The sequence below is a fragment of the Ixodes scapularis genome, unplaced genomic scaffold (assembly GCF_016920785.2).
Source record: "Ixodes scapularis isolate PalLabHiFi unplaced genomic scaffold, ASM1692078v2 PGA_scaffold13__105_contigs__length_92229423, whole genome shotgun sequence".
In the NCBI taxonomy this organism is placed as follows: domain Eukaryota; kingdom Metazoa; phylum Arthropoda; class Arachnida; order Ixodida; family Ixodidae; genus Ixodes; species Ixodes scapularis.
Genome location: NW_024609839.1, coordinates 55,408,068 through 55,528,425, shown reverse-complemented (window position 1 = coordinate 55,528,425; position 120,358 = coordinate 55,408,068). Strand labels below are relative to the sequence as shown.

General features: G+C 46.3%; 2 protein-coding genes across 3 annotated transcripts; both read right to left on the bottom strand.

Annotated features, from left to right (window-relative positions):
* Nucleotides 1-1,324: 1,324 nt before the first annotated feature.
* Nucleotides 1,325-54,283, bottom strand: LOC8036680. 2 transcript variants are annotated; one of them, XM_040218253.3, is made up of 8 exons: nucleotides 54,013-54,283; nucleotides 53,437-53,929; nucleotides 19,335-19,413; nucleotides 14,886-14,930; nucleotides 14,775-14,798; nucleotides 12,310-12,494; nucleotides 9,785-10,074; nucleotides 1,325-2,525 (listed from the first exon to the last, which is right to left on the bottom strand). In XM_040218253.3, exons 2-8 carry the CDS (start codon nucleotides 53,674-53,676, stop codon nucleotides 2,174-2,176), a joined length of 1,215 nt encoding a protein of 404 aa, XP_040074187.1. In that variant the 5' UTR covers nucleotides 53,677-53,929; nucleotides 54,013-54,283; the 3' UTR covers nucleotides 1,325-2,173. The 2 variants fall into 2 exon arrangements, with proteins under 2 accessions (XP_040074187.1, XP_042145839.1); XM_042289905.1 differs by having other exon boundaries at nucleotides 53,437-54,283.
* A 39,756-nt stretch (nucleotides 54,284-94,039) lies between these two features.
* On the bottom strand, nucleotides 94,040-118,168 carry LOC120846486 (OCIA domain-containing protein 1). The gene is made up of 8 exons (XM_040218245.2): nucleotides 118,000-118,168; nucleotides 116,898-116,967; nucleotides 116,760-116,813; nucleotides 115,109-115,156; nucleotides 109,489-109,621; nucleotides 106,477-106,640; nucleotides 101,658-101,945; nucleotides 94,040-94,249 (listed from the first exon to the last, which is right to left on the bottom strand). The coding sequence occupies exons 1-8, from the start codon at nucleotides 118,075-118,077 to the stop codon at nucleotides 94,209-94,211; spliced, it is 876 nt and encodes a 291-aa protein (XP_040074179.1). The 5' UTR covers nucleotides 118,078-118,168; the 3' UTR covers nucleotides 94,040-94,208.
* Between the last annotated feature and the right edge of the window lie 2,190 nt (nucleotides 118,169-120,358).

The window sequence follows — 120,358 nt, the reverse complement described above, 5'->3', positions numbered from 1 at the left end:
GCGGATCGATTACCTACATATACGTTTTCGAGGACCCCGTATACAGGGTGTTTCACCAAAGTGGATAATATGTTTTATGTAAAAACTATGCATCGCACAGTAGTAAAATCCATGCTGCAATAGTCACATGTCAAGGGGCCTATTTATTGAGTTACATAGCGTATGGAATAATTAAGTTTTTAAATAGTTTTGCAAAATTACAACTCTTAAACTAGCATACACATACTGTTACAGTTATAAACGTACTGGGTATAATGAAGAACCTGTAAATCAGTAAATTCTATAGAATACTTTGGAGCGCGTGCCTCATTTTGCGGGCCCCGACATGCATTATTCTTTTTATACTCTACCGACGCGCCCGCGCGTTTTTTTTTTTTTTTTTTTCAGTTTCTTAATATTTGCATTTTTCGCTCCCACTAGCGTTAATCCCGTAGCGCGACATTCGCGGACCACTATGCTTTCCACGCGTTTTCACAAATCTACTGATTTAGTGGTTTTCAATGGCGCTTAGCAAAGTTTCAAACTGAAACCGTATACTTACATTTTGCTACTCAAAACGTTAATAAGAAAAGACCAGTTAAGAGCTTCATTACCCGAAACGCTATGCACCTCAATATACTGATAGATTTTCTACACGGTGCGTATTTCTCAAAATAAAATTATGGCCGATGTGCAGTCACACGCCGATTTGTTTGGTTTGCAATAATACGCGACGGCAAAAGGAGTGCGAATTATTTCCGAATAAATAAATACACGTTTTCAGTTGACCGCTTCATAGCTGTATGCCCAAAGTTAATTTCACAGACTATGGTTTCATTGTTTCGCCACATCTGCACAAACGTGACAAAGCGACGGACACTTTTGCACACCGGCATTGCATACTGACATCTTTTATATGATCAACCATCTTTGTGTCGTTTGTCCAGAAGAATTTCGTCGTTGCTTCTGCCAGCTCGTAAGATTGTACTTCAAAGCGAAGATTAGAATGCCTTCAAAACACAAAGTAGCAAAACATTGCAAATATATATATATATATATATATATATATATATATATATATATATATATATATATATATATATATATATATATATACAGAAAGAGAGAGAGAAAAAGGTGGAGAGAGAAAGAGAGAAAGAAAGTGAGAGAGGGAGAGTAAGATAAAAACATATTGCATAACTCCTTTTTTTAGTTTTCAATGAATTTTCGGTTTGCTTTATTGAAGTCGTAGATACCCAAGCTCCACAGCTTCTGTAGAGCGCGGGTATCCAACCGTTACGTTTGCAAAAATTACGGAACCACAGTACCAAACTACCAAACAGAATTCATTTGCTTTCATGTTTATTCCGGGAAACACGGTGTCTAGTGAATTCAAACAGGTCTATAACTGTACAAGTAGAATGGACCAATCTATAAACGCATGCCGGAATAAGATTTCCCCCCGCATCTCTGCTGGTGAAATGCCAAGTTGCTAGGAAGGTCGTAGACCGCATTCCAACACAGATTACTTCTGGGTGTTCATTGATGATCACTTCGAGCAAGCGGCCAAGCGCTCTGGTGCCATTGACGTATCTTTTGCGCAAGGGTCAACTGATCATAGATGACTGGAACATTTTTTCAGAGCCAGGCTTGAAAATATACCGCGAACACGGGAACAACTCGGTGTCGATGCTTCAAACAGTGCCTTTAGAATAATCTGTAACACTTTCTAGACAGTCCACCAAAAGAACACACGCTGAGAGGGTCTTTGAAGTCTAGAGTCCGAGGTGGTGTGGTTCCACGAGGTCCAAAGCTGTTGTACCCGTTGAAGACAAGAGCCACAGGTATTCCAGTAAACGGTGAGCCACAGGCCTTTCAAAAGGAAAAACACTGCGTCTTTCAAAGACGTGAACCAATGTCTGCAAACGGGAACCCCTGGTTTTCAAGGGTCCGAGCCGCACTGTTCTCTAGCCTTTTTAGAGAAGATCAGTCACTCTTCCAGTATAGGCACATGTTTTGTAGTCCGTAGACCCTCAAGAAAGAAGTCTTCAAATAATCAGAGCCACAAATTACTGTACCCTAAGAACAAGGAGCAATGTCTTCTATTGCTCCAGCCGCAGGTATCCTAGTCTGAACAGAAGAGCCTCATGTCTTCTAGTCTTTGGGGACGTTAGCCATAGACGTCTCCTTCTACTTAGGATCGCGACCTGGATGCTTGAGCGGATTGTGGCGTGGCCAGGAGAGACGAAGAGTATGATTCGTTTCTTGAGGAGGTATGGGACGTGGGCAAAGACGTCCTCGACGTCGCTGCAGGCGGTAATGACGTCTCGGTCCTGGCCCTAAGAGCGCTGGCTGCCGTGTCCCTCTTTACGGTCGTGAAGTGCGCGTTGTCGTACGACCTAGAGTAGTCATCCGCTGGCGCCAGGATGTCCAGGTTGCGATAGTTCCTGGACTGTTGATTCTCCCGGTTGTCCGTGTAAGGAGCGTACAGCTTGGGCAGAGGCAGAGACCGGGAACCAATCCGAGACCTGGACAGTTGCTCGCACCTGCGACATGAGAGAGTCGTATGCGCTATTAGTTTCAGGCTATAGTCATATACGTCAGTCTCTTGTAAGTTGAAAGTGGAGCTTATAATACTTTGGTAAAGCACTCATAAAAAAAACAAAAAAAAACAATATCTTGAAACAAAGACGAGAATTACTCTTTAGCTTCCCAGACGAACCATCGGAAGTTGGCTTTTTTCGAAACTTTTATGTAACATTTTATATAAAATAAGCTTGTTCTTAATATATATAGTTTCGTCGCCTTCGTGAATTAGATTTGCGTGTTAGTAATGTTTTATTCGATTATTCATTCTCCATGTCACCCGGGACTTGTATATGCGTTTAATGACGTGTGCATACGTATTACTACTGTCTATAAGTACGTGTGAGACGTGCGTGTGTATGTCTATGCGTGTGTTCCAACACACGTAAACACAAATAGCCGTAGCCACGCTGTCGACAGATTCATACCCAATATGCGTGATACATACTGAGAAGCACCCTCCTTCGAGTCTATAACGCATAACCTTAAACCTCAAAGAACGGGGAATTTAAAATGAAGAGAACGTCACGGGGTGTTTCCGCGTTTTTTTTACCATCTTGAAAGTCCGACCGCAAAGGGTCTTTGACCAACATAACGCATGTAACGTTCAAATTAAGTAATATCTTGTCACCTTTTCGGGCTCAGCTTCATCCATACACATACACTTTACACGCAACACGCACGTCATACGGTCTACAAACAGAACGAACATACGCAGACGCCTTGATGAAACACGATTCGGGAACCACGACCGCGTTGGCTGGTCCCTCGCGTTTTAGAGACACCAACTTGAAGGCAACATTTTTTTTGTAGAACCAACCCTGCATTTATTAGGTTTCCAGATACGTTTGAACGCTCCGTCTTGCCTGTCAATTTTCAACACAAAACTCAATCTCTCGGGCTGCATGCAGAGTATCCGATATATGCATTGGCACACACAACAATTATTCGACTGCGTCGCTAAAACAACCGCAGAAAGCGCTCCATATGCGGCTATCCAAAAAGAACCAAGCGCGCAACATCATAACGAGTACCAACACGACCGAGAAAGAAAGCCGTAGCGTATGCCGAGGGCCAGCGCGGAGCGCCTATGGGATACGAGTGCTATCGTCAGCGTTCGGTCTTGCGCCTCGTGCCCAATCAACGCGTCGAGGGACGGTGGGCACCGGGCTCGGGTCCGATTGCTGAACTGGCACCGATCCGACAGTGATGACGTTCCACGGAGGACGTTTGGGGGTCCTTGAATATTGTAGGTTGTGTTGGCTGCACGCGAACACGTTACTCGTGTGGCCAGTGTGTGACCCGCGATGGGACCTCAGTGCATCACGTGTAAATCCAGCACTACGGTAATAGAGAGTTTTAGTAGATGGTGTTTTCAGGCCACGCTATCTGTAGCGGGAGCTCGCGCGGCCACTTCGATGCATGCTTTGTAGCGCGCGCCCGTGCCTTTGAATACGATGTACTAAAACTCCCTAACGTTGGCATGAACCCCCCCCCCCCCCCCCCCCCCCCCCGATACAGCAACACTGTTTACAAGCCCGCATTTGTCCACACCTAATGTAAACAATGCGCGTGCGCAAAAAAAAAAAAAAAAAGTTTGCGTGAGGAAGCGTCTGCGCATGTGCAGTATGCCGATGACAGCGCCGCCGCCGCTGCCTTCAGAGAGTTGGTGTATACGTCCCTCGTATGCTTTTACATAGTTTAGGGATATAAGAAAAGGGGCTTCGATCGGTGAGAACACTCGTCATGGCGAAAATGAGCGTGTTTAGATTATCATTGTGTCGTTATCATTAGCGGAGTAAGTGACCTTACTGGAATGATCTTAGTCGAGATAGGCAACAAATTAAGCAGTCCTTGGACTAATTTAATCAACTGTCACCAAATTATAAATCTCAACCTTCCTAAATTGCAAAAAAAAAAAAAGAGACATCATGATAATAAAAAAGAAAAAAAAAAGTCGTTTTTACTTTGTGCTGAACGCCAAGGGACACTTGGTGGTTGTTTATTTCGCTGCAAAACGTTTGAAGCTTTTACGAAAACTCGAATTCCCTTTCGCAAACAGCGATACGGAATGAAGTAAGCTGACGCTAAACTACATAAACAAAAATGCAAACATGTTTTTTAGCAGTTTTACAAAGCAAAACGTAAGAAGGATGAGCTAAAAAAGCTCTTAGCGTCAACAACTGCGGCAACGACACTTTATTTATTTATTTATTTTTTTTTCGCAGGGGCGGGTTGCGGTTTTTTGGAAGCCTAGAAACTGTTACCTAGCCGCCCCCCCCCCCCCCCCCCCCCCCCTGATTCTGTAGCGGGTGCGGCTGGGTACACATTCACGTGAATGGCTTCTTTGATTGATGTAAATGCGAACACGAACCGTCGCGTCGCAATTTCTCTACATTTATTGAGAAAAGGGGACACGCGAATGCGTCTAACAATAACTCAAATACGTAGCCGTTTTTTTTCTCTTTTTTTCTTAAGAAAGGGGGGGACGTCAATCGGGAGAAGCAAATTTTAGCCGGCACAACTCGGGTGAGAGCCTCCAGTTTCACAACTTCACATCGCCTGTAACATTTGCAACATAGCACACATTCGTAACTTTTGTAGCATTTGTATAACATAACACAGTGCATGTAACATTTGTAACATGACACAATGCCTGTAACAAAGTTTCACAATGCATATGACAGGGATACAGACTCTGCCTTCTCGTTGACCTCGCTGTGGAACAAACAATAAAACAAAAAGCGCTGCTGGGTTTCGAGCTTGACCTTTACTGCTTTCTCTTTTCTTTTTTTTTTTTTCTCCTGTAGTCACCGATAAATTTAGAAGCGCAGGTGGCAAGTAACAAGAATCTTATTGTCGCTACACATATTTCGGCATGAGGTGATGCCGCAATCCGAAACCTCGCGAAAGTTTGAGTGACAGTTGGTTTGTCCGGTCACAATGAAGAAGCGCACGCAGGTGCCGAGTTGAGCGCTACAAGTGGGCCGGGCTCGGTGCACTTCCAAGCGAGGTGACCCGGAAAAATCGATAAGACGCGGAGGTCTGGACGTCCCGATAACTGGCATATCTCTCAAGAGCGACTCCACACACGTTTGGTCCGTCGCTGGCCTTCTCGCGGACGAACGAGGAACCAGAGGAGTGGGGACGGCGGCGGAGTCGGTGGCAGGGACTGTGGGCCTTGATACTGCTGCTATTGCATGGTTCTGGACGGTCTGCACGGGCATCCATGAAGTTTTAACAACTAAAAAAAAAGCGAATGCGTTCAAAAAAAAAAAAAAAAAATCGTGTAACGCTTCGCATGTTTGAAAAAAAAAAGAGAAAAAATACTCAACATGTTTATTTTTTTAGCCCACGTCAACATCTCCGTTACACGCGATACGTTCCTGCCGTGACCGCTTCGTATTTGTAACTGAACAAATTAATTTTAGCACGCTGACCAGCGTCAACGAGCAGGCGCAGGGGAAATCCTGGAGAATCTATTCTCGTCTCTTCCGCCACCTTGAAACTCCCGCTCCGCCATCTATAAAACACTGGAGTAGCGAATACTCCTTTTCAGCTTCCGATAGACCGCCGGTGTCACTACGAACCAACAAGGTCAGTCCGATGCCATATGAGCGTCACGTGACCTTCCGCCTGATGACGTCATCAAAGTGTTATGCTGTCGCCCGCCGCGACCCTGGAGGCGTCACATCAGCTGTGGTGTAGTGGCAGACGCCTGCTCTGCTGCAGGTCGATCCAGCATGACAGCCCACGGAAGCTTCGGCAACCAGGAATTGGGACGCCGCGACGACGGTGACACTCGCGTACTCTCGTTTTTAGAACTCCTACGTTTAACCGTTAGGATCGCGACCTCCGACAGGTCGGCTTCTGTGACGTCATTTGTTGCCACTTCGGGACCGCTTCCGGTGCATGGAAGGGATAGGACGCTAAGCACACTAGGCGGAGACGCGTTCCTGGCACCGTATAACGGAACAGAGGCCCTTATACGGACACCGGAAGTTCCATGCTTGTCCCGGAAGTCGGGCGTCAGCTGGGCTTCTTAGTGCGTTCAGTCGATGTTTAGGTCCACGCTTTCTTGCGTTTTAAAGTGGGCTTTCGACAAACCCCCTTTAGCATATTGAATTCCGAGAATGAGGCATACGAAAGAGGGACAAGCACACTTGATCAGCAAGAATCTCGAAACCCTCACACATCAAATAGCTCCTTAGAAGACTTCTCGGTTATGTAAACACCACAGTTGTTTCGCAACAAACAAATTCTTTTAAAGTAACAAGAAAAAAAATTCAGCGCCTTCGACATTGTTTGGACCAACGTTCAGAAGGGTTGAAAGCCCGCCACACGCTCACTTCCGGGACAAGCCGGTTACTTTCGGTGGCTTCTCATCTGTTTGCTCGATGCACCGCCGAGACCCATAGCGTAGATCAATGGCAGCGACGTGGCAGCGCAAAGTCACGTGATGTGGTCACAGCATTGGGTTGGCTGGATAGCTCGTAGCCTCCGCTGCCGACCATCGCAAGGTAAAACGAAGTAGATAGCGACGATCGTCCGACGTACGCTCACGCGTGTTGTTTGCGCCCGACCGCCTTGTCGGCCTCCTATCGTGTATACACCGATAAAACGTTCCGAGTTTAAATGATAAACGGCGTATAAAGTAGAGGGATCGAGCCGAGCGTTTGGCAGACAGAGCTGATAGCTCGACCAATTAGATTTGAACGTCAAAGGCGAATGCCCATTGAGTCTTACTGTTGTCGCTAGCTGTTTGCGAGCAGAGGGGCGCGGGTGTGTGGGCACGTACTCCATTCTTCAAGTGTTCGACACACACTCGATTTTGAGTGTGTTATGAAAGGTCGTAACTATAGTTGAGGAAGTAATGGGTTAATGTTACCGATGAATTGATCATGACGCGTTAGTCAACGGTTAATTTTGAGTCGATTGATCGGCGGCTTGCCACGCGCAATATCTACGCCGCTGGGAAACTCGATCATCAATAATTTAATCGTCGGTGAGACTTTTTGTCCGGAATTCCATTATTTCCAGGTACAGCACCGCGAACGTAGTGTACCCCCCCGAAACTTGATAGCTGCTATACTTTGTAAAGAAGTTGGAATTTGCATTATTAACGATTCTACCAGAATGCGAATTTCACCGACCAAGTAATTACTGAATCGACTAAATTCCAGCAAGGTATTTGTTAGAATATTCAATAGGTATAAACTCCTAGTTGTAATTTGTTAATCATGATGAACAGATAAATTCCGAGATCGAGAAATACCGTGGACACACAAAGATAACAACGCAGAAAAACTAGGTAAAGAAAACAACAACGGAGCTATGTTCGAGAATTTGCTGTGTCTGGTGTTGTCCCGTGTGTGTGCCCTCTCTCAAGTATAATTTTTTTTTTGCTGCCTATTTTGCAAGTTTACTGTCAATACGACGGATAATCGCATTACGGCTAAGTGTGTAATACGACGGATAATCGCGTTACGGCTAAGTTTGGAACAGAACGGATAATTGCATCGCGACTAAGCGGGGAATACGAACAATTGTGACGAAATAAACCTTTAACTACGTATCTATAGTATACCTGACAGCTATATGTAAGACACGCCGGGGCACAGCTTATTGCGTTCGTTTCCTACTTGGCGACTTTTTTTTTTTTCGGCGCTCTTATTGATAAAGGCCGCAACGTCAATGACTGTGGAGCGATCATGCTCGGGAATCACCCCGCCCTGCGTTTCTTAAGTTGTCGGTGACCATATGCAGTGTGTGCGTATAAGACTACACACCAAGTTTCTATCAATCACCTTTTATCTAACGCCTTTGTCCATGGAAGAGAAGGCACTATGCACTCATTTAAAGCGGAGCATACACAGTAACGTTTATAAAGAGTTCCTAGATAGGCTCTCCATAGGATCGATTGATCTTGATTGATTGTGTATCGAGGGAAAAAAATGGCCTGTTTTGCACCTCGTAGGAGAGCCAGAGTTGCGCACCTGTTTTTCACGGGGCACCGCCCTGCTATTCGGCGAATTCGATCACCTGACGAACAAAAAGTGCAGTGCTGTACAGGAAAGCCTTCGCTATAGGCCGCTCTGCAACTCCGTTAGCCGCTAGCCGCTAACTACGAGCAGTACGACGGAGGCTTTAGAATATTGAAACAAATGTAGCGTGAACTCTGGCCCGAGATCTCCGAAACGTATAAGTTGACGGTCATATGGGCGTGGGAAGTACGTCTCGAGTCGTTTCTCGAAACCTGCCATCGGCCAAAGACGCCCCTTCAATTAGAAGCAGATAATCTATACTACAGACTTTCCTCAAGGAGCACCCTTCGCGAGAAGTGCTTCACGAGTTTCCTCAATGGCGCCCTATCCATCATCGTGACGCGCCAAAAACCGCTCTTCCCCTTCAAATATACCTCCGAACAAGACGAGGTACGTCTAAATAAACGTGTACCATGTGAAACAAAAAATAAGAAAAGTTTGGTTGATTAAAGTTTGATTTTGCGAATGCTAGGAAATTGAAAGCGAGCAGCCGCAGCCTGGCGGAGGAATAAGGGTGAAATATTCATCGGGCAGGTATATCGTTTCTATTCAAAACTAAGTTAATTGCGGAAAGGTTATATATGTATGCTTTTGTATTTATTTCTTTAAATTCATTCGTAGGCTCAGGAGTTGATGGTATGACAGAGGGGGGCTAAGTTAGAAAGTACAAAAAGTAAACAAAAGCAAGAAAACCATGAAACAAATCCTAGTAGTCCGGTTGCAGCATTCTTACGATCATCCATTGGATGGGGGAAGATTATTTCACTCAATAGACTTACGAGGTAAAAATGATTTAGAGTAGGTATTCGTGTTACACTGTGGAATCCCGAAATTATGTAGGTGATCGCTGCGTGATGATATGTATAGAATGTGCAAACATATGAGTCATTATTCCCTAATGCCACTGTTCACAACATTTTTCCCCCGAACTTTACCGATTGGACGCATGCGCCAGCCGAATGCTCACGCAGAGGCGCTCGGCTATGCCAGCCGAACGCTGCGTCAGAAAAAGAGATACAACAAAGACAAGAAAAAAAAAAAACAACAACACACATTTCCTGTTGTTGTCTTCCTCACCGGTTTAGTTCTCGACTAAGCCGCTAGGGGGCCGCGACCGGTCGGAGCTCCACTCCTTTCCAATACATGAGAGGCTGGGGAAGAGGTGAAGAGCTTACTTGCAGCTGCGGACGTTGTAGTAGAAGCCCGTGGAGCATTCGGCGTAGTCCTTGCACTTGCAGCGGCACTCCCGGTGGTCCCAGAAGACGCCCGGGTCCGTGCACTGCGCCATCTGGTTGGCGTTGCGGCAGATGCAGCGGCACTCCTGGTAGTCCTGCATGGCGTTGCAGTCGGACGGCTTCTCCTTGCACTCGCAGCCGCACTTGTCGTGCCGCTCCAGCGTCACGATCTCGTGGCCCATGAAGTTGAACTTGCTCGCGCCCTGCTCGGGGTACTGCGCCCGGATCACCTGCGGACGAGACGAGAACGAGCCGATCAATCGAGCGATCCACGCACATCCATTCCTTCTTTTAAAAGGAACGCGATGAAGGCTTTGTTTTACGGTGCTTCTTTCCAGCACGATACAGTTTAATGTTTTTATCCTCAAGGTATAGACGAAGCAAGGCAACCGGCCGCCGCCATGTCTCTGCTCGTGCGAGAGATCCCGTTCAATTTCAAGCTTGCCAAACTTTTGATGACGCGCATGCAGCACGCGTTTGCGCGGGGACACCAGTCGGGGCACCATGCTTGCAATTGTCTAGACAACTGCAAGCACGCCGTCTCTCTGGTGCCCCATGCGTGCAAGCATGTGCAGCGTGCGTGTGAACATAGCTTTGCCAAACTTGTAATCGGGCGCACTTGCCCGCACGAGCAGAGACATGGCGAGGGATGCCTTCCTTGCAATCATCTATACACCTATAGGGAGTATTCACTGGACGCCATATTTGTGGGTGCTATTTAGAGCGCATGCTCAGAACGAGCTCACATCAATAGGCTGCTAAGACCGGCACTCTTGATGGTGCGGAATGCACGTTGCAAAAGAACTGCGAAAGCTTGCCGTCAGCACGCGCTCAGCAGGCGCGCACAGATATATGGCCGCCAGTGAATACTCCCTACTGGTGACGTGCGCGATCAAAAGGGTCGGGGCGGTCGGCCTACCACGACTGGCCGAATGCTGACTATGACGTCAGCAAAGGAGTTCTCACAGACGAAATTAACAGGAACGTGAGGACTTCAATTTTGACGGTGTTGACCAAGTTGGTTCAAGAACGCTGATTTCAAGCTTCCGCCGTGCTAATTACAAACACCATCAAACTTGTTGTTCACAAGGTAATGACGTCACGAAAGGTAACCATACGAGGGCGCCACCGAACAATCTCGCCGCTAATAGGGGGTATCCATTGGACGCCATGTTTGAGGGCGCTGTTTAGAGCGCATGCACAGAACGCTATACGACCGGCGATCTTGATGGTCTGGAATGCATGCTGCAAAATAACTTTGAGCGCGTGCTGAAGCTCGGCTTCAGCACGCGCTCAACAGTCCTGCACACAGCTATGATCACCACTGAATACTCCCTATAAACTCTTATCACCGACACCACGTAGAATAATAGAACCCCGCTCGCTAGCATATTGACGTCATCGCAGTGAAATTGAGCGCAGAGACAAGATTGAACACCATGTGCGACGTTAGGGTTCGATTGGGCCTCACGTCCTGTCAATGCATGCATCGAATAAGGCTCGGTGTCGGGCCGTGGGCCCAATTGCTGGGTAGAGGGAGGGAAGGCTATTCACGGGCTCTGATTACTCTAGGTGATGTTATTATCACAAATGGGCGTAAAACGGCGACTGAACTGTGGACGCAAGCGCGGCACGTGATGACCTTAAGCTTCGACCGTGCTTCTTTTACACACCATCGAAAGTGCCAGTGGCAATGAATAATCCTAGTCAAGATGTCCATAATGCCCGAGTCCCACTAGGGCGACAAAGAGAAACAACCGACACCGACAAGCCACAAACACGTGCAGCGCGAACGCGAAGGTTCAGCCAGGCAAATGGAATAACTCGTGCCATAGCCTTCTCTATACTGACAAAGTCTACAAAGTCTGCCAAATAGCCACGAGACGCGGCCGCCGAAATTGAAAAGGTAGAGCGGCAGACAACGGATGAGTGGAGAGCCGGGTGACGGGCGCCCCGCAGTGGCGAGACGCTGAAACACACTTCTCCCGACATGGCCTCGAAGATCCCGAAACGCACGCGTCGGAGGCCGTGCTCCCGAGCGATGGGATGTCCGCTCGTGCTCCTCGCGTTCCTCGCGCTACCGCTTCTTTTTTCGTCGTTTCTGAAAACCATGTTTCGGGTCCTCGCCGCTGCAAAAGCCGTGCGCTGGCGACCAGGTTCCCCGAGAAATGTTCTTTGCAACTAGATCCTCGCGCTCCAAATCTGCGACCTGGCACTCTATGGCTCCGTCGTCGAACCGCCAAGCTTTGTGAGCATATGGCTATAATTGTGCTTACTTCCCGAGCACCGAGAAATTGCAGGACCGCCAAAGGTACCATCGCGTGCATGCTGCACGCGTTTGAGGCTTGTCGGCGTCGGTTGTTTCTGTTTGTCGCTCTAGTGGGAACTCGGGCACAAGAGGAAGCCACCGAAACATCCTGTCGTCGATACGAGTGACCCAGGAATGAGAGGCCGGTATGGCATACCTTGAAGGTGACGTTGGTAGCCTTGGTGGGCGCGCACTTGAGGATGCTACTGGGACAGCAGCCCCCGCACCTGGGCACCCTCGTGCACGGGGGCCACAGGATCACCGTCGGGTCCGTCGGCTTGGGGAACTCGACCAGCTGCTTACTTGGAATGCACGTTCCGGGCTCGGGGTTCGGCACCGCCGCTTGGGGGAAGCAAGGAAGGAACAGCGGGGAGAGACGCCACAGGGACTGCCGTCAGTGACAATGACGCCAGTGTACTGGGCGAAAGAGGCCGTTTACTTTTCCCCAGCGGCGAGAAAAAAAAAACAAAAAAACTGTTCAAACAGCTTGAATGGGCTTCAACTCTCTCTCTTTGCAGGTACACAGCAGTGGTGAAATGAGACTAAAACTGAACACAAGCAATTAAGTATTAGAAAGTACTTTCCTCATAGGAAGAAATCCGCGAGGCCATAATCAATGATGACAATTGCTTACATAAAAAGAAAGAAAAATAAGCCGAAGGTTGGACACAAGAAATTATATTATACAATGTAATTCCCTTCCCTCACAGGGGAAAACAAGAACATCACGAAAGCAACAAACAACATTGCCAATTGTTCATATTAAAATTGCGGTGGCTTAGCTCGGCTATGCTAGGATATACGTAGCGTGAGCTTATGTGCACAAAATCAGAGCCGCTATCAAGCGGCTCCGGTGCAGGGTCAGACTGGGCTACTGCACAACGGAGGCGCACACCTCGGCACGCGGCGGCGCCAGTGCGTCTGCCGCGGCCATGACGTCATTCCTCTGGAATGCGCTGACCGGCGCGCCTGCTGTGCGCTGTGTGACGTCACTGCTCCTCGCGCATGCCCAGCACGGCTCATTATGCGAGCCACGCGAAACTACTCAACCTCGGCCAGTGTAGCTCACGCTACAAAAGAACATAGTCCCGAAGCTCATATACACCACAAGGTTCTAAATCAATATTTAAAAGCATAAATGCATTTAATAGTGCAAGCAAAGTTCCCTGAAAAAATAAATAATTGTCGCGTAAATGCTTAGCGGATATTTCAAGCCGAGCTTCCAGAGGCTTGACTTATTTGGGGAAGCGATGGAAGGACTCTCTTCTGTTCTTCTACGGTGCTGATGAACGTTGACAAACGCACAATAGAGAGTTTTAGTAGATCGTTCCCATGACTCCCATAACGATATCCCGATACTCCGCCACCGCCTCTTTTGCGCATGCATAGTATCGTTATCGGGGCTATCGGAGGTATCGGAACGATCTAATAAAACTCTCTACTGTCTGGTTAACGCGGTTGCGTATGTAGAGAGTATTCACTGGCGGCCTTAGCTGTGTGCGCGAATGCTGAGCGCGTGCTGATGGCGAGCTTCCACAGTTCTTTTGCAACGCGCATTCCGCACAATCAAGAGTGCCGATCTTAGCAGCCTATTAATGGGAGCTCGCTCTGAGCATGCGCTCTAAACAGCACCCACAAATATGGCGTCCAGTGAATATTCCCTATAGACCTTTCCAAGAAAAGGGCTGCTGGCCGGTTCCATTTTCAGTGCTCGTGCGTACGGCGCGTGATTTGCTCGCTTTCCGATGCGATCAACATGCGCGTGCTGAATAAGGACTTGTAAATATTGAGAAAAAAAATTGGGGGGCTTTTATGTTTACACAGCCTAGAACTTGGTCTGCCTCAACGGGCGACGAGTCACTCGCTGTAGATGAGCAATTTAGCCAGTGCAGTGCAACCGCTAGCCTGGGGTCTTTAACGTGCACCACGCAGTCGTGGTACACGACCGCACGCCGGTACGATGCTCATCCAGGTCGAAACGGGTGTAACTATTGAAATGGTGTATAGGTTGCGCTCAGAGCAACTTGTATTTTCCCGCTAGGGGACGTCCGTTTTGCCAGGGGTCGCAAATACCCCTGCACAAGGAAATGTCGATCGGCGCATGCACGTGCACGTGGTGCCTTTGGCGTGCGCTCTTAGAATGCGACGATTGCACGGACGCAAGTCGGGGCAACGCCCGTCAGGAGCAGGAACTGCGCTCATGACTCCTCTGCGCGAACACTTGTATACTTCGTGCGGGCGATGCGGCATAACAGGGAGTTTTAGAATAGGCGGGCCAAGCATCCCAAGAACTTCCGCGCATGCGCAGTATGACGCCCCAAACCGCATGGAAGACCCAAACCGTCGGAGCCCCCTTTTCTAAAACTTTTTAATCAAAAGTTACAAAAAAAAAAAAAGTTAAAGCTGGAGTTACATTGCTCATACATTATACGAAAAGCAGACAGTTGTTTGTTTGCCCAATGTTACACGACCGCCGAACAAGGAACAAACAAACGTCAGGCAGTACGTGCAGACTGTCTTTTGCAGGATGCATGAGCAGCGTGACCCTGGCTTAAGGTCATTTAAGCGCGACCGTGGATGTCCGCGAAGATTGCAATGCCGTCTGCTAGGGAACGAGCTCACCTGCTCCAGCCGGCCCTTTTTTACCTGGGGGAATAAACGGAGAAAAGCTGGCGTCAGGCATTTCGTCAAAACGCTCAAAGAGCTCGCCAAGCTCGAGGAGCACTCACTCACCGAGTATGGACGGCGACTCCCCGAATCCGTCCATAGAGACGTCCTCTGCAAGTCCAAGCCAAATCAAACCGGCGAATTAATTGGATCGACCTATAGGCGTCACATGTAAGCGAAAATTGACGAAAACGAAACAGTACAGTTTCGTTTTCGTCCATGGTACACACACACTCTCTGTTGCCAGAAGTACGGAGACGAGAAACCGAGTGACCGTGCAATCGCGAAAAGGTGCGCTAAAGCCTGGCCGGCACACACGAAAAGCAGACTGTCCAGAGGTCAAGCTCTCTTCACTTCTGCCATCTCTTCATAGCAAGGCCGCCGCGGTGAAGGTTCGATGTCACCTACAGGAGGCGAACGCTGACGCGGCACTCCTGTCCAGCAGGCTGTGTCCCGCGTTGGCCTCTTTGAGGTGACGTCACAATTTTAGCACTTTGGCCTTGTTATCTAGAGGGCGCTGCTTTTTCTCTATTCTTTCACTCTCATTTTTAGCAGAGGAGGAAAGTAAAAAGATTTTTGGCTCTACAAAAAAAAAAAAATTTCCCTTCCTCCTCTACCTAATCATAGGCGGCAAATCTCGATTCGATTCGCTGCGGTCGCATCCACGCATATAAACGCCGCCTTTGTTCTGTTCTTGTCCTCTGCGCCTTTCTATTTAAGACCTCTTTCCAGTTTGACAGAGCAAACGTTGGAGAGGAGGCGACCTTCTCTCCAGCGCTCGCTCTGCTGAAGGGGGAAAGAGGTGGGAAGAGTTTCCCCTAAATTCTTAACCCCTCACCAACTATAAATAAATACACATGTCACTAATATATATATATATATATATATATATATATATATATATATATATATATACAAAATAAAATAATGTTTAGGTGTTCAATGTCACTTTAAGATAGCCATTTTATCGATGATCAATCTGACAATTATCGGCGAGGCTGCGGCGTACACGCTACGCTGGGATCTCACCGATCGTATCCGCACACAAGGTTCCTTTACAACTTCCCAATTAATTCTGGACTCAAATTGGCTGTCCCATGATGACAGCCCCCCGGCGCAACTATACAATTCACGGGGCTCAGGCTTTAGTAAGCAGAAAGCATGCGACAGTCGTGCGTGCAAGCAGAGGCAGATAAAGATAGCATGCATGCGAGAGTTGTAACTTACTGACAAACTGGGAAGCCCCCCGTTCAACGCATTTGGGAGGCAACCCAACAGGGGAACAACAAAACACTCGCGATAATGTAGCAATAAAAAGCGAAAGTATACGCCGTCTTTGCATTAACCTGGGAACGACATGAGAGGTAGGTATCTTGCGAAAGAACAGGTTTACTCAATAAATAATACGTAAACAAAAACAACAACAACAACAACAACAACAACGTATACACCAGCACGCGGCCCTGACGTCACCATACTGCGGTGGCGCTGCTATCGGTACTGCGCATGCGTAGACGGTTCGCCGTCCTCCAATCCGGTATATCTGCGCACGCGTGCTACCCACATTTGTATACAGCGCGTGCAGGCATGAAGCTCAGGATGGCAGCTTACTCATTTATTGTTTATTTATCGCGCTCGCGCTCCTCGTTTCGCGATTCGTTCTGAGCAGTGTTCTTAATCAACTTATGGCCCAACCTGATTGGTTCTTGAGCGATAACAAGCTCAAGAACGTTTTTTTAAGCTCTCAGTGTAGTTCTACTTTTCACTACATACTTCCACGACACTATAAACTCTGTCTAGTGCTTATGGAAAGGATATCCTCCCCAAAGATTTTTCCAAAAAAACAAAGCCGCAATACGTTTTTTTGTTTAATTTTTAAGAACTTTTTTTATTATAGCAAAACGAAGATTTATAAGATCGAGCACAACCGCCATCTTGTTTTTAAACAAGATGGCCGTCCTTCGGCGCAAGTCGATTATACCGAAGCAGACTGTATAATAACAGCTAGTTCGATCAATTTCGCCTTTTCAGTATTTTGGCGCCCTATACTACCGAAATATCGCTGTCTGCAAACTCCGTTTAAGCCTTACCTACGATGAACCGCGGCGGACTTTACGGGTCGTCTCAGCCCGTCCGGCGCTGTGAAAGCAATCACGTGATTATACTACGAGCGGCGCTGCGCCTTTTTCCCGAAGGTCACGTGACATACATTCACGTGACATTGAATGGGCTTAGGCGACTCGTGGCTTCTTCCATGATCCATCGCGAAGGTGAAAGCGTCGCATGAGCACCTTGGGGTCGGGAATCTCAGGCACGCAGAACTCTTCGACGATTCTGGTCTCGTTCGGACGCCGCTTCGGTCGCATTTTAATTGCACGACAAACATCGATGAAGACTGGGATAGTGAAGGAATGCCCAAAGGATCCCACTGATTGTTTTGTTGTTGTTGCTTAATTTTAGTTATGTTTAGAGATGGCTATGCGTTCGCTCTTCTTTATGTGTAAGCTATCCAAAAGCAAGAAAAAGAAAGAGGGGGAGGACGGCGCGGCTTGATGTAACTCAAAATTAAAACGTTCTTCAGTTCCCTTTCCTAAAATATATTTAAAAGAGAAAGAGAGAAAAAAAATAGAGAAAGAGAAACGCGTGTGTGCTTTTTTGTCTCTTGGAACAAGGGCTAAAGAAAATGTTAAATTCTTAATCAAAATGATGAGATCTTTCAGTAGCCTGTAACTTGTATGTGATGCAATTAAAACCCTCGATTGATTGATTGGTTACTTTTTTTTTTAATATGGTTTTAGCGAGAAACGTTTTTAAGGCCTCGGGTCCTCGAGGAAAGCGTGAAGTGATGCCACGAAAAACCGCCGCGAAAAATCGTCACGATAAACTGTCCCGTGCCAAGAAACCGTCGCACGCCTGCTAAATTAAGGGGACGGTATCGACGTGACGTCATTAACGTGACAGTCGTCGATCGACACCAAGACGAGACATCGCGACATGTCACATGACATTGTGTCCGCGTCACGTTGGCTTAGCGCAATTCTAAAAACCCTGAAAATTCCGTCTTTCCCGGCTTTATCCGTAAAGTAATTCTTCACACTCCAAAAGAAGAAGAAAGACTGAAAAAAAAAAATAAACGGAATTAAAAGGAAGGAGGCGAAAGGTGCAAGATGCCACTGTTACTCCCAGCGGTAAAGCACACCCTTCTGTCAATAATAACACAATTTTTTTTATTTTTTTTTATGAGAGGGTGATGCGTTTGTGGCCAGCCATGGGTGAGGTGAACGTGCTGAAGACTTCCTCTTCGTCCTTAGGGTGGTGAACGGTGCAGGTTGTGAGGGAGTGGAATGGGAGAGAGGGGGGGGGGGGGGGGGAGGTGCAACGTGGGCATATACTACGTCGGGTGCTCAGGACTAATAAAAAAAAAAGATTTGTTTACGTCGCACATGTATACGTGACGTGATCATGACATTGACTTTGCCTATTTTGTTTAGGGTTAGAAAGGCACGTAATTATTACAGTCCATGTAATTAACATTACACAGTCGTAGTTACGTTATTTTCGAAATTTAGATAACCCAGAAAGCACAATACGAAATGTGTGTGAGCCGAGGTCTATGGAAGCGTTAAAAAAAATAACGTATACACGTTTTATATAATTTATGCAAGTTCTTATATGTTTATTTGGCAAATCACATGTGAACATTTTCTCTTTTCAATAGGGCCTATAACGCAGGCGACGGTGAGTAAGAAAATGCTAAGGCAGGCTAGACGCTTCGGCGATATTTGGGAATTCATTCATACGCCTCAAAATTGGTCACTTGACCTAGTAACCCAAATTACAAATCATAAAATTTTATTCATTTTAGACGTTATTGTATTTTAAAACTTGGTCTCAGAGCTGGAGAGGCCCTAATGGCAACACTAACGACGTGAGGTCAAATCCTGTAATGTATGGTGGGGTCAGTACCGCTTGTTCTCGACGGGTTACAGGCTTACTAGTGTAAAATAAAGGCAAAAAAAAAAAAAATCTCACGGGAGAAAGAAAAGAGGCACGAAATATTGTATATTTTAGTTGTTGTAATGATTAAACGATAAAAGAGGAAATGTCCGTGTATGTATTTTTTCGACTGACTGCTTGACTTAAAAGTTAAACAACACATGTCGTCATTCCACTAGAGAGCGCGAAAAAAAAATCTTTATTGGCCGTTTTTTCAACATCTCTTTTTGAATGTACACATGATAGCTAGCATGCCTGGGCGTTCCAAAACGTAGTGAATTTAGACAGCCAAAGAATAAAGTCAAAAATCGTTCAAGTATGCTACAATAATAAAAAAAAAAGAACAGAAAGCATTCAAGGTTGAGGCACCCGACGTAGTGTCCACGCTTTTAAAACGAACACAATGCAGTAAGGGGAGGAGGAGGAGGAGGTTAGGGCTGTTACCGTGACCCTCGTAGAGATAAGCGATATGCGGGGCAGCAGCGACCGGCGAGCCTTGGAACGCTTCCTCATACGTACGGTAGCCCTCGAGGAACTGGCTCACGAAGTCGGTCAGGTTCCGCACGTTGCGCATGCTGAACAGCAGCGATTCCGGGATCTGTGGGAGGACAGAACAGGCGACCCTTCTTAGAGGCTGACCGTGGGACGGCCCTTGTTGGCGAAGAAGCGAAGACGAATAGCGCTTCCGGCTATTCGTGATGAGATCAGCGAGCGTCCGCCGTTCTCACTTTCGCAGCTACACGCGTTCGTCACGTGACCTCGGTTTCGCTCGTCGCCTTAATATATACAAGAGGGCGCCCCTGACCGCGGTTAAGTGAGTCGTGTAACTAGGCCATAAATAAGCTAATTATGCTGCTCATCGCCACGAGAAGCGGCCGCCGAAATGGAAAACGTGGAGCGGAAGACAACGGATGAGAGGAGAGCCACGTGACTGGCGCCCCGCTGCGGCGAGACGCCGAAACGCAGCGTACAAGGACACAGCACGCCTCAGAAAGCGTCTGCATCCTGTTTTCTGTTTGTTGTGTTAGCAGTGAGACTCCGGATGAGGAGGTTTCACGTGTTGCACCCCTGTCAAACGGCGTTCAAACGATCCTTTTCACTAAGCTCGTTTATAAAATCGGCGAACCGGCACACGCTGTATAGGGCACGTGCGCACTCCATGCACATCGCGAGTTGATTGGCCGATTTTATAAAGGAGCTTAGTGAAAAGTACATTTTGAACGCCGTCTGACAGGGGTATAAGAAGAGGCGCATACTACACTCTAAGAAAAAATGGAGGAAAAAAGTAGCAACGGCGCGCCTTCCTCCCTTCTACCGACGCGCCCCCAAGCGGACACGAGAAAAGGGGAGGAACGAAATGTTTTTCTCCTTCTCCAGGCAGACGGGAGAAAGCTTTCGCCCTCCCGAATCATTGTCTTTCGGTTTCGTTTTTCGAGCAGGTCGCGCACGTTGTTTAATAAATAGCTGTTGAGTTGATTGAGCTTCAGCAGCAGCGAAGGCCGCCTGTAATTGCGTCTTCTAGTTTAAACGTAAAGAACATTTCGGTTGCATTGACGTTTTTATCACTAATTTTATCAAACGAGCTAACGAAGCCGCCAGAAACAGCGAAGTTCCGGAGCAGTGCCAGCAGCGCCACGTACACTGGGGATGGCCGTCTCCGGATTGCGTGACTCGCGCGGCACGGAACTACAGCTGCTACAGCCACCGCAGGCCGCAGCACTACAGACTACAGTAGCGAAAGCACGCGGAACTGTGTCGACGTTCTCGACGTTACGGAAACTGCAGGAACTGCGTCCAAGACAGGCAGGTTTTGCTGCCGGCTGCCTGGGTGCCTTCCCCCCTGAGTTCGGTTCTGTTTTCCGATGCCGAGTGCAACCGGCGTTCAACGTGGTTCTGGGTTTGTGCGTGTCAGCAACATAGCTGCAACATCGTGATGACAGTGTTGGGTTGTGAACAGAAGACTGGAATTAACGCCGATGTGACCATGTGTTCGCGTATCAGTGGTGTAACAAGAAAATGAGATCGTAAACTGTTGGGCATTGATGCCGCTGGTCGGGTTGTGATTGGAGGGGGTGGGGTGTCGCAGGTTGACATTCCGCTTTACATTAAAAAGCTTAATACCACTTGAGGGATTACGTGCAATCGATCAACGTGCGGATAGTCATGTTGAAACGCTGGTCTGAACAGTAGAAGCTCCTATCGTACAGTGGCCAATGTGACTGTCGAAATTGTCTCGTCCCCGACAGCGATTGCGCTCAGGGGCAAGGACTGAACAGTACGAAATCGTGACGCAAAGTACGTATATTTACAGTATGTAATTTCGGCATTAAAACAATAGTAGGTAAAATCGAAAAAAAAAAAAGCCCCCCTTTATTTTGCTGTTTAATTATACTACGGTTGCTGGAGAAACTGCGGTCCGTGGCGCGCTGGGGTGAGCGCTAGAAGTTTTCGGGCTCGCCACGGCGTAGTTCCGTACACTTAACACCTGCCGCAAGTCGCGGCTTTGATTGTATTCAAGTTGATCGAAAAGCAATTTCTCAGTCCGTGAAGCATCACTTCCAGCTGACTGAATATCCGCTCTACAGAGATTAATTCAAACGGCAATTGCAGCTTTGCGCGAACAGCACAAATAGAAAAACAAATAGAAATACAAGCTACGACGTGCCGTGTGGGGAAACAAACTCATGGCTTCGAACCGCATTGGAGCGGCTTAATTTATTGGCTTTCCAATAATTACGGCATGATTGAGCGTTTACTTTTTAATAAGAGATTCAACCCCTGAGCCATTCAAAATACTCTCAGAGGTATGACATTGCAGGGAAAAAATCAACATGCTGGGAATATTTTTTATTGCTTAGGGAGTCACCGAAAAGTTCCGCACGTTCAAAACGACCAGTATAAAAGACGGAAACGCAGAGGACGGGTGTAGTGTTCGGGTAAGTGTGGTGTTCCGTTGTATTGATATTTGTGTGTGCAGTGCATGTGCTCAATGTATGATCACCTGATGCTTGTAATAAGTGTATGGGTGTCATGTGTGTATAGTAGAGGGTCTTCAAGCGCAGTAGTGGCCTGAGAAAAGCAAATTATTTTTTGTAGAACATGAATTGGGCGGTACCTAGCGCTACCTAGCCTAGCTAATTGCAACTACTTTGCTTGACCCCGCCATCTGGTGGCTAGCAATTTAACCTTCTTTCACGCTAAGCGATAAACAGTGGCTTCGAGTTCGTTCTTTCGAGAGCGACTTTTGGTTTCGGGGATAGTGTTTGCCCTTCTCCGTGATGTGCGGTTGACGAAGGAATTGTGATTCTAGGAACACCAAAGGTAAGACGCAAAGTGCGCGAAGTAACTGGGTATCGGTTGTCTCCGTTTAACATCGCAGTGCTGTCTACGAGAAGACTGAGTAACTGCTTTCGAAACGCAGGTTTCTGTACCTGTGGGGGGAATCTGGCTTCGGAAATAAACACAGTTTGCGGAAAGCTCGTGTTACGCTTTCATTTGCTGCTGCTCTCGTCCCGTATAAGAGACGTAGCGTCCTCGTCAAGCCTTATTGGACTCGATTTGCTCGATTCGGGGTTCGCCATATTGAAATGCAAGTGACGGAGGAACTTTGCTCCCCTGCTTCAGGGACGAAGGTTTCTCCCTTTCTAAAGGAACATAGGTTACAAGACCGTTCCTCCCGTAAGGGAGGACTATCCGTACCCTTTTTTCTAAGAGTGTACGACGCCCTTTGTTTGCGAAGAAGCCAAGATATGCGGAGCGAAGTTCGTCTGCTTCTCTCTGCGGGGAGTTGTGGTGACGTGACTGACGCAAGAACGCCGAGCTCCGATTGACTCTGCTCGAAGGATAGTGGGTAGACCTCGAGGCAGTCTGCTTTTGAAGTCTATCCACTATCCTTTCTATCGGAGCCAATCAGAGCTCGGCGTCGTTCTGACGTCACCACGACCCCAGAAAAAGAGGCAGACGAACTTGCGAACTATCGCGACCGCGGGTGTTCGTCGCGTGCACTCGATTTCGTTTCGACCGTCGCGCCCCTAGCGGCTGAGTCGAGAACTAGACCCACAAAGGACAACAACAACAAACGACGCGAATGATTTATTTGCGTCCTTGTCGCAACGTGGAGGCATGGCAGCATTCGGACGCGTTCAATCGGAGAAGCAGCGATCGAACGTGAATCCCCTGGCGAACGCTGACGCGGCACCCTGCGCGCGCTCCTTCGGCGTTCGGGTGAACCCTGCGCGGGAAGCAGACGACGCTCTCGTTTGTTCCGATTGGAGGGAGACAATGGGTGGAGGCGAAGGCGGCTAACGTTTGCGCCTACCCCCTAATCCTTCCAATCAGATCGCTCGGCGCTCTGACGTAACCGCACGCTTTCACCTCCTTCTCCTTCAGTTTCCCTCCGTATTATTTTTCAAATCAAAGACGAATTTCTGTACCCCGCCAATTGGCAAACGGCAGAAAGATGGGGCTCCAGCGAGCCAATCAGGGCGCCGGAGCGAGGCACGTGACAACGTCCCTCGGCGTCCCCTCCTCCCGTGGAGAGAGTTGTCAAGTGTTCGTTCCGTTCCTTTTCTTGCTTGCTATAAAATAGCGCCCAGTCGTGACAGTAATTCGTGATTATGTCAAAAATATGTAAGTTCTTTTATTGCACTTTTTTAAAATTATTTTACCTTTTTAAGACTATGCGGGCTTATCACAACCTCTCAAACGTGATTAAGGATCGGGACACGACTCTTTGGGTGCGAAAAAGGGGACGGTTCGGGATCTTTTATCACGTTTTTAATAAAGAAACTTTTTTTTTTGTTATTACGACTCTAGACCATGTATGTTTAGCTATCAATATAAAATAAAATCAAGAAAAATATACACTTTAGACCCCTTTAATGGTCACCCCCCTCCCCACCCCTCCCCACCAAAAAATAAGTAAAACGGCGTTCTATTTTTTGTAACGCGTTACCCACAAGACTGTTTTTACGTCAGCGAGATGCGTTGGCTGTATCGGCCACAAAGAAGAAGGAAGCGAAATAACAATCGATACGTATACGCGCAAGATGGAAAGAAACAAGAAAGACTGGACTTGCATAAGAGATGTCGAACGCCGTACGTGTGCTGGCTTTGAAAGCGCGCACGCCCTCTCCAAGTGAGCTGCACTTTGCGAGTCAAAGGGCAACCAGGAAGTGCCACCGGGCTTTCTCGAAGGCCTGACCTGTCCATGAATACCGTTCAGAAATTCCTTAAAACCGTGACGTAAAACAAAAGTGATGGGAAGAGATCGAAGTAGAAGGTACCAAAATAGGTACTACAATAGTAAAGATGTGCGAATAATGGCTTGAATAGAATAGTGCTGCGTCATTCATAGCCTTGACGGTGCTAGGGAAACCCATGCTTTCTTCAACAGTCTTGAAACTAGTAATGAGGCTGCGGTAGTCGATTCGAAGCAGCATTCGCACTCCTCTGTAAAGTTGTGAAGTGCGTAAGCTGCTGGACTATAATTGATGGATCGTACTGCCATGTAACACGTACATTGTAACATAAAAAAAAAAAAAAAATTCACTGGTCAGATGATATTGTTTTCAACCGTCGTCAGATAGTAACAAAAAGTGCAAAAAAAAATCAGTTAAGTTCTTTTCTTATATCTACAATCGCAAACGTAAGTACACAGGTGTGCTTACTTACATACGTCTCAAAACCACGAGCAGCATTACCGACGCCGTCGTATCTCGCTCACAAGGTAATGTCCTGGCGATATATATTGCACTTGCAAACGCTGTTATCTGTTGTCCCCGCGTAGATGGCGGTTATTTATGTATTCTCGTCTAGTTTCCGGACACGCCAACGGTCGATCTGCTCTTATTTGCTGCCTTTGTTTAAGAAGACACTCGCCCGTCGGGTGGGAACATTGATCCGATCATTCCGGGAAAAAGACGCGCTTGTTATGGAACGCCAGGAAAAGAAACATCCGGCTTCGTGTTTTTTTTTTTTTTTGGAATCGATGGCATTGACGATTTCCACTTTTAATCGTGGAAATAAGGGGAATTTCAGACTGTCAACGTTGTCGGTGTTGGTTTAAGGGCGCGGTGCCTACAAGCTTTTCCACCGTGCTTTTTACACATTCCATTCAAAATTTTCAAGCGATAGTCCTGGTCGTGACATCGCAGATAGGAATCATAAGAGTGAGCCACCAAAACATCTGGTCGCCAATAGTGTGAAGTGCAAATGCTTCTAACAGCAGACACGAAACAGTGCGTATATGATGATGATAATGATGATGATCCGCCTATATTTCTGATCAATATCATACAGACAAGCTTTGCTTGCCTACGAAAGCAGCGCGGGGCCAGGAAACAAACTGAAATGCATATCTGTTTTATGTATCGCAAAAGTGAACGCCTTCACAAGCAGAAACAGCTTTTGAATAAAAAAAAGAAAGATCTTGTGGATAAACTAATACAAAAACGATAACAAAAAAGAAATACATGCGGCTCTGAAATGAAACATAAATATCACCACCTAAGGTCATAGTAGACACACCTTATAACTCTCAATAAAAAAAAAAAAAGAAGAAAAAATATATAACGTTTCATACTCTCAAAAGATTGGTAGATTACTCGGACAGAACGATCGAGTGCAATCGACTTGTCTGCCCGAATAAAATCACAAATTATGGTTAAGTTACCTATCGATTCCACTGTACCGATAATGGCGCATCGTTATCGGACTGGGCACAAATGAACTAGAAGGCTGCTCTAGATTTTTATTGGCGACGAGATGTTTTGGTGGCGCCACCTCGCAGGCGTTTTTTTTTTTTTTTTTTTTTTTGTGACGGAGCTGGTATGATGCGAGCATGTGAGTGGTCATTTCTCATGAATAACAGCGCCTCAAAGTTGCTTTTTATATTTAAAAAAAAAATGTTGAAAAACAAGCCTGGAGCTTCACATTACAGCTTGTGCGGCGTGCATCAGGGCTTTTCACAGCCTCTCTGATATTTCTTTTTTTCCGGATCTGTGGAGGTTGTTGTTGAAAAAGGTTTTGCATTCACCAAAGTGAATGACGTTCTGTCTTCTTAGCTGTGCTCGCGCGCATAGTTGTGTTACATAGCGCCGCACACTTGTTTTAGACACATTGAACTTGCCAATACCGACGCTTCTATCACGGTGTGACTCGACAGTTGTTGACGAGCAAATGCTCGTCGGCAACTGACGCTTAGCGCCTCCCGCACTCCCACGAAGTTGCGATACGTTCCCTCGAGACATCAAATCGTCCCAACGGTTTTGAGGGGTAATCCTTACATTAACTTAGTAACTACAGACGAGAAAACAAAAGTGATGTTCTCATGTGGTGCACAAGTTACCGAGAATCCTGATCGAGTGCAATCGCAACTACTCCTAACCAAATGTGCGTGACTGGTTCCATCGTTTTCTTCACTCTCAAGAAAAAGGGGTGTAAAAAGGTGTATCGTTACGCCCTTTGTCCCACATAATACGCCCCCAAACTTCAATTCGACGTACAGCGCCCTTCGTACTACGTACAGTCGAACGGACGGCCCCAAATTTTACGAGGGTCTTGATAGCCGTGTGGTACAACTTATTAAAATAGCTTATGTACGTTTTACTGACAACAACAAAACTAATCGGGGTTTTCTTGGCCCTACTGTAAAAACTCGGTGTTTTCTATCTGTGGTCTTTTATACGTACTTTAGCAATTTTATAAGTAGTACCACACGGCTATCAAGCCCCTCGTAAAATTCGGGGCCGTCTGTTCGACTATAGGGCGCTGTACGTCGAAATGAAGTTTTGGGATGTATTATATGAGACAAAGGGTGTAACGATACACCCTTTTTTTCTTGAGAGTGTTCGCACCATCAAGTATCAAACCATAGCATCAAGAGTAATAATTACTTCTATTATGACTACTTTAGTTCATGTGATCATCGTGATTCGTCGTCCTAGCTTGTATGCTAACCTTAATTTTAAAATCAAATCAAATGTAGCTGTAGCTCGGAGCCTCGATTTTTGCATATGTGTTAACCTACACAATGCTTGATTTAACGCTCATATTTACGCACGAGAGAAGAAAATCTTCATAAGTAAGTGCATTACGCCCCGTCAGGATCGAGGCGATAATGAGAGCAACGACTAAGTGTACTCTGAATAAAACATAATTAAATTATCCGTATTCAATCCCTACTAATATAAGAGTCAGCTTTGGGAAACACTTTAAGTACATTCTATTTAAAGTACACTACTTCAAATAAGTAAAAAAAGAACAAAAAAACAAACAAACAAAAAAATATGTACTTTACTTGCAGTACATGCTCTGACTATGTACTTGTACTTAACTCGGAAAGTACTTTTTCCGAAGAAGATGCAACTCCCGATTATTGGCGTCTCCAGCATATTGCTCGCCCTCCCGCGGCGGAAACGGGAAGCGATCTAGTGAGGACATCCAATTCTCCTGCTCAGCGGGCACGGCGGGTCTTCTCGTCTGAACCCATTCGCAAAACACCCTTCGCGTTTTAACCTTTCGCGTTTCGACCCTTTTTCATTTGAACCCGTTGTCATTTGAACACCGTAGTGAGGTATAGAAAGAAGGAAAAACAGTTGAGGATGAAGGTTGAAGATGAAGCGAAGCGGCACCATCTCTTGCATAGCACATGAAACAATTTTCCTTATGCCTGCGTACCACCCCGAGTTTGTTGACGTAGCTACGTGGTCACATGGTGACGTGGTTTCAAAAGTGCTAGCGCATATTCGGTACTTCATTTCTCTTCTGTCGCTGTATGTCGTTAAGATGTCGTAGTTTGGAGCGGATGGATCATTGTGCTAGTCGTGTGTTATTGCTTGTAATGGCCAATTCGGATGGTCATTTTCCCTGAAAAAAAGTTTTCCCATATCTTCGGCAAGGGCGTTCGCGTGGTCAAAGGCTGGCGGGTGCAAGCTTTTCGGGTTGCGCTTCTCAGGCGTGTACCGGCAATTTACCAGCAGAAGTTTTCCCAAGCTCCAAGAGGTCGGGCAGCTTGACTGCCAGACTGTATCCGGTATCGTCACATCCGAATCGGGATAGGGAACCAAACGAAACAATGCTCCCTGAGGCGGCAAATAGCAGGTTCGAGTGGCAAACGAAGCCATCGAGACAGGCCCCCTTTTGTGCTCTGAGACAAGATAGCAAAAACAACGAAGAGAAAGATAATTTATGTTTCAAAGAAAGTCAACATTTTGGGAAGAATTTATCCAGCCTGAGCAAGGTATGTTCGCTCTGAGACACGGGCTGCATCATGCATCACTTTATTGTACAACTCTGTAATAACAAGGTATTACACCGCTGAAAAAAAAAAAAAAGTACGCATAGTGATGCAGTTTGAAACTTGAACACGCATTACAATTTCAAGGAGGGTGGGTGCAATGAGAAGACTGAGAATTTCAAAAAAGGTACTAGAGAGTTTTAGTAGATCGTTCCGATACCCCCGATAGCCCCGATAACGATACTATGCATGCGCAAGGGAGGCAGTGGCGGAGTATCGGGTATCGTTATCGGAGTCATGGGAACGATCTACAAAAACTCTCTACTAACAGAATATGGAAAGCGACGCTGGCAAGCCTCCGTGGCAACAGCTAATTGAAAATCCAAACGAAGTTTATTGAAATTTGACGCGCGTGCGGGCAGCACCACACTGATTTATACATTTGCCCTTTCATTGATTTTATATTTTAATATTCTGTCAGCTGTACGGACTGTGGTAATGCCAATATTTTGAAAAGTTTTGTGAAGCCGCTTCTGTTTACACACATCTCAAAGAGTCGTAATTTATGTTGTTGGCGTATGCAGCGTGCTCATGGTACCATATAATGATCGAAGAAGAAGTTAACAGAGCTCACTCGCGACCCAGACAAATAAAAACGCCAGTTCATTGTGCTTTGCATTCGGGTGGAGACGTGATGCGCCGCTGGCGCGTTTTTGGTCGCCGGTGCCACAGGCAAGGGCTCGAAGGCAATTAATTACCCGAATTCGCCATAAATACCGCAGAAAGATTGCGAGATAATGATGTTGGATTAATTTGGGTTCGAAATGAGAGAGGTTAAAATGAGAAAAGTCTTTCTGACAATATGGTAAAAACCACAAAGTATGTTTTGAGAAAATTTGAAATGAGAAAGGTTAAAATGAGAAAAGTCGTTTTGAGAAGGGTCAAAACCCGAAAGTTTGTTTTGAGAACGGTTTAAATGACAAAGGGAGAAACGCGAAAGTTGTTTTGCGCTGGGTTGAAATGAGAAGGTAAAAATGAGAAGGTAGAAATGCGAACCGGTTCAAATGAGAACCACCCGGCACGGCGGAACTGCTCGCGATCGTGGCTCAAGAAATGTCATTTCCGAATGCAAACTACACTCTTCACTGCCTCAATGAAGTGCTGCAGCAGCCGGTATGGGATTGTACAGTATTAGAGTTTAAGTATCGCTGTGCGTTCGCGGTACTAGTTGCGTGCTTTATTCCCCTTGACCCATTCTCAGTCAATACAGTGTTTTCTCTCTCTCCCTCTCCACGCTGGCCATGCGCGTCGTCATCATACGCCAATCCAAGACCGTAATTTTCAGCTCCGCACATGCGCATTTGGAACACGCAACACTAACGCAAACATGCAGTGCTTGCGTTCGCTAATTACGCAATACTGAAACTCACTAATAGGGAGTTTTAGTAGACCGTGTTTCCCGCTCCGCTAGCCCTCCGCTACGAAGAAACCGCCACTGCGCCTGCGCGCCGATGGCCTTGGCTGTAGAGTTCCGGGTAGCGGAGGGGCTTAGCGGAGCGGGAAACACGGTCTACTAAAACTCGCTAATATTTCACCGGTTTCCAACGCGAACGAAACGTGCTGCAGTGAGCAGACGTGCAAGCGGGTAGGCTTTCCTTCGGACTGGAAAGGCTGGGACAGGTAAAACGACGGCAAATAAAAATAAACAAAAGATTTGTAATAAAAAAAATCTTTTTTTTTTTTTTTTTTTGGAGGGGTGGCATTTGGGTGAAGGATTGGCGGCGACTTTGAGAGCTTGGCCGATTGTCAACAGTCGCGATTTGATAACAGCATGTCTTTGCACACAATTAATGTAATTTTACGTGGCTTTCTCAGATTAGCTAAAATGTTTTCGTTGATTTCAGACCATTCTTTTTAAGGGCTGGGCGTCGATTAAAAGTTTTAGCCCGATTAATTGATACCCTTTAATCGATTCATTCATCGATTAATTGGTCTCGTTTATTTTTATTCATAACCATAATAAATTTAAAATTTATACATTATGTTGTTTGGCTTTCCTGAATATGTGATAAAAGCGAAATATTAAACTTGGATTACGAATCAGTCTTGATGTGTATCGTTAAGCACAACTCGGACTCCCAGTCTCTCAGATTCTTACTTCAGCTGCATGGGACAAAGAGGTTATTTTACGTTTTCCGGCAGGGGCAGCCTCATTTGATCGTTCACAAGTGTCTCTGCTGTACTAAACCGACACTCGAACGGCGTTGGAGTGACCGCGACACGTTTTAAAACTTCTCCACCTTGTTTAGAGTTACAAATCTCGCCCGTACAGTTTACTTTATTCTAAAATGTGACATAACGTTTGCCCTCATACAGATGCATTAAATCGTCCCCGTATGCGAGGTGGAAGCGTTTAAATTTTACTTCATTTTGTTTCGTCAAACTTTGATCAATTAACCAGTTAAAAGATTTGATCGCGATTAAAGCATTAAGGCAACTCAGCCCTACATTTTTTTTTAAATTTATTTTATAACTTGTTATTTAAAAATGCTGCAATTGGTACCGTGTGATGATAATTTGCACACTTTTGATTGCTATACTTGTTCCCGCGTATGAAACTAGATAATAAAATATATAAGAGCTTGAAAAACTACCTTCTAAAATATCTTAATTATTCATATAAATTGCGGCAGTGTAGGCCCCTGATAAACGCCGCGATCACAAAAAATACGTCATTTAACTATATTACTCTTTGCAGAAAGATCCCATTTTGTTTTCTTTTTAGCATATTGAGAACACTGACATTGTTGTTATAAAGTCGTATGCGTCACACGCTGCTTTAAAAACACACACTTCTGCTGTCTGACTCGGATTCCGTCTTCAGGTTCTTGTAGTGAGCACAGCATTTCTTAATTTATACCTTTTGTGGACATATTCTAAATTTAGCACCTGTGGCGATAATTTGTAATATTTGGATTGATATTAATATTTATTTTCTGGGAATAATGTTAAAGCAACAAATCATATAAATAACCAGGAACCATTAAAATTCCCGCAGTTCATTATTTCACATGATAGTTTTCTGAGCGAGAAGAGGCAGCAAGAACACGCATATATCAGCGATGATTTTTTTCCGCAAATACAATATTCCACGTTACATCTAAGGTGTATAAAAACCCTGTATTTCAAAGGACACTGAACTCTCCAAAATATTTGAAGTGCCTGGATCGGACAGATAGGCCATAAAATAAAGTTTCCGCGAACAACTTCTTCAACTTTATAAATGCGCTGTGAGACACATACTGAGTTATGAAAGAATTCGAAATTAACACCTATTCCGAACAATTAAATCCAAAATAGATGCTAGTTTAGGATTTGTTCCATAATGAAAACGTGGCTTAAGCGTAAATATTACGCTAAACAACGTTTATGTTTTCAGGATAAAGAGGTGACTTGCGTGCACAAGACCCCAGCGAATTCCTCGTATAAGTGTGAATAATTGGTGTCGCTCAACGAAGCCAGCACACTATACAGTCTCAGCCACTGGCATACCCAGCACGCATCTCCGACCCTCACTATAACCGCCATTTTGGGAAACGAGCGGCGCCATCCATAGAGAATTGAAGTCGCGAATAACATACACTCTCCCAATTTTGTCTTCTTAAATGAGCTGTGCAGCAATTTTAGTGTTGAAAGAATTTGCATCTTCTGCTTTTGACGTTGTTTATCTTACCATAGAGGACACAAAAAACACACCTCCTTCCTTCAAAATGTTGCGATTCCGCCGCGTAATCGCGAGGCAAAAGTTAGAATATTTCCCGACCTGCAGCCGCGAGCGGCGGCCACGAGAACCACGCGGCATGACGTCGAGGGGAACTTGTAAAAATATAGGAAGTGTGCAAATACCTGCTTCATAAAAGCTAATTTTTCTATATATCTCGTCGTTCCAACATGAATATAAATACGTCAAAAACCTGGTATCATCGGCAAAACTTTTATTGTACAGAGTTTTAGTGGCGCCATCTATCCGAGGTCACCGAAACCGTCAGCTCTATCTGCTACCGCGAACAGCCAGCCAAAAGCCGGAGGGGGACGGGGGTAGAGCCGAACGGGGATGGCCGGACCGGCCGGACCCGGACGAGACTTTGCTCCTTTCGGCATGTTGATCTCGCTGCGCAAGTACGTGGTCACGCTGTCGCCAGCGGATGAGTTCTCGCTGCTCACTGATGGCTCTTGAGGGAGAGCTTCATCGGAACCCCGCGCCACCCCCATTGGCGTCACAGCGCACGTGACTCGGAAGATGGTGAAGGAGTTGACAGGTGCCGAAAACCTTAATCTTTGTTTGTTTTCTTTTAAATAAAAACTAGGACATGCAGGCAAGATGTTTTTTTTTTTTTTTTTGTTCTTTACTTCCGAAAGGTCGAGACACCAACTCCCAAATTATTTAAGCAAAGCACTGAAATTGTTGCACAGCTCCTTTAAATTTGTATTAAAAAACAACAACAAAAAAAAACAACAGTGCTTTGTCACCAAATAAATGACTTATAAGTTGATTGTGTCAAATTGTTCGTCAGCGAATCCAAACCAACCTTTGGCCCACTTGACTTATCCAATATTCGCTGCCCTTTCTGAAAATAACTTATGCACCCCAAATTATTCCTAAGGCAATGCGTACCAATTAAAAAAAAAACAAAGCTGCATAGGGAAATGAAAGGACACCATGAAAGGTTGTTTTACAAAGTACTCGCACTTTATTTGGAAATTACATTGTGTTTATAGTACCTTACTTGAAGTACAAATTGCGCCCGGTGTACTCTGTACTTTAATCGAAGTACATAACCTCTCATTCACTTTGTACTTTACTTCAAGTACTTTATAGATGTACTCTACCAAACACTGATCAATATTTGTCATTGTGAACGTTACCAATGAACATTTTCGAGTAACGATGCCCCGTCTGGGCGTTTATCTGCGATCTACAAATGAAAGGTAGCTCAACGTGCCTCCCTCCGCCCCCGTCAGAACACGTTGGCGTCGGACCGTTGTATCGGGTTTCACTACGTTTCATCAGACTTGCGCGCTGTTCTTTACAAGTAATCAAATTACTTGCAATCGATTACTTTTCGAAGCAATTTTGTAATATTCTGATTATTTTTATTAGGTAGTAATCACAAGACTGATTTTATTGCTTTTCCAAGCCTCCGGCCGGAGGATGCATGGTTTACCAGAATTGCTGGATTAAAAATATAAATAGTTTATTACTCGGTGATTCTTAGTGGACAGTACGAAGGAACCCGTCTTCGAAACTCCGGAAGGGAAATCTATCGTTCCGCAAACTTGAAGTAATCGGGAAAGTAATGATTTCTGTTTCAAGTATAACGGCCAATTACTTTTCTTTTCAAGTAATCTAATTAAGTACTTTTTAAGCGAGAGTAATTGTAATTGTAAGAGATTATTTTATTTGTTTTCAGGTAACGTGCACAAGATTGCGTTTTATGTCCCATATCTACCAATTCTCAAAAAAAGAATCGTAAAAAAAAAAAAAAAGGCGATGATGGAGGGAGGAACGTCCCTGCCATCTTGGGAGGGACGCTCCTCCCTCCCCAAAATGGCAACAGCAGGATGCTAGGCAAGGGCAGAGGAGGGTGTACGCATGTGCAAAAGCTTACTGAAAAAAAAAAAAGAGTAACGTTACTGAAACCGTGGTTTAGTGGGCAAGGGGTCAGAAGCGGTAAACATAGTGTGCGATCGTATGGCGCTTCAGTCGATAAGCCAGTCTGCGCAGATAAAAACCTCGGTGTGGCATGCGGAGGTTAGTGACCTGGAAACCGTTAGATAAATGCTCGAGGCCGGGGTCATTACGACGACAGCGGAGCAGTTCGGACGCTTCGAAGCACGCGAACGTCTCATTTGAATGCATTTCCAGACGCACGCAGATAGAAGCCACATCTGTGCTTCGCATCTCGGCAGTGCACGGCTGAATGTCCCTTTTTCACGTAAAGGCGACACCAAGTGGCGAAAGCGCAAAGTGCGTCTGGTGCCCGGGAAAGGAGTGGCACTACCGAAATGTACGCTTGTTTGGCCGGTGAATAGATAACGTAACCAACTTCAGATCTAACAAAAAATCTCGGCATACAAGAATAAAGCCACCTGTCACTGCGAATTTCGATCGGCTAACCAGACTGGAGAGAGAGGTCAAGAAGATGCCGATTCCGGGGAGTCGGGACACAAGATATGGTGACCATAGGGGACCCTGGTACTGCTTTCTCTTGATCTGATGGCTTCAGTGATATGACCTGCTCGGCGACACGCGTTCCCGCGTTTCAACGCTGCTTAGCAGCTTTCTTTTACTGTTATGAGCCATCCTCAACAACGAGCGCGAAAGGTCACGCCCGTCTGCTGCTTCCGAAAGAGCGGGGCGTTCGAACAGACCACTCAGGGCTTTGGATTTCCCTCGTTGTTTTAACCCACGATCGATTTTCAATGCGCCTCCGGGTCTCCTCATTGGAGAGCTTTAGTAGATCGTTCAGACCCCTCCGATAGCGATACCCTGTACTACGCCGACTCATTTGCCCATGCGTCGTATCGTTATCGGGTATCGTTATCGGAGTTATCGGAACGATCTACTAAAACTCTCTATTACCGGTGTGGTAATGGTAATGCTGACGATAACGGTAATGTGGAGTCCCGGAGTTCGATATCCCGCTCCGCCAAAATTTATATCTCGGCGGCTTTCTAACGTATTTTCCACTGGGCGGGTAATTCCCTTGCACATTTCAACAATTTTCTATTTAGAAACCACTTAACAGCAATGGGATTGGGCAGTGTGCATCTGTATGAGTACACATATAATGTTAATTATTATGATAAGGATATTACTCGTAGTATAGTACTACTGCTTTTCTCATTAAGGTTATGAAATATATATGCGAACATGTCTCGTGTGTTAGATTCCGATATGGTGGAAAAACTAATTCTCCACAAACTAGTCTACGAAACGTACCTCCTTCCAAAATAAAGCGTTCATAGTATACCATAAATGCAAACTGTAAAAAAAAAAAAAATTACAGGTGCAGATTTAAGTTTAGATAGAAACTTCATAAACGAACCCGCGCTATCCACCAACCATTCATTCATCGCAGCGAAAGAAAAAAAATTAAAATACATATTTTTAAACTTCACATTCAAAAGTTCCGTTCCGCCCTTATTGAGAAAGGCCTTCCCCGCCAAAATGAAAAACTCCACACTCGCGCACACATTGTCGGTGAACACATGGCGTCCGTATATAGGAAAGCCACACATCGCTGATCCCCGAAGAACCACGCGCGCCGTCGCGCTCGACCGAAGAGGTCTGCCGCGTGGTCACCGGAAGTAGTTCCGTCTTGGCTGTCCCGGATGAGTGACTTTCGCACACGTGACCATCTTCCTCGATTCCCATTGGTCGCGGGCTGCTCGAGCACAAGGGGGAGCCCGTTCTGAACCGCTGGAGCTCGCGCAGGTGGAAGGTACCGCTGGGTGCCCTGTCCTGGACTGACCAGAAGGTCGGTAGGGTGATCACTTCGGGTCTGCCATAGGTGGCTACGACGCTGCTGTGCGACAGCTGCGCCCCGGGCACGCGTCAGTCGCGTGTGTATGATGTCTTCGCAACGCAGTGGGCTTGGTCGACGCGCTCCGATGGTTCGGCAGGAATCCCGTTGTTGCCTCCGTTGACAGAGGTGACGGTGCGTCCGCTTCTCTGGGTGAACTGTGCCGTGGGGTGGGCAGATCGAAGCATCGCGTGCGCTCCCAGAGATGCGGCCATTGATAGAACTTGCTTCAGCTGTCGTTTAAGAATGATGATTTCGAATTGGGTATAATCAGGCAAATGAATTGGAAGTTAAGATAACGTGAATCAGTATGAAAGGCACTGACGCGAATGACATAGAGGATTGTGTCGAAGGAACTACGATTCCATGTGATGTTATCGTGGGTACACAGTGTACGCCGTGAGGATGGTTGCCGAGAACTTTGTGAGCTCAATTGACGAAAGGAACTTGCGCTGGTACTCTTCACACTGTGGAGACGTCTTTCCGTAAACCAAGATCACTGCATGTGAACGAGAGGTTTACGTACAGTGGTTTGTACACGTTACGACTAATGGGACTTCCTTTTGCACACATTTTTAAATTATGTGCAGTGTGAAAGAAGACTGGATTAACGTGCTGATTTATTTCATTTATTATCGGATCTAAGGCTATGTAGCTTTTGTTATACACATCTTAGCATCAAGTGTCGCGCAGTAGCAATTTGCCTTCGATGAAGATTCAAAATCGAGACAAACCATCCGTCATTTTTTACGTTTCGGCACTTATCAGGCACTTTTTTTTTAAATATTTTTCTTGAGTCGCACTTAAAGCAACTTTCTTGCTTTCTCTTTTCTAGTTTAACGATAACGATAACGTACCCATTTCCTTACGAGGTAGCGAACCAGTCACTCAACGATAATTGATATATTTTTGCGTTGCCGACTGAATAAGGTTTCTGCTGAACCTAAACGTTTAAACTGCTCGACAAATGCACTAAGCAATCTTCATATGAATTGTAAAAAAACTCACTATTCTAAGTTAATTTATATATATAACGTGATACAAAAATAGATAAGAAATTAAAATAGCATCTTTTTATATACCTATTACTTCCTTTGGAGCTAATGAATGAATTCGAACAGCCCGCGAACAAGATACCGGTCTTGCACACAATCGAAAGACATACACACACCGCTTTTATCTTGCGCCTAAACAGGTCTCCGCAAACTATACCAGCCGAGCTGATACAAGACCGCTCCAGATACGAGCAAAAACAAACAAACAAACATTCGCGCGTAAACTTGACCTTGCCAGTCTGGATCAGCGGGCCAGCAAACCAGACGCGGCGGGAGTCACGCTCGACTTAATCTCCCCCTAACGGCGAACGATTGCGCGAACCGGTCGCAACACGCGACGACTGCAGACGGACGCGTGGCGCCCCCATGAGGTCGTCACGGGCGGTCGGTGAACCGCAAAACCCGGACTTCGCCCTCGACAAGATGCTATCGGGTCCGTGGGGGGGGACCTTGCGTGTCTGCGCCGCGGACCTCCCGACACCGCGTTACGCGCCCGCGAGGCTGGTGCGTCGTACACGGTAGACAAAGGGCCGATCGAACTATAGGAGCTAATCGAGCGGATCGACTAGGAAAACAAATGATGCCGAGTTGTTGTGCGCTTCTGACGTCACCCTCACTGTGTTGTTTGCTATAGGACGAGGGGGAAGGGGGGGGGGGGGGGAGAGGGGAGTTGTTTCCAGTCTTCTACACGTTACTCAAAAGAGGTAATCGATTCCAATTACCCTTGCTTAAAACCTATTCAATTAGATTACTTGAGGAAAAATTCTAACCGTTACTTTTCCGATTACTTGAGAGTCTCAAAAGGACAGAGTTATCTACCGGTTATCTACTGTCCATTATTATAATTATTGTTATTATTATAATGGACAGAGTTATCTACTTTCCATTATATGACTAGAATCATCGAATTGTGAAGTCTCGACGCAAAACTAACCAGCCTACATTTGATGCGGTTCGGCAAAGAAAGGAAGACATAAAGCTCCGAATGCTCCTGAAACGGACAGCCAGTGCGAACTCACCAAATTTCAAACACCGTAAAAAAAATAAAAAAATACGGCATTTTATTGATTTTTAATATAATTTCAACTCGACGGTTTATCTGTCCATCCTCTCAAAATACTACCTTCCTAGGCTGTGGGACACAGCATATATTTTGCGGTTCTATCTTTTGTATGAAGGCACAAAGTCAAAATGCAAAGACTTTAAAGCCAAATAACTAAACATTTCGCCCTTCAGAGTCCATCGCGTTGCTAAATACGCTTCGAAGTACGGTGCACGGCAGTTGGTGCAGCAGGCCAGACAACAATTATCTTCCAGGTCGATCAAAAGCAGAGCTGCTCTTGTTTTTTTTTTTTTTTTTTTTTTTTTATTTGGTTTATTTGTTGTAGATTCTGTCCTAGCTTCGAACCCGCTCTGCTTTTTCTTGCTTTTCTTTTCTTTTTTTTTTTGCTTCATTTCGATATCGAACTAAAGCTTTTATCATTGGCTTCTGTACCAGAAAAACAAATAAACTAGCATGTTTTTTTTTTTTAGACTGACAGTTTTAGAAGGAAGGACGAATAAAAAAAAAAATTCCACGTAAATTAATTCTTTACGTTGGCCACAGCGGCCAGACTTGTGCTCGTGACTTGAAAAATGTAATGGTTACAATTACAATGGACCGAGCCTCAAATGTAATGAATTACCGTTACAAATTACTTTGGCTGAAAAGTAACGGATTACTTTACTCGTTACGTTACAAATTACTTTCACGTTACTCCTTTTACGTTTCATTTCTATACGCCCGCAAATCATGGTAGTCTTTGTAATATATATATATATATATATATATATATATATATATATATATATATATATATATATATTTAAGAGAATGACTGGTGCACTCCGTTCAGCTGTAAGTTGACACAAGGCACCGAAAGCTGCAACCACACCCGCCATCCCGCTAGCTTACGGCCTCCGGAAATGATCCCTGGCATTGCGCAGACAAAGCTAGCGGTGCGCATGCTCAGTAGCAGCGTATACCTCAGCTATGCTTAAGAAGCGATTTACGAAAGCTGCCTTTTGACTCGGGTGTCTCACCTGTTATTCACAAGAAAAGAAAAACTTGGTTGATGCAGGTGTACCTGCTTACCTTGATGTGTTTCCGTAGATTAGAGTTTGTTGTTTTTGTTGCTGACGGCAATGTGTGTTTTTTTTTTTTTGGCAAGCAAAGTATGCACTGAAACTCTAGGTTTCCGTTTTTCTGAACCGAAAGCTCGACCAGTCAGAGAAGAAGTGGCGGTTAAGGGGTAATCGAACGTTAATCGGTTCTCACTTTCATACCAATATTCGTGGAGGCCAGGGGAGGGAAGGCCATAGAGAGCGAGAGAAGCGATGGCCAATGGTCTCGCAAAACAATAGAGGATCACACCTCGTTTCATACATGGGTAAATTACTTTCTAAATGTAATTTAATTACAATTACAATTACTTAGCTCCAAAAGTAGTTTAACTACAATTACAATTACTATTACGCAAAAGTAGTTCATTGCAATTACAAATTACTTTTTAAAAGTAATGCAATTACTTTACAATTACTTATTTCTGAGAGTTACCCCCCACATTGGGCCATATAACTGTAAACGAGTTATATGGCCGCTGTATAAATGTCACGCATTGTACTTTCCTTTTATGAAATTTGTTAAATGGATTATACAACTTAATAGTTTGGAGTAATGAACTCCTGCGTTCATATATTCTCAAAACATAAAAAATGGCGACAAAATTCACAGGTGCGAGGTGAATCTCCTTAGAGCTTATGCAAATGGTATCCAAGTCAAACCAAGAAAAAATAAACTTAAAAATAATACAAGGAAACAAATATGCGACAGTACTGGTATCATAAAACTCACGTAAAAATGGCTAATAAGAGAAACTTGTAAACGACGTCAAACATTTAAAGGATACGACAACTTATGAAAACATTGCAGCCACGATGATTCGCTGCCTCTCCCTGTCTCTGGACTTGTAACATGCCGGATGTGGGTAACCGTAGCACACGAACTGTGGTCGCTTCCACAAAACTAGTGTCACAATAGCAGCAACTCTATTGCCAGGGATTCTGGGTTAATTCAGTGCACGGTAACACCCAAAAAGCTCCTGAGATAAATAATAAATTTAGGATCGTCATGTAGCTAATCATTAGGATAGCAATGATTGTATCTATGTTGGGCGTCTCATAAAGAAGACCGATTTGAATTTAGCATGGCAAGAACAACCTCGAAAAAATCATGATACACTGCAAACGACTTTATTTTCGCGAATTTCGCGAATCGCCTACAATTCGCGAAAACAAATGTAAACACATTGAATCTATATCGCGACCGCACCGCGTCGCGAAAATTAGAATCCGCGAATTCTTCCAAAACTGCGGCCTCTTGGACGCCTCGATTTCACGATTTACCTGAGCGTGTTTCAGCTGGAAGATATAGACGAGCTATTATTATTATTTTTTTATAACTGTAAGTATTATTCGAAGTAAATAGAAAGTTGCCTACCTGCAAGTGTTTCCGCAAATTGGAGGTCGCCTTTCGGTTTATTGAATTTGTTTTCAGAAACGGTCCGGAGAGTTTGCTCCTCACGATTATAGTTTTTTACATTGGTGCTAATCTGTTTAGAGAATTTTTCGCAGCAAGGCCCCGGCAGCCTTTCCTTTTCCATTGTAGATAAGACTGTTGCAGCTTCTCAATGCAAAGCAGCACTGCGCGCCTCGGGGCGGTTCCACAGGCCAAGACGAGAGGACAACGCGTGGAGGGTCACGATAGAGGTGTAAAAACAAAGTGCAAGCCAAGCCCTCTATAAAAAAAGAAGCATTCAACGAACAACAAATGCAAAAACAAGCTCCCCACAGCTAAAGCCGCGATTTGTAAGTTTTGGAATCTCGTCCAATCAGGCTGACAAACGGTTGAAAGGGTTAGGTAGAGCGAACACTAAATAATGAAGATTTATACAAAAAGGTAGACGAGGACTGGGAGAAGGAAGAGCAGTGTAGCAAGAACAGTTCGAAGTAAGGCAGGGTGAGTCGTGTTAATGAGACCTGCTGCTTCTTTACTTCTTCGCCTCGATGTTAGAGTAGCACGACTTACTGTTAGTGGTATCAACATACGAGATAGAAGAGAAGGACGTGAAAAACTCATAAAGAAAAGAGAATAATTTCATGAACAAAAAAGTCCCCAAACTTGACTGAAATATGTAAGCGAATATGCTAGCGGCGAAGACGCGTAAGGAGAACCTCGAACCTCCCCGCCTCGACCGGATGATGTGATCGGAGCCAACCAGCTCGACTTCGACCTCCGATGCCCCCGTGTGAGAATGAGAAATAAGAAAGACCCCTAAAAGCAGGAGCAACAGGAAGCGAACGAGACGAAGAGTCAGATTCAACTACGACAGGAACGAAAACGGACACGAATGTAGCCCTCATTTATCAAATTATTTTTCAAATTCTTCATTAAATCGTTTTACAGTCTACAAAATCCTTCATTCCGTTCTATCCCAGCCTTTCTTTCCCATCCCTCTTTTCCATTTTTTTTTAGCAGGTTGGGAGACGCTCTCTCCCCTGTCGCTTTGGCTGCGCTGTCGTCTCCGTGGCCAGAGGGGAAAAGCGCCGCCGCCACAAAACCTTGCAAAAGTAATTGTAATTGTGCCTGAAATTTAGCAATTACTGACGCTAGAAAGTAATTAAATTACAATTACAATTCCTTTTAGCCAAAAGTAATTATTACAATTACAAATTACCAGGAAAAGTAATTAAATTACAGTAATTTAATTACTGTAATTGAATTACTACCCAAGTATGCCTCGTTTACGCGATCTCTCTCTCTCTCTCTCTGTGTCCCCACTCCTAAGATGGCCTAACCCCCCATTTTATGTTGACGGCTAACGTTGACTGTAAAGTGAGGAGTGGACTTGACCACCATGCCCAGACAAATAAACTAAAAGAAGTATCGTCCGTACCCTCGAAGACGATGCTCTTAGCCTCGCGCCGGGCGCTTTTCAGCCGTGCCTCAAGAGCGTGTTAGAATAGAGTAGTGCGCATGAAAGACAAAGAGAATTTGACCCCCTCGTGCGAGGCTGCATCGTCCGTTATGCAAGTTGTGAACCCGCGAATTGAGGGGGTACGGACCCGCGCTTAGTGTCTGTGCAGGTGGCGGGAGACGTCGAAGAAGTTGGAAAGGGTGAAACGGTGTAAAAGACAAAAACAAATAAACACAGAGAGCTTTCTCCTGCCCGGGAGAAGAAGAAAAACGCGATGGAAGGTGACGGAGAGCCTACTCGGCGTTATCTTACTTGATCTTTGTCTTTCGTACATTTGTACATGCCTTGTCCGTTTTTCTAGTGGTTCTAGTGACCGGTCATATAAAAAGAATTGTTTTCTTTTCGGCTATGCTCCCCTTCCCGATTTGTTTTTTTTTTTTTTTTTGCATTTTGTTGAACTCTTTTTGTTATGCTGCTGAATGTTCTGCTCGTATTGCTTCAGTTACTTTATTATGCTCATATTTAAAAAAAAGTAGCGAGCAATTAAAGTAATCCGTTACCAATATTTTGTAATGAAATTACATTACAAATTACTTCCGAAAAAAAGTAACGTGGCAATTACAAAATTACTTGAAAAAAGTAGCGGATTACTTGTTATACGTTACGTGTAACGGATTACTTCCCAAGTCTTGCAGCGATGGGCTATTTCCATAATGCCGTCCGCGCGCGTTGCATTCTGGGAACCGGTGGGGCAGGAGCGGAGCGCGTATGGATTTTGATTCCCACCGATTCCCACAATGCATAACGTGGCATTGCGCCGCCATGCGTCGCTTCGAGTTTTGGAATAGGTCTACTCAAGTGCCGTCTTCTTCAGAGGTTTCGTTTATAAAGATTTAAAATCAGGAAGATCGTTACCGGAAGTGTACACGTTTCTTATTCCCTTCACGATTCGCGGACATTTTGTGTACTGCCAGGGTCAAAAGAAACTAGAACGGGCCTCCACGTGAGTCTTTGTTGGTTTCACTTCTTGGTGCCACCTGGCGCGGAGACAGGAGGAAGAACGACTTGTTTCTGTTTGAGAATCGCGATAACGTATAAGTGACGAAATGTAGCCGCTTGTGCTCTTGTTCTCTTTCGCGTGCGTCCGCGGTTTCACCAAGGCCGCGGTCACGTTGCTTACACGTCGTACAGTCGGAGGCGTGTTCCTTCCTTATACGATGGCCTCGTCACATTGGTCAGACAAAGGCTGTCTCCAGGCAATGCTCGAAGAATACACGTGTATGAAGCAAACGTGCTTTGAGTCGTGTAAGCAGATCATTCTGTATTCGAATCTGCAACGAGCGTCGTGCCTTTTTATATATTGCAACGCGCAGGGCCGAGCAAGCAGTGTCCGGTCACGGAATTCTAGAGGATTCGCGTTTATTCTTACTCGGGGCGGAACTTTTATAATTTTGTCCTATTATAGCTTCTTGTTCTCGAAAGTGCCTGTTCATTCTCCCCCCGAACGCTCGATGCTCGAACCTTTTGGGCCGAGTTTTCGCGATTCCGAAGCACACTAGACAAGGAGCTGCCCGCGACCTTGTTGAGTCAGTCTCGCTCTCGCTTGCTGTCATGCCGCAAGATAGCCGCCCGCTTTTCTGCTGTCTCGACGCTCGTTATTTATTTTTTTTTTGGCACAAGTTCGCCGATTAAGCATTTCTTTTCAGTTCACTATTTATCGTCTCATCCCCATACTCCGTGACAATTTGACGAATGAGTATAGTGCTATTCTGGCTCGGCATCGTATACGATGAACACATTTTCCGGTAATGCAGCGTTCGTATATTGCGATTGAGAATTACATTTGGGGCGTTTGAGCTCGATTCCTCTCCAGTTGGTGTTTTTTGTATGCTGCATTAGCAGTACGTGACAGTGGCCTTACTGAGTCTCGAACAAGAGGTATACATTATGATCGCATGTCCCGTACGCCTTGTAATGAACGGTGTTATGAATGGGCCCCGGACCATTTCCTAATGTCTGCATCGGGCCGTTTGTTTTCGCCGGACGCCTCCCGCGGGTTCAAGGTCATCTGACTCAGCGAGCCTGGCACCATCATCGCCTCGGAGGCACGCCTGCCCAGCGAACGCACGAGACGTGCGCCGTGATATAGCCAGACTTTAACGTGTACAAGTCTGGATATAGCCTCCGAAGAGGGAAAACAACGTCTCAGGTTTCACCGCCGAAACACCAGGGCACGATCCGGGGCGATGAGATCATCCGGACGCCTTCATTCAACGCGTAGACACGAAGGGTCGAAAGGCGGCACGTCACGTCTCGGCCCCGGACGGTGTTTTGACCAGCTGCATGAATTCCAACGAGCCGGTGTTTTGGTGAGACTCTCGGCGCCGTCTAGACTGACGGTGAAGTGTTTACGGCGGCTGAGTGTGCGTAATCATGGAATGGGGGGCGGTGTTTGAACTGGACACCTTTCTGTGATTGGCCGACTATCCACCGATGCGGGGGTCCCTACCTAGGGACCTAGGGAGAACCCAGCGTTTAAAATAAGCGAACTTTGACGAGTAAATGTCTTCTCTTCTCTGGTCTTGAATCAACTGTACAAATGTAAATTAAAGGTCTATCGAAAAGTACCCCGTGAAGGCTTCCGAGGCCCATCTTCCTGATGTCCTGGTCGGTACCTGGCTCCGGCGGAGCCCGACAACAAGGACTACCCTGGGTTCGCTACAGCCTTGATGCGTCACCCGATGCATCCGATGACGTTCTTCCCGTGTGTCTGCACAGGATGAATGGATTGTACACCGGACGTTCGAAAGAAGAGAGGTCTGTGTTTTCGTTTGTTTTTTTGTTTTTTTCTTCCACGGGCCCATATCGTGTCGAAAGACGTTCGTAGACAAGGCTGCGGCCGAGGCTATAGGAAAACAGGAACCGGTCGCTTCCTCGCCTGAGCGGGTCGTCGCCCTCTTTACTGCGACTGGAAGTTGGCACGCAGTAAGTGACCGTAGCCTTCACATTTCGTGTGTTCCAAAGCAGCTAGAGAAAGCCTATAAGTATAACCTACACGCCTATGATTTGAAATATTTCTTTTTGCACAAATTCGTATACTATTCTTTTTAAGACCGCTTTAAAAGAAGTATTAACTGTACTTTTTTTATTTGCAGTTGTTTACCTCACGAATTACCAACTAGATCTCGAGGACGAAGAGCTACCAAAGCTGGACAAGGCGCTCTCGCAACTAAGTTTAGAAAACGAACGCATTTGAACCAGGTGGCTTAGACTACCACTTTGCTTCTTCTTGCTAAGTCGTATATGTAAGTTACGCCTAGAATTTTTTTTTTTATGTTCTTTCATTAAGAAAGTTTGCTGACGGTGGAGTTTGCAAATGCGGTGTGGTGGACAGAGGTAGTGCAGTACTATTAGGTAAAAATAAACAAACAAATAGATAAAAATCAAGAAAAAAACAGCAACAAGGAACAGGGAAGTAATACTAAAACGAGTGAAAAGAAAAAGAAAAAAAAATACAATCGAAGACAAAAAACAGAAACGAGGGTACAAGCTTGTTGGTGCAACTCAAACATGGTGTAGTCACCCAAGAGTGTGTTCTAAGAGACGACAAAAACACAGGGAAGTTTCAAGAAAGCCGCTCGGCTTAGTGCACCACGTATGTATAATTTTTTTAAATAAAAGTTTTATAAAAATTTCAATCAATGATCCGGAGGGTTCGACGCTGACCCTGCAGATCTGCTAAATCCTCCACTTCAAACATTGCTATTTTAATGAGATATATTCCCCCCCCCCCTCTTTCTCTCTCTCTCTCTCTCTCTCTCGGTACCCCCAAATCATGGCGTCCATAGAGACGCCAAATCGTTATCAAATTTCACGGTCGCTAGTGGTGCCAGTTATTCCGTTTAAACTTTTCATGTTTCTCGAGTTTCGATTGCCTCTAACTTTCGAGTTCTTCTTACCACCCACGACTAACTCGCACGCTACCACCGTCCTGTTCGATATTCCAATAGCGAGCCTGACCGCTTCATCGTCGTATAAATACAGCAGAGCGTGCAGTCCGAAGACACTTCGATCGTCCAGGCGCATGTTGTACGTTCGACGAGAACTTCTCGACGTTTTAGCGCGTACAGTTTATACGGTGTTCAGGATTCGCTTACGGACGCAATTTGGTTAAAGAGGACGCTGCAGCGACATTTAGATAATCACCCCGACTTGCCTCGAAGTTAGTTCAACAGATTAACAGAAGCATCGGAACTATAGTAACCAGGGCAGAAAAGAAAAATCAAAATGAGTTAAATTGTGATTTAAATAATGATTGATTTAAATCGTGGTTTAAACTATAGCTGTTTTACTATGACGTTTCCCGCAAAAATGGTCCTGAAAATATTTTCTTTTTTATTTACCGTTTGTTTATCATTTGACGTTTCTGTGGGTATTTGTTCATTTATTTAAGTCAAAGAATCACAAGACAAGAAATATTTATATCGGCTGATCACGAGCAGAAGGTGCTGTTTTTCTGAGCACATCCGAACGTTGAACATTCTACTTTTCCCTCTGCAGGTCAGTTGCGTAATGTCCTTATTTGAGCAAATCATAACGAAAACAAAAGTGATCAAAGCTTTTGTCTTAGCATGGCAGGGTTTGACATAATTAAAAGTTTTAAATGAAAGGCACATTCCATTTACAGTAATTTTTCCCGCATTGTTTCATTCATTAAACGAACTGATTGATTAATATCATGATTATTTTACCCTGCTATTACCCAAATTACAAGTCACAGTATTTTTTTTTACGTGAAGTTATTGAATTTTCCCAAGAGGAAATTGAATCCAAGAGGATCTATGGCACCATTGATTTTAAACGTCAAATGTTGTAATACGAGGCAATAGGGGGGCAGCAGAGCAACAAGAAGTTTAACGGCCGTGAAATGAATGCTAATCAAACTCAAACCAGCAAAACATTTAAAAAAATAGCGATTTTTTTTAGATTGCCTTTTTTATTTGCAAGTTGCACAACACGGCCGCCATCCCAAAAGGAAGTGCGGAACAATTTCAATGTCTGTTCTAAAATACCTTTTATTTTCCGTTTTATTTTTTTTTCAATAGCTATTTCGAATTTAGACACGATGAATTATATGCCTGAAAGAATAAATCCTGGGTATTTCGAAAATGTTTAGTTTGGGTAACTTGTGACAACAAAAGCTAAAAATAAAAACTTGACGATTGATTGATGTGGTGCTTTTCGATACCCTTGACGCGAAGGTATCTTAAAAACCACAAGATTTAAGTTCGCAACTTAACATTTATTTTTCTTCTTTTTTGTTAAATGACAAAAAAAAAAAAAAAAATCGGAAATGTAGGCCGCTGTGAAGGCATGACCGGCTACTCCATGACCTTTTCTTTTTGTTGAGAAAGCGAATGGGCGTCAAAGTGTTTCGTTTGGCGCCCTTTTGTGGTTCTCCTAATACGTGACACCGCAACCAGGATTTGCCTCGTCTTACACGTCACGAGTTGTGATACTGGCTACCTATAGTAAAAAAACAAATGACAACATCGAAGCCGTATCTGAAAATCACGGTGGACGCTCGAAGTCACTGTGGACTCTACGCTAAACACCTTTAACGTTGGCAGACTGCTACTCACAGTTCCGTCAATGAAAGCAGCGTGAATCCCTTTTAATATCTCATAGTCAATGTTTGGCCAATCGTGGAAAGACGGCCACTGCGCCGCAGCGCGAGTCCGGCATCGAAAAATTATTTTTGTTGCGTAAACAAATGAACATATATTTGAAGAAAAAAAAACGCATATTTTTTACACATGAAGCGGTGTACACGTGCCGTTTAAGTCCCGCTTGTGACATTTAAGTCGGCCTCTGACTATAGCTACACTTGTACGCGAGTATCTAACTCCGGTTAGTGCAACATCTGGACCCTCAACCGTTGTTATGTCTTAACTTAAAAAGCATTAATTACACGGTGTTCTTTTACGGCGGAGCTGTTAAGGGTTAGTTTCCCCAGGATCGTGTCCGTCAGGAAACAAATGATGACACCGAACTCTGGACACCTACCGCCATCTATGAGCGGCGGCGGCAAGCTACGTATCTGATTGTCGCTCATAGGTGGCGGCAGCCTTTGCACTCTGGCTTGCCAACTTGCGGCCGGCCATTACTTTCTATTGTACAGCTCCGCTGGTCTTCCTTCTTCACCAAAGGGGAAAGGCTGAAATTTTCTTTTGTGTGTCTTTTCTCTTTCGAGAACGGGAAGCGTCTATGTTCCCTCGCCAACATTAATCAGCAGGCTGTTGCGCGTGTTGTCGCATTAAAATCCCGTAATAAACTAATATTAATAAAAATAATAATAAAAAGAGACCAAACAAAACATGACAGAAAACTGGTCTGCGCCGTCGGTTATTGATCGGCATAATTTCTTTTTAATTAACTTCTCAGACTCGGCGTATCGACCGTATAGTACAGGAGCGCGTTCGACGATGAAACAACGCGTGCAAAATGTCGACGGATTTAGTGCACGGTAGTAAAAAGGACATAGTTTATCCAAGATGGATGTACAGCACAGATCTTATTTGTGTATATATATATATATTTTTTTTTTGTTCTTGCGTGTACAGGGAGCTTCGTATAATCCATATACGGATCCATACATCATGTCAAGAATTCGTGCAGCGTTGCGAGGCGCACGGGCGCTTGGCTAATAGGGAGTTTTCGTAGACCGCGTTTCCCCCTCCGCTAAGTCCTCCGCAACGAAGAGACCGCTACTGCGCCTGCGCGCCCATGGCTTTGACTGTAGAGTTCCGTGTATCGTAGCGGAGAGCGTCGCGGGACGGCAAAAAGATTTACGAAAACTCCCTAATTTCTATGCGGCTCCGCTGAATTCATACAAGTTGGGGGGGGGGGGGGGGGAAGGGGGGGGAGGGGGGCGGGAAGGACAGGGGGTGGAGGGCGTAGGGTTTAAGCTGTGGTCACACTGCATATACATCGCCTATAAAATACGAACTGCAGACACTGTCTACAGGTACGTTTCTTCCGCCTCAACCATGTTAGAAGTATGCCTCGTATATATGTATCCACCAAACATAATGTAACGCGGCGTTTAATGGTTCGCAGAAGAGAGCTATCTCTACTGCGCAAGCTGAGTCATTAAAGATGGCAGCATGGACAAGGTGATTATCGCACTCCTGACCAAACTCCCATTTTATATATGCGGTGGATCTTTTATCTGGGCCTCATTGTCAGAAATTCACGTGGTCAGCCCTGACAGGGTTTTTCCCGCGTTTTAGTCGGTGTTTTTTCCGTGTCTGGGCAGCGTTTCTTTTCGCGTTCAACGAGGCGTAGTGCCTTGGCGGAGACTCCCGCCTAGATACCCGTAACCTGTCCACAGGAAGAGACTTCGGCGTTGCACAAGCGAAACCCCACCAGCGGAAAGGACTTCTCCCAATAAAAAGATAAAAAGAAAATGCAAAGTAAGGAGGCGGTGAAAGAAAAAGCGAAGGTATCCGATAGAAGGAGAGTGGCAGCCACGCGATACGGACTTACACAAGGTTGCAGAGGATAATGAAGCGGGCATCTGCAAGGTCTGCCGTAACGAGACACACGTCTTCATCTGCATAACTAGAGTTGCCGCTCGTCAGCGCTTTAGGGTGCATGGTGACTTCAGGCCATTTTTCTGGAACGATCTTCCTTTTCTTCCAGAGTACGTGTAATAACGCCGCGCAGCTCGAGCTGGTGCATCGCCGCCATTTTGGAGCATACCATGTCTTTGTACAGGGTGTCACAAAAGAAAGTTTACATGGTCTTTTTTACCGCAAAGATAAACTAGGCATCGCCGAACGCTCATTCTCCGCCCAAAGATAAAGCTAGAGGTCACAACCAGATGCCCAAGTTTCAGCCCGATCTGATGACTTAATCAAAAGTTACGTTATTTTCTGAAAATTTCAATGGGAAAATGGCGGCCGACGGAGTTTTCAAACAGATGGGGCTCTATGGCACCAGAAACCGAAAACGGGCAAAAATGGGCTCCATTTTCCCATTGGAATTTTCAGATAATGACTTATAACTTTTGAATAAGTTATCGGATCGGGCTGAAACTTTGGCATCTGGTTGTGACCTCTAGCTCTACCTTTGGGCGGAGAATGAATGTTCCGCGATACCTAGTTTATTTTTGCGGTAAAAAATACCGTGTAAATTTTCTTTTGTGACACTCTGTACTTTCCTGCGATCACGTGCTGTCGACAACAAATACTACAAAAAGTGGTAACACACATACACACAAAAAAAAGGTGCGAGGATAGAACAAGCACATTTAGATGTTGAAGAGTTTGAGAGTTCGTTGTGTTTGTCCTCGTGTTGTTTTTGCCTTGTCTCGTTTTTTTTTTTCCTTTTTTTTTAGTACGATTATGCACTGGCTTGCCTGCGCAGTTACCCTCATTTCAGTGGCAAGAACACCAGGAAGTTTTAGCAGGCCGTGTTTTTGTAGAATAATATTGGTATCGTGATGAAAGCACTGCACCTGCCTACTTTTTAAAACCGTGGCTAAAAGAGGCTCTGTTTGAGCGCCAATCTGGCAGCCTCGGGCAAGCCTTAGCCGGGAGACTAACACATGATCTACGCACGCCACCAGCCAGATGGTGGCGCCGAGAGGCCGGACATGCAAACGTCTACACTTTACACACTCACATTACACGGTATTCGCACAGACAATACCACGAAGTCAATGGACGTTCTCTCGCGGACCTGTACTTAGTAAAATGTGTAAAGTCGAAAATACTTATAGAATCTAGACCGTTCGCCAAGGGCTCCCGGGGCGGCGCCATTTTGTTCGGCTGCAGCGCCATCTACATACATCCGGGCATTTCAACGGAATCGTCGGTGTAAAAGAGGGAAAGGAAACGCGCCGTCCTCATCGCTCGAAAAGTTCCGGGCCCAAACATGGAGGCTCATTTGCCTCTTTCATCTCACCGGCTTGGCTTATTATGTTCACACTTCTCGCTTTGTGATTGGCTCTTCGGTGTCCTGATCGTCTAATGCCGCAATCTGATTGGTTGCGGAGCGATAATAACATGCACGGGACTCGCCGCGCCCTGTGTTTCTTAAGTTGTCAGGGACTATATATCGCAGACAAGGACGTCGCTTATTAGACTGAGCAGACAGAAAAAAAAATCGTACGGAAAGTTGCTGGACATTTGTGTTGCATATGCAGAATGTTCTGGCAGCACGTGACATCAGGTCACGTGATGCCAAGGAGACTGACGTCACGCGACATCAGGTCACGTGACCTCAATGTCCCTCCTAATTTTAGAAGGGAAACTCAACTGGTGTGCAGGTCACGTTAAGTTAATTATCCCGCTAAATTTAGGGGGAAAATGGACGTCACGTGATTTGATGTCCCGTGACCTACACACCAATTCAATTTCCCCGCTAAATTTAGCGGAGAAACTGAATTGGTATGTAGGTCTGCGACGTTCCATAACGCAACGCTGCGCGCGTTGCATTATGGGACGACACAGGTCACAGCTTCGCGAAATTCGGAGCAACTAGCCAAAGAATGCTTCACGTTAAAAACAATATCTTAAAACAAGATGGCGACTGGCGAACATCTGCAAGGTATCACCACCCGCCGCCCGATTGAGATGGTTCGGTCTTATTGATTCATCCGCGGAGCCATCCGCAGACTATAGTGCACGTGAACCACGAATGTACGGGGCTAAGCGAGAGAAGCGGAGGCTTGAAATCCGGGACGGGGACGAGAGAAGATAAGTGCCACAAACACAGAAACCGAAGGCGCTGGGGGCGTCCAATATCGAGGATCTGTCGTCCCCCGAGTTCCGAAACCATATTGTACATTGTACGCGAGAAATTAGCAACATCTGTCCGGTCTAATATATATATAGATATAATTTAACCCAAGACACACTTTGCGACATTGTTAGCGCGAACAACCCCAGAGCCGGCTTTCTTTGCTTTTCTCTCAGTATTGAAGGGTCGTCGTCAGAACTACTATGGTAGTGGAAAGTGCTTAGTTGAGATACTAACCTAAGTGGTAAATATCGATGCCCGCCAGTACTCTTTCCAAGTAAAATGCGAAAATAAAAAAAAAAAAAAAGTCGTGATCGCGTTAGCAATGTCGCTCACTGTACATCGCTGGCGTTCCAACGGAATTCCAACAGGGGACTGACGCACTGACTTTCGCTTTACAAGAGTGACTCACACCAGCCCCAATGCACGGGCTCCGATGTGCAAGATTCTACGAACAGCGCGCGGATGCTTGCATCCGTCGCCCGAGTGGGCGCACGCACTCTATAAGAAATCGGAAAAGTCTACTTTTCCGCAAGGCACTTGTGAGAATCAACAGCTGCAGTCTGGAATTGACGAGGTTTAAAACAATAAAATTATGTTTTCCGATGCGACACCGAGCATGATGTAAGCACATGAAACCGATCCTAGGCGTCCCATCGTAGGCTTCGGTCGGCTGCACAACGCGGTGCTTTCCATGGACTCGAGTGACGCAAGGGCACTGAGCCTCCCTTGAAATATTCTCGATCCAATACATTACAAGCCTTGTCCAAGCTTTAAGAAAAAATCTGCAAATATATGTTGATGAAACTTAATATTTAGATATGTCAGTAAATCAAGCGAGAGCCCGATGGCGTTTAAATATGAAGACAGTAAAGTTATAGAGCTTCCGACTTTATTCAGAGAGTGACCAGAGACGTGATTTTGACGCTTTCCGAAAAAACGTCGGTAAACGTGAACGCAGAAAAAATATTTTCATTGAATTGCGAAAGAATATAAATGCTGAAATTGCGGCGGAACACTCCGCATTTACGGTTTGATTCCCAATATCGGCACGTACCGGAAGTTGATGAGGATTACCTTTCAAAGGTATCTTATGCACTACAATCGCGCTCATGCAACGGTAAACGTCAGCCTTATCGTAGGTAAACAAGGACGTTACTCTATTGCATTGATCTGTATCACGAAAACGAGAAACCTACGAATAATCTGTCATATGATAATAGATAAGATGTGACGAAACTGACCATACCCTGAGAGGATAGTTGGTGAGGTCCTCTGCGTGACAGCGATGGGATGAATATGTACAGGGTGTGACAAGATGAGATAGCCTAAAGCCGCAGTTACATAAACAAAATGCCCGCCCCCTTCCCCCCCCCCCCCCCCCCCCCAAAAAAAAAAAAAAAAAAGAAAAAAAAAAAAAAACACACTTAAACAAACGTTATAAAGGGATCAAGCTGAGACGATGGTCTGCGGCGTCAACGCACACTCTTTCCAGGTGCCAATCAAAATTTGTTTTTGCTCTCTCGAGACGAACACGCCGGGGTAAACTTTAACCGGTCCCGCGTATCAAACCGTTTGCTCCGCGCTTGCTATTCGATCTTGCAACGGACGACTGACCGAAGCGCAGATTGCTCTTCAAGGACTCTCCGCTCTGTATAGACAAGCTTACACGTGTTCGCACCTGCTTTTCCTGCTGGCTCTGACACGTTTCATAAGCCCCCGAGTCGCGTCGGATTAATTAAAAACACGTGATGCCCGATGGCAGGCGACGCAAGGTTGACGTAACTTGGCACCCGCGTGGTAGCGCCGCCTTTTCATGGGACTTATCGTACGTCTACAGCCGCTAGATATGGCCCTGAGAAAACTCGAAACGGAAGACAAACAGCTGCAAACTGGAATGAAAAAAAAAAAAAAGCTCACCTCATTTCGAGCCGGTGGAGATCGGAAGCCTGAAGCGTTTACTCCTGTTCTTCGTGGCGGCTTTGCTGACTCGGCCGCCGTGTTGTCGTCGGGAAACACAATGGGCAGATCTTCCGTTGTCCTGTTCCTGGTCACTGCCTCCCACGTCTGACCCCACACTCCAATCGCGGCCAGTAACGAAGCCGCCAGAAGCCAAGTTCCGCCGTAGCTGCGTCCGAAAAGCTCCATGTTGTCGCACATATACGACGGCTTTGGGAAGAGTTGCCCAAGCGTCGGCAGGCGTTGAGGGGTGTCGTGTTTGATTACGTCCTCGGCGGCTGGCCGCTAATCACAAGTCGCTAATCGCGTCGAGGGTCACCGCCATGACTGCGAGGACCGCTTGGCGTGGCACCAGAAGGAGTCCTTGCCGAGCCGAGCAAGAGTCCTGACGGTCGTGGCCCTACTTCGGGTGGGACACGCTCCCGCTCTTTGGGCGGCGAGCAGCCGTCGTAGCCTAGTCAGGAGGTTGAAAAGGAAAAACGTGAGGGCGTTCCGTTTTCCTGCTTCGCACGTTGTCGCCGGCGTCGGCGCCGTTACCTTTGTTTGCTTATCGTTTACCGGAAGCGTCGGTCTTCGCAGCAGTCGCGTTCTCGTCCTTGTCGTCGGTCCTGGGAAACGTCGGCAACAGTTCCCAGTCCACGTGAAGACCACGACGCAGGCACGGCAGGACGACGGTGCGACGGAAACGGCGAACTGAAGTTCTCGGTCGTCAAACGGCACTGCAGTCTCGCGACGTTGACGGCAGGCGGTGGAGATCTCTTGCATCTGGACGCGAGGCGCGGCGGTTCTCTCTTCTGCACCGGCGGCGACTTCTAGACGACGTCATCGGGGGGAAAAATCGTAAGAATCCTTGCCACAACTCAGCGCAATGGATGTGACAAGGCGTACATGTACGTTTAATATCTCTGCAGGCGCCCGCTCGAGTCGAGGGAAATTAATTGCAGAGGGCCGGCTCGGTCGAGACGGCTCAGCGGTGAATGGTTCGTTCTGCTTGGGTTGTTGAACCGCCGCGAAGCTCTTCCCAGCTCCATGCTTCGTTCCGGCATACTATATTCATGACCGGGTTCGTGTGACGAAAAGACGGTATTTAACGACCTTGTTGCCGGAAGGCGGTGTTATGTTGTTGTTCGTCACCTTGTTGCCGCGGGTCCCGAGGTCATGGCGACCGGTTTTCAGGCCAGTTTGAGAAATCGGGCCTACGCTACGTCTTGTTTTCGCCAAAACTAACGCGAACCAAATTGATGATGAGGAAAGGCAGAAGTTCACGTTGTGTCCGGCACTATCCACGCGCTCGCCGAGAGGTACACGGTACAGGAGAAAGAACACCCCCAACAACATTACACACTTTGAGCGGTCGTGGAATTCAGGCCGCCGGCATTTTTTCAAGTCGGTGCACGATGGCGAAACATTGCATCGTCGAAGTTGTAAGGTCACGATCGAGCGGAACTCCTACAAGAGCGCACACCCTCAAACACGCGCACCGGCAGGGTAACACACACCCGACCAAGAGGAGAGAGACGACGCAAATCTGTCAAGCAAATCTCCTAAAGTTCAAGTTTTCATACCCAGTCTAAGCAACACCTCCCGATTCCAGCGTTCATCGAAGGCAAGTCCAACGGGCAGTTCCGGACGCCTCCTGGTACGAAGGGCACCGTCATCGTCGTCACCCACCGCGGAAGGTCGCGAAGCAACGGTCGTTCCGTCTGCGTCGGCGTCCGAGAGGCATCTCGGACCCTAGCGGAACTCGGGCTAGGGACTCTTGAGCGATCGAAGCACGCGCGGTCCACGGCGGTTTCTATGGGAACCCCCTCGCCCTTCCACCTCGACGACTTGCATCGGTTTGAAAAAACGGTGCAAACAATGTCGTGGGTGGGGGGAGGGCCTCGCTCGGTCCGCGCGGAGGGCAGGACAACAAGGGCGAACGATTTCTAAAAGAAACGAAGCGAAAAAACAAACGACAAAAACAAGCCAGGGTCCCAGTCCACGTCACCTGTCTGTCCTGGTGTCTACGCACGCCAGATGGGGGGGTCATGCGCCGCAGGATTTCTGACGGGGGGTCGTGCCTCACCTGACGGTCGATTGCGCGTCGGTGGGAGGGGGGCTGTTGATTAGGGGGAATTAGACACGCCCGGCGGGACGTCCGAAGCGCGCGCGTTTTCGGGAGAAGGAGTGGTCCCGCCCGCGCCAAACCTGTTGAGGTGAGGCGTGCCGCCGGCGGCCTGAGCGGCGTCGATGAGATCCGCACGCCATTAAAAGTTCTCGTCGGCGTTAAAGCGGCCCGTTACGTAGTGTCTCATCGTTATGCGGAGAGCAAGTCGTCTGTTTCTTGCGCAGGAGTTGCAGTGACGTCAAAACGACGCCAAGCTCTTTTTAGATTATCGAAAAAAAAAATAGTGGGTAGACCTTAAAGACCGACTTACGAAACCATTTTCCGCAGGGTAGGAAAGTGCTCCCCAACGAATTTCGCTCCCTCCCCTCTCGCACTCCTTCCTCCTCCTCCCCTGAAAAGGGCGGGTCCGGAAGCTAGTCTCCGTGGAAAGGAGAAGGGGATTCCTCCTTTCTGGGTGGCAAGGAGGAAACCTCTTCTCCCGCGGAATTGTTTTGTAGGTCGGCCTTTAAGGTATTTAGCATTGAGCTCTACCCACTATCCTTTCAATCCAAGCTAATCAGAGCTCGGCGTCGTTCTGACGTCAGCGCAACTCCTGCGTAAAAAGCAGACGACTTGCTCCCCGCAAACGCAACACGCTATCTATACATTCATACCCCTTGACACGTGTTCCTATAGAGAGTCACACCACTCAGTCTTCGCGCATCAATGTAACGCTGGCGGTTGGGATAATATGCCAAAGTTACAGAACTTACCGTTATCCGAATGAAAAAGCTATAAGCGATTATCGGAAATCTTCGATGAGAACATAGCGACCACCGGAGCCCGGGAATATACACGAAGATGAAAAGGCGACTGCTGCCTGTGGAACGCTGGCCCAGTTTTCTTATTGAAACTTTTTTTTCGGAAATTACTCGTTGATTTTTGAATCGGACAAGGGAGTTTCTAAACTTAGGAATCAGGCCCCCAAAACAGCCAAACCATATTTATCTTCTGGCGGAGCCTGTGCTTTCGGGAGTGCGTATAGTTTATTTTTGAGATGCGAGAAACACGCCCATGATGGCCAACTTTCTCGGACATTTCACGGAATAAAAAGTTTTCGAGGAAATATCTGAATTCTAATTGAGATGCGTTCTGTGGTACCCGGGCAATTACAGATCTCGGGACCATCACGATCTTTTGTCGAGAAAAGCAGAAATCGACAATTTCGTGAATGTCGCCCATATGATCCAACGCAAAGAAACTTGTTGAGCCAAGAATAAAAAAAAAAAAAATAATCCATTATCACAAGTTTAATCACTCCTTATGAATATTTTATGACTGCCATATAAAATATTCCCGGGGAATTAACATCGCGGTGTTTGTTGTTGTTCAGTTGAAATTTTCATTTTAGTGCGTACGCCGAGGCGTTGATGTCCAAATAAGTTCGGGATGTACGCTAAAAAATAGATCACCCGAATTCATCACCCTACGGTAAGGAATACACACCATACCACTTCCGATCGCGAAACTTTGTCCCCGCGAAATATTCTCGAAGGCTATAGTTTTCGAAAATGCCCCACCGTTCGTCCATGGCGACAGCACGCGGCCAGGGATGCGAGAGGTGAGGCTGGGCCGCTCCGGCCGATTCCCTGCGAAGACGTCGTGGCCATTCATGAGTTGCAAGCTGCTGTCCTGGCGGGGGTGCAAAGTTCTTTCAAAAAGTGGCTGAAAATACCACCGCACAAATGCAAGTGCATTCGGCATGAGAGGCAGTACGCAGATAAGGTAGACATATCCACCGACCTCTGCAGTTAATATCGGTAGCAAAAACAAAAAATAGGTAAGATTATATGGTATGTCCATTTTATCTACAGCTTTTGCAACAGGTCCAGAGCCGGCTCGCTAGAAACAGCGTCCTAGCTGAGACTGGGTGAAAGAATCCCCGCCGAGCCTGGGGCGGGCGAGCGCTTGAAACTCGACCTGAGACGCCACTCCGCCCGTTCCCAATAGCTTTTGCAGTGCTTTCTTTCACCTTCTCTTAGCTGAGACGCTGCATCTAGAAAGCCGGCCCTGGGCCATAGCCTCCTCTATACTTACAAAGCCTGGCAGTTCGACGACAGAGCCATGACTGCCCGGTCGCGGATTTGGAGCGCGAGGATCAGCATTTCTCGGGGAGCCTCGACGTCAACGCACAGCTTTTGCAGCGGCGAAGACCCGAAACACACTTGTTCGCTCGGGAGAAGTGTGTTTCGGCGTCTCGCCGCAGCGGGGCGCCAGTCACGTGGCTCTCCTCTCATCCGTTGTGTTCCGCTCCACCTTTTCCATTTCGGCGGCCACTTTTCGTGGCGATCTGCCAGGCTTTGTCAGTATATAGGAGGCCATGCCTGAGCCTACAGCGCGTGGTCGGATCCAGCTTGCTCTGATTCAAAGATGAAGATTGAAATAGAAAAAATAAGTGAACGACAAGCATATATTACGATCGACATATACTTAATCGTTTCAATGTATTCATCAGTTTGGTATGGGAGCGAACCCGCTCTAACCATTCGCACCGTTAACTCTGGACTCGCGATAGAAGGCTGTACATGTGCACCGACCTAATGCACCAATCTCAAGCACCTGCATGCTGCACGTGCTTGAAGTTGGATGGCGCTGGTTGTTGCAATCTTTCGCTCAAGTAGGACTATACTTCGTTTTTAACATAATACACAACGCTGTCAATCTGCTGGGGCGAGCGCATGACTTCACCTAAAGTCTCATTTGCTCGAGGGCACGTGATAATGAACCTCAAGACGAGGTCACAATCTCGAGCCAACATCTTTGACAGTATTCTACTTGTTGTGCACTAAATGCCAAACCGAGTATACGAGAGTTACACTAATGTCCTATCAGGGGCCATTAGGCTGGCCTTGCTGCTGAGCGCGGACCCATGCGGAACATCCATCCTGCACAATTGCAATGTTTGTTCTCTACAAGAACAAGTAGGACCCCCCTCATGGTGCGATGACATCATGTACAGGGCGTAGAGTCCATAAAAAAAGAACGGATGTACACGTGTCGGGGCCAATTGTAAAAGATCTCTGTAACACAAGGACACGGTGCACAAGAAGCACGTACCACGTGCCAAAAAATATTGTAACGCGTTCCACGCGACCTCATGCGCCTCTAAAACAGAGGTTCTCAAACTGTGGTTCGGGGACCTTCCAAGGGTCCTCGAGGGGGGGGGGGGGGGGGGGGGGGGGCGTTCAATAGGGTCCGAGCTTATTCGAGGCCTTCGAAACGGCCAACTGAACCTATCGTTTCACGAAAAAAGCAGTCAAAATTTTCAATGTACTTGACAGGATAGATGCAATGACCAAGAACCTCGATGTTTGGAGCAGTCGAATGAAGAGCAAGGTTTTAGACTCCTTTCCCCAGTTGAATAGCTTTTATAAGTCCTCCGAAGGGTGCATCCAAAAGAGTTGAGGACCGCGATTCAAGAGCAATCGCAGTCCCTGAGTGCACGAATGCGAGAATACTTCCTCCATCTCGGTGCCAACACAGGCTGGAAAATTAATTAATTTCAAGAAAAGGCCGTTGGAAGAAGACGCGCTGTTTGAACTTTCTTGCAACATATATTTGAAACAAGTTTTCTCGCAACGCCCCCTTACCAATGTGAGAGCGCGGTGCTTTCGTAATATCCTCACACGTGCGAGAAGGCATTAAGACTCCTGCTGCCACCTGCGATGACATTCCTTTGTGAGGCTACGTTTCTCATTGGCTCATACCAAATGAGTCACAATCCAAGATGATGTTGAGCCAGACTTACGACTACAATTTTCTTCAAGTTAGCTTCACGTCAGCGGCCTTGTTCACAGAAAGCAAAACTAGCTTTCACACTGATCGTGTTCTGCGAGTGTCAATTCATATAAAGAGCCTATAACGTAATCCGGGCAGCTACAAATATTGTACCCCTTTTCTGGCCCTTGCTTAGCGTGCCTTTTTATGTGTGCTTTCTAGTTATCAGTATACTGTACTCAGTGGAGGCCCCTGGATGATATCTGAGTCGGTTAATGGGTCTGTGAAAGCCAGAAAATTGGGAACCGCTACTTCAGAACACCTCTCAGTGGATACTTTTTGTCTTTGGAGCATTTGTAAGAAATATAAAAAAAATGACGAATGGCAAGGTGGTGCGGTGCAATGCGGGAAGAGCATATTAGAGTAATGCAGGGGTTAGCACACCTACCCGGCTATGAGGAAAACCGGAGCTCGAACCCTGGCTACCCCAATATTGCATTTGGATTACTTTGTAATTTTTATTTCCATTTGATCAGTAGTACGGTTCAGTCATGCGCCCACATAGAGGAAGCCAAGTGTTCCAGTGACTCCCTTTTGGTAAACTGCTGCAAAGTAGCAGTTGTTGAATTAAACAATTTATAAATTAAAAAAAAAAAAAAAACTGTAGACTGCTATAGAAGCACACGTCCAGATGTGTACCATTCTGGGTAGGAAAAAAAGATTTCTATCTCGATAATTTTTCGTGACTCGGGCGGCGGAGTTCGTTTTGACACATCACACTAGGATGTGCTAAAAGAAATTCAGCCGCCAGATCATAACGATATCAAAACTCTGGAGTTCTTGACATCGCTTTGATTAGAATATAACTAGGGTGTGTATTTTCCGGTTTTAACCGAAAAACACCGATAAACATCCGTCGGTGACAAAAATACAAAATCGGTTAAAACCGAAAAACACCGGTCGTTGCACGTTTCCGACCTAGCGAAACCCTTTCCCCGTAGTGGTTCGTCAAACGTGTTATCTCGTGGATCCTGCATTCTTCCAGTGTCTATGCATGGCTTGCACGTGGCGTCAGTCTGCCCTCCTTTCTGGGGGTGAAAAGCGTCTAGTTAACGCAGTAAAAGCTAAGATCTCACAAGCCTTTCCCCCATTGTGTCGCCCATGGCCCCCTTTTGTGGAAAAATTAACGCAGCGGAGGGTACGCTCTCACGTGCCTTTTCCCCATTGTGTCTGGCTTTTGGGGAAACGGAAAAAGGGTTCTGTTGGAGGGGGAGATTTTCGCTGTATATAAAAGAACCGTTCTGTAAAAAAATGTGTAGACGTGCTTGAGAAGGCGCGTCCGTCCCGCGTCTGCGGGTATTCTTAACGTGAGACTTGCTTCCCTTCGTCGTCACGCGGAGTAGAAGGCCACCAGGATGGGAAGTAAGCGGAAAGCTCAGGATGACTACGCTACAGATTTCATGGATGAATCGTCGTTTTGGTTTCACGTGCCAATTGTTAATCAGTGCATAAATGTGGAACTGCCAGAGGGATTTGTGCCTTATGAAAGTATCTATCGGCTGATCCTCCGAGACGAGAGCTAGCTGAGTGACCTAGAATCAGAGTTTCTTTGTTACCGCCAGTATGCTGTGACTAGCACCGTTGATCCAGTGTTATTTTGGAAACTTCATTTACCTGACTGGTCAATACTGTCCCAAGCCTGGCTAGACGTTTTCGGATCTCCTGTGTCCAGCGAAAATGTAAAGCGTGCGTTTTCAAAATTGCGGGTTTTCATCCGCAAGGAACGTGCTGCCATGACGGATGCAAGCCTCTCGAAGCATGCTTGCATCGACTATAATAACCAAGTGTGAGAAATATATGCTTCCTCGAGAAGTGTATGAAATATGTGAGTAAAATTAGAACTCTCTGTCTGTGATCAATCGCATTTTTTTTCCACCGATAATCACCGATTTTAGCCTCGTCGTGAGACGTTCCACCGAAATACACCGGTGTTTCGAAAATAAATAAACACCGAAAAACATCCGCCGATTTTTCTCACAAATAAACACCGGAACGTACACACCCTAAATATAACTAAAAATACCAGGAACCCCAAAATTCCGTACAACGGTGTGCGTGGCACGAGCAGGACCGCATGCGGAGTGCGAATCGTCTGCTTTTTGCGCAGGAGTTGCGGTGAGGCCAGAAAGACACCGGGCTTCCATTGGCATGAATTGGAAGGATTGTGGGTAGACCTCAATGTTAGGAGCCTTGAGGTCTACTCACTATTTTCTTTTTCGATCAGCCAATAAGAGCTGGGCGTTCTGTCATCGTCGCAACCCCCGTGCAAGAAGCAGACGACCTTGCGCTCCGCATAGGACATTTTATATAGTAGCCAGTGAAGAGGAAGGAAAGGTGATAATTTTACTTTGCTCGTCTTTGTTTTCCAGAATGAGCTATTGCCATGCCCCGTGCCCATAACATTTTCCAGTTTGACGAGCAATTGGGTGACCTAATAAAAACACGCATGCAAAAAATATCAACGTTTTGTTACTAACTTTTGATTGAGAAAGTGTCTTTTTTTAATAGTTTTACACTAGAAAAGCACCATCACGCTGCATACCTTGAATTAAATTACTGTATCGTATTTTACAAGACAGATATGTTTACAGATTAAATAAAAATAGGGTCACCCAACTGGTAAGAATTGAATATATATATATATATATATAATTCTCAAGAACAGAGGCTTCCTCTCGAAACTTTCTTGTGCTTGTGTATTTCAAAACTCACCGGCCCACGAGCTTCAATCGTCATACATATATATATATATATATATATATATATATATATATATATATATATATATATATATATATATATATATATATCGATCTAAATTTGATCACCGACATATATAGAAATATTTATACCCTCCCTTATTGGATCCTCATTGATTGCTCAACGTATTCAATAAGATCTTAACTGCGGTTAAGTGAAAAATGTGGACTAGCCAGAGTCAACAAACTGACTGGGCAGAGTAGGCGGTTCCGCGAAAAACATCCCCCTAGCCTCTGATGCCTCGTACTGCTGCATTTTCTGTGCCATTTTGCTTTCTTAGCCAGTTACATTCATGCAAAATCCAACAAAAAGGAGCACCATCGCCCTGTGTACATGTCGCTTAATTTAAAAACGTAAACATCAAATTCATCACTAGCTCTATCTATGCGTACAATCAAAATCGTTCTGTTTGTTTTATTTTTTTAAACTATCACCGCACACAAAGACAGTAGAAGCAAGGCGCGAGATGTTCGCTCTTTTATGCAATGAGAGAGACGCTATCATAGAGGTGACCTCTATGAAAGCATTTCTCTCGTTGTCTATCCGCTCTTCTCGCAGAAAAATATTTCGTCTTTGTTTATTTGACAAGGTTTATCACTATAACCCGGCACTTCCTAGAATGTCATCTTTAAGATCATCTTACATGTCATCGAGCATAGATAAGCACCTCTATTTTCGATGCTTATTTTCTTCCCCAGACATCCATCGTTTGGAATCGCCTTCCCGCTTTAATAGTCCCAATAACTGAAGCCGCGGATTTTAAAACTGTAATTGCAATCTTTTTAAAATAATGTTCATATGCGATGTCGTACTTTTTTTGCATCGTTTATTTTTGTATTGACGTATTTCTTGTCATGTTCATTGATATTAATGTATTGTAGAAGAAATTGTAGTTGGGACGGGCACCTGTGCGTGCCTTCTTTCTTGTGTCCGTTGCTATTTGCGACTTACATCATATATTAATGTATTTCTGCCTTGTTAGCGCTGTATTCTTGTATTTTTGAACAGCTAACTCACTTCTCTCTAATTCTCTCGGGCCCCGAGAGTGAAATGAAACAAATAAAATAAAAGCAGTAAATAAATATTTTTAAAACCAGCGATAACGTTTTGGAACATGAATTTAGAGTCGATGCTTGATGCTACAGTGTATCTTACACCGTGCTTAATACTCACGTGAGAGGCGGCCGCTTTTCGTTGTCCAGTGTCCCTTGCATATAAGAGCGAACATCGCGCGCCTTATTTCTACCGAACAATATAATCGTTGTTAACATCCGTTATCGGAGCAGCCTCGGTGTCTTTGAGGCAAAGCGCCGGCCTTAGGATCCCCAGGTGAGGATCCCTGCCGAGGTGCCCGCAATCTAACAGAGGCTTATTGCGGAGAAGGCGCCGTGTAACCGAGCAATTGGTTCCACCTCCAAAGATCCCCAGGTGGTCCAAATTAATCCTCAGTCCTCCGCTGGGGCGTGCCAGATGCCCGTCGTTGGTTTGGCACGTAAAACCCCCAAATTTGACTTTGGCAGTCATTGGAGGGTCCTTCTCGATTGGCACCGTCACGGCGCTCGTTTTCTTTATCGGTCTGCTATCGCCGGTTAAACCAATGACGAAAAATAAAGCGCAAGATCATGGCGCCTTCACTGCGCGTGATCGGTTTCGTCGGTGACAGTTGGAGTCACTGGATCTTGGGAAAGTAGAGCCACTGCTTTTCGTGCCTGCTGGCCGAACACAAAGAAATACCAACATACAGCCGACGAAATCTCGCAACCAGGCTGATCTGTCCCAGTTGCCATGGCGATCGCCACTTTTGGTCCATTAAAATCTTCGAAGCTTCGAAAGGGTCGTTTTGAAGCAGTCGCGCCAAAATCGCTATGGAGCAACATCGTACTGCAAGTGTTCCTCGCCAGTATAACCGTCTCTGGCACTGTGCATGCAATCAACTTATCAAACACGCTTATCTCCCCAGATCTCTAACAATGATATTGCTCTTCTTGCGTATTTCGAAGAAAATAAATTACAGGGGGACCCTTAAGACAGCTTACGTGTAGGAATGCGAAAGCATTCGTATACGCAGCACATCCCTACAAGCAGCGCGACCCGCTGTCCTCCGCAGAGGCCGGCCGGGCGGCGCGACATGGCTGAACGAAAAAAAAAAATTGGCTTGCTCTTTACGTTTATACAGCCTTGATGGAGATGCGCCTCAACGGGTAATCGGTCTCTTAGCTGTAGATGAGAAATTTAGCCAGTGCGGTACAACCGCTAACCTGGGATTTTTAACGTGCATCACGCAGTAGTGCATGATCACACGAACGCGTGCCGGTACGAAACTCATCCAGATCGAAACGGGCGGGGGCAGCGGGGATCGAACCCAGGAAGCGTGGAGCGAAAGCTTCCCAGCGGAAGCTTTCGCTCCACGCTCCGAGCTGAGGCGCGTTAGCCCACTCGGCCACTGCCTCCCTTGGCTGAACGCAGAGCGTAGAACACCTGATATACTAGTGCACCAGGAGAGGGAGCGGGAATTTCCCGCTCCCCCTACCCGCCCCCTCTCCGGGCCTCCGGCCACACCTGACTGACCTGACTCGTGACCCGAAAAAAAAAAAAAGAAGAGAGGGGCGGCAGCGCGCGCCACCCTCTCCCTTTTATCGGCGCGCGGGCCGCAGCGCCATGGAGAGGGCTTCTATGTTGGGTGGCGTTCCTTGGAACTATGACGCATCGCAGCCAATGGGAATTCATTGCTCGTTTCGCTGAGCAGAAATTGAGGTGCCGTTTGGCTCAGCCGGAATTTAGGTGCCGTTTTTTGCGGCTAGACAGCGCCGGCTGCGCTTCACGGTACAGTTAATGCTTTCGCATTAAAAATTTAGACGGATTAAAAATTAAACGCTTAGAGGCATTAAAAAATAAAAGATTTTTAGCGTCTCTAAGCACCGAGGCCGCATGTGGTGGCGGTACGAAGATGTAGGCTTCTTTCGCCGGTGTGTGGACGGCAAAACCCTGGTATACAAGGAAACGTCTCTATATAAAGCTACCCGTTACCAGGGGACATAGATCGACTCACCAAGAATGGACAGTTTAAGAGGAAATTGCCATATTCCATGAACCAAAATGGCGGCCATTCGGGGACTTTGGTGCTACTTTCGCAGTATCCAGTTAATTTTGTGATAGAAAGCGCGCGATGATGAACGCCTGCACTTTTGACGCTGCTTGCTTGGCTATCCAAAGCGTGGTGTGGTGAGTGCACCCTTGTCGCGTGCGTCAGCTATATATCATCCAGGATCGGTTTCGCCGAAGCCTGGAAACTGCCCGAGTCGCGTATCACGTCAACGAACACGCGACACTGAACGCAGACAAGATAGGGAGAAGTCTCGTCACGCGCAGCGCCGCGATCCAGTCAAGAAATTTGCAGAGTTGTTTTTTTACAACGATATGTTTGATGCCGCGAATGCTGCCACACGGAGATAAGTTGCCGCAAAACAACCACCACGAAGCAGGCAGAACTGATTAAAAGCAATACTCGTACCATGCATGTATATATTTTCGTTCCCTTAGTTTCTTTCACTCATGAAATCGGCTTTCACTCGCTGAAGGACTCGTGCGTGGCAGCTGTTCGCCTTAAAGTAACTCGATCCCGGGAAGGCAGTGTCATTTCCACCTCTGCCTGTTAGCAGGACACAAACACGTACTAACAGACATTCAAATCTTCGAAGCAGTCGTTCTGAACCAGTCGCGCCAAGATCGCCATACGTCTATAGGAAGTATTCACTGGCGGCCATAGCTGTGTGCGCGACTGCTGAGCGCGTGCTGATGACGAGCTTCCACAGTTCTTTTGTAACGTGCATTCCGCACCCTCAAGATTGCCGGTCTTGGCAGCCTCTTAATGTGGGCTCGTTCTGAGCGTGCGCTCTAGACAGCACCCACAAATATGGCGCCCAGTGAATACTCCTTATACTACTGAAAGCGTTCTTCGCCAATAGAAACGTTTTGGACACTGCGTATAGAATCAACATATCAATCATGCTTATCTCCACAGATCTCTTACAGCGATATTGTTTCTTTTGCGCATTTCAGGACAGGGAAAATGTTTTTCAATGCCGCCAGGCACCGACGCCGCATGCACTGTAGTGGAGGTGATGTGCGCTTGTTTCGCGAGTGTGTGGATGACAAATTATCGGCATACAATAAATGTTTTTATAAAGCAACCGGTCACCGGGAATTTCGATTGGTTCACCAAGAATGAGGAGGGCAAGGAGAAACTGCTCATTTTTTGGACCAATGTAGCAACCGTATACGGAAAAGGGGGGGGGGGGGGGGGGGGGGGGGGGGCTCAGCGCTACTTTTTTACGCCCTAAAAAATATGGGGTGTGGTACTTATTACACCCTTTGTCCCATATAATACACCCTAAAACTTCAGTTCGACGTACAGCGCACAGACGTCAAACCGACGGTACTAACTTTCACGAGCGGCTTGATAGCCGAGTGGTAAAACTTATTAAAATAGCCACTGTACGTGTCATTGACTACTAATAAATTAATCGGGGTTTTCTTGGCCCTACTACAAAATCTCAATGTTTTGTTTTTCGGTACTTTTTGATGCGTATTTTAGCAGTTTAATAACTTACATAGCGCCGTTATCAAGCAGCTCGTAAAAGTTGACGGCCCTGCATGCGCTCTACGTCTAACTTAACTTTAGGGGTGCATTATATGGGACAAATGGGTGTAAAACTCCACCTTTTTTTTTTTTTTTTTAGAGTGTAGGATCCAGCGACTTTAGTTCGTTCCTTTGTATTTTGTGATTTCGTTTGCTTACATATACCTACCTCTTTGTGCGTGCCTATTGGCGACGTGGGCAACCAAAAGTGTCGCTGTGATCGTCCTTCCACGATTGGCCAAGCGCTCTTCTTGAGTAGGATTATTTCTGTTCTCATCGACGGAAATAAGAGCAAAGTCAGGCACTCGACTTTGATAGGAACGTGACGCCCAGGCTTCTATCGCGCTTTTTACGCACCATCGAACTACCGCAACACCGAAATGAGAGGTTTCGATGGCGCCCATAAGAGGGCGCCATTGAAACAACTCCTCCAGAGCCGTGTATTGGGAGAGTTTGGCCAATAGGCGAAGCAAAGGCTGCCGCCAGCGCCGCATATTCCCCCCGCGTTTAGAGCGCAAACTAAATTTGTGACACAGCGTCGACCAATGAGGAGACCGCAACGTCACAATATTGCAAACGACGTTTAAAGCGTGAAATAGAAGCGTTCAATCTCGGCCTCTCTACTCCATCTCACAAATGTCTGCAGTGAAGACAAAGGCACACGCGCGTGAGCCTAGCTATGAAAAACGCTTTTGTTTGTACGAGAACTCGTGCATAGGAGGCACTTTCCAAAGCCACGCGGTCGTGCCCATGTCTTTGCTGCACTGCTGATGTTCGCTCTGGGCCGGCTTGCTAGAACAGCGTCCTGAGACTGGCTGAAAGAAAACAGTGCAAAGGTGGGGCGCGCGAGCGTCTTGAGACGCGGAGTCCCGCTCGGCTGGTGCGCTGGCTTTGGCAGTGCTTTCTTTCCCCGTCTCAGCTGAGACGCTGTTTCTAGCAAGTCGGCCCTGGTTTGGAGCACACGCTCGTTTATTCTACACTTGAATATTGGCGTGACTAAAACCTCACAGGCACAAAGTTTTCAGTCCCCGAGAGCTAAACTTTTTCACTCTAGCGACGCTAAAACGGCTCAAATTAGTCGTGTCACATATTTAGAGCACACGACCACTGCTAGGGGCTGTTTCGTGGCCCGTGGTTGGCCCCGAGATGCTCGCCTATTCAAACCAATGTATGGCCAAACTCTCTCATTAAACGGCTCTGAACTCGTCGTCATTGCGGAGCGCAAGTTCGTCTGCTTCTTTTGCAAGGGTTGTGGTGACATTAGAACGCCGAGCTCTGATTGGCTCAGATTGGAAGGATAGTGGATCGACCTCAAGGCAGCTTCCATTAAGGTCTACCGACTATTCTTCATTCAGAACTAATCAGAGCTCGGCGTTCTAATGTCACCACAACCCTTGCAAAAGAAGCAGACGAATCGCGGAACTTCCGGAATGTCGGAGAACATCGTTTTGCTCTCGCCGCACCACTGGAAATATAGCTCACGCTTTATGCCTGATTCACATGGTGCGAATTTTCCTGCGATTTCGCAATTGCGACGCCGTTCTTGCGGCACAACGCAGTTGCGGTGCGAATTCGACTAATTCGCAACTCCGTATTTTGCCAAACTTTCCTTGCGAACGGCCGCTCTTGCGAAGGGGACGGACAGCCAATCAAACGCGGCTCGTGAAAGACGTCACGGTGGTCATAGCAACGTGGGAATCAAAAATACGAAAAATGCGTCACCTACGTCGTCGTCTTCGAAATTCGCTGCTGGGGTGGGGCGGCGGATGTGCTTCTTCCAAGTGAATATCTTTCGCCGGGGGATGTAAGCTTCAGTTCGGCATTAAAACGAACTGGCGTTTGCGTACCACGCGAGGGTTGTGGTTGCTTCCTTTGTAAACTTGCAGGCGATAACAATTGACGCTTCTGTTCGATCACTTTGCGTAAGGGACTCGTTGCATAGTAGAAAAATCCTTTCTTCAAATCTGTCTGCAGATGACGCGAAGGTCTGTCTAGAAACTGAGAAACGCTGAACAGAACCTTGTTATTAAAGCCATTTGATAAAAATCGAGCTTCACATTTTTACGTATAGTGAGAATAACTAATTGATATGTAAACGCGCTGGACGCGTGCTACGCGAGCGACACGCGTGTAAAATGGCTTTAATTACAAAGTGCCGATCAGCGATTCTCGGTTTCTGGACAGACCTTCGTGTCAGATCCCCAAACAGATTTCGAGAAAGGGTCTTTCTACTATTCAATGAGTCCCCTACGCAAATGTCACACGTGCCACGCGTGACATTTGTCATACAAATCCTGTGACAATTTGGTTTTGTGCATAGTTTGCGATTATTTCACCAACATGATTGTTTTGGCTTTTTTTTTTTCATCTGAAACCTTGTGGTTTTTTTATTTATGTTGTTTCCTTTATCTTCAGTGTTTTTGTCATGTTCGCAATCGCTAATATTGTTTTGAATTTAAAAAAAAAAGCTTAACATTTACGTTAGCTTGTTCATGCTGACCTACACTGAGGAAGTACAGAATGTGTTTTGCACGTCCAACGTTTCGTTCATTTCATGAAAGTCGGCCGATAAAACGAATTCTGTGTTAAGTAAAGACCCGATTGGGCAGCGTAGGTCCAACGAAAACAGTAAAATATCACCTTACCCTGTGGGGAATCAGCCGGTACTCTGTCGATCTACTTTGGGCTATACCTGCCACAAAAAGTGTCCGCCAGCTTGTCCGTAAAAGGGGCAAAGACCACAACCCATTTTCTACAAAAAAATTGACTGATTTGCAAGCAACAGGTCCGGGGTGGAAATGAACTAGAGAGATGACATGATGCAGGGGTGATTCAGAAATCAATTTTTATTGCTGGCTTTAAATGTTTAAAGATAACAACTAACAAAAGACAAAAAAGATGCAATTACAAAAGAAAAAAAAATCAAGTACAGGCTCACCTTTTTGGGAGACATCAAATATGAATAAAGTGGAACATAACACGTTGCTGGAGTCATGGGGTGCACCGGCGCCAAAAGGGAAATATTTGCATTGTGTGCCGGTGTTGCAGGGCCGCCCACTCATCTACGCACGCCACCGACGATCCGAGTACCCCTTGTCAATGGCTAGACGAAATCGGCCCCTACGTGACCCGGAAGCTACAACGCAAGGCACGACGAGAAGGAAACTCGCCGTGCCTTCTGTTATAGTTTCGTCGTAACCACATAACCCCCTACAGCCCACTCCACACTGCAGATAGGGCAGATGCTACGCTTCTTCGGCGTGTACAAACACACTCCCTCTCAACACTACACTACCTCCAGCACGTTGCAGATCTACCTCAACCACCTAAATGCACATACTTCCGGAGACTACTAAAATAACTCTCACACACCAAGTTAAAAGGAAGCTGAAGCGGTTTTGTATTTGAGGAAACACACTTAAGTCGTCTCGATTTCACCTCCAGGATCTCGAATATCGAAATTATTTCTTTTATAATTTGGGGCATGGAGGTTGCAGAAAATCATTTTCAGAGTACCACCGAAGGCCCTCCTTCCAGGAGCGTGTCGCCATAAAAGGAGTTCTCGGAATCTTCCTTCCAGCAGCGTCCACCAAAGCTATGCACGCGTACTCTTGCTATTTTTTTTTAAAGAAGGGCAGAAAAAGGTGTTAACACCTGTGCCAGTACGGGGGAATACACCTGGCAAGCTAGGGATTGTATGCGCGGCCCTCGAGTGACACGAGCTTTGCGGCCGAAAGGCCCTCTTATGACGCCACGACGGGTCGGGTGTTTTTCGTGTTTTCTCGCGTTAAGTTACATCTTCGGGGGAAAACGAACGCGATATTCATATCCACGGGATAAAACTAGGCTAGAATCAAGCTCTATCTCATTTTTTTTTAAAGAAGTGTTCCGGCTTCCCTTTAAGGACTGCGCCTCAGCTCAGGATCTTGCAGAACGTGCACTGAAAACACTCGTCCCACTTATCCAACCAAGGATCTGAGAGGACTGGGTCACTCCTCCACGGGCGGCAGAGTATAAATTACGTCCACTCCTAGTTAAGCACATTAAGAGAGTACATGAAAAGGGAGAGTCCCTAATTTCATCCCTCTCCAGTAGCACCGGTCTTGGTACAATACAAATGTTTCACTTTCTCTGTTCAAAGTCCTAGTGGGCCTCACACGGAAGCCGTCTCTCTCCAGCGCGCCCGTTCAAAAGTAGCGAACTCGCAGCGGCAGAATATTGTTTTAATGGTGGTCTCAGCTCCCTGTTCCACCGGAAATAGGTCACACGATCCACACACACAAAAACTTGAAAACTTCGTGATTTGTCACCATACCGCTGACACTACTTAGGATTTCAGTCCAGCGCGGTTCCTTTGCCATGACACATGCAGCTTCCTTTACCAAGTACCTGCGGTACAGGTCTCTCACTGCGGTGGCCACTATGTTGCATTTTCGGACAGATTGGTCGACGTGCCGCGATCTCAGCCTCGGTAGGTGGAGCAACGCGTTTGTCTGTTGAGAGACCTCCTTGCGCCACTGGCCATCAACGATGTTGCCGAAGTGGTCGACTTCAATCAGCATTGGCATTTAGCATGTGCAACTTGTCGTCTTGTAGGTAGTTGTGCAGTACACAAGCTGCGCGGACGACTCCAGTGGCGTGGTCTGAGAGGAGGTCGATTGGCCTGCGGAAGATGCAAAATCTAGTAGCCAAAATTTCGAATGCGTTCTGGACGCACCTTCTGGAAATGGGACAAAGACAACACTGTGATTTTTGTTATTATAATGCAAGTGCAACAATTCTAAAGGTTACCTCGCTCTACACAGTCGATAGTTGAATATTTTTAGATAATCGCTGAGGTATCAACCAGGACAGGGCCTCAGAAAGTCCGACCTCAGTTGAAATGCCTCGTCTCCAACGAAGATGGACGCGGCAATGACATGGGAAGATGGCAGCAGATTTGGTGGTGGACAATTCAAGGCAGCTTGACTGAGGCACTGTCCTATCCTTGATGCCTTGAAGACGCCACCATCACTTTGGTGGCCATACGGTCCAGCGTCTGTGGCCATAAACCTCGACTTGCTGTCCACGACGGCCATCAGCACTACAGAGTAGGTTACTCTGAAAACCCGAATGTTACGTCACTTCATGCGCTCTTCCAAAACATGATATGTGTTAAAGTAAATTTGTAGACCCATAAACAGCACCTTGTAGTTATAGTACAGGCTTCAAGAATCGGCAAGGGCTTCGATATGTCCGTGTTTTCCGTCAACGTTCCCCACACAATGAGGAAAATTCCGCCCTGTCTCAAAGCCCTTGGCAATTTCCCTTGGTCTGTGATTCTTGATGGGAGCTAGAAGTACAGCACAAAGTTCACACATGGTTTTACGTTGTTATTTAAAAGCCGTTCATGTAATCTTTACCTATAGTAATACTGGTAATAAATGCATCCTCAAATATGAGAAATGCTTGTTGACGCTTAACAATTGCGAATAATTTTGTAACTGGATCTGAAAAGCTGTGTGTCTGTTTTTTTTTTCTCCCTCGCTCCTTTTTTTCTACGTTCAGCTGGAAACTTTCAGAAGCATGTTTAGCCAACTAGCCCAGCTCCAGGCACACACCACTTACTTTTGTAAGCTATCATATTATGCCCAAGTCAGGCCGGTGTCAGACTGCTTATACAAAAGACAAAAAACAGTTTGCAGACATCGATCAAACGCGACTCACTGACGCATCTGTGTTTCATAAGCCGCGTGCCAGGCTGCTCCTTTCATTGGTTGCCGTGCGACATAAAAAAGCAGGGATGCTGCGGTGCCTCAAATTACTATTTGTCTGCAAACTGTATTCGTACGATGCGTAATGTGTGACCCTGTCTTTCGAAGGTGGCGCAGTAATAGCATTGGGGCCCTCAACATCCTCAGGTCTGCAGCCCTCTCTTCCCAAGTTCGTCCCTAGAATCATAAATCAATGGCTCTCTGTTGTGTAAACTTTTTGAGAAACCATTTTTGACAGTACAGCTTTCAACATGATTCATTTAGATATTTCGGCTGCGAATAGTTAGGAGCAGCTGCAAAGGACGAGTTTGCTGCAGTGATTTGTACACCCGACTCCCATAATTATCTCCAGGTGGGGTGTAACACCCCCCCCCCCCCCCCCCCCAGGATGTCTTAAGCAATGTATATAAACCTAAAGCCAGCCCCTTCTAACACCCCCTTATTTATATCAAGGTTGGGGGCGACATCCCTCAGAATTTCTTGACCAATGTATCTAGACCTAAGGCCACCCCCTCACAACAGCCCCCCCCCCCCCCCCCCCCCCCGAATAATTGCAACACCCCCTGATTTAGAATTCTGGATGATTCCGTGGTTTGGTAGTGTGTAGAAAGAGTACACCGGGGCAGGGGGGGGGGGGGGGGGGTACTTAAATTCATCAATTTCCCAAGACCACCACTGTGAGTCTTGTTGTTCGTCATGATCTACATCTTTAAAGGCGGTATTTAGTGGACGCCGTATTGGCGCGCATTGTTCGCAGCTAGAGCTCAAAAAGAACTGCTACGTACTGCTGGCAAAGATAAACAACCTTGACGGTGTGAAATATACGTTGCAGAAGCGTTGTGCAAATTCACTAACAGCACGTGCTCTCATCAGCAACCGGCGCAAGCTATGGCCCCCAGTGAATACCACACGACCGGAATACCACCTCTATTTTCAAGTGTTTTTTTCATTACGAGACGCCAGCGACTCTTTCACAGCATGCATGCGACACTAATGATACGGTTGGTTTTGGATGAGGCGCGTTTTTATTGGCTGTCTTTTCGTACCGTCGCAGCGGCGCTGGTGACGTCTCGAAAGATGTTTGACAATTGACGCAGCTCCGATTATTTCATAATCGCATTGAACCTGCCTGTTTGCCGCAACAGCGCCGTCGCAACTGCGAAATCGCAACTAAAATCGCTCCATGTGAAACCGTCCTCTTTTCCACAAGTTACCAAAAACGAAATCGGATTTCTTTGCTTACCTTCATGTGTTTTGGGCGAAGCACCTTTCATATATGCGGACATCTCTCATGCACGATGGATGCCCCTGTTGACACTCCAACCTTGAATTGCAGTGCAAGATCCTGCATTGACGTTGCCGATGACAGGTACCTGAATAAAAACAAAACATTGCTGTGTACATCAATGTCTGGAAGCCGAGAAACTAGTAATGAGTTCCGCATATAAACCAGTTTAATTGCACCTCGTATTCACTCCAAACAGTGAAGTTTAAAGAGAATACCATTTTACCTCAAAGTGATAGCAAGCCGCACCCGCGACGAGATGGGCTCTCTGACGACATATTGCTTCGTAAGCTTTGTTTCCAGGCGAGTGTGGAGTCTTTCAAAGGCGTTCCGCATTATCCGGTAATATCTTCGAAACTGCTCCGGGTCGCTGTGCAGCATAAGAAGGGTCTGCAGAGAAAAAGTATTCCAGAAACCTGCTCGCAGAAAAGCACAAGTCGACTTACCCATGAGTAAAACTCCGATTCTTTGGCTCTGTTTTGCCAGCACGGCCTGACCCGCCATCACCGCGGACTGCCGTCTAGGAGCAGGAGTTTTTTTTTTGCGCAGAAGTAGGTATTCCTTTTTACAGAGCAGTCTGAACTCGTCGTCATCAGCGGCCATCATGCTCTATGAAAGTCAAGACGCGCTGGTACTTGCCATCTTTCAATATGGAACATCGTCCACGTGACGAAGCCACCGGGACAACTGTTCGCCTTGCGCGACATGCCAAGCAACTCAACAACTAGCTTGCTCAAGCAGTTATGAGCTGTGACTCTCCCGGTGTCCTTGTCGCGTTCGTCGTACTCGTTGTTTTCGTCGTTTTCGTTGATGCGAATGCAGTCGATGCAAACGTCTGAATCGGCCCTAAATATAAGTATACGGCGTACTTTTTTACCAGAAGCTAATAAATAAATCTGAAAATTTTATGATTTTGTTAAATATCGAAATTAGTATCGTCAAACGAATTCAAGGGTTCCAACCATGTGCTTCGCAAGTGCGAAAAATCGCATATGTTCTCAATCAATGTGAAAGGAAACGCGAAATTTCGCATGTGCGGTTCATCGCTTCACCGATTTCGCAGGAGAAAATCGCACCATGTGAATCAGGCTTTACTCGCCACTGTCTGTCATTCTTGTTTCGCCTTTTTTATATTATTTTACTTGTTCCAGATTATAATGACGTTTTTTTGTGTTTTTTTTTTATCGGACATACCAGATTTGTTAATAGGCCAATCTCACCAAGCGCTCGACACATGCGTGACGCCGCCACTGCTTTAGTTCGCTGGAGGCAGGCAGCAGTGCACAAGACGGCTCGTGCCGCCTCACGCGCAGAGCTCCAGCGAGGTTGTCGCACGTGCAGAAAGACTAAAGCTCCCTCGATACATTACGGCAGCGGTGGCGTAGTCAAAATGGCTGGTGAGATCGGTCTATTACAAGGCTGGAGACGAGGATAAACGAAAAATGCATGTTCCATTCGTACAAGCAGGGGCGGATTTAAAGGGGGGTCCGGATGTCCTGAACACCCTCTTGATTTCTGCATGTGTAAAATTTAGGGCGTAAAACGAGGGAGAGTAGGAGGGGGTTCCTAAACACATGGTACGCTGACCAACACTTGACCCCCTACCCCCCCCCCCCCCCCCCCTCAGGAAATTCCTGCATCCGCCCCTGCGTACAAGGCTATCAAAGCTGCTGGCGCGAACATGGGGTTTAATCTCGCAGATCATTTTGCACGCGTTCTCGCGCAAACAAAAACCATAGACATAGGTGAAGGCACGCGCTCGCGCGAGTAGCTTTGACTAGAGCCACTGAATAAGGTACGTTTCAGACTGACAAGAGTTCAGCCATCTTGGTGCCAAAAATCACGATTGCCAGTTATCTGGAGCTCTATCTGGAATCATCAGGAAACGTTTTTCCGCCCTCCAGAGATGTTAGGACAGTTCGGGACAGAGCAAAGCAATATCACCTGAGCTCCCTAATACCGTATACCTAAAGCGGAGGAAGTTGCATTTTTGAATTGCGACGATCGACAGTTGGGTCTGCACTGCAATAAGTACCAATATGGCGGCGCGCAGACCAAGGAACGGAGTGCTGATGCTCTTAAGTGTGGCTCGATCCATGGCTCTACCTTTGATAGCGTCTTGTACTAATTATGAAATGAAATACCGCAAAACGCAAACTACGCAAAAAAAAAAAAAAAAAAAAACATACAAAAACAGTTAATTTGTTTCTCAGTCGTATCTGTTTCCCCACGGTTTCCTGTAATTTCCAAGGGATTTTTATAACACGCTAATGTCAATATCTCGTCCTCCTTTCCATCGCTCAACGGTTAAACGGAATAACTGTTTTTTTTGGTTTTTTTTTTAAATAGGAATTTATAACTACGTCATATCACGAGTCAATATTTTTCTGACAGTCATGAAAGTTGGTGTGATTCGCTTGACCTTGACGGGCGTCAGGCCGTGCCCGGTCACGCGATTCACGGTGTGAAGTTCCTCTGCTCTTTGAGGTGAAGAGAACAGTTTTATGTGAGTAGACGCTCCCACCTCTCATCCGAATGGAAGCCTCGTTTAATGGTGCTTCGTCATCATCGGTTAACAAGTTTATGCCTCTAATATATATATTTAGGTAAAAAAAGAAAAACCTAATGACGTCTGAACAGCCTTATGGTATATGTGAATTTTTTAAAACTTTGTTCGGTACTTTTCTCTGCACAGTGTTAGAGGGTTAGAGTGTTTGATTTGTGTGTGCACGTCTTGTTTCTTTCCTCTGTTGTGGTGATGCAGCACCGGGGAGGCACGTTGTTGTTGGTTTCCATCTATACATAAACACAAACAAGCCTTATTATGCCTAGCAACAATGGGTGTCGTGGTGCAACGTGACCACGTCGCGTGTCGTGAGGTCACATCACTTCACGTGACACCACGTCTTGACAGCGTAACGGCAGGCTGTGACACTAATGCATTCTGCGTACGGGACGCTTTGGCTGTAGATCAAAGGAGCGGCTTAACTTTGTTGTTATAGTCGAAAGTCCGTCAGCAGAACCATCATGGCCGGTTCACACGTACTGCGCAGCGCTAAGTCCACGACACTAAGAACAGCGCCGATGCAGCGCTGACTTGAACATTATACTTATCATTAATATACCGCAAAGTCAGCGTTGCATCATCAAGGTCAGAGCTATTTCCGGCGCTGACTGCTAGCATTACATGCAACGCTGGGATGTGTGTGTCTGTATAAACAAACTCTTAAATAAAAAAGTTATCAGTTTTTAAAAGTTTTTTTTATAACTCCCCAAGAGCACTTTTAGCTCGTAAACAACGTTTTCGCCTCGAACACCGTTGCACCCTGGCGCACTAGATAGGCAACTGAGCAATGAAGGACTTTTTCGTAAGAAAAAGGAGCTTACGAAGAACCCATTTCGAGGGTGCCTAAAAGAGCCTTTTAGGGTGCAAAATATGGACGAGCCAAAGAACTCCTACAAGTTCTTTTAACGACCTGACTCCTTTTAGAGTGCATGCAGGGTAGGATGTTGTCCATATGGGGCTCTAACCTAACGGCTGAACTCCATGGGACGAATATGCTGCGAAAAATCGACGAATTTCGCCCGGCGGTTTTTGCTCTGCGCGTGGAATCACCACAGTGACTGCTATGTCGCGCGCAAAGCGGGCGTGCCGTCGGGCGGCGTTCGTCAGTTATTCGTCGCATTAATAGGAAGACAAGAATTTGGGGACCACCAATGCCCCTTCGATGTAAAGTACAAAAAGGCGCTGATGCTGTGTTCGCGTTGACAGTGTCATGCGAAGTATAATGCCCTTACACGACCACACTTAATTGCAGTTATGCTTAACCACAGTTACCACACCATACTCTTGAAGAACTTGTGACTATGGAGTCAAAGTGGGCGCACGTGTGCTTGCGCATCTTGAGCGCCACATCAAAGCTGTACACGCGCACTTTTCACTTCTGAAATGTGAAGCGTAAATGAGGGTGGTTAAGGCTGCGGTCCCACGGCAGCCATCTTGAACAAGACGTTAGTTCAACCAATAGATGGCGACACGCACCCGTGGGGTGTAAAGCCCCTTGATAAAAGACAAGCGCAAACACATCAAGGGGCTTTAGTGGGGTGGCCGAAACATTGGTTCACGGTGGGATGGCTCGAGCACCATCACGTTCCCCTCATGGCCTTGCTCGCGCCGCTGCCAGCTGTGCTCAGCTAGCTCAAGTAGCGTGGTCCAGCAAACGGATGTATGCGAGAATGTCAGGCTGGGTATAAATTGTTCTCTGATAATGGGAGATGCGGTTCGGCGGTTGTAACGGGCTTTCGCAATAAATCTTACCAAGAAGGAATCAAATGTTAATTGACGTGTCAATATTCTATCAATGAAAATTTTTTCTACAGGAATGCACGCTCAGTAGACTCAATCTTCCAAGACACCAGTGGAAGCGGACTTCAAGGAAACTGCTTCGCGATTTACGGTACTTACCTCACCATTTTAATGACGAATAAAATAACGTCACGAAATATTGTGTTTCACGGGATCCGAAAGATGTTGTGAAGGTTGTTACATTATAGTTCCCAGAAACTTTCTGGAAAGACTCGAAGTCTTCCTTGAGTCCAGCGCCATCATGAACAGAAACTGAAAACGATTCACTATTCAGTCGGTGGGTGGCGAAACGTATCCGCATCTGCGGAGTCATGATCGATGCGTACTCTAAGCGGCTGGAAGTTTACACGATGCCTGCCACGACGTCCGAACACGTCATTGACGTTCTACGGTCTCTTTGACCTCATTTGCCCTAACGAAAATACTTTTCTCTGATAACGCGCCAAATCTTGCTTCAAATGAAATAAACAAGTTTTTGAAGAAAAAAAGAACCGGCATCAGGCATCACATTAGTGCACCATACCATCCTGCAGCTAACGGGCAAGCAGAAGAGATGGTGTGCGAAACGAAAAAAGCCCCTTTGAAGCTTACGGAAGAAGCAGTTCAGTGAAGAATCTCCAGGTTCTTGTTCCAGCAGCACGCGACGGTCTCATAATACACGGTAAAAACACCCGCCGAAGCGATATTCGGCGAACGAAGAGCCACACCCCTCGATCTCATGATACTATGGCCTACGAACGAAGATCGAGAGATTCCCAGATCGGGAGTAATGGCAGTTTATTCGGTCGGACAAGTCGTGTATGTGAGGAATTTCAGCGGAAGCCGGGCCTTCCATGTAAAACTTGAGTAGAAAAAACTCTATGTTGGTTGACCAGAAGGTGTCATCCCTCTGAATACGTTGGATATCAATGCCCTTGAGTGTAAATACAGGGTCTGTCCCAAAACTTCCCGGAATGATTTTTTGTGGTCGGCAACGCCGCCTGGCGGGGTGGGGCTTCAGGTGGAGAAGTTAGTGGGGGATATAAGCTTCGAAACGAGACCAGTCTCAGTTGTCTGCTATCAGTTGCTGAGGCAGGTCACGCTCCGCGCAGAGGCACCTACAGCGCCCTCGTCGAGAAAAAAAAAATGGACCAGTTTTTGGAGCAACGTTATGCAATCAAGTTTTGAGTGCAACTAGGTAAAAACGGGGCGGAGACGCTCGAAATGCTTCGGAAAGCCTACGGCGACGACGCGATGAAAAAAAGCCAAACTTTCATGTGGAACAAGAGGTTCCGGGAAGGTCGGGAGTCCGTCACCGACGACGACCGCTCGGGACGCCCGTCGACATCACAAACGGATGACTCGATGCTAAAAGTGCGTCACGTTTTGGACAAGGACCGGCGATTAAGCGTTCGAATGGTCGCAGATGAGCGTGGAATACCCAGAACAATCGTTCATCGCATTTTAACAGAGGATCTCCAAATGACGAAAGTCTGCGCGAAAATGGTGCCAAAGGTCCTGATGAGTGAGATGAAGGAAGAGCGTTTGTTGAAGTGTCAGGAATTGCACGAACGCTTCGAAACAGACCCAGAAATTTTGGACAGAGTGATCACAGGGGATGAGACGTGGATTTTCGAGTACGATCCCGAATCAAAACGTCAGAGCAGCGAGTGGCACACCACGGAGTCTCCTCGCCCGAAAAAAGCAAGGAAGAGCAAATCGCGAATCAAGGCAATGCTCATTGTGTTTTTTGACAGAAAAGGTGTGGTTCACAGTGAATTCGTGCCACAGGGACAAACAGTCAACAGGGAGTTTTACTGTGAAGTGCTCAAACGGTCGCGAAACAGGGTTCGACGAGTCCGAAAAGAAATTTGCGACAACTGGATCTTGCACCATGACAATGCGTCAAGCCAAACCGTGCTCATTGTCTCCGAGTTGCTGGCCAAAATGTGTGTGCCAACGCTGCCCCAGCCACCGTAGAGCCCCGATCTGGCACCACCGGACTTTTTTTTATTCCCAAGAATCAAAAGAACCCTGAAAGAAACTCGGCATGGGACGCTGGAGACGGTAAAAGCACCTGCGACGACCTCACTGAAGGAGGTTCCCGTTGACGGCTTCCAGGGCGCCTTCAGTGATTGGGTTCAGCGTTGGCAACAGTGCATCGAAGCAGGGGGAGATTACTTTGAAAAGTTCTGAAAAGATTGTAAACTGATATTGAATAGATGATTTATAAAAAAAACAATTCCGGGAACTTTTGGGACAGACCCTGTATAACTAAATCACAAAACTCTCTTTGTGTATTGTGTAACTGCCCTTGTATTTGATAGTAAAATCTTTGGTGGTGATTTGGACCTTTCACACCAGGCTCCTTTTTCTTATTTTTCGCCGCATACTCCTTTGCGGTTTAAGTATACTTCAAGAATCTTTTGGAACGGGGACACTTTACGTCAACGAGGCCATTTGTTCCAAGTAGTCAATCAGGGAATGGTACTAGAAATCCGTCCCTCATATTAACGAATACGCCGCACTTCTGCACAGTGCAGTTTTCCTGTTCCACGTACAGTTGTAAAGCAGCATCCTTATTGATTCTACCATATTCTGTTGCGGGCGAAGAAAGTCTTTGGGTACACGATACTTGAAACAAGTCTGGCACTGTACGTTGTGGTTCGACACCCACTGATGTCGTCGTCCTTATAGAGCGTCATCATTTAATCATTACCTCGAGCCCCCCCCCCCCCCCCCCCCCCCTCCTATTGCTCTTCATCAACAGTCAACACAATAGGCTACCGCCATATTACGATCCAAGAATTGAAAAATTGAGTCGTTCAGTCCTTCAACAAATTTATTATTTATATAATGTTATTACGTTACATTACTTCAAGACGATCGACGTCCATCGTCGATCTTCAAATACCTATACCTGTATGTAAATTAGACGCACAAAGGGGGGGGGGGGGGGGGGGATGGGGTCGGTGGCGCGAGTGCATGGTCTAGCGCACTTTTCCGCCAAGTGTCCAGATTAGGGCCCCTGGGGCCCTAATCTGGACACTTGGCGGAAAAGTCGGCGAGAAATTTGGCGGTTATGATATTGGCCGGCGCCAAGGTCAAGTGTGGCGTTGGCCAATCGCGGCCGCCAGATTTCTCGCCGTCGTTTTCGCCAAGCGTCCAGCTTAGGGCCCCAGCTCGGAGCACTTGGAGCGAAAGCTCACGCTGCAGAACCCACCCCGCCCCTGCCCGTTTCGATCTGAAAGAGCATCATACCGGCGTGCGGTCGCGTATCCCTACTGCGTGGTGCACGTTAAGACCCCAGGTTTGCGGTTGTACCGCACTGGCTAAATTGCTCATCAACAGCTGAGGCACCAGACGCCCACTAAGGCAGACTAACTTCCGGCTCTATAAACATACACACAACAATTTGCAATTAGACGCATAAAAAAATTGGGTTGTGTGTAATGTTTATACAGCCTAGAACTTGGTCTGCCTCACAGGGGCGACGAGTCTGCCAGCTGTAGATGAGCAATTTAGCCAGTGCAGTACAACCGCTAGCCTGGGGTCTTTAACGTGCACCACGCAGTAGTGATACACGACCGCACGCCGGTATACGATGCTCATCCAGATCGAAACGGGCCGGGGTGGGGATTGAACCCAGGATCCCTGGGTTCTGCAGCGCGAGCTTTCGCTCCACGTGCTCCGAGCTGGTGTGCGCTAGCCCACTCGGCCACCGATCCCCCAATTAGACGCATAATAACAAAGAACACAGCGTGCCGCCTCTTTTCTTTGGATGCCTTTTTTAAACCAGCGAAAGCTCGCGCGTTCTCTTTTTTGAGACGGTTAGAACGGTCGCACATAAAACCCGCGTTTCTCCTACCCGGCCGCTTCCTCCTCTCATTATGTGTAGTTGGTTATAACTAAATAAGCTATAATAATGGTGTATTATTCATATTTACTTTCAGTTTCAGTCAGGGAAAAGGAGTTTCGCGGGAACTAGAGCCAATAAATGATCTGCGCTTAGAGTATCGGCACTCTCTTCCCCGACAGTGTTCTGAACGCCGCCATTTTGGTGCTTGTGCAGAGCAGGCGCAACTGCCGACCGTCATGATTCAAAAGTGCAACATCCTCAGTATTAGAGTCGGTGTTAGGAAGCTCATGTAATGTTCCTTTGCTTTGTCGCAAACTGTTAAAAGTGGAGGACGGAAAAGCGTTTCTTGTGATTTCAGATAAAGCTTCAAATAACTGGCAACAATGATTTTAAGCCCCAATATGGCCAAGTGTCGCTACTCTGACGCGTAGCTTATTTAATGACACTATTCATGCTCTTGTCCAAGAGGCTTGTAATACCTGGAGGGGCCATGACGTAAGCCCCGTGGATTCCACAAGCCACTGCCTTTTGACACCTGCCTCTTCCTCATCGTTCCCGCTTGTGCCAGAAAATTAACTATGGTTCAGAGTAACGACACTTGGCCATATTGTGGCTTAAAATCATGGTGGCCAGTTATCTGAAGCTTTATCTAAAATCACAGGAAACGCTTTTCCGTCCCCCACAAATGTTTAAACAACCCGCGACAGAGCATTGCAATATTGCATCAGCTTCCTAGCACCGCATCTAATGCTGAGGAAGTCGTACTTTTGGATTATGACGATCGGCAGTTGCGTTTGCTCTGAACAAGCCCCAAAATGGCGGCGCCCTAAACAATTTTGGGGAACGGAGTGCCGATACATTAAAGCTCATTTAGTGACTCTAGGCATGAAGTGAACTCGGGTGTAGGGTGCCTACATGTCTGTCTGTTCAAGGGTGGAGACATCCATTGTTGCCCTGAATGTGCCAGCACGTGACGCTCTCGAGCACTCGGTGCTTGACTTGGGCATTAAAATGGCGTCTATGCATTAGCCAAAGCTACGCGCTCGAGCTGAGTGACACCAGATTAGGCGCGCTTCAAAATGCATGAAGAAACGATTGGGCGGGAAAATGGCTGAGATGTCACCACTCAAGCAAAAGCGCGCGTGTTTATGAAGGCACTCTACTCGGGTGTATTCTTTTCCTCTTCGTCTTTATTGTTTATTGATTTCAATCATATCGAATAATGAACACATTATATCACAATACGCTTGTGTAATTATTTGCCTTAGATTTATTAACCTGACCCAGTACTTAAACCATTCATTTATCGATAGTAAATCTTGCAATAAATATATTTTTTTTTTAATGTGAAGGTAAAAAGACACGGAGATTGATGATGATACAGACGCCAACGCCGCCCTCGGAAATTTTTTGAACATTAGAAATCAGCAGTTTGTCTGCCATCCGCCAGGTAGCGCAATAAAACACCCAAACAGTTTTTAATTGTTTTTAAAATTAGCTAAGCTCTACACCTATTCAAAAACCAAAGCAATATAACTGTGAAGATTTAATACATCGCAATGTATATCTATTCCAAACAATAAATGTTATTAGATGCCAATAAATATGTTTGATGTCCAAAAAAGATATGCGTCCAAAACACGTAAGTTTGAAGGGCTCCTGGAGCGTTATGACTTTGAAAATGAAAAAAAGCCATCGTCCACCTCTTGGGCAACCATTGTAGCTCTAAATGTTATAAAAGATTTTATCATAGTTTAATTATTTCCTCAGCGGCATTTGAAGTACCATGACTCGAAGCACAAAAAAGTGCTACGTTTAATATAAAATATCTAAAAAAAAAAAAAAATTACACAACATTAAATTTTTTCTGCATATTACCAATTATAACCACTACATTTGTAGCTCATTTCATTGTCCTAGCGCTTGTCATTAAAAACATATTTGTGCTGAAACATGTCAATTTTAGGGCAATATTAGGATGGATGAAAAAAAGAAAGTAGTGTAAATACCAAAAAAGTGTATCGTTACATTCTGCTCCGACATCATCTTAACAAAACTGCTATATTGGAACCGTGTTATCTTTAATGGATCGTTCATAAAACATGAACTAGCGGAGCAAGTGAGGGTCCGCGCCATCATATTCGCATCGCTATAAATGCGCATGAACAGTAAAAACCAACACACACATAATATCAAATGAAAGAGGATTGCATTGCCTTTCGAATGACATCAATCCCACAAAACAGTATTTAAAAGGAGATGAGTAATGACCTGCCAAAAAGTACCTAAACTGCTACATTCAGTGGGACCGTGGCCTTAATAAGGCTGCCCGTGTAACTAGAGTATTACGAGATGTTTAATTTTTTCGTGAGGCGATTCCAGCGACCACGCATAAAATGCTTTTTACCCGCTGTACCGTACGAGTCGCCATCTTCAACAGCGGCACCATTAATTAGGTCAAGGTCGTTACGTTTCGAAGGTTCAAACAATGTAATTACATGAGCTATGAAAAAAAAAAAAAAACCAGTTACTTTAAAAGCAAACATTTAATTACCCTGCACAGGCAAGCAACCGTGCAAAGCCCGTGATTTATGAGGGTGAGCACTTTCTTATCATTGTTTTTGACATTCACGGACGTTTCTTGAAAACATTGAGCGGTTTTGTGTCAATCTACGGTACAGCCACAGTGATATATCCGACGGAAACCTGCCCACTCGTCACAAGCCCACTTGTCACCGGAGAACTCGTCATGACACCGGCCTTCTCGGTCTAGGTCATTTCGTCATAGGAAAACTCGTCAAAGGGGCCCGCTCGTCAGCGGAACACTCGTCACAAGATGACCCTGTTTTGACAGGAACGCGGTCGGCCTTGCTTTCTTACAAAAGAAGTGACCTCCCCACCCTCATGCATTTCTGTAAAAAAAGAAAAAAAAAAAAGGAAAGATGAGATTTTGGATTCTTCACGACTGCGGCACCCAGGTTCTTTTGTTTTCAAGATTTGTGATACGGTTAGGATCTAATGCTTTATAGAAAAAACCTGATCCGGAGTCCAAGACGAACCCTTCCTTGCTCACGACAGGGGTGTTGGCGACCAAGAGCGTATTCTCGTTGTTGGCACACCAAAAAACTTTGAGAGGCCTTCCACTGATAAGGCTTGGTTCATGAACGGAACGTTCAAGGTGACGCCGTCGCTGTTTTATCAGGTGTATACAGTGCACGGGGCAGTGCAGGTGTATACAGTGCACATGTTTACAAACAAACCGGAGCGCCCCTACCGGACGCCACCGGCGCCGCGCATGCGCGATGGGGGTGTGGGCAAGAAGCTCGCCGTCGCCCATAAACAAACAATTGAAACGCGAAGTTGTCGGCGTCGGTGTGAGTCCCCCTGCCCTTTTTCACGTTCGAATTGTTAATTCTACATCTTCCTGGCGATGTCTGACTACTTGAGCGGCGACAGCGAAATTACTGAGGCTCGTTACACCGTAAAATTTCGCGTGAATAGTGAGACATGTGGCGATTCATTCCGCGTGGACGCCGCAGTATGTACGCTAAAGCCTAATTCGCAAGATAAGATTTCGCTCGCAATTTTCGGTCGCGACGCCGCTCGGGCTGCACAAGCGTGTACCGTAGCCGAGATGGTCGATATCGATACTGAAAATCGCAAGCAGAATCGGACCAATTGAATTAGGCATAACAAGTCGGTGATGGTCACTGGTAACAATGATCAACATCTCCTTAGATCTACTGTTTACATCGAGCCTGCTTACCAGCCTTCAAACTTTAGTATTTTGAGGCCTGCATTTACTTCTTATCGCAAGTACCCGGTCAACATTTGGTCTATGGGCCGGCGTCGTCTAAGAGCAGACGACGAGCAGAAACGTTTGAAAGAGCAGACGACAGTTCGAACGATCAGGCGGCCGTTTGAACTTGAAGACGCACTGAACGTAGTCCGCAGGTGGTCCGCACAACTTGACGTTTTTCTGGCGTTCAAGTTGTAACAAAACAAATAAATCTGATGACCTCACGTATCCGTGAATTCAACCCAAAGTGCTTCCCGCCCAAGCAATCGTTGTCCGACGGCGTCAGCTTTTCCCTTTTCACGGCAGATATCCAGATTCTCGGACTAACCGAGCACGTGAAAACTGACTTCTCGACTCTTCTGGTACGGCCCCAGTCGCGGTGTTTTGACGAGGAGGCAGGTCTTTCTCTGGTTCCTTTCAAAAACAACGCAGGAATACACGTCTGGCATGGGGACTTCTGCCCACAGCTCCATACCGGAAGTGCGCCCGACGCGCCACCACTGCGCCGTGACGTCACAGAGTTGAGTTACAGTGCACGGGGCAGTGCAGGTGTATACAGTGCACGGGGCAGTGCACGGGCCAGGGGGCAGCGACTTCTCTTGCGTACGCGTTGCTACCGAACAAGCAAGAAGTAACCTACCGGCGGTAAGTTCCCGTACAAAAAATAGCGAAAGTCGAGTGTATCACCAGTTTCTTTCATGCTTTTTTCAGACTCTTCTCCGTGCTGTCCAGCCTCTGTCTAGCGTGGCAGTCGAGGCCATTTACTGTGACTTCGAGGCGGCGGTGATCACAACCTGTTCCAGGATATTTCCCCAGGCGAAGATTCAGGGATGTTTTCTTTCATCTCTGCCAGTCCGTTTACCGGAAGTTATGCAAGTTGGGCTTCCAGGCACGCTACGGCAATGGCGAAGAGTTTGCGGTTCAGGTGATTCGGTTTCGTTTATTCCATTTTAAAGTGAGAGTCTTCACAGAACCATGACATGTGACGTTCTCCTTATTTTTCACCCCGACAAGCAATAACGGCTCGTTTGTCAATTAAGCTAATACTTTAATTTAGTCTTGAAAAAATATTTATATCCGTATTTAAAAATCGGCACCAAGTATTCTGAATGGTGCGTACACATTACTCAAACGTGGAGTTGGAAGAGTTGCGTAGTCATCGTTGTATAGGACTTCACTACCAAAATGACACATTATAGCCCCCAAAGCAAAGCTATAGACCGACACGCTGTTTACAAAAACAAGCCCGCGTTTGCCCACACCAGGTGTGGGCACTGCGCGTGTGTAGAAACCGAATTCGCGCGAAGTGAGGCGTCTGCGCATGCGCAGTGCCGTCGACAGCGACACCGCAGCTGCGTGACGTCAGGGCCGCGTGTTGGTCTATATTAAAAAGATGTGCAGTCAAAGGTGAATGCTCATTCGATAGCTCACAAATTTATCCCTGAATATATTTCCAGATTACAGCTTTCCATTATAACATTAAAACATCAAGCTGAGAGGCAGCTCCTTGTTAAAGTAAAATCCAACAGCTTAACTCTCTTCAAGTACGGTAATTTGTTTCGTCTTCTCTTCTAGATGCCATGGGTAAATTACTTTCAAAATGGAATTTAATAACACTTACTTTGCTTCAAAAGTAGTTTAATTACAATTACTACTACCTGAAAAGTATCTAATTACAATTACAAATTACTTTTAATAAATAATGCAATTACTTTACAATAACTTATCTCTGAGAACGACCCTACTTGGGACATATAATTTTAGAGGGATGCTACAACGAAATTTCGGCGCTCATTTTTTGGTCTATATGTGTTCAAAAGAGCAGGATCACATGGAACATGCCAATATCTTGTTAAAAAAGTCTCGAAAAGGAATTTTAAAACGAATTAAACGACTAGCAAAGAGCACCTGGTGGATGTCGCTAACGCCTCGTTTGTGATGCTCGTCTAGGAACCTTGACAGCTAGTGACGGAGGTTGTCTCGTCTCCGGCCACGACGAGAGAAGGGGGGAAGGAGGAACTCCCCTCTTCCCGAGAATCCCTTTTGTGTGTCGCAGAAGTCGCTATTGTCCCCCTAGAAGATTATAGAAGATTAACCCGTCACTCAAAATTCGTACAAAAGCAGCCGCTTCGGTGGCTGGAACGACTAGGCCATCCTCTCGACGTCAGCCTCGCCGTAGCTTTGCTCGTCTTGAGACGACCTACGTCACGATTGCGTTGGATGTCACGTGCTCTAAGCTGGGCCCTCTCCGAGCGCTAGCCAGAGTGGGCCTTTTATAACGAAAAATACAGCCACCAGGATCAAAATACAAACGTGCGATTGCCATTTACGGATATTGTGGATCGTATTCAACCTATTTTTGAACACGACGGGAATATTTCAAATTTCGTTGAAGTATCCCTTCGTATTCAACCTATTTTTGAACACGACGGGAATATTTCAAATTTCGTTGAAGTATCCCTTTAAAGGGATACTTCAACGAAATTTGAAATATTCCCGTCGTGTTCAAAAATAGGTTGAATATGATCCACAATATCCGTAAATGAAAATCGCACGTTTGTATTTTGAGCCTGGTGGCTGTATTTTTCGTTATAAACGGCCCACTCAGGCAAGCGCTCGGAGAAGGCCCAGCTTAGAGCACGTGACATCCAACGCAATCGTGACGTAGGTCGTCTCAAGACGAGCAAAGCTACGGCGAGGCTGACGTCGAGAGGATGGCCTAGTCGTTCCAGCCACCGAAGCGGCTGCTTTGTACAAATTTTGAGTGACGGGTTAATCTTCTATAATCTTCTAGGGGGACAATAGCGACTTCTGTGACACACAAAAGGTATTCTCGGGAAGAGGGGAGTTCCTCCTTCCCCCCTTCTCTCGTCGTGGGCGGAGGCGAGACAACCTCCGTCACTAGCTGCCAAGGTTGCTAGACGGGCATTACAAGCGAGGCGTTAGCGACATCCACCAGGTGCTCTTTGCTAATCGTTTAATTCGTTTTAAAATTCCTTTTCGTGACTTTTTAACGAGATATTGGTATGTTCGATTTGATGGTGCTTTTTTGAACACATATAGACCAAAAAATGACCGCCGAAATTTCGTTGTAGTATCCCTCGAGACCATTACATTTAGCGCTATCTGGGTGGCACCATTTTGTTCGACAGCAGCGCCCTCTCCATACATCCGGGGAATTAGCGGGTTCGGCGGGGTAAAACGAGAGGGCACGCGCCCGACCCCGGTAGCAGACGACAAAACAGGAGGTTGCCATTCTCCATCTTAGGGCTGTACCGGCGGGCTGTACCGAACATGGAACTCTCGCTCGTGGCTGCCGTTGTGAAGTGGTTCGCGTTCTTAGAATAGCTATGGCTACTCCAAAGTCAGCCTATAGCTTTCTGTTGTTCTATTTCGGTAAACGATCAACTAGCACATCTTTTTTCTGTTACTTAATAGCAGTTGAGTCAGCCGGCAGTACCCTCAACTACTGCGCGTATTCCGGCAGGAGAGCACGTTTTTATTTATTATTTTAGATTTCCCCTCATGATCGCTAAAGGTCCACACCAGTACGAACTTTGTGTAGTAAAAAAGGTACAGCAACCGGATTTACTTTTCGCCGGAAAGACCGGCCAATCTGACACAGTTTTCCATATCTTTTTTTTATTTGCACGCAGGTAACAGCGCAATGGGACCCTGTTAGTCTTTTTATCTAGATTAGTATTACACGATAACTGCAAAATCTGCGCATCTGCGCTTGAAATTTTCAAAATGATGCGATTTTAAACAGAGTTTGTACGCCAGCTGGATGCTAGGTACAGCCCACTCGGCGGAGCAGACGACACGCGGGTGAGAAGGGGAGGGCATTTTTTTCTCTTTTTACCCTCCCTGCTATGACCCTAATGGAACGGTCTATAGAATGCAACGTATTTGTTCATACCTCCCCAATGTTTGAGGAGGCTTAAGCATCGCTGCATAAATGCCACGTATTGTACTTTCCTTTTATGAATGTTGTTAAATTCATGATAGAACTTGACAGTTTGGGGCAGTGAAGTACTACGTTCTTATATTTTTAATAAATAATAATAAATTAGTTCCCATGCTGGAAGACGCCAGACCGCTAAAGAAAAAATTGTGTCGAAAGACTTTCGTTCCCCCGGCAAATAAAATTGCGACAGTCAGTCATATATGAATATTTTACAAGCATTAATTTAAAACTAAAATCCACACGCGCTAATACGACCGCGTTCGCATACAAACATCATGGTATTGCACATTATTTACAGTGAGTTGAAATTATAATGGCTCAGAAATATACAAGAACCGAATCGGGGCTTCCGAATCATTGGTGACAATATTCACAGGTGCGAGGTCAGCCTCCAAAATGCTTATGCAAATAATATCCGAAGTAAAACCAACAGGAAATAAACTTGAAAATAATACAAAGATACAAATATGCGACAATACAGAAAGAGGGACGTATAAAACTAAAAAAAAAAACAAAAAACAACAACAACAACAAAACAGACAATTAAAATTCCCAAGCTCGGCTGAAAGCTGAAGCTCAATTTTTACTTTCTTTCAATATTTCGGCATGTTTATGTTATCGTTTTCTGCTCGCTGCGCAGACGGCGCCATATATGGCGCCGTTGAGGTAGACTCCAAAAAGATTGTCTTCAGCCCGCAGTGTAAGCAACAAAACAAACAACGCAATACTTTTTTTGTTGTGCGTGTATGTGCGTGCGTGTCTATGTGTGTGTGCGAGTGTGTCACCGAGCTTGTGCGAGCGCCGAGGCTTTCAGAGAGGTTCCGTCGGCTCCACAAAGTCTTGTAAAAGTAATTGTGCCTGAATTTTTGCAATTACTGACGTCAGAAAGTAATTAAATAACAACTGCAGTTCCTTTTAGCCGAAAGTAATAATTACAATTACAAATAATTAAATTACAGTATTTCAATTACTGTAATTGAATTACTGCCCAAGTATGCTGTGTACCAGCAGCGTTGTGTCGTCTGCTCGTAATCTGCCTCAACCTCGCTTGCACCTCTGCATTTTAATCTCAACCGCTTGCTTGCTTGCTTCACGCCTAGCCTTCGATCTGACAAAACCTATCGGACGGAGCGCGCGCAAGCTTGCAAGGAATCCTCCTGCAATCAACCATCCATCTCGCACGTGACATGTCACGCGCACCAATTGCCAGAGATCTGCGGTCACGTTGGGCACAATATCGTTTAAACGTTTTTATGGCTAGGCTTCACATATATTGCAACGTGCCCCTCCTAGTATTTATAACCTGCTTGGCCGACACCCCACGCGTGCATGCACTTTCTGCGCCGAGAAAATTGAGCGTGCGCCAAAATGCAATCCCGCAATGTCCCGCTCCGGCGAGGAGCGATAGCAGACGACAAGGGGTCGTTACAAGTACGTTAAACATCGTAGCAGACGACAAGGGGTCGTCCGCAACGATGTGTCATTCGTACAGCGGAACCGAAAGGAAAAAAAAGTAGATTTTCTGAAAGAAATCGTGTCCCGCGGGCAACGCAATCAAACCCGAGCTTGAATAGTGAGCGTCTGCTATTTCATGAAGAAATCAATCAACTCGCGCTTTCTTTGCAAGTTTTTACTCGCTCTGTTGGCGTACAGACGCCGAAATATATCAGTGTGTAAAGAAATGCTCAGAACAAACGCATCAGCGGCCTCCGAGATCTTTATCACCATCCGTGTGCAGGTGAAAAATTTAACATTTGTCGACAAAGATCCCCCAAGCAGAAACCTAACTGCCGAATAAGCATCCGAGAAAGCTGAACATAGTGACTTTACCGGAGGCTTGGGCAACTTCAAGGGTAATATTACCACCCTTGCAGTTTCTCGCCCATTGTGTGTGTGACTTGTCGCTGTCGTGAAATCTGCTGCACTTAATGTTGCTAAAAAAACATAAAAAAAAAAAAAAAGACAATTAGTACAAACCTTTTGGCTATGGTGCGGCATTTTCCTCAAAATGAAAAGTGATACAGGTATTAAGTCCGAGACTCATTTGACTTTTCCTGAAAAAGTTGCTCTCAGGTGGCTATTACACATACACTTTAAAAAGAGTCCGTGCGTCTATTTTCCGCACAATACTCGGAGAGCCAATCACCGCCACTTACAGAGGCAGCTCGGCGAATGACGATGCCGAAACACACGTTTAGACTCAAAAACGCAGTCCGAGTTGTGACATTAAGCAATGCAAAACGTCACGCTTGGATTGCTTAATGTCACAACTCAGACTGTGTTTTTTGGTCTAAACATACATTTAGCCATCGTCATTTGCTGAGCTGCCTCCATAAGTGACGGTGATTGGCTCTCAGAGTGTTGTGCGGAAAAGTAGACGCACAGGCTTCGTTTAGAGCAGCGGTTCTCAACCGTTGATGATTTGCGGCCCCTGTATTGATCGGCGGAGATGATAAAGGACCCCGTTCGTGGCGAGGAAAAGTATATATTAATATGGTAATGATTTATTACGTGGATATTTCCAAGGGCTGGTGTCAAGTAGACTTCTCTCATTGACATATACACGAGAAAACTCGCCCGAAAATTCGAACGCTTTTTCTCAACTGGATAAAAGACAACTTTTATTGCAGGGCTTGACCGGCGAGGCAGGGCTTCGTGGACACCTAAATTCTTCGCGGACCCCCGTTTGAGAACCACTGTTTTAAGGCTCGTTCACACACGTGCAACCGAGTACGTACGACCGAGAGAGACCAGACCGGTTTTTCAGCCTCTTACGACGTCTTAGGACCAGCTCCGCAGTTTAAGGCCCGTTCACACTCTTGCGACCTCTTAAACCTAGGCTCGTTAAAACTTCTTAAACCAGAGAACACACTGGCGCCATCTATTGGGAAGCAGTGTAAACTCGGCGGTCCGGCATATTTTTTTTTTATTTCTCGCGCAATATCCTTTCTTTTTTGGCTCGAAAAACTTTTGTCAATGTTATAAACGAGCCTTTCTATGGGTATTACGCACATTTGACCTCGGAAATCCCGCAAAACCTTCGCTTTTGTGAAATGCAGTTCTAGGGTCACCGCATAGATGGCGCCACAATGTCAGTGTGTCCCCTCGTTCTAGAAACATTTAAGAAGTTGTAAGAGATCTCGTCTCTCTCAGTCGTACTCGGTCGCAAGAGTGTGAACGGGCCTTTAGTCCTAAGACGTCGCAAAGGCCTAAAAACCGGTCTTGTCCCTCTCGGTCGTACTCGGTCGTACTCGGTCGCCACAGTGTGAACCAGCCTTTAGAGTGTGGTGATGAACCCCTTTTCAGGTAAACCTATGCAAGTCTCATGCCGTCAATATTGCTTTAATTAACTGCTTTTGGGAAAAAAAAAAAAACATCTTGGGGTATGCGGATTGTAATGAGGCTGTTTAAAAAAAATATTTCTTTCACTGCTGCTGTTTCGTAAATAATTCTTATTTAGCTGTCTCTGATATCAGTAAATGGATGAGAAACCTCATAACAATTATATTTTCTATCCTTTCTGTACTCCTTCAAACACATTACAAATTTCCCTCCTAGCTCAACCGTTTCCCGAACCAAAAGGTCCCATATCGCACATAAATATAATTTGTTTTTATACCTTATGGGTTTTCTCAGGCCTGTCATGTTTCCAATAGATACAATATCAACATCGTATCATTATGCAAATGATTCAAACTGTTGTAGATTGCATACTCCAGTCATTCTATGTGCGTTCGTCGTCTGCAGTAGGCGTCTCGAGATGTCTCGAGGACTGGAAGTTGCTGTCATAAATATTTCAGAAACAGCCAATTCTCGGCAAACTTCTGTCGTGGTAAGTGTGAAACTTAGGCTCCCTATATCTATTCTTTTTAGATGGTTGAATCCCCCACACAGATTTTTGATCTCTTGCTATTTTGGAGCGATATCCGGTTCCATGTATATTTGCGACATCAGACTTACAGGGTCAATTGAATTACCACCCAAGTATGCTGCAAGTTATCGGGACCGGGCGGTGGCGCAATAGCGCAACCTGCCGGTGATGATGATGATGGCTGGAAACCGAAACTGCATGAAACCTCGTTTACGCGTATTCTGGAAAAGCTTAGACTTGTTCGGATCCACACATACAATACAAATTCAAACGTTACAGGCAAAAAAGACTTCATATCATGTGCAAGCTTTTACGGTAAATGTGTGACGCAAGGTTTAAGAAGCTACAGGAGTCTGTACATTGTGGCACTGAATTGTTCGCATCCCCTTTATTACTACAGCAGACGACAGCGTCCAGGTGCCCAACAGTACGGTTTGTATACTCTCCTTCCTCCATTTCCCATAAACTTCCTAGACTGAAAGAAAAGGTTGAACCAACACTCCTTGAATGCTCCATCAACATGGTGCCCTCAGTCGTCCCAGGTGTCTCCGTAGTCGTTCTTCTTTGCACCTAGAGAGACAAATCATAAACATCAAAACGTGAAACGTCGGCAACAAAGAACAAAAGCAAGGAAGAGCCTACCAGCCTTTGTTCGGGGTTGACAATGTCAACCCCGAGCAAAGGCGTTGTCACTCAACGAGACGAATCCCTCGAAGCAAAGGCCACTGTCGCTCGATAGCTATGATCATAGTAATGGCACTCTCTCCTAACGTTTTACGCTACTATAGTAGTTAAAGCCGTTTCACACGTCTGCACGTCAACCTTTTTACGCACCCTTCTTTCACCTTGGGCTTGAACTGATTCACGCAATTGTACGGGTGACCACTCCTCGTAGTGTATAGATTCAATCTCACAAATATTGCGAAAGCTTCGGCCTGGCTGTACTCAGATCGTAGGAGTTTCACGAGTGTCTGATAGATGGTGCCAGCGTGAAAGTGTGTTTTCTGGTCGCAAGTGCTAGCAATGTGCTTGGTTGCACTTAAATGTCCACATGGTGCGACGTCCGTTCATAAACCGGTGGTTCTTAGGTGGCGGCGGCATCAGTTACACAGGCATTCGTGGGTGCTCTTGGCGACAGGTGCGAATTTAAAATGCGACTCCCATTACACGGGTTTACATCGGTGGTTTTCCGATTTGCATGAGTTGTTATAACGTGTAGAGGAATGTCCGGCAAAATAGATCCCATTCGACAATATGACTCCAGTGACACGGCTCAAAACTGTGGCTGGTGTGATGGCAGTTGTGAGGGCTAGCCTTTTTTTGTGGTTGCAACGGAAACATTCGTGGTTACAACGTTGGCCGGCGGTTTGACGGCTATGGGTAAGCACGTTCGTCAATATGTACAACTGTTTCCTTTGTATGTGGTGTTGGGGCTTGGGGTTGCCAGTTTGGCCGAATTGCTGCGACAGTTCGGCAAGGTGAATGGGACATGGGTAGTCAAACTGCGGCTCAGAAGCTGTACGTGACTCTTTGTGGCTAAACGTGAGGGTATTGTGATTTGAGAACGCTCTAAAATAACAATTCGGCCAAAAACCATCGCTATTCGTAAACACCTTGCAACGAGCTAAAAATGATGTATTGTGACATACTATTAGTAACTGAAAAATGATACACAGCGTTCAGTTAATGAGCACACGAAAATGAAACTTATTCACCTCGGGTACAGAGTGGGTTCCGTTGCAAAGTTGCATGGCTCTTGTAATTTGTTAAAAGTCTTTGCTGCTCCCCTTTAACACCGTGCAAAGGCCGCGAACGTCACTTTTGCATGGACAGGTCAACCGAAGGTACAACCATCATCTACCTTCGCTCGTCGGTCTTCCAGTACAAGACTCCGCATTACCTTAAAGGGCAACTCCGCTTCATTTATGGTTTTGAAAAAACAATGCAGTCCTCTTCAGTATCGCCTAGGAAGACCACACGTCAAATATTACGACGCAGTTCTGTCTAAATGTTTCTTAAACGGTCCGGCAAACTTTGCAACTCGCCAAGTTGCAGAAATCGGCTGACTCGAGCGGGCAAATTCAGGCGCAACCAACAGCGCAGTTAAGGCTACGGCATGGGCGGAGCCAACATTGAGCTAAATGTCATCATCATGGCCCCCTTTTGCTTGTTTTTACTTCTCCGATCGAGCATAGCGCATGACGTCAGCAACGTTGCCTCTCGGCGCTCAGCAGTGTCCACATGATTGGCGTACGCGCCTGCGCAGCGCGCTTCTTGGGAGCAGACCAACCGCCCGCCGTGGTCCCGCCGTTACCGCCATCTTCCGCGTCACAACCACTGTCGTCGTCTCACCGTTTGTGATTTTTACCTTTCGGAGTTTCGTCCACACTATGGACACCACGTGCGCAGAGTCACAGACTTATGCCGCAGTTGTGCAGACATCGTCGAATGTTGTAGACACCAAAACGTGGCGAACAGTGCGGTGCAGACGACACTCGCGCCTGCCGCACGCCCGACCCCATCCCGCCCGTCGTTGGGCCGATGATCACGTGACATCTCGTACCACGTGATGGCCATGTACTTGGTGGCCCGAGGCCAATGTTGCCGGACGGAGCTGAAGTTTCGGTTTCGATTTCCGCTCGTGTTTAAAATTAGACTTGAAAATATACATCCCATTTTTCGCGAAGCAGACGACGTAGTGTCTTTTATTAGGGCTTTTTAATTCGAAATCACTCATTATCCCGAAATCTTCGGAATTGAGCGGAGTTGCCCTTTAAAGGGATCGCCCGGTCAAAACCAAAAGTACTTAAGTTTTTACGCTTGTTACGACGAGGAAGCCTTCATATAGACAAACGTCATTTTTATTTTGATATATGATCTCCCCTCATTAATTAAACCTTTCATGAGCATATGTATGAAACTACACCCCGAATTTCGCCAGTGTCAATGGCTGACATTCGTAGCTGCTACGTGACATCACAAAACCCAAAGGTTTGTCGGATGGTTGGGATAAGAAGCATTGGTCAATGGGTGTCTTGTACTTTGTTTCGAATTATATAGTCTCCTAGGCTGTACCCTACTGAAATATGTTTATTTTAATGCACTTCCCAAGCGTGTGCAAAAAAAGTCACGACTTTTAGCAGGATATTAGTCAAAAACAGCCATAACCTTCAAGCCAACGTATGCCATTTCGCGCAAACATAACTACGACAGACATTGATTGAACTGGGAGTGCATGCAAAGCAAAGGATGTGGATTTTGCCTCTGAAGCGGCACCTAGCTACGCGAAGCGGCGTCTGGGTACACTTATCGGCGGATCTACTGGATCGGTGATGAGCCTGCGGGTTGTTCCTTAGGAGGCGATGTCCACGGGTCGAAGGCAAACGGCGAATTGTTCAAATACACATCGTCACTTGGACGAGCTTGGTGAATCGTAGCTATGCTCCATTTTCACACGTGGGTCAAACAGAATCTGGTGGCATGCGTGCTAAATACGACTTCTGGCATCGTTTCCAGATGGCCTAGCCGTTGGTTTCGGTTTTGCTGCATAATCAAACCGATTGATCCGATTTGGGTGAAGAGTGGGTGGACGTGATTGAATATCGTTGGCGCAGCATCACACTTCAGCTTAGGAGCCTTCTGCCCGCTTAGAGCTCAGCTCATAGCTCTCTTATGTGAGATGATTGCTGCATAAGCGGGATCTCAATCTTGACGGGAACCGAGTTCCTACGCACGGCGACGATCGATTTCGCTCGTCACTGCGCGTTTTGGGGAAAAGTGTGGAACGTCACGTCTTCGCTCGCATGTGCTGCCCCGCGGTTGTGGCACCCAACCGTGCAACAAAAATCTCGCCCATCCACGAAACAAGTCGAGCGCAACAACAAAAACGAAGCACGCTGTGGCCTTCACTAGCAGGTAAACGACGAGTGGGAAATGCTCACTTCGTGTTGTGTGACGTCAGAGCTTCAATGTTGCCAACGAAAGGAGCGTTTAAGCTAGGATGCGAGTGGAGCAGTAGAAATTCAATTACTCGTGCAGAGGGGTATATAAAATTTGGATACTGCACGCATGATGCGTCTCGAGGCAATAACAATGATATTCAATTGTTTTCTCGAACACAAAATTAGACCGGACAATTCCTTTATCTTAACAAAGTGTTGACAACTTCCTGGTATGCACAAAACTATAGGACGGTACAAGTGAACGGAGTGCGTCGAAGCAAAAACAACGGCCGAAGTTAATTGGGCTCCAAGCAACGTCTCAAACTACAAGTCTGTGGCGCTGGCTTTTCCATGGCCTTTACGGGAGGCCAGCGTGGGACGCAGATGTCAAACACAGGTGCCGTGCTGGCATTCGGCCGATGTCTGCACCGAATGAACGCAAGTCGCAGCCGAATGCCAACTCGGCACTTGCATCTCCTACCCGTGCCCCGCGCTCGATCGAGGAAGTTAGTGCAAAAAGATCCAGGACTACGGACTTGTTATTTAAAAGGCGCGGTGCCGGGAACGCGTCTTCGAACGATGGGTTCAATGCCCTACACCGCCCACGCATGGAAAGCGGTCCCATGGTGGCAACGAATGACGTCCCAGGAGCCGGCAACTCATGCTGTCGGACGTCGCGACCCCGGCTATCGGTGGTGGAACCTCCGGCAAGAAGCGCGAGCAACTAATGTCAGTGTTGTCGCAGCATCGCAACTCTCGGCCACTGCAGCTTCTGCGGATTGCTGCGCTGGAGAGAGCGACCCGCAACAGGACGGGCGGTGCCGGAGCAACAATTTTCGCGACGTCGTCGAGCAAAACTCGAGGTACCGCGTATGGGGACGGGGTGACCACACCTGTCGAAAACACATTCCAGACACCGCGGTTTAACACTTTGAAGACGATTGTTGCCTATGGGCAACAAACAACGTTACAATTTTTTTTAAGTTTCAATCTCATTTCGTTTTTTTAGTCTAGTAATCTGGCAACAGCTTTGAAGATGGAAACTATGACGACATCTAGTGAAAAGGTATGCAAATAGTCGAGGAAAAAAAAGAAACAAGATGGCGCACAAATATGCGGCCACCGAGAATGGCAGAACGGCGAAAAATATGGATAAGTGTTTTTCCCTGGCTGCTAATATTTTGCGACAGGAGACTAGAGGCTATTGTATGCGCAGTATTGACTTTTTGTAGTGATCCATACAGGTTACGCGAGGAAGTCGCCATTGAACTATTACCCGGCGTTGCCCATAGGAAATAAATTTGCTACAACGGCCAAGTTTTCCTTATGATAATTTTTTTTTATTTCAGCTCTGTTTTTTTAGTTGATCTAGTTAAAGGGTCACTTCAGTCCATAGTCCCGATTGGGGGATTACGACTATTCTTAGCGCAGTCAGAGTCCCTGAATTACAGGGCCTAATTTATTTTCAGTATTGTGCATACTTTTCAAGATATTGACGCCTCAAAGTTTTGTTTGGGGCGCAGTCGACTAAACTGAAACTAGGCGCTCAAAACGACGGACACTGGAAATGAGCCGCCAGGCACACGTGACATCATGGCCGTTCTCGCCCCCGTATTGTTCGCATGCAACGAGTACTCGGTTCAAGCGGCACCTGCCTCTGTTGCGCTGGTCTTTCTTGGGCAGTGGTTACTATACTTCGTTTCACCTTATGTTGTACCGCAGAGAAGGCTAGAAGCGCGAGCTCATAGCGTTGGGAGCTGCTCTTAGCGCACGAGAGCTTGTGCCGCCGAGATATGCTCCAGAGCAAGGAGCTCGCGTTTGTAGCCTGTCCTGCGGTACATCATAAGGTGAAACAGAGTATAGTAATGCATTACCGGTAACTAGTTACTTTTTTCAGTAACTCGTTACTGCTTAGTGAAACAAACCTCTAACTAACTGTGCCAGAGTACTACTTTTGGAAGTAACTGTAAAAAGTAACTTCGTTACAGTTACTTGTCAGATTCATGTGCAAAAATATTGCAAACACGACCACAAATTCGTCTCGCAACTCGTGAGAGTCCCAAGTCCTGGTACGGAAAGGGCACAGCAAAAACAGCAGCAGAAAACGTCCGGGGCAGGAAGGAAAAAAATAGAAATATAAAGAAACTAAATTTTGGGTGACCCTGCTTGGCCAAGCTAGTACCACCGAATGGGAGGATGGGGACGTCTGTGTCCGCACCAGCTGTATATGGTACATCGACCACAGCGCACGCAGATGTAACAAAGCGCGGCATCTATAAAACGTTTTTCTTTTGTTCGTCTGGCGGAGGGAGAGAGTTCATTTTGTAGAGGACATGGCGCTTGTCGCCCCAAACGCCCGCAGGCTTACGGCACAACCGATTTTCCGAGCTTGCCTTCTTCCCGCCAAGCATACGGTTCCTTCCCATCTCATTTCAATCGTCCAAATCCCAGATACACTCTTGCGGGGTGTCGACTTCAGGCCCATTTTCTCCCCCTTCCTTCTTTTACAACCCAATTACCGGCCTTGCTGCCCGTCACCCACTTCTTGTCCCACCTTGGGTCTCGTCACTCGAGAAAGTGTATTCGCTCAAAACGTCTGTGTCGTTCTGCTCAACTGTGTGCTTTCATGAAATTGAAGGACCACCCTTAGCCGGGACCAGGGGCACTTGGCACCAGTTGATTTATGGATATTCACATCGTGGGCTTTCCGGGTGGTTTCTTGTATTTCGGGGGGTGTGATGGAGGAGCACAAGCGTGTCCGATCTGGTTAGGAAGTGGCGGAAAAAAGATCGCAAGAGCCGTTTGGAATTCTACATGCAATGGTCGTTTGTACCTTGATCAGTGCTTATTTTGTCGGAGGAATGCTGCCGCAACATTGCTCTCCAAGTGTTTCATGAAAAATTGTGCGCACACGGTAGAAAATGATTCAGCCGACAGTTGGAGTAGCATAAGAAAACATAGACAAAGCTGATTGCAAGGTACGACTTGTTTTATTATTGACTTCAGATTTGCACGATTTTTGTTGCTTCTGTCCGATTTTGCCTCATCCAAGAAATTCCAAATTAGAATTGGCTGATTGTAGACTGGCACCATGATTGGATATATACGAGATCTGGACGCCAGCTGTTGTGTTTGTGTATACCTTACGGTGGTCGCACTTATTTCAATGTTCCTCATGGAACATGTTAATATTGACTATTAAGAAAATCTTAGTTACTCAAAATAGTCAGATTCACTACCGTGAACAACACAATGTCTTATAAGGAATCTACGCTAATTTAAAGGCATATAAAGGAACATTCCTTTTGAATGTTTTCTCATGTTTCTTTGTACAGTAACGATGAAGTAAGAGCATTACTTTAGCGAAGTAACTGTAACAAGTTACTTCATAAATTTTGTAACTGTAACAGGGTTACTTTTTGGCCTCAGTAACTGTAACTGTAATACTGTTAGGTTTTAGCAGTAACGTGCCCATGACTGCAGCTGGGCCAGTCCTTCTGATACCACGATGCGTGCGAGTGCACACCAAGTAGCTCGCTAAAACGAGCGTTGGAGTCCTCACAGGCAAATAAACAAAAAGGTTATACTGAATCTACACGGGCTACAGATAAAAGCAACGGCTAAACATGCCAATGACCAGCCGAAGTAGCGGCGGTAGCGGCTCAAAAAAGTGTTCTTTATACTGCTCGACCGCACAACAGGTACGCCCGTTCGGACCGGAGGAAAAAAGAGAACGACCACGACGTCAACGGCCCAACGTTGCTTTAGCGATCGGTAACCCACTGGCAGCCTGCTAAGGAGCAGCGGCTCACAGCGAGTCACATTTTTATTATCGGCATAAGTTGGGAATGCGACGTCCCCTTGACGTAATATTTTGGCTGGGGTCGTATTTTGTGTCACTAAAGCGATACCAGTAATTTATTTCCTTTTGAGTTTTGGTCGGAGTTGCTCTTTGAACATTTATACCTTAAAAAAGAAATGTGTTAAGCAATTTTTGCATAATATCTTGTCAATAAAGCGTCAAGTGCCGGCCTCACCCGTGCTGCGCGCTGGGACCGTCCCGGGAATGGTGGTGGCGGCCGTCCTGGTGTCGAACGCGCTCCGGGGCGGACGGTCTCGTGCGCCCAGCTGCGAGGGACGGTTGGCCTGGGACGCGGGGTCCGAGAGTTCAGGCTGCAGCTGGGCAGCCTGCTGCTGGTGCTGTGCCGAGGACGCCACGGCCAGCCGCCTCTCGTGCTCCAGCCTGTTCTGCCGGCGTAGTTCATCGTACGAGGTCTTGTACTGCGGCGGCGGGAGGTCCTCGGGAGCTTGCGTGGCGTTCGGGTCTGCTCGGTTTCGGGTTTGGGACGAAGAAGAGAAAGGGGTGGGCAGAAAGGGGGGGAAAGCAGTTAGGTTTATTGAGTTTGTCGAATCATTGCTGGCACCTCCTTTTTATTTAGAGATATGTTCTGTTTGAAGGGAAACTAAACTCGACCCTAAAATGTTTTTAAAGGGCAACTCCGCTCAATTCCGAGGGATAATGAGTGATTTCGAATTAAAAAGCCCTAGTAAAATACACTACGTCGTTTGCTTCGTGAAAAATGGGATATATATTTTTAAATCTAATTTTAAACACGAGCGGAAATCGAAACCGAAACTTCGGCTCCGTCTGGCAACATTGGCCTCGGGCCGCCAAGTACATGGCCATCACGTGGTACGAGATGTCACGTGATCCTCGGCCCAACGACGGGCGGGATGGGGGCGGGCGTGCAGCAGGCGCGACAGAGGCACGAATGTCGTCTGCACCGCACTCTTTGCCACGTTTTGGTGTCTACCGCATTCGACGACGTCTGCACAACTGCGGCATAAGTCTGCGACTCTGCGCACGTGGTGTACATAGTGTGGACGAAACTCCGAGAGGAAATAATCACAAACGGTGAGACGACGACGGTGGTTGTGACGCGGAAGACGGCGGTAACGGCGGGACCACGGCGGGCGGTTTGTCTGCTACCAAGAAGCGCGCTGCGCAGGCGTGTACGCCAATCACGTGGACGCCGCTGAGCGCCGAGAGGCAACGTTGCTGACGTCATGCGCTACGCTCGATCGGAGAAGTAAAAACAAGCAAAAGGGGGCTATGATGATGACGTTTAGCTCAATGTGGGCTCCGCCCATGCCGTAGCCTTGACTGCGCTGTTGGTTGCGCCTGAATTCGCCCGCTTGAGTCAGCCGATTTCGGCAACTTGGCAAGTTGCAAAGTTTGCCGGACCATTTAAGAAACATTTAGACAAAACTGCGTCGTAATATTTGACGTGTGGTCTTCCTAGGCGATACTGAAGACTGCATTGTTTTTTCAAAACCAAAAATGAAGCGGAGTTGCCCTTTAAAGGGGTACTTTGGCGTTTTCTTCATAGTCCCCGATTTGCCTGAAAATTTCCTAAACACACAAAGAAACATTGCTGAAATAGTAACCAAAATATTTGGCCAAAATAAATTTTTTTTCACAAAGTTATTGATTTTGCAATTTCAGTCTTAACCTCGTTTTTCAAAGTGAAAAGCTCTACTGGCAACAATGAAAACGTGACGTCGGGGGAAGGCAGGGGTTCACTCTTTGGGCGGTAGACTTTGTTCCCAACTGATTACAAACAGCTTCATGGCGTCAAATGAATGCTTTGGAAGGTCGCTCCAGCTCCCGCGCAGCGGCATGAAACAAATGCTCGGCATAGTTCATTTTTAGACTGCCCGCTCGACCCGCAAGCCTGCCCTCCCATGACGTCACGCATTGAAAAGCGCGGGCATATTTGAATCTTGGCTTTGGTGTCATTTTCACTCGTCGATTTCACAATAACTATTCTGAATTTCGCTATACTAAATAGCCTATCGGAAAGTGTAAAGGCTGGTGAAATTGAAAATATTGTTACTTGGGGTAGCTCGAAAAATCGCCGGAGTATCCCTTTAAACACCTGAGTAGGACGCCTAAAAGACAAAACAAACTTTCCTTGAAATAAACTTAAAAAAAAAAAAAAAGTGCAAGATTTACTTTTTGGGGCTTAATAAGCTAGGAGTGATTCAGAAACATGCTTCCATTTCGGGGTCAACGTCCCCAAATATTTTCCGACATACCGTAAAATACCGAGCATTCGCCCATTCCCTACTAAGTGCCCACCCCAAAATTTTGCAACATCTGATAAAATATGCACAGGAGATATATAGGTAAAATTAATGACCTAACAAGTGCTCATTTCCCAGTTTTCGCGATTATCTTCATATTTTGAGTGGGCGCTTGCTCGGTATTTTACGGTAGTTTGTATGTGCCTTTTCTCGACGTGCCGATAAAAGACCAAAAGGAAGAGCCAACATTTTCTGCGTACAAAAAGACTAACATACACTGGGCAGTAGCTTTGGTATGACTCAAACCATCCCACCAGTCATCACAAGGTGTCGGCGGCCGGGACACTAGGGTACAGGTCAAAGATTATCCGCTCGACTGAGGCTGAGATACAAAAGGAGGAGCAAACGGTCTTTGCTGACCTCGGGAAGAATGGCTACATGAGCAGTTTTGTCCACGCCTAAAATGTCACCAGCATTTGCAGCCACAGGAAAGTATGCAGTCCTGGCCAACCACGCCCATCAGCGTTCCCTATACGCTAAGAACAAGTTGAGCGCTGGCACATGTGCTGGCTAGAGAGGGGATTCAGATGGCCCACGAGCCGATGTCAACACTTACACGGCTTGTGCCACGACCAAAAGCTGTCCCCTAAAGAGAAAGCGCGAGGCGTCCTTTTAGGATTCCCTGATTGTCCGGCCACATATGTAGGCCAAACCAAGGACTTTTGGGAGAGGATCAGCCAACACCAAAAACGACGTTCACAAGTTTGGCCACGAGTGCAGCGCGGTTGTCGAATGCTGCAAAGTCAAAGACCGCCGCGCCGACTTTAAGAACACCCGTATCCTCAAAGTTTAAGCCAACTGCCGAGAGAGCCTTTTCTTAGAATCTTAGCACATACAAACTAGGTTAAAAAAGATAAATAGGTCCTATGGCGTTTCACCGTCCACCTACGTTACACAGACTTCGAGACATCACCAAGTTGAGAAGAGATGCACCGCTGCAAAAGGAGACGAAAACGAAAATGCCGCTCCTCAACTTCCGTCGCCAGTCATCCCTGAAGAAGAGCTGAGGAGGTCTCGAAACGTTGGGTTCCCAATAAAGGCTTGGTTGGACGTCCCCCCTTTTTAATTGTACCACTCAAACAGACTGATCTCAGTCGAATGTTCACGTTAAAATTAATGGTACTGCACCATTAATCTATAGCTCGGCATAAATCAGTCACAAAACTACGTGCTCCTGAATTTTTTACAAGATTGTGTTTAGGCAGTGTTTCTGATATTTAGGCAAACATGATTATGCAACGAATTAAAAAATAAAACCTTGTTTAATAGATGAAAAGAAAATTTTCAGAGAAATAATTGATTTTTTGCAGTGTCTCATAACAACTTCGTCTTTATCAGACGGATGCCACCATTCCGCCTCCCACTTTACATACATTTATATATTACTCAGACTGCAATGTCTCATTTTGTATTTTATAGCCACGAGCAATCTCACTTAGCTATTTTGGCTGTAACAACAGTCAAAATTATTTTTTACGTCTCAGGTATGCACAAATTAAGTAATGCAGCTGACAAACAAACAGAAAATAACATGGTTAGCTTACAAGAATGCTACAAAAAGTAAAGTGTTAAAACCTTACCTCCGTTTGAACCTAAAAGAAAATTCAAATATGAGTCTATGAGACGGTGCGAGGTATGGCGACACTGGTTTATGCAGTAAATGAGAATTTTAGACAATGCATTACCACTGCTAGCCCAAGGTCTTTCACATGCATTGCGCAGTAGTCATACACAACTGCATGCCGGTACGATGCTCATCCAGATCGAAACGTGCACGGTTGGAGACTGAACCCAGGATTTCTGGGTTTTGAAGAGCGAGCTTTCGCTCCTTGTGCTTTGAGCGCCAACTCACTTGGCCACCAAACCCCTTCGAGTGTCGCCAACGTACAGTAGGCTCACAATAATTGAAACTCTGATATTTCGTACCTCTAATCAATTCAAACAAAGTCAAAATTTTGGATGTCTCGCTACGTTTTGAATGTATTCATGAGCCGCATAACTCGAACGGCGTTTTCGGACAATTCATACTTTTTGTTCTCGCGGCCCCGTTGAGTGCGCTTCTTTCTGAGCACCAATGCACCGCACAGAGGCAACACCCGCGGAGCTTGCTTCCGCGGGTGTTGCTTCTCCGCAGTGCACCGGTGTTCGGTGAGAAGCGCACTCAACGGGGATTGAGCAGGGCACACATGAGCTATGAAAACTGGCACCGCGCAGAAACTTCCATAGCAACTTGTGTGGACGCTGTGACGTGGCGGCATGGCACAGGTCCACGTCATAGCATCTGCGCAAGCTGCTATATAAAGTTCCGCGCGGTGCCCATTTTCATTGCTCATTTGTCCCCTGCATAATAGTTCACAGAGAACTTCTTGGCACGATAAGCAAACTTAATTTTGTTCTGAGTTGTTGTGTGGTGTCTAAACAGTCCACAATAAAACACAATTCTGCAGGATAAATAAACTTATGCCATACATTTCACAAAATGTTTCAAGTGTCGCATACCTGCTTATGATCAGTAGGCCTATGTAGAGGAAGTCCTAAATATCTGCTTTATATGTGTAGCCATTCGTGCGGCAAATAATTTCATCTAGCTTCATTGTTTAAATGAATTTCCATTAATTTAAACTTCCGATAATTCAAACAAAATTCGTGGCTTCCTGAAGTTTGCACTGACGAGAGTCTACGAGGAGGTGCTAAAGCAGGTCGACTCACTGTCCATGGATGGCCTGAAGCTGTCGTCCAGGCCCTGGTAAGTGGTGTGTCCCAGTGTGTCCAGACTGCTTGGCCTCGAGGATGACTCGGCGATCCTGCTCGAATACTGGGGATCCTTGAGGGTGAAGTCCAGCACTTGGTTGCTGTCCTGCGGGTCACCGGTCCTGCCGTGGCGGAACAAACCGTCCACAATCTCTCGGGAGCACGTTCCTTTCCCTGCTGAGCACACCGTGTGGCACACTATTCGTAGCTCACCCACTCACGGAAAAACGAAGTACATACCAGAAAAACGGAGACGGCGGCAGGGATTGTCGGCCTTGGCGCTGCTGTTGCCGCATGGTTCTGATCAGCGTGTTCGTGCATCGTGCCGTTTTAACGAAAATAGTGTGAGCATTAAAATAGGGAGTTGTTTTGTTCTGCTCCGTGACCTTAAAAATCAATGCATTAATTATTTTAATTCATGTCGACAACTCCCTCACCTGCGACATGCTCCCACCCTGACTGCTTTTCATTTGTAGCCAAATGAATTAATCTCGGCACATTGACCAGCGTCAGCGAGCAGGTGCGCACGAAATCCTGGAGAAAATCTATCCCAGTCTCTTCTGCCATCTTGCGACTACCGCCCCGCTATATATGGGGCATTGGAATTGCGGATGGTCGCTGGCGAGGCGAAAATGGCAGGGAGGAGCTTTGGCTCTCCCACCTCTAGTGCGAGCTTCCTACGTTCAACGAACGACGTTTTGGCACCTCGTGTGCCTCGAACCTGCACACGCTGTGAAAGCACGGCGGAAGACACGGAGCGCATGCTGGAAGTCAGGCATTTAAAGGACACACCCTGCCGTCTTCACAGTCCCTGATTCGCCCGAAAATTTGCTAAACACGTCAACAAACTTCGCTGATTTAGTAACCCAAATATTGGGTCGAAACAGTTTTTTTTTTTTTTATAAGGTTATTGAATTTACGTTTGGTGCTCACCCTGTTTTTCAAAGTGAAAGTTTCTACTGGCAAGAATAAAAAAGTGACATCATGGGAAGGCAGGAGTTCACTCTTTGGACTGTAGATTTTGTTCCCAACTGATTATGAGCAGTTTCTAGTGACAAATGAATGCTTTGGAAGTTCGCTCCAGAGCCTGAGCAACATCACGATATGAATGCTTGGCACAGTGCATTTTTAGACTGCCCGCTCGACCTGCAAGCCTGTTTTCTCCTGACGTCGCGGTGCGGAAAGGCGCGGATATATTTGAATATGGGATTCGGTAAGATTTTCACTTGCCAATTTCACAATGACTACTATTCTCAATTTCGCAATACTAAATAATATACAGGAAAAAATAAAGGCTGGTAATTCCGAAAATACAGTTACCGTATATACGCGTGTAATGGCCGCACTCGTGTAATAGCAACACTCCTAACTTTAAACAAAAAAAAGCCGAAGAAAATATATCTAAAAATGACTCGTGTATAGGCCGCAAATACAATTTTAAAATCGTAAATGCAGCCATTTCTTTTTTTTCAGGTATTGCCGGCAGATGGCGCCCAACCGGCTGCGGCAGCCAACAACACTGAGGCACACTGTCCTGTCTGTTTGCGCCTCCCGCTTCTTCTCGAACAATCTCGAACCAGATGCAGTGCATCTCTTTGTGTTTGCGAGTACCCCCGGTTTCCCGCTGCCACCCACTTCAGGCTTCTGGAGGGGGAAGTATACGAGTTACACGGTCGGCTTTAAACTCAGTTACTGCCTTTCCTCAAGACGACAACAAAAGAGCAGCCGGGCGAAAGTTCGGTGTCGACGAAGTCCAGACGCCAGACGCCGAGACAAGTTCCGAAGATGAGTGATCTACTATGGACAAGTGAAAAGGACTTTGCACCTATGCAATACCCACAGTGGCGTACTAACTTGTTTTTGAGTGGGGGGGCAAACCAGACCCAACCCGACCGACCCCCCTCTCCTCCCTCCCTCCCTCCCCCTCCCTCCCTCCCTCCCTCCCTCCCCCCCCCCCCCCCCCCCCCCAGGGCCGGGGGCGGCGCCCAATAGACCCTTTCCAAAAGTCAGTCTACCCACCTTGTGCAAAGCCAGACCCGACGCTCTAATGGCGGAACTACACTGTTTTGCCACACCAGAAAGATTGAATGTCTTCGAAAGCATAGAACAAAAAAGGACAAAATGTTGATCGCTTCATGTCACCTTCGATGCACGAAATCGAGGGTGCTTGATTTAGCCCCGCATGATCTCCTATTGACGCCATTAGAGCGGCAATAGTGGAGCTTTTTGGACTGCCACAAGAGGACTCTGACTTTTGAAAAGGGTCTATTGGTATCCCTTGGGCGCCGTCGGCCAGTGTTTGCCCTGCCCAGTGACGGCTGTTTCAGGAGGGGGGGATGGGGACCATGCCTTGCCCCCCTCCCCCCCCACTCTGAGAACTGGGAGGGGGGCAAGCGTCCCCCTTGCCCCCTCAGTTGGTACGCCCATGAATACCCATAAATGATTTCTTGTTCTACCAAGGCGCGTGAGTACTTCCATTTAATCAATGCAAGTAGTGAAACTTTTGACAAAAAAAAAGATTTCCAAAAAACCTTTTCAGTTTTCTCCATGTAATGGCCGCACCCCTAGTTCTCGCCCGAAATCATTAAAAAATACCTGCGGCCATTACACGCGTATATACGATAGTTGGGGTAGTGAAAAAGATCGCCGGAGTGCCCTTTAAAGGGTCACTAAGGTGGACTACGTGGTCATCTTTTTATGGTACAAACTCAACCTAAGTATTCCAACAAACCATAAATCACAATCATGCGCCACCTTTTCTTCTCCTGAGAAGTGCGATCAAAGATGACCGAGGCGCTTCTTTTTTTCCTCCTACCCAGATCTATCTCAGGAAAAGGCGGGGTCGGGTCACAGTGTTTTGTCGCGTTTTCTCAAATGCGTGCCTGGACAAAAGCTACCGAGCGACTCTAGCACCGAAAAGAAACAAATGCCAAACAAAATGAAAAAAAAAGAAAAGCGAAAGGTGCTTACGTTTGGGATGACGACAGCCCTCGCTTGCGTCGAATGGCGTCCCCAATGACGCTTCCAGGCAGCTGCATCAATTTCTGTTCGCATGTGCTCTGGTACGAGAACTTGCCGATCAGCCAGCCAGCAAATCCGGCGCCTGCAATGCAATCAAATTTACTCAGAATAAAACAAGAAGGGAAAAACATAGGTTTCTGTGTCTGCCATACCTTATTTTACGAAGGTTGGATTGTGCCCGCCAAATTTCGAGAATTCAACTGCTTAACTGGTTCTATCTAAGCTGACAGTGTGGTGGAGGCTACGTTCTCGCTAGACCGTTCGTACAACAATCTTTAGCCACATAATCTCGCTCCTGTTCATACACACGCACAGGGATAAGCAGTATTTCAAATACAAGTATTTGAAATACGTATTTCAAATACCTTGTGTATTTTGCATTTGTATTTAATTACAAATTGGGTAATGTATTTGACGTGTGTATTTGAATACTAAAACGTGGGTGTTTCAAATACGATTGTAATTAAATACAATTTTGTGGGCGAAAATACTTTCCTCAAATTTATTGTCACTATCCAGAGCAGGAAGAAAACTATGTTCTGCACCGAATGCAGTGTCTCTCAGTCAAGCACAAGCGTTTAGTGACTTTGTGATTACGGTGCTAGTCCAGGGCAAGAATAGTGACGAAATCGACGTTCACAGGCAGACTGGCTAAATAAGTGCCTGTAACAACTCGTGATGCTTTCCAGCCTGATTTCCATCCACATTTTTGCCTGGAACATTATAAATGCGCGGGTCGTCCAGATTTTCGTAACTGGTGCGAGTTGCAACAATGAAAAAGTATCTAGCTAGTGCTGCGCGTCTTGGTCGTCTCGGTTCTTTGTTGGTCTATACCAGGGGTGTCTAAGCTGCGGCTCACGAGCCGCATGCGGCTCTTCGCGTGTTAAAGTGCGGCTCGCCGCTCCCTCCCTTACCCCTCCTCTCTCTCCCCCCCCTTCCTCCCTTCCGCAGCACTTCCCCTAAGAGAGAAATGAAACGTGTTTTAAATCGAAAGACAGGTTGCAGTTTGGTAGTGTTGTGCTACTGCTTCCTTACACACAATCGTACTGCTTTTGACTCAGATAGACCGAAATTAGTTCGAGTCGAATTATTTCGAGCTCTTAGGCCGGGTCAGCCTGGCCACCCCTGGTCTATACTAAAATGTAATCGACAAAACGAGCTGCTTGAAGCTCTGTACTTTTTTCACCTATTACGTTCAAGCTGATTACATTTTTTTGTGATTATATTTCTATTACGTTACTAGAGCCTCGCACACTAACTCCCGAGTGTGCGATGCAAAATTAAAAGGAGATACTGTACCAAGAAACCCGTTGCAGGTGCCCTGAAGTCGCTGACGCAAATTTTGAGGAATGTATTTGGAAAAGCATTTGTAGGAGACCAAATACGTTTGGTTGTATTTGTATCTTGTACTTAAATGCTTTTTTGGAAATGTAATTAGATTTGTAATTAAAAACATTTTTGACGAAGTATTTTGTATTTGTATTTCGATACATATTTGCATGTATTTTGCCCATCCCTGCACACGCGCAGGGAGCGAGGTCAGGTGGTGAAACGGAGGCTATTGATTGGTGCAACGAACGCGTAGCTTTCACCACACTGTCGGCTAAGGGTTACAAGGTATATTTTTTTTCTATGTATAGTTGAAGAATGGATTCGGCTACCCAGCAATATTCATTGAATGCTTTCCAACGCGTTATATTTTTTATGTTTGTTAGGTGAACATGATCAATGCTTTCTTTTCGATGTTAAAAATCACCCTTCTATAGACGCTTTCAGCGAGTCAGTTACTCGAGCTGCCACCAGTCGGCGCGCCCTTCGCGCGCTTTCCGGGCCGCCATAGCCGACCTTCATTCCTCGCCGTTGCTCCGCGTTGTGTGCTGCACAGGCCACTACCGGAGCTTCGCTTTCGTGTTCATTTACGTTCCGCGTTGAAATCTTGCACTTTCTTTGGGTCTTTTCGCTATTTAGAACTTTCATTTAATCATTTGATATTTATATTTCGACATAGCTCTTGTATTTTCTTATTTATGGAATGGAATCCGACAGCGAATGGGTCGACGATACTTATGAGGCTTCAATGACCATGTAAGTTCATCCCATTCTTACGTTTTTGTCGCTAATAAAGGGCAGTCAACACTATTGCGACATATGCAGATTGCAACTGACGCAGTAAGGCTATCGCAGTCGTGCTTCTCGCTGCATGTGCGCGCTCGTTTCTGTAAAGCCGACCCGCATGTCAGCGATTTAGCGTGCGACGAGACGAGCGACGGAGATTTTTTTTTTCTATTTACAAATACTGTCGCCTGTCGCATCGCTCGTTTTTTGGGGTTTTTAGAAAACGTCGCTCACCGTCTTGGTCGCTTGCTTCGTCACTTCCATGCGGTTTGCCTCGTTGCGCGACTGACTGAGCGACAGCAAAGCGGGTCGCAGTCGCTTATCTGGTCGCTCGCCAAATCGCTTACATGCGGTTTATACTCAATTAATTTCCATGCACACAGCAATGAACCATTGGCGCCTCGATATTAAGTATAAACCGCGTGCAAGCGATTCGCCGAGCAACGAGACAAGCGACGGTGACCCCCTTCGCTGTCGCTCAGTCAGTCGCGCGACGAGGCAAACCGCATGGAAGCGACGGAGCAAGCGACCAAGACGGTGAGCGACGTTTTCTAGAAATCCCAAAACCGAGCGATGCGACGGGCGACAGTGAGAAATCTCTGTCGCTCGTCTCGTCGCACGCTAAATCGCTTACATGGCGGGTCGGCTTTACGGAAACGAGCGCCCACATGCAGCGAGAAGCACGACTGTGATAGCCTTACTGCGTCAGTTGCAATTTAGATATGTCGCAATAGTGTTGACTGCCCTTTATTAGCGACAAAAACTTCAGAATGGGATGAACTTACATGGTCATTGAAGCCTCATAATCTTGTATCGTCGACCCCAATCGCTGTCCACTTCCATTCCATAAATAAGAAAATACAAGAGATATGTTAAAATATAGATATCAAATGATTAAATGAAAGCCCGAAATACCGAAAACACCTAAAGAAAACACACGATTTCAACGCGGAACGTAAAAGAACGCGAAAACAAAGCTCCGGTAGGGGCCGGTGCAGCACACAACGCAGAGGAACGGCGAGAAACTGAATGGCGGCTATGGCGGCAGGGTCACGTGACGCCAAGATGGCGGCGCCCATGAAATGTTGCCTGAAAGGGTCTATAGGGTCGAGTTTATTAGTGTTTGTATATTTTTGTGTATGTGCAGAGTCTATCTCGTATCTAATCTTAACGTTCCTTTACCAAATGCCCTTGGGATGATAAGGGACAAATTGAAAAATAAATAAAATAAATTTGTCCGGTCATGCTCGACAACCTATTAGTGGACATTACGTTAAGCTTGAAACAATGCAGGGTCACAAGTGCAGGAGTCTGTTAGATAAACCAGAAAAAAGAGCTTCCACAACAAATTTAACAACACCGAAAGGTATGGCTTCCAGTTCAAGTGACATGCTTTCACTGTATTAGTTTAAAACTTAAGCAGAATGAGAGATCTAGAGTTTCAGGGCTTCCCCGAGAACAGGCTTGCAACAGATGTACTGTGAACATCTGTTAATCAGTCGCCTGGCTGACTTTCTGTGCATTTGTATCAGTTCTGTATACTGCTGGCAGGTAGGTTAAGGTAAAGTCAGCTGATTAAGGTGTCCCCTGGTTGACTGACTACGGTTTCGGTTAGGTCCTCAAGTGCTTTCTTTCAATCAACAATGATAACTAAATTGAGACATACCGTAAAATACCGGGCAAGCGCCCACTCAAAATTTTGAGATAATCATGTAAAAATGGGGGATGGGCGCTTGTCCGGTCATCAGTTCTACATATCAATGTACTGTGCATATTTTCTCAGATTTTACAAATTTGGGTATGGGCGCTTAATGTGGAATGGGCGGATGCACGGTATTTTACGGTAATAAAAAGGAATGATGTAGCGAGTTTTGAAACAGTAAATGTTTTGGCAACGTTTTCCTTACAGCACCTATTTAACCACATGTAGTTCATTCTAATTTAGGAATCTCTCGGCATATGCGGGAGATGTTTTAGGCATTTTTTTTCTAAGCAAAATACTGTATAATAAATTGAGCGTAATAAGAAGCCTTGCTAACTTTGACAATACTATTTAAAACGTTGAAAACAGCATATCATCCAAAGACACTTATTCACTTGTGCCGCCCCCTTTTGCCCGAGCACAGGTGGTTATGTTGTATAAACACTTTTTAAACTATGACTAAGGCAACCAAGAGAAGAAATTGAATATTGAAACTCCACTTTTCAGAGCTAGCCCACACCCTTTCCCTTAGCCAGGTGACTCAGGATAAATCTACCATTAAGGGGGATCTATTGATGTGCAACCAAAATCTTGGTTACCACACCACAATAAGCCTCTGTCAGATTGCGGGCACCTCAGCCGGGATTCGAACCCGCCACCTAGACTTGGATCCACCGAGGCAGTGTTTTTCCTTAAAATAATACTTTTCTAGTTCCTTGCATGTCCATGTTCTGATGCCTCACTTCCCAAAAGTAGTGCCCAATGTTTATTGCAAGGCTCTGCAGAAATACACAAAAACTTTCAGCCTTTCCACTCTGGTGAAGAAGGAAGACCAGCGAAGCTGTACAATGGTGGGAATGAAGTAATGGCCGGCCACAAGTCGGCAAGCCAGAGTGGAAAGGCTGGAAAAGTTGCCGCGATCTATGAGCGACGGCAGCAACCAGACAACCGGCAAACACAACACTCTGGACAGCTACCACCGTCTATAAGCGACGGCGGTAGCTGTCCAGAGTGTTTTGTCGACATTCTTCTGCGGACGGACACAATCCTGGGGAATCTAACCCTTAAAGGACACATGCAAAGGAAAAAAACATTTTTTTTAAACAGCTTAGATGGAAAAAGGATATCATAAAACAATTTTACAGCCAAGTTAAAAAATTTTTAGAGCTATATTTACGGCGCTATACGAATTTGTAGTTGGCGCCGCCGGGCGCCGCGGAAAAGTGGTTTTTGTTTATCACGCGATGGGCCCATATTTGTCACGTGGTGCTTGCGCTCTTTCGGAAGCTTTCTATGGCCTCTAAAAGTAACTTATTCATCTTGGTTTGAAGTATAACAAAAAACTAAGATGATTAAGTAACTTTTAGAGCCCAAAGGAAACTCCTGAAAAAGCGCAAACAGACGTGATAGACCTGTGCGCCGGTCAGATGACGGTGGCGGTGCCCCAAAGCAGACGAACTTGTGCGGCGGCGGCGACGGCGGCGTGGAGAAACGCGTTGAAGCGGCGTTCGCACAATGTTCAGCGTGCGGCGGCGCGCGGGCCTACCACGTGACCAGCGGCGGCTCCCGCGAGCGCCACCTACAAATTCGTATAGCGCCGTAAATATAGCTCTAAAAATTTTTTTCTTCGTTGTAAAATCGTTTTATGACATCCTTTTTCCATCTATGCTATCTAAAAAAAATGTTTTTTTTCTTTGCATGTGTCTTTTAACAGCTCTGCTGTAAAAACAAAGCCTGAGAAGTGTTCCTCACCCACAACCTTCAGGGTCGTTCCAAATCTAGGATGAGCTGTCAGGTAACCTACAACAGAAACAGAAGAGAAGCAGAGCAATGGTCAAGGCTACAATTTAGAGAGGACGATCTGCAGCAGCAAAGGTCGTGCAAAACTAACCCAGAAAACAACTAAGAGCACCACTAGAGACATGCACATTTAGTAGAAAGGCATAGTTTGGAATGCATGTCTGAACAGGGCGTTTAGCATTTCATCCCTCCCATGCATCGAAGTGCCCACGAAAAGACCCCATATTACGTCGCCGGCAATTTAGAGAATGGCCGGGTCAAGCAATCGTGGTGGACGGTTGAGAAAGCGTGGAGCATCGAACAAGTCTCCGACTGGTGTGATTTTGCGATCTATGCAGAGGGCAAGTTCGCCTGCTTCTTCCACGGGGGTTGCGATGATGTCACAATGCCGAGCTCTTATTGGCTGATTGAACAAAATAGTGGGTAGACCTCAAGGCATCTAGCATTGGGGTCTACACACTATCCTTCCAATCAAAGCCAATCAGAGCTCGGCATCGTTTCGATGTCACTGCAACTCCTGCGCAAGAAGCAGACGACTCGCTCTCCGCATACTGCTCACACACATCGAAATTGGCCCCGAAATGACAACCAATAACGTCGCAAGAGCCGGTGTGACACGTTGCTGGATGTTATGATCCCGACGGTTGGTCGTAGGATCGCAGGCGAAAAATTTGGAGGACACTTAAGCTTTGCGTTTAAAAGTGGAACGCGATAGCGTTATCGGGCCCTGTTCACAAAACCTCCTCATTCACTTCTCATGCTCTTCTTGCCAGTGAGCAGGAAGTGCGGCGGACACGGCTTAGCCGGTAGCGTGTCTGGCTTGCACTGAAGGGACATGGCTTTCAAATCCCGCCTAAAATTCTTGAAATTTTTCTTTTTAAGGCAATTACTTTATAAAATGGAATCATTTGAGAGATGTGGCAACCTTTAATTCACATTACATGTCATGCTTTTTAATCACTTCCATTCCACATGTGACGTCACGTTTAACGAGAGCGTAGTAAGTTGTTTTAAATTCCCGCACAACGTCATGTGGCCGTGACGTTCTGACCCTATTGACCAATGAGGATTTTCGCGTCACGCCACCGAGGCCGTCTTTACTGTGACATAAGCTCCTTAACGCTGCCACGTTAAGAAGTATGAGTGAGCTCAAGTCTCGCCGGAATCACAGCGTCCCAACTCTCGGCGGACCATGGAAGCGTCTTCTACAGGTCATCGAGCCGGAGAGCGACCTGCAGCCGAACACGCGTCTGCTGCGTAAACCTTCGCCGCTGCGACCCCACCGGGATTGTGGCAGACGACAGTGCGACACTTCTACGATGTCCTCGAGCGAAAATGGAGGAAGCACAGTTTAGGATGCAGTAAATACACCAGCCAAACGTCTTGCGTTGGGCACACCGGCATCCAAACCAGTAATTACGCAGGTTTCCGTCTGCTGGTCAGACGGTAAACAAGCTGCCGAATGCAGCGGTGCTTTTAAGGATTTCAGATGTGCAGAGCTGTGACGGAAACACGCGGATATTTCGTGACCTAACAAATTCACGGTCGACGCGAGTCGGGAGTGCATTTCAAACGCCACATCGAAACAAACGATTCGACTCACCGGCCTTGGCTCCGTAGTGAACCGCCACCATCGCAGCAGTCGCAAATGGAAGGCCTAAAGATAAGAATGACGGGTCATCTGTACTGTCAAAGGATGCATACCATGCGTGAGAGTGAGGAGGAGGAGCGAGGAACTCACTGCGATAATAGAAGCTCTCTCGGTTGCATTCTTTGAGGACCCTCAGCTCTTCGGGCGTGAAGGCGTAGCGCTAGACAAAACATTGATGCGGCTCTATCATAAATGAAGCAGGCAGTGCGGAGAAGTTTCAAGGACGGCAAAGACACGCTCAACACGCCTGCATATGTAAAGAAAAAAAAATGATATGCAGATACGCTTTTATTTTCTAACTACGCATAACATGATCAAGCGGACCGACCCAATGTAGGAGGAATTCACTGGCGGCCAAAGCTGAGTGTGTTGCTGCTCGGCGTGTTGCTGATGGCAAGTTTCTACGGTGTTTGCAACGTGCATTCCACACCATCGAAATTGCTGGTTGTGGGAACCCATAAGTGTGAGCTTGTTCCGAGTGTTCCCAGTGAACATTGCACTCAAATATGACATCTAATGAATATCCCATTTGGTTAATACTTAAAACAGCAGGCATTGCTGGCATGATCAAGAATGTCACAGTGCCCCAAAGTCAATTATTATTTTTTTTTTTTTGCGTACACCTTTACGTTGCTTGAAGAAGACGCGTAAATGCTGATTAAAGCCTTTGTGTAACATGAATAAACGGAAACAAAATTAACCAACCGTCAGCATGTAAATACAAGCTGATGTAGGCAAATACCATATTCTGACTTCCAAACCTCGAAAAAAAAAAATTAATAAACTGCGCTCAATAATGTCGTCATAACTTCATTAAACTTCAAGTAGATGTTTTCGTAGCCGCCGTACGAGACGAGACGACAAATTCGTAAGCCGTCACGAAAAATGCTTACCGCGTGTTCATGCTATCGTACGCCGCGGTATGATAATGCTCGAAGCACGAATACGTTAGTCTGTATCTTATACTAATTAAAATTGCTTGTATCACGCTGGGTGAGCGTGACAAGTTAAACTTGAAGCTTTAATTAATAAAAAATAACGAGGCGGGCTCCGTTGCGAATCATCCAGGAAACTGCAGGTCCCAGGCAGCATTCGCATTTACTATGAATTCCTGTACAGCACAGTGAGAAATAAACAAGCTGTTGAAACGCGAGTTCTTTAGGTGCCACTGAATAGTAACGTTATTATTCACCTGTCCCTGAGGTCGTTGCTGATGTTCATAGCCGCTCGCCGATATTTCCGGAGGAATGATATCGCTCGAGGCCGCCATGTTTCTTCTGCAGCTCGGTCGCACCACTAGCGGCAAGAATGAGTACCACGCACACCAAGTAATGCTAGCATGCCCCCACCTACACCAGTTAGTATGTATGATCTCTATGCCTACTCCTAGCGCTGAAGGCTACAACGCCCTCACCTCTCCTGGCTCGCCCCTTTCTTTTTACCCTCAAACAAACAAACATCCCTCCCTAATTTTTCTTTCACCTCAAAATAACCAAAGAAAATGCCAGATCAGTTCTACAAGGACATACACGTCTCGTTTAAAATTATTATAAACGCATTAGTCGTGAACGATGACACAGCGAAAAGCCTGATACTTCTTCGCACTAAAAGGTAAAAGTGCACTCCGGCGATACGTCATGCAGTGTTGCGGAATGGGCACCCTCATTCCATTTCAATTCCATTCCGGGGAATTAGAGTTTGCGATAATTCAATTCCTTTCAACTCCTAGGAATGGGGACACTGGGCCCATTCCCACTCCTGGAATGGCTGAATCGTTTCATTCCATTCTTCTAATTCCTAAACGTAAAAATTGGCTTTCGACAGCTACATTGTGTTGCCGGCATAAGCACCATAAAGCTGACATTATCAAACGCATAGACAATTGCAACAAAATGCAAAATGCCTAAAAAAAGCACTGATTTTACTAAGCGGAGCGCTTGTGGCACAAAGGGTTTGTTTACATTGTACTGAAAACATCGAGAAAGCCCCTTGATATGTCGATGCTTGTTTAAAACATCGGTCTTTCGACCACGTGGCTCGCAACAAACAGCAAAACGTAAATCCACTAATTTTTTTTTTTTTGGCAATCTTTTTTTTGGCATTTGTCTTCTAAGACATACGCGGCCAGTGTGTTTGTTTCATAAGACCATAAAATATCGAGTTCGTGCGTGGCGCAGAAATAAGCTATATTAAGTACTCTATTCTTCGAATATCCGCATAGCAACACGGCTAGTACGCTGCTGGAAGCGACTCCATGCACAGTGGCAGGAACACATCTTCTGACAAAGTGCAACCTCTACGGGGCAGCACGAGACACCATGTCACGAAACAGTCTTTCTGCAGGTTCAGTCAGTTCGGTCACGCGACAAGAGCGGTGACGACAATCTACTTCACCTTGCGATGGACCGCAACAGACAGCACGAGAGCCATCGAAACCAATCCAGTGCTTTCTGAGTGTCGCCTGACCATGGAGCGCAGCAACGCGCCGTGCGTGTAGTCCCCCTCGCGGTGCTGGATTGCCTGGGGCGACTCGCTGCGTCCGCAGCGGTACATCACAAGGTGAAACAAAGTAGACGGAGTCTAAAGTCGAAGGAAATGAGCGGGAATCCGCTAGCTTGCCTGTAACCCTAACCCCAGGGCTTAAAGTCTGGGGGGTCTCGGGGGGTCTCGGGGGGTCTCGGACCCCTCACTGATTTTAAAGGATGGTCTGAGACCCCCCTCCACAGCCCTAGCATTAGTGAAATAAAAATAATATCTTGCAATAAAATAGCTTGTTTTCAGGGATGTAATTGAGGGTTGCAGGTACAGCGTGGGTAGAGTCAGCAGTGGGGTTCATTTTATGTGCATCTAGTACATCTCGTCAGAACCCCCCCCCTTCCTTTCCTCCTTGTAGGGACCCCCCTCAACTTACGGGAGACTTTAAGCACTGCCTAACCCACTCGAATGTAAAACATATAACACAGAAAACAAGCATCAGAACAAAGACCAAGTAAAAGGCGGACTTACACGTAAAAATGCAGAATAATAAAACAAGTGTCGGAGCAAAGCGCAAGAGGAGAAGAGAGAAGTGAATCTCGCTTTGTCTTATTGCCGAAGGAAACCCAGATTTCGCACTTCAAAGGCGTGCGCGCGAATGAACGTGGAAGGCAGCACGTTTGGCCACCTGCTAAACAACGCTCCTCGAACTATACAAAAACAATAACTGATCATCTTTCGGCGGCGCTAGTCAACGAGTTATCAGAGCTCTGCGAATTATGAGTCACCCCCGCTCTCAGATCTCAGTCTGTGCGCGCCTGTATTCTCCATGCCTTCGTTTCTTTTGTTTTGCTTGGTGCTTGGTTTCTAGTTTCGCTCGCTCTTGTGTAACGCCAATAAACCCCGTCGCCTGCACGAAAGGCGCCACCGCCACCCCCCCCCCCCCCCTCCTCCTTTCCCTCCCCCCTCTGCTCTTTGCTTTGACGCTTCTTTTTTGTATTGCATTTTTTGCGTATAAGTCTGTTAAAGCTCCACGCGGGTTAGCTGTTTCCCGCCCGCTCATTTTATTTCCGAGG

Coding starts and splice junctions, on each gene's coding strand:
- LOC8036680 (XM_042289905.1), bottom strand. CDS start 53,676: ATGTGCGACAACATGGAGCTTTTCGGACGCAGCTACGGCGGAACTTGG. Junction 14,799..14,885: donor GGAGTCGCCGTCCATACTCG/GTGAGTGAGTGC, acceptor TTATTCCCCCAG/GTAAAAAAGGGCCGGCTGGA. Junction 2,526..9,784: donor TACAACGTCCGCAGCTGCAA/GTAAGCTCTTCA, acceptor CTCATGTCGCAG/GTGCGAGCAACTGTCCAGGT.
- LOC120846486 (XM_040218245.2), bottom strand. CDS start 118,077: ATGGCGGCCTCGAGCGATATCATTCCTCCGGAAATATCGGCGAGCGGC. Junction 116,968..117,999: donor AGCAACGACCTCAGGGACAG/GTGAATAATAAC, acceptor TGTTTTGTCTAG/CGCTACGCCTTCACGCCCGA. Junction 101,946..106,476: donor CTTCAGGCCATCCATGGACA/GTGAGTCGACCT, acceptor GAAACCGAGCAG/ACCCGAACGCCACGCAAGCT.